Below are 137,662 nucleotides of genomic sequence, written 5' to 3' on the forward strand. Positions count from 1 at the left end.
AAAAAGGTGAATGAGCCTCTTCCCAGTCCTGAAGCTAATCAGTCTAATGAACTGGTAATGACAACATACTCTTATCCTTCTGGGCCACTTCTATTAGCCTCATATACTGCTGAGAGAGTCGAAAGTGCTGAGCAAAGCCAGGGAAGGTAAGAGCAGGCAGGTGACTGCTAAGACACTTCTGTTCTACCTGTCTGACACCTGATATCCTGCAGGGACGAAAGGCCATATTTATGGATGGTGAAGGCAGTGGAAACTGTACTGAGAGTCAGAAACCCTAAGTCCAAGTCCTAGTTCTGCCACTAATATGCTGTGATCTTAAGAAAGTTATTCTTCTCTCTGGGCCTCAGTTTCCTCATCTATGTAAGTAAGGGCTGAGCTGATCAATCTATTAAGATCCCTTACAGGCCAGGCATGGTGGCTCACGCCTGTAAACCCAGCACTTCAGGAGGTTGAGGCGGGTGCATCGCCTGAGGTCAGGAGTTCGAGACCAGCCTGGCCAACATGGTGATACTCCATCTCTACTAAAAATATGAAAAATTAGCCAGGCGTGGTGATGGGTGCAACCTCTGCCTCCCAGCTACTCAGGAGGCTGAGACAGGAGAATCACTTGAACCCAGGAGACAGACGCTGCAGTGAGTCGAGATTGCGCCATTGCACTCCAGCCTGGGTGACAGAGCGAGACTCTGTCTCAAAAAAAAAAAGATCCCGTACAGTGCAGTCTATGGTTTTTTTATCTACTCATGCCATGTAGCTAATAGTCACCTGAGTAAGGTAGCCTGTGACCTGCTTTCTTACCCCCAGGCCTGGCAACTTTCACAACCAAAATGTCTTGAGACAACCTTTGGCCCAGGGTAGCTGAAATGGACCTTTAATCTGGAGTCAGAGTCCCCACCATCTCCACAGTACCCACAAGTGCTAACGTTTCACTTCTCTAGCATAGAACATGGACTCCTAGCCTTCAACCACGAGACTGGGTTCAGGGCGGTCACCCTGAAACTTTCCATAACTTCCCCTCTATGGCCTTGGGCAGGGACTTACTCTTGGCTTTTTTGAAACCACAATATAAATTAAGTAGGGAACATCGAAGCCTTTCAGATACCAGAGATTTTAGGTTGAATGACAGGCTCCAGAAAGTGAGGGAAGGAGAGAGGACTGGAGCTGGGATCCCACCTCAGCCCCAGCCCTACAGACAGCAGCGATGTAGAGGGTGTCTGCAGAGCCACATCCCGGGTTTGTGGTTGTGGGGTAAGAAAGACATGTCTGGCTGCCTGGTTGGGGACTACAGCCAAAGGGAGGTGCTTCCACTGGGGCCTCACTCTGCCCACAAATACCAGAGATATGCCCTCATTTTTCTCTTCATTTCTCAGACCCTTAGAAGGAAAGAAAGAAAACTAACATTTTCTGGGCCACTACTTGTGCCAAGCGCTGTGCTAGGTACCTTCACATATCTGATCTCACTTAACCCCCAGAGTAATGTTGGGAAGTGGGTGTTACTGTTGCCCTTTACAGTGAGTAAACAGGCTCAGGGATTCAGGATCTTGCTCAAGGTCACAAAGCTAGCAAGTGTAATTCCTAAGTTTGGCCTTATCCTAATATATCGCATTACTCTGCACCCCAAGATCTGGTGGACTGCCTGATAAGCATGTAGTAGGAATTCTCGTGCCCTAGCATTCTCCCACAAATCTGAGCTCTTCCTTCCAAGGTCCCATAAATGCAACTGGGAACTCCTTTCCCAGATCTCAAGACCACACCCCTCCCTGGGCCCTAATCCCAGGTGACTGCTCCTCAATTCAAAACACTCCAGGTCCCCACTAAGTTCTCACAAGTGAATCCCTGGGGAACTGTGACAAAGCATCAGTCAGGGTGAGGGTTCAGAATGAGGGGTGCTCTGAGTCCTGGACTAAGCCTAGCCTGCTGTGAGCCAGTAGGGAGGTACTGGAGGAGACAGATCCAGTGGGTGAGAGGGAACTCCCCTTAGGGGAGGGGCCTGGATTTCTCCAAGGAAGAAGGAGGCCTGGTAGATAAGAGGCTTTAGGGCTGGGGAAAATCCCGGAAGTGACAGGGGTTCTTAGACAGTTAAAGCGCTTCCATAAGTCATGAGAGAGTCTGGGGTGACCTTGGACAATCTCAATTGGTCGGAGAAGGGGAGAAAGGATATTCTCTGGAGTAGGGTCATGGCAGGGCCCCATGAGCTCCTACTGGTGATTGGGATGGAAAGCACACATCAGGAGGGAGTCTTGTCAGTTCTGTGCACAACACTGGTCTCACGTGACAGGACAGCTGGGATGGGAGTGGGGTATGGTGGCCATCTTTCCTAAGGGGACCGCCAGCCTGTACACATGATCTCTGAGGCCTGGGCTCGGGGGATTCTGTGGGGCAACGTGGGGCCCAGCTTGGAGGCAAGGTGCTGTTCCACTGCCCCACATTTCCCTGTCTGCTAGCTGGGTGTCTGGGTGCTCTCGGGATAGGACATCGGGGGGTGCTAATATGAGCAGGGACCCTGCTGTCTCCCTGCCTGCCCCCGTCCCACGCCCAAGATCCGTCTTTGGGAGGAGGCGCACGCATACACAGGACATACACAGAGCCCATCTACTGGCTCCTGTGGCTGCTGGAGCTGACGGTCTGTCCTAGTGGTGGGGCTCCCTGTCGTCCTGTAGGTGCTGGGAAGGGGGAGTACCTGCCCACCTGTTGCCAATGCCAGTGGAGGAGGCTGTGTGTGAGGGGGTAGGGGGCCCTTCTCTGACCCTTCCATGAGGAGAAGGGACTGTCTGTCCCAGGATGGGGCTAAGGGGAGGGAGGTGACCAATGTCTGTCCATCCAGAAGTCTGTATGCCTAGAGGAAAGGGTCAGTCTGTCCTGGGAAGGGGTGGGGGCAGGGCAGTCAGTCCTGAAGTCGGTCTGAGGTCTCCTGGTGTGGGGGCAGTGAGGCGGGGAGACAAGGGCATCTGTAGGTTTGTGGGAGGGGGAAGATAGAGAATACGTGTCTATGGAGGGGGGCGCCAGCCATCCGGGAGCCTGTCGGGGTGGCAGAAACAATCATCCCTAAGGTCTTGGCGGCAGGGGTGGGTTTGGGGCAGTCTGTCATTCTGTTCCACGGCTGGAAGGAGGGCACAGTCGGTCCTTCCTTGGGAGCGGGTCGGTCTGTCCGGAGGGTGGAGGTGGCGGGTGGAGGTGTGGGCCCGTCCGCCCCCTGGGTCGGAAGTAGGACTGCGAAGGGGGCGGGTCTAGGAAGGCAGGGGTGGTGGGGGTGGGGCAGGGGAGGGAAGGGGGATTAGTGGTCCCTGCTTGGGAGGGGGACGTGTCGGCAAGTCCCGAGGGCGCCTCCGTCCGTGTCGAGGCCCCCCGCGTGGGTACCGCGCTCAGTCCCGACCCCTGGCGCTACTCACGCGCCCTCGGCGCCCTGCGAGCCCACGATGAAGCCGAACTTGTCGATGCGGCGCTCGGCGAAGCCGTTGGCCTCCGAGTCGGACCCGAGAGAGCTGAGTTCGTCGGTGGTTGCGGCGTCGGGGCCCTGGGCCAGGCTCTCCCGGGTTCCAGACAGGCTTTCCCCGGCCGCGGGCGCGCGCGGCCCATTCTCTCCGCTGCTCTTCGCCATCCCGGCCGCGCCCGCCGCCTGAGCTCCAGCGGCCACCTCAGCCGCCCGGCTGCCGCCGACGCCCCGCCCACGCGCGGCGCCTATTGGCCGCCGCAAGGGCGGGGGCGGGGCTCCAGGCCCACCCGGGAGCTCTCCCCCCACGCCCAATGGGCGCCGCGGACCCCGGGCCCCGCCCACCTTTCCCCGGAGGGCGCCAACAAGCCCGACGTGAGGGGCGGGGCAGCCGTCACCGCAGCCCTCCCCGCCCTCCTCCGGGCTGCCAATCACAAGAACTCACCTGGACGAGCTCGGGCCTTTCTGGGTTGGCCGCAAGCGGGGCCTGTCACCTACTGCAGAGCGCGAGCCGGAGGCCCAGGGCTTCCTCCATGGATTCCTCATCTGCCTCCTGAGTCTCGCTCCTTGCGAGACCCCAAGGACGTGGTAGGGATTGTTTCCCCCATTCATTTATGAGGAACTCTGAGGAGGCCCAAGTGAGTTCAGTGACGCAGAGCGGCTTAAAGGCCCAGCCTGAGCCAGAAGTCTGGCAGTCCCATTGCACTCACTGCTTCTGGGGCTTTAAATTATCTCGTGAGACCTAATTATTAATAATCACCAGCGTTTACTGAGCCACGCACGCCCGAAGCTCTACCTACTTTCTCCTGCAGTCTTTTCCCCAGCAGTTTTATGGAACATAAACATACCATAAATTCACGTTTAAAGTGTACAATGATTTTTAGTATATTTACAGAGTTGTGCAGCCATCACAACATTCTAATTTTAGAACATTTTCATCACCCCAAAAAGAAACTCCTACCAATTAGCAGTGACTCCGCATACTGGCTCCCCCAGTCCCTGGCAACCACTAATCTGCTTTCTGTTTCTATACATTTCCCTCTTCTGGATATTTCATATAAATGGAATTATACAATATATGGCCTTTTATGTCTGGATTCTTTTTCTTGAACATTTTCAAGGTTCATCCACATAGTAGCATGTATCAGTGCTTCTGGATTGACATCTGCCCCAGGTATGTCTGGCTCCGCCCCTCCCTTTCCTTGGATAGGCCCACACCGCCATGAAAGACCCATACTGCCCCTCCTGGGAGCTGGGATATACCAGATTTTGTTTTTCCATTTATCAGTGATGGTCATTCGCGTGTTTCTAGTTTTTAGCCATTATGAATAATGCTGCTCTGACCATTCAGGTAAAAGCTTTCGTGTGGGGGCCTATGTTTTCATTTCTCTTGGATAGATAAGGAAGAGTGGAATTGCTGGGTCACATGGCAACTGTTTAACCTTTTGAGGAACTGGCAAACTGTTTTCCAAATTGGTTGCAACATGTCTTGTAATCTCTTAGCAATGAGGTATACACCATTATTAGTCCCATTTTACAGTTAAGGAGACTGAGGTAAAGTCAGGTAAAGTCAGTTGCCTAAGGTCCCAGAATTAGCTGTGAATAGAGCCGGGATTCGAACTTAATTCTTACCAACTGCTTATATTTGGAGGGATGTGCCGATTTTATCTATATGGGCTTAGCCCCAAGCAGCTGATTTCTGACCCTAGAGATTGTCCACTCTTGGATCTATAATATAATGATAGCTCCTCACTTATGTCTAGTACTTTATGGTTTACAAGTCACAGTATATTGTCATCTGACACTCCCTGCCGACCTGTGGGAGAGACAGGCCTAGAGAGGGGAAAGGACTGGAAGAGTCAGACCTGGCTGCAGGGCCTGGGACAGACTATTCAGGGCCCCAAGGCAAGCCCCAAGAGGGGGTCTTGAGCCTTGAATGATTTCACCTTGATGCCATGTGGCCCGGACATTCTTGATGGCGTCATTGTACAATCCTCACATTCCATGAGCTTCTGGCTTTCCATAAACAAGGGAAGAACAGACATGGGAGTGGGCACAGGCTATTTTGATCTTAAACCCTCAGTCTAGGAGGATGTTCCTTCTCTTCAGTGACTCCAGACACAGTGGTGGGCTCCTGGTCCCAGCTCCCAGGAGGGGCAGTATGAGTCTTTCATGGTGGTGTGGGCCTATCCCAGGAAAGGGAGGGGGAGGAGCCAGACATACCTGGGGCAGATGTGAAGCCTCAAGTACAGCAAAGAAAAGTATCCACGACCCTTTGACTTCATAATTCTATCCCTAGGGTCATATCCCAAACATGTTCTTACTCAGCTCTGTGAGGGCACAAATATAGAGACGTTCACCCCAGGGATATTTGGAGAGGGGGCAGATTAGAGACCCTGAGTGTTCATCTTTAGGAGACTGTATAGATGTTACTCCACTGATGCTTCAGCTTCTAATTTTCTTTAATCAAACCACCAGGATTTGAATTTATGCTCTGTGACCTTGAGCAAATTACTTCTCTCTGAGCCCACTTCCTCATCTATAAATTGGAAATTCTGAAAAAATTCTTCCTTGGAAGAGTTGTGCTGAGACTTTAGTGTGACAGTATGCGCTAAACACCTGGCACATGGAGAAGCCCAGTAAATAATGGCCAGGAGCTGGGCGCAGTGGCTCATGCCTGTAATCCCAGCACTTTGAGAGGCTGAGGCGGGTGGATCACTTGAGATCAGGAGTTCGAGACCAGCCTGGCCAACATGGTGAAACCTTGTCTCTAGTAAAATTTCAAAAATTAGCTGGGCATGGTCGCAGGCACCTGTAATCATAGCTACTCAGGAGGCTGAGGCAGGAGAATCGCTGGAACCTGGGAGGCAGAGGTTGCAGTGAGCAGAGATCGTGCCACTCCAGCCTGGGTGACAGAGAGAGACTCCATCTCTAAATAAATAAATAAATAAATAAATAAATAAATAAATAAATAAAGGCCAGGAGTGGTGGCATTTGAAGCTTGCAAAAGGAATTGCAAATTCATTATTGTCTTGAGTGTTCCCCATCACAGCCTGTGGCTGCAGCGGGGGAGTTCACCCAATTTAATCTATGGCACATGGCTTGGGAGACTTCACTTCGTGGCTGTGCCCCTCAACTGGGCGTCCTTGTGTGAAATTGCTAACTTTTGTATTTTTTTGTAGAGATTAGGTCTCACTATGTGGCTTAGGATGGTCTTGAACTCCTGGGCTCAAGTGATCTTCCCGCCTTGGCCTCCCAAATTGTTGGGATTACAGGCGTGAGCCTCCATGCCTGGCCAAACTCCAGAGTTCTTTATTTAATACACCTATAATGAGCCAGACATTAGTGCAGGGCTGTCCAAACTTTCGGCTTCCCTGGGCCACACTGGAAGAAGAATTGTCTTAGGCCATACGTAAAATACACTAACGATATAGCTGATGAGTTAAAAAACATTGCAAAAAAAAAAATCTCATAATGTTTTAAGAAAGTTTACAAATTTGGGGCCGGTCGTGGTGGCTCACGCCTATAATCCCAGCACTTTGGGAGGCCGAGGCAGGCAGATCACGAGGTCAGGAGATCGAGACCACCCTGGCTAACACGGTGAAACCCCATCTCTACTAAAAATACAAAAAATTAGCTGGGCGTGGTGGCGGGAGCCTGTAGTCCCAGCTACTCGGTAGGCTGAAGCTGGAGAATGGTGTGAACCCGGGAGGTGGAGCTTGCAGTGAGCCGAGATCGCGCCACTGCACTCCAGCCTGGGCAAAAGAGCAAGACTCCGTCTCAAAAAAAAAAAAAAAAAAAAAAGTTAGTTTACAAATTTGTGTTGGGCCACATTCAAAGCTGTCCTGGGCCATAGGTTGGACAAGCTTGCTCTAGTGAATGAGAGATGAAGTCCTGGCCCAATAGAGTTTATAGTCCAGTGGAGGAGGGATAACATGAACAAGCATAGAACATCTATCAGGTAGTGAGAATAAGAAAATAAAGCCAGGTAAGGTATGGAGAATGCTGGAGTAGGTGTTGGGGAGGTGGTGGGGCCCGAAAATGAGAGAACCCTTCTGCAGGATTGAGAATAGTGTACAAGAAGCATGGCAGCAGATGCTGTTTCCCCTTGAAGGAGAAGCAGGCTATGTTGTTAGATTGGAGTGAGAAAGCAGGGGGAACAGTGAACCAATGAATAAATTATCAGAAAGGATCCCTACAGAATCACGTGGCTCACTGGAATACAGAATTTAAGAGGCCTTAGGCAATGCTGTGGAACATCCTGGTGAACTGGCTGTTGGAGACATTCTTTTGAAGATAGAATGTGTTGATATCCCAGAGTCTCATCCTGCTGGGGTCATTCCCAACAGCTGGGCTTGAGGAGCTCACATAGGCCCCTCTCCTGGATCCTGGAATGTGCAGTTGGCATGTGCTCAGGAAACCTGTGAGCACTGGCCATGAGCAAAAGTCCAGATGCCTTTTTTTTTTTTTTTTTGAGACAGAGTCTTGCTCTGTTGCCCAGGCTGGAGTGCAGTGGTGTGATCCTGGCTCACTGCAACCTCCACCTCCTGGGTTCAAGAGATTCTCCTGCCTCAGCTTCCCAAGTAGCTGGGATTACAGGCACCTGCCACCTGTAATAACAGTATTCTCTGTAATGATCTATTTTAATTTAAAAAAACTTTTTTAGGAGTTAGTTCTATGTTGTCTAGGCTGACTTTTAACTCCCTGGCTCAAGCAATCCTCTTACCTCAACCTCCCAAGCAGCTGGAACTACAGGTGTGCTACTGTGCCTGGCAGGAGTTTATCTTGTCCTGCGTCATGGACTGTAGTGTCCAGGGGTACCTAGAATTGTTCACTTATATGCTGGGAACAGTGGCAGGCCATGGTGTCAGGGCACTCACCAGGCAGAGTGTTCTTTTATATAACAATGCAGAATTTTTTTTTTTTTTTTTAGACAGAGTTTCACTCTCATTGCCCAGGCTGGAGTGCAATGGCGCTATCTCAGCTCACCACAACCCTCCTGGGTTCAAGCGATTCTCCTGCCTCAGTCTCCCGAGTAGCTGGGATTACAGGCATGTGCCACCATGCCTGGCTAATTTTGTGTTTTTAGTAGAGACGGGGTTTCTCCATGTTGGTCAGGCTGGTCTTGAACTCCCGACCTCAGGTGATCCGCCCGCCTCGGCCTCCCAAAGTGCCGGGATTACAGGTGTGAGCCACTACGCCCAGCAACAATGCAGAATTTAAAAAATGTAACAATGCAGAATAGTTAACAGCAAATCTCCGTATCTGGTAGAGTTAATGACCGTAACTCCAAGATCTTACATTTTGCTTTTATTTCTAAAAAGTAAACTTCTAAAAATCTTATACACTGGTATGTGTACCCATGAGTAGAGCTATATTATACTTTCTTGTCTAATTACAGGGATAAATGAAATATGATGATTGCTAATAGTACATGTATTTCCATTCAAGTATATATCCTAACATAACCCAATATAACCATTTAATATATTCTCTAATACAATATTATTAATATTAAAGTGAAATGGTTCTGATCATTACTGGCCTCCTCTAAGAGTACATGACAAGTACTTTAGTGGGTAGAACTGAAAGTGAAATTGCTTAATGTCTACAATTCCCGGAGCCCTCTGTGTGCAAGTCTTCAAAATTACGGTGACTTAAGTCCCATCCTACCCGTTTTCCCCAGCAGTCCTGCAGCAGGAGCATTTATTCCTATTTCATAGTGTGGTCTGGCGGAGCAGAGCAGACAGTGTGGTCCCCAGGAAGGGATGAGCTGCTTTGGCTTTCCAGAGCACTCACTGGCTACATGACCTTGGGTATTCCACCTCGTTTTAAAAATGGGGCAGATAATCCTCAGGAGATTGCAAGAAGAATCAGAAAAGCTGTGCAGAGCAGCTTTGTATTATAAACACTAGGACGCTACCTACATGCTGCAGGTCCTAAACTAGTGCAGTGCCACGCAGCACACTGGGCCTGTGGCCACTGATGTTCACAAGGCATCATGGTCAACGGAGCTTCTGCATCTGAGCGAGCCAGTACAGATATTCATTCAGGAGCTCCGGGAAACTGGATTTGCTCTCTAGAGGGCAGCTCAAAGGGCCCATTCACTCACATTCCACCCAACGGCATTCCTGGCCTCCGGTCACAGCCTCAGACACGGAAGTTCTGCAGGGTTTGCCAGTCTGTGGGGGTGAGTGCCCTGACACCATAAACTGCCCACTGCTCCCAGAAAGAAAGAAGAGCTTGGAATATGAGACTCCCCAGGTCTCCTGACCCTCTTCCTTCTTGGAATGAGACCCACGTAGTGCTCAGGGGATTTCTGGCGTTGGCCATGGACAAGCAACCAGCAGTGGGCTCACTTTAGGCACCCAAACCACAAAGCCCACCTCAGGAAGCCAAATTTCAACTCTGGCCCCTGGGGCAAACTTCTAGCAACCAGGCCAGAGGCAAATGTCAGACAGGATAAGGGATGACATCCCTTCAATCAAGTTGAAAATGGGAGGGACTTAGCAGTTTATAATAAAGCCATAAAACTGGTACTGACTCTCGGTGAGAGGGAGAGGCGGGGTAGGGTGGTGACTAGAGAGCTGGTTCTGTGACCTTGGGAAATGGTCTCACCCCTCTGAGCCCTGGAGATGACCTGATGGGGCAGCTAGGAGGGCCAAATGGAAGGACTGCAAATAAAAGGCACTGGGAACTCGCAGGGGCTACACACATGTGAGATCTTCCCAACGAAATCAGCCTTAGCTTTAAAACCAGCAAATTGTTAGCAACAGGCTCTCACCTTCCTCAACACCCACAGCATTGCCTATCTCCCTGTGATAGCTTGATTCTAAACATAACAGCCTGCCTTTACTCAGAAACCAGGACTGTGACGGGTTTTGCACACATTCTCTTTTCACTTTCACAGTGTGTGACTATGGGCATGCAACTTATGTTCTCTGTGCCTCAGTTTACTCAAGTGTTAAATAGGAATACTCACATGAGGATTACATGAGTTAAAATGGATAAAATGCTTAAAATAGTAAATTATTTAAACTTCATCAAGTCCTTGGTACATGACCGTAGTACAATTATTTGTTAAATACATACATTTTAAAGAAACGTCATCATATCCACACACCTATGAGGCACCTGCCCAGGACCACAGAGCCAATCAATCAGGTGATGGGTGATTCCAGGTCGGCAGGAAACCACCGCCCACTGATACAGGGACTGCACCATCCATCCTTGGTTTGCATGGTGCCTGCCATGCTTCCTGTATTACTGTTAAATACACGGGGCAGGCCTTTGGAGGATCCCAATGTTTTAAAAGGGCAATACGAATAAGATTCTAATACATAAAAAGTATGAGGGCAGCAAGAATTTAGTTACAAAACCAAAAATCCTCAAAGAGAAGCCACATAGCACTGTGCAGTGTTACTACTGCCTCGAGTCTGGACAGGGCACAGGTGACCAAGAGCCAAGTCTTATTTAACTGATTTCACAAGAAGGGTCCAAGAGTTTTATTAGACAACCCATGTCAAGGTACAAAATGATTAATGACAATATCAGCCATATTCTATCAGCCAAGTGCCACTTGTCACTATGAAACTATCCTGTAGGACATCCCTGGGCTCTCAGTTGCTAATGGGCTGCTGAAGAAATGAATGTCCTCAAATTGAGACCCTAACACAAAGAGATTCTAGAGAGTGGCATAGAAAACCCAGCTACTCTTACCAATGTGGGGAAAGGGTCAGGGGAATGAACCTCTGCAGGACAATTTGAATTCCCAAACTGAGTAAGAGCAAAACAAATATGCAGGCAGGGCAAGGCCTCAGGGGGGCTCCTGGGTCCGGGGCAGGGGGTGGGAGACAGGAGAGGCAAAATGGCAAGGACTTGACAGCAGGTTCCTCTTGTCTACTTCTTCCTCCCGCCTCTCTCCTTGAGGGCCAGGTGGATGACTGCGCCATTGGCCATGTTGTAGTAAGCCAGTGAGTTGGAATCTTTGATGAAGATACCCTGGAAAACAGAGAGCGTGCCTTAGCGTGGGGCAACCCAGCCTTGGGCATACCGCTGCAACCTTACAACTGTGCACTTGGTCTGTTTGCGCTCTGGACTTAGCAAATACAGGAGCTAGTGAGAAGGTAGGGTGTTGGGGACTGGAGGCCTCTCATTCCTCTCACTGTTTCCTTTCTTCCCACCAATTATGCTCCTCCCCTTTGTTAACATTTGACTCAAAAGCTCAGCTCCCCAAAAAGTTGACCCCTCACCAACTCCATGGAGTTCTGACTCTGAAATCACAAGACCTTTAGGGATCACTTAGCCCAACAGCCTCAATGTATAGAGATAACTGAGGTCCAGAGCGGGGATTTGTTCAAGTTCAGAGAAGAACAACATTAACACCTCCGTGTGACCTGGCATCGGGGGGGGGGGGGCGCTAGACTATCACCTCCAAGTCAGGCTGCCTGAGGTCATACTGGCAGGGATGGCCCAACCACTGGATCAGGAACCCACCAGAGCATGCCTAAGTCTTGTCCCCAAATCTCTATGCCCAGTCATTGAGGCAAAGAATCTTACAGATCCCACACAAGACTACTGTGACCCCACCAGAGCCTTGCATTGTTGGGCACACCTGCCCCAACACTCCCAGGGAGCATCACGACTTCTAGGATGGATTCAGATGGCCACACCCAGGTATCACTCCACTCCCCTTTTAGCTTCCATGAGAGATTTAGCTTCTGTGAAAGCAGAGGTGTCAGGACCCAAGGGGCAAGTCTGTGGACAAACTGACTCACCTCATACTGTAGCTTCTGTTTCCCCGCAGGCATGCCTGTGGCTTCATGAATCTTCACCTTAATGACAGAGACCTGTGGGATCAAGCAGCAGTCATTCAACTCCTTGGTAAGGCCAGCTAGAGGAAGCTTTCCCCTGACCGCTTGGTTCCCATGCACCTGATGCCAGTTTGTGGCAGCACCCATACCTGGTCCGTGAGTGGGAGGGTGAAGACCAGCACCTGCCCATTCAGTTTCCATTCCGTCTTATCCTGCATGTTGGGCACCTGGACTTTGATGGACACTGGACCCTACAAAACAGGAGGTGGTCTTTATGCCCAGGGAGCTCTGAGCCAATCAAGAACTATGCTCTGCTATCCCTAGGCCTGTTCAGACAATGTTACCTGTGCATCTGGGCTCCTGGATTCTGGCCTGATTCACCACTAATACCACTTGTGAGGTTGTACAAGTCACCCCCCGCTTTGCAAGATTAGGTTTCTTTTCTTTAAAACAATCTCTATCTTGTCTCTTGGTGAGTCTGGAGCTAAAGTGAAGAACTTTAGTGAAAATACTCTGCACACCCCAAGGGAAAAGAATATGACCTGCAGGGTCAGAAGACCTGGATTCCCAACTCAGCTTCCCAGCTAACAAGGTCTGTCTGAGTCTCAATGTCATTATCCACCAGACAGGGTCCATGACTGTTTTGAGTATTGAGGGGAAGTATCTGTAAAGTGCTTAGCTCTATCCTGGTACTTGAGTTAAGCGTTTAAGAAATGGGAACTATTATTAAAAAACAAACAAACAGGGCGGGTGCGGTGGCTTACGCCTGTAATCCCAGCACTTTGGGAGGCCAACGTGGTGGATCGCTTATGGCCGGGAGTTCGAGACAAGCCTGGCCAACGTGGCGAAACCCCATCTCTACTAAAATACTAAAAATACAAAAATTAGCTGGGTGTGTGGTGCACACCTGTAATCCCAGCTACTCAGGAGCCTGAGGCATAACAATCACTTGAACCTGGGAGGCAGAGGTTGCAAAAACAAAACGAAACAAACAATTTGGTCAAATAAGTTGGAGGAGCAGAGGCCGGGGCTGTTTCTGTCTCCTTACTGCAGCCTGACAGCTTCCCTAGGGATTGGCAGTGACAAGGTCCCCACCTACCATTATTCCAGGACCCCAACAGGATCCCACCCAACAGGCAGACCTCCTAAGGGCTACAGCTGGGGAGGAAGGCCACAGTAAATTTTACAACACCACACGCAATTTCCTCCAGGTGTCTAGGGTCCCTCTCACACGTGAGTTGTGCTGCCCGTGCAGCTGGATCTCCCTGTTGGCCTCTGTAAGTCTACACCACAGGGACCACCACAGTCACCACCTCTGCCACCACTACCATCACCATCACCACCAATACTCTCTGCTCCTCCAATTGTTGCCCCACATTCACTGTGTGCTCAGAAGCCCTTAGATGCCTCCAGCAGCTGACCTAGGCCCCAGAAGCCAAGACTGGGAGTGAAATAGGGTCAGTTTCAGAAGTTAACGATGAGGCGGGACTAAACCCTCCAGCTAGAAACTTCAGCAGCATTCTGGGATTACATACCTTGTTTCTGCGCAGGAACTCCTCCTCTGGCATGAGGCTGTCCTCTGTCTTCAGTTTTTTGGAGGTGGGCTCATCTTCCATGGGAGGTGGGGGATGAACAGGGGGCATTGGGGCTGGAGCTGGGACAGGTGCCACAGGTGGAGCAGGCACAAAGGCTGCAAAGACAAGAATAAGCAGCCCCATGAGAGGGCAGAAGGGGCCCAGGATTCAGGGCTGATGAGAAGTTGAGAGGGAAGGTTGCAAAGGTTTCCTCTAGTCAGAGGTGTTAAGTGCTGTTCCCTGCTGAGTCTGGCAGCCAGCAGGTTCCCTGGCAGGGGGACCTGGGAGGCTGCCCAGATTGGACAGCAGAGGACTGCAGGAGGGCCAGGACTGATGGATGGAGCTAGTGCCAAGCAACAAGCATCTCTCAGTCCTCTGAGCCTGTCGGGGACCTGATCCCTGAATGCACAGACACTGGCTACACCATTTCAGCCTCTCATTTCTACCAGAACAGTGGCTCCCAGCTCTAGGGTTGCGAATCTTTCAACAGGAAGCCAGGGCTCTCCTCTGGGCTGGATACCCTGTTGGAACAGCTGGCACTAGCATCACCCACTGCTCTGCTGACAGTACTTGGCCCGTGGTCCCTGACCTAATGGCCTGGAAAATGATGCAAGAGATACTGACCTGTTGGCACAATCATGGGGGGTGGGCGGGGGGCCATGATAGGAGGGGCCGAGGGAGGCATGGGCACCACGTTGATTCTGGGCGCATGGATGATGGGCGGCATGGGGGCGATCACTGAGCCTGGGGGCAGTCGGACCACAGATGCCATTGGCGGCCGGGGCATGACGGGTACTGCGGAGACAACTGTAGTACGAACTGGAGGTGGCATCTGTGCAGGAAAGAGACCCACAAGTTACAGGAAGCCAAATTTGGACTCCAAGGGCACACACAGTTGGCAACTGGCTGCCTGCAGCTCTGAGGATGGAGGTTAGACAACTCCGTCCTGGCCCCCTGGGACTGAGAAACTGTGGCCTCACACTGGGCGTCCAATAGGAATTGAGCTGCTGAGAGCCCGAGGATGACACTCTCTCCACTTGGGACTTGGCGGGTCAAACTCGACCGGCTACTTTGGCAAACACTGAGAGAGTCACTAAAGAGGCTGAGACCTTGGCCAGGCACAGTGGCTCATGCCTGTAATCTCAGCAGTTTGGGAGGCTGAGGTGGGCAGATCACCGGAGGTTGGTAGTTCGAGACCAGCCTGACCAACACGGAGAAACCTCATCTCTACTAAAAATACAAAATTAGCCGGGCATGGTGGCGCATCCCTGTAATCCCAGCTACTTGGGAGGCTGAGGCAGGAGAATCACTTGAACTCGGGAGGGGGAGGTTGCAGTGAGCCAAGATCATGCCATTGCACTCCAGCCTGGGCGACAAGAGCAAAACTTCATCTCAAAAAAAAAAAAGAGGCCAAGACCTCGACTAAGTCTCCTGGAGACAGGCCAGCAGTCCTCAAAGTCCCAATAAGCCCTGCAGCCCTTCTCTGACACTAACTGGTTTCTCATATTTGCCACTCACCTCCCTCCCTGTTCCAACCCTCCTCCACAAACAGATCAAGCTAGAGGTTCCCATTTGCATTTAAACGGCTCTTTCTCTTTCAAACTGACCCACCCAACACTCAGGCCCCACTATAAGGCAGCTGCCCTCTTCTCAGCCAACAGTGTCCGACCTCAAGAATGAAGCTCTAAAAAGTCAGTTCCAGGGTAGATGCTGGCTTACTGTGGGTGGTCGGGGCACTGAAGTGATGGGTGGGGCTGAGCTGGGGATGTTGGTGGCTGAAGATGGTGGCGGTGGCTGTTGAGGGATTTCATTGGGCTTGCTGGGGCCAATCTTCTCTTTAGTGTCATCCTCTGGCACCAGGCCTTTGGCCTTGTGAATGGCCTCAATCTGCTCCTGGAGGGTGATGTTGGCCTGGGCAGCCTGCTGGGTCCGGGCCATGCTGCCTGAGTGGCCATCCCAGGTCACCTGCAAGTGAAAGCAAAGCCACAATGCTCCTGGAACTAAGCCCAAGTGTGGAAGACAGGGGGCAGAGAAGGCACTAGGTTCCACTTTAGCCGTACCTTTTCCTCTGGCTTCTGGATCTCCTCCTCACCGATCTTCTTACCAATAGCTGTTTCCTCTACACCGAAGATGTCAGTACGCCGCTCAGCCAACTGCTTCAAGCTGCTCTCAATATCCAGACCTGTACAGTCACAAAACAGACGCAGAGGATAGAAAGAGAAAATAAACCAGGTGTCCTAACAAGAGAGCAGCTTTTCTGGTGTGCAGGGAGGAGGCTGGTTCCATGGGATGAGGGTGACTCAGGGCCCCAACTCTTGTTCTCTGGGCTCAGGGAAAGCCGCCCAATCTAAGCCTATAAACCCAGTGCTTGTGCAACCCCTCTGACTTATAAAAGAACGGTAGGCCAGGCACAGTAGCTCATGCTTGTAATCCCAGCACTTTGGGGGGCCAAGGCAGGAGGATCACACCCGAGGTCAGGAGTTCCAGACCAGCATGGCCAACATGGCGAAACCCCGTCTCTACTGAAAATACAAAAATTAGCCAGGTGTGGTCGTGTGTGCCTGTAATCCCAGCTACTTGGGAGGCTGAGGCAGGAGAACTGCTTGAATGTGAGAGGCGGAAGTTGCAGTAGCCAATATGAAGCCACTGCACTCCAGCCTGGGAAACAGAGTGAAACTCCGTCATTCATAAATAAAATAAATAAATAAATAAGATGGTGAGTCAGAGACGGCAACTGTGTGGAAAGGGCCACATGGTGTAAGTGGCCACATGGTGTAAGTGGCAGAGTCAAAACTAGAAGCCCAGTCTCCCACCTGTGGCACAGTTCCTGCCCCATTCCAAGCAGCTCAGGGTACTCCAGCCATCAGTGCTCCCCTTCTAAACAGCCACAGGAAGCCCTCCCAGCTAAAGCCAGGGCTTGCTCTGGGATGTCAACAGGCACATGGCATCTCCTTCAGTGTCTGCCTTTGGAGAATTTCCTTCTGGAAAGTGGAGAGTTCTCTTGCAATATCATAGGGTGCAACTCTCCTCAAAAGCTTTTGTTGACAATTGTTGCTTTCTATGTTTGCTTAAAAGAAGTTGACTGTAATTCGGAGATTACCATGGGCTCTCCTGGAACCCCTACCTCACCTGGTGCGTACACCTCATCATCGCTCTGCTTCTCACGGATGGAGCGATCCCGCTGCTCCAGCCAGCGAGGGTCAAGAAGTCCAATGCGCATGTGTTCCTGCATTTTGCTGGCAGGGATCTTCTCCCCAGTAATGGGGGACACAAGATACTCATCTGGAGCAGGGGCTGGAGGCAAGGGCTTGGAGGCTAAAAGGAAACAGATGTTTCAGTAAGAACACTGGTGGGCAGCCACCTGAGTTAAGAGGGTGGCATTTCATACATGCATCATTCATCAAGGCATCTATTCAGTGCCACTCTTGTACCTGGCATTGTGAAAGACACTAGGACACCAGAGATGACTGGGCCCTGTTCCCACCATGAAACCTGTAACAGATGGGCTTGCAATGCTTTTACAATAAGCTGCACCTCAAGCCCTCCTAGAAAGATGGGTGTGAGGAACACATGAGGACACACACTACCTTCCTGGGCAGCCCGAGGGTTGGGAAGCAGGCCCTACCTTTGGGATCATAGTCCTTGCGCACAATGACTTGGTCTGGAGTTGGGGGCAGAGGTGGAGGCATGGGCGTCTCTGGGGGTGGGGGCGCTTTCTGCCCTTCTTCTTCATCATCTGAACCCTGAAAAGCAAAGCAATGGCAGGACTCAGAGAGGGGCTGAAGCCACCTCCCTGTAGCTGAGCCTAGCAGCTCTCTGGGTGGCAAGGAGCCTTGGCCTCTGCCAGCCAGCATCCATGTGCTAAGCCTCCCAGGGCAGCTGAGGCCAGCCGGCAGCAGGCCAAGCTGCTTCCTCACAGCATGAATGGGAGTGCTGGGGCCATGGTCCTAGCACTCCTCCCAGGCATTTCCAGCAGCTGGCACCAGGCAGTCCCAAGAGGCCAGGGGCACTTAACATGCTGGGGGGGGCAGTGCCCAGGGGGCGGGGGCGGCAAGTCGGCAATCAATGGTAGCCGCTCACACAGCAATGCTGGGAGGGAGAGAAAAAGTCATTTCCCACAGACAGGGGTCCTTTCTTCTTAGGCTGTGTACAAATTATTTCCGAGTGGGGGAGAACAGTCTGGTTCTGGAGACTCCATGCCTGCTTGGAGGGTCTGGCTTGAAGGAGGTAGGGATGCCTGAAAGGACGCGTGGGCTACATTTAGAAAAGCTCTGGGAGCTTGGAGCCCAGCTGAGAGCTCAAAACAGAACAGGGTAACACAGTGAGTTCCCTGAAGGCTGGCATGAGGCAGTGAGAGCAGGCTGTCCGGGCCAGGGAGAAGGCCACAGAACAGGTCAGCACAGCTTTTAGATCCTTGCCTATGAATGAATCTTTGTTGCCGGAGCTGGAAAGAGGCTCTGTGCTGCCTGGGCTTGGGCAGCTGTATGGCCTTGTTCAGGACCCACACCTCCTTTCAAGGCTCACAAAGGAGCTGGATCTGACTGGTGGAGAGCACTTTGATCTCCTAGGGCTTCAGGGGAAAAGGTCATCCTGCAGGCCTGCCCAGCAGCTTACCTCATCCATGTCTTGTACTTGGGTGTCCTGGTCCAGCTGGGAAGGAGGCTCCTCCGCCTTCTCCTGTTTGTCATCCTCCTCATCAGACTCGACCTCCATCTCAACTTCCTCACTCTCCCCAAACTTCTCATAGCGCTCCTGAATGAGGATTCGGGCCCCCAGCTCCTCTGGCGTGGTCGGGGGAGGGAAGTTCCCTAGAGGGTGAGCCAGAGGCAAAGGTATTCCTTATCAAAGACCCATCTATTTGCCCTGTCTGAGCTCCCCAAGGGCTGAGGCTATGTCTGTTTTCTCTCCAGCTATCTCCAGAGGCCCATCTAGGGTCTGGCAAGTTATGTATTGAATCTAAGTTGGGCAAAGTGGTAGAACTGAAGTCTTTAGGGAGCAGGGAGAAACAGCACTGATAAAGCCCTCTGAGGGCTTCTGCTGCTCTCTGGGAACACTTGCACAAGGTCTCCCGGGAAGTCTCAGAGTTCCTGGCTCCCCATCTGGAGTCACTCCTCACAGACCTACCTTGCTCATTAGGTTGGAAGTCCACTGTTTCCACCACCACAAAATCATGCCAGTCGATCTGAGCATAGGCCACCCGCTCCTTCTCCTTCTCCTCTTCTTCCTTCTTCCTCTCACGTTCCTGGAATTTGGCCCATTCCACTCGGTAACACACCTGCAGAGATGGGCAACAGCTCGGTGCTAAGCTGAAGCAGGGTCTGCTCCTGATGAGGCTACCACCTCCAGGGCTTTCATCAAAGTCAGTGCCTCCTTCGGAACAGAATGGAAGTATGGTTCCAAACTATGGCATTTGCACCTGGTTCCACCCAGGTGCAGAGTTTGGACAGAATGAAAATTCCACCCTCTGATCTGCTTGGGAGCTGGCCTTCTGCCTTCTAGCTAGAGTGGAAAAGAGGGAGATATATTGAGGCTGAGAGCAAAGCAGAAAGCTGTGGTATGTTGGGAAGCATCCGGACTCCAGGTTTCTTTGGCCTTTGTAGCCAACAAAGCCTTTTCTCCCACCATTCCCATGACTGGCACATAACAAGGTCCTGCCTCAGAGACTGTTTTCAAACATAAAACAGAACCCACCACCAGTAACTGGTTGCAAGAAATGCTATTCAGTTTACCTGATCCAAAACTTCTCGGGGGTTTTCAGCCTCTTTCTTGAGCTTTGAAAACAAACCTTTGGGTGGAATCAAGATCTGAAATACGGAAGAGTTAAAGCAACTGTCAGTGCTTTACAACGCAGTACAAAGAGACAGCCTTCCTGGGCCTGTGATAAAGCACAGGAGATGAGGAAGCATGGGATTCTGTGTCCCAATCCCAGCTCCACCTGGCTGTGGGACTTTGGGCAAGTTACTTAACCTCAGTAACTTGATTTCCTTCTCCAAAATAATGGCACCACCACTCAAAGCTGGCACCATGAACTTAAAAAGGCGGCTTCGAGGATTAGCAGGAAAGCATGCAAAGCACTAGCAGATTACCCAGAACACGGTCAGTAAGAGATGGCTGCTTTCATGACATTGACCTGCTCTTATCCTTTCGAAAACACTACGCAGGTCTCCCCTGAATATCCTATTCAGAACCGCAGCCTACCTGCCCCACCTCCCTTTATTTCTGCTCCCTGCTTTCTCTCTATAGTATTTAGCACCATGTGACAGACACTAACAATGCACTTGACTCCTCCTCACTAGACTAGAAACTCCACGAAGACAGGGATTTCTCTTTTGTTCACGATTACATCTCCAGCCCCCTGAATAATGTCTGACAATGTATATTTACTGAGAACAAATGCTGCCTTTGTTCTAAACAGCCCCAACAGCTTCTACTGCCACTGGCAAAGTGGCTCAGCCCTATCCCAATCCTCCTTCTACCTCTACCCCAAGAATCTATCTGCTCAGTCTTCCATGGCTAGAAACAGAGAGCAGGAACCTCAAGTTACAGTGGTAAATGCCAATACCCAAGTTCTGAAGAAGAAAAAACAGGAAAGTAACAGAATAAAAAGTGATCTGGGACCTTTAACCCTGGAAGCAGTCCACTGGGAGAAATTAATCCAGGGCTCACTTAAAATTGATATTGCATATTTATAGTAATCCTTGGGCCTTGGGCCTTAAATGACTTATTTTAGCTACCATACTAGCTTCTGGATTTGGTCATTTTCTAAACACACACATTTTTACAATTCTAACTATGTACTTAAAAGTGAGTAAAGTTAGGAAATTCTCAAGTCCTTTCAAGTCAGATCTTTGAGGCGTTGTTTCTGGATATGAAGAAGAGATGTACAGACCATCCCACTGAAAAGGGAAGGAAAACAACCTCCACGATATGTGTAGCAAGAAAAATGTGCCACAGGCAAAGCTATACCAGTGCACTTTGCAATAAATTAATAATCTGATTATTTTGAATGCCAGAACTGACTTGTCCAGATTCTTGATTGCAGCTCTGTCAAATGATAATTGGGTTCTTAGGGTCTGAAGTAACAATGCCAGAGCTCAAGCCCCAGCCCTGCCACCTCCTAGCTATGTGACCCTGGCCATGCTAACTTCACTGCACCTCAGTTTTCTCTTCTGTAAAGTGAACACAGCAATAGTGGGTACCTTATAGGCTACTGGAGATTAAATGAGAAGATGCTGCATACATAATTTCTTAGTGATGTTAGTTATACTGACTTATATGACATCAAAGTGTCTCTCAACGCCTATTTAAATGCTATTTCCAATTTAAGGCACTTTATAAACTGAAGAACCAAAGTTTTAGGGTCAAATGTGGTTTAAATCTCAGCATAGCTACTTACTAGCTGATAGACCTTGAGTACGTGACTTCACCTTTCTGAGCCCGTTTCTGCTTCTGAAAGATGGGGGGAAAACACCTCATGGCTTCTTGTGAGGACTAAGGTAAAAGGACGCAACTGTTAAAGGTTGGCTTCTTCTCAGGGCCTTACTAGGCAACTGAAAATGGAAATGTACTTAAAAGCAGCAAGCGCCACGTGGCCTTGTCACATAGCAGGCAATCGCCTAATGGTAGTTAGCAAGCATGTGCTTCCCCTCTCTTTAGAAACAAGCAGTCTGTGTTGCACTTAAAAGAAATAACTGAATAGAAATCAAGGTTTTACATTAAACTGGGATTCAAAACATTTGCTCAGAGGCCCCATGGAGAAGCGATGCCCTTGGAGACAGTGAGTGGACACAGTGCTTCCAAGGGTAAGATGTTTTCCTTTCCTGGGCCCAGGACCCCAGCCCCATCCTGCCCAGGCACCTTGGTGTACTGTTCCACTAGCTTCGTGAAGTAGTTGAAGAGGCTGTGCTGTGGGCGGAGAAAGTCAAACTGGTAGTTGCGCTGCTCTTTCTGCATCAGCTGGGTCAGAAACTGGCGCCCATTCCTGGCCACAAACTGAGCCGTCAGCTTCACCACATCCAGGTCGAAGGCTGAGATGGAGGGAGGATCAGCAATGAACTCAAACTCAGGAGGAGGCTCTTTGGGCACGATGGTCTCTTGGATTACTTGGGCTTGGACCTAAGATGCAAAGGGAGTGAGGCGAGAGGCACAGGGGTGAACAGGCTCCAGGGGAGGGGAGGGGACATGGGCATGCACCCCTCAGCAGGATGCTGTGAACCTCTAGACTTCTGTTAATTATGCACACACCACTAGCACTTGGTGTGAGAGAATTCTAAATCGCAAGAGCACTGATTTCCCAGCCAACTATGGCCTCAACTTCCTGAATGGCTGAGTGAGAACCATTCCCCTCTGTATCTCTGCTCCTGCCTTGAAATTGAGGGCCAAAACTGGGTGAAAGAAGATCCAACAGGAATATGACTTATTAAATCCCATCCAAGAGGGATGGATGTGCAGAAGGCCTACATGTGTGCAGAAAACCCCACTGTACAAAGTGTTTCCATGACCTCCGCATGAACCATGAGGTAGCACAGGTACTGTGAATCCTCTTTACAGATGAAGAAACTGAGGTACCCTGAGGCCCTAGGCCTCATTGCAATGCAAGGTCTTAGAACCTGACTTCAACCTTTATATCCTACTGCAAAAGGAGGGGCTGCCTTTTCCACCATGGTTCAGGAGTGCAGAAGGCAGGTCTGCACAGGAGGAAAAATATGTCAGCCTCTCTCTTCATTCATAACCCTAATAGTCCCTAATGCTGGGCCTCAGCACAGGGAAGGTGGTATTACGGGAGGCCAGATGGAGGGGTCCTGGGAAGAAGAGACAGAAGGGAAGGGATGGCACAAGGAGGAGCCCACAGGCCACACTGCATCCTTCAGCACAGCCAAGTAGGAAGTGCTGCCCTCACATCATTGCACTGCCCTCACACCCTGAGGAAGGCGTTGAATAAATCACACTTCCTCCGACTCTCAGATTCCTCATATAGCCTCTGCGAGGAGTCAATGAGACAAGACTCCTGAAGTACCAAGCGCAGAGCTTGACAAGCAGTGCTTGGAAAATGCCAACATCAGTACTTTGCTGTCTGGGCCTCAGTCTGCCTCTGAGAGATGGGGATAACAACCTCACTTCTCTCCCTGGGTGGTTGTGAGGTTTGGAGTTAATTGTGTACCCCCTCCCTATCCCTGCTTCCCTCTCAAGCCCTGCATAAGTGAAGGGGGCACTGGGCTCCAAACCTTCTGGGGCAGCTGCTGCTGGGTGGCCTGCTGCTGCTGCTGCATGACCTTGGGGATGGCGGCGGACGGCTCCTGAGCCTTCCCCTCCTTGAATTCGCTGACCTTGTGGCGGTAGTAGGCATGGTAAGGGTCATTGGGGTTAAGAAAGTTGAACTTGGGGTTGTTGATCTCGTTCTGTCGGATCCTAGCTTCAAATTCAGGCCCGTTTCTGGAGGGAGAAAAAACAGCAAGAATAAACACCACTCCCTTGTGCCTGCTGAGATCTAGAACACTGCCCATTGGAATGTCCTTCTTGCCACCACCCACTGCTCATACCAGCCCAGCCCTCAGCAGACGTCCTCCTCTAGCCTCCTGGCATCGGTGATCAGTGCCATCTGCCTCATTCAGCTTGAACCACGCCGCCTCTACCACAGGGTCTCCCTGAACCCAGTCATTCCTTAGTTCCTTTTCCAGTTCTGCCATTTCCAAAACCATCTAGGCTATCGCTCATTTCTTTTAATAAAATTTACTTTAAAAAATCTATTTAAAATGGAGAATACATATTACTACTTCAAATAAAACAAAAATCAGTATGCCTTTACCAACAAAAGGTAGTCAAAAGTGAACATAATGAAAACAAAGTAATACTGTCAAAGTTCAGCTGGAAGTTTGCTGAGACTAATTCTCTTAGTTCAAAGGGGCAGCAAGTGCTGGAGAGGTGTAAAAGGTACATGAGCACCAAACCTAGACTTTGTCCTCTGAGTAACAAGAAAGACTGAAAGACATGAAAATGTAGTTGATTTGAGCCTGGGCAACAAGAAAAGACCCTAACTCTACAAAAAAATTTAAAAATAAATTAGCTGGGCATGGTGGTGTGTACCTCTAGTCCCAGCTACTCAGGAGGCTGAGGTGGCAGGATCACTTGTGCCCAGGATTATGAGGCTGCAGTGAGCCAGAATCGTGTCACTGTATTCCAGCCTGGAAAACAGAGCGAGACCCTGTCTTTAAGAAATAAAAACAAAAAAAACAAATAGTTGGTTTAATGCCTTGTCCAAGTACTCCCTAAACCCACCCCAATTATACTGGTGAGGCCCACACAGGAAACACGCTCAGCAAGGACCCAGACTCGTACAGCTGTATAAGGCACCTTCAGATGACAGGAGTGTGGTAAGATCAGCAGGGAGGTCTCCAACCACTGTCTGTACCTGGGATGGTTCCCCAGATATGCCCCATGTCCCCAGCAAGCCTTCAAAACCTCAGGATAATGAAAAAATGTCCCTGTAATGATGTTTAGGGAACCCTGATTTTTAAAATGTCCCAACAGTAATATTCAAAGTGCCACACTTATATACACCTGTGTCTGTCAGAAAGTACACGGACCTTAAAGACACAAGATATGAACACATTCAAGTCTCAGGTTCACTACTGACTCACTCTGACCCAGAGCAAGTTACCAAACTACTCTTTGCTTCCATTTCCCCATGTGTAAAATGCAGCTAATACCAGTTACCCTTTCTACCTTGAAACATTATTGAGGAGATGCCAAAGTCTTTTTGTTTTATAGACAGGGTCTCACTCTGTCACCCAGGTTGGAGTGCAGTGGTACAATCTCAGCTCACTGCAACCTCCACCTCCTGGGCTCAAGGGATCCTCCCACCTCAGCCTCCTGAGTAGCTGGGACTACAGGAATACACCTGGCTAATTTCTTTTTACATTTTGTAGAGACGGGGTTTCACCATGTTGCTCAGGCTGGTCTCAAACTCCTGCGCTCAAGTGCCTTGGCCTCCCAAAGTGATAGGATTACAGGCATGAGCCACTGAACCCAGCCCTCAAAGTCTTTTCAAATCGTACAGTGGTCTGCAAATGCAAGGGGCTAGGAGGGGTTGTTCCATAAACATTGTCTGTGGGGCCTTCCATTGCTCCTCTGGCGAGAACCTTGTACTTAGAACTGCCCCAAACACACCAAGGCATGGCCCCTGCGTCTGGTGCCAGCCAGCTGGCTCCACTCTCTTCAGACTTTCGTATCTCTGGCCTGTGAGTTTAAGAGGGGGTGGGAGCCCGGCACAGTGGCGCACACTTGTAGTCCCAGCTACTCAGGAGGCTGAGGTGAGAGGATCACTTGAGCCTAGAAGATCATACCCAAGCCTGGCCAACAAAATGAAATCTCATCTCCAAAAAAAAAAAAAAATTTTTTTTTTTTTTTAAATTTTTTTAAGAGAGACGGCAGGAGACAGGATGCAGGCAGTGCTGTGCCCCAGATCAACCACTACAGCAATATGTGCCACACTAGTGATCGACACCCAGGCTGGCTCCTCAGCAAGTCGTGGTCATACCCTGCCGCGTGACTAACGCCATGAGGTCTCAATTTGACAGTATATTCGTCTAACTGGAACCTCATGCTTTGGAAAAAAAACTCTCCCTACTCCTTAAATAATGCAAACTACACATAAGAATGAAGGTGAATGCACACTTAAATCCTGCTAAACTAGGCCACTATACCCAGCAAATGCCTCAGGCAGACAAAGGGCTCCTGGAAAAGGGGGCCCTGGTTGTCTCTTGTACTAATGCCTAAGCCATAACTTTACCCCATCTGGGAACAATCTGAAAAATAAAACAATGAGAAGGCTTGGCATGTTCATTCCAAGCTATTCTGTTGCTTTAAATTAGCTTAACGTTTATTTTAGAATCACACTCTCCACCAGAAGGAATAGATTTCAACAGAAAAAGACATGATTCTGACTCAACCCAGCTGGTGGGACTTTTTAAGGGTAATTTCCACTTCAGTTTCTTGACAGGAACATGCAGGAAACGAAAAGACCTAACCTAGTGAAAAAACTTTCGGAAAACCGCTCAGTTGTGCATTTCTACTGCATGCTCCATAAATACACGTGAACCCAGGAGAAGTGAAGCACAGAGTTCTGCATGCCTGCTTTAACTCGGATATTGGTCTCTTTGTTGCAATGTAAACGATAAATTCACAGATTTTATTTATTTATTTACTTTTGAGGTGGAGTCTCGCTCCGTCACCCAGGTGGGAGTGCAGTGGCACAATCTTGGCTCACTGCAACCTCTGCCTCCCGGGTTCAAGCGATTCTCCTGTCTCAGCCTCCCAAGTAGCCCGCCACCACACCCGGCTAATTTTTTGTATTTTTAGTAGAGACGAGGTTTCACTATGTTGGCCAGGCTGGTCTCAAACTCCTGACCTCAGGTGATCTGCCCACCTCAGTTTCCCAAAGTGCTGGGATTACAGGTGTGAGCCACCACACTGGCTCACAGAGTTTAGAAATGCCTACAAAAGCAATCACCATAGCTAAAAATCAACCTAGGGATGTGCATGGTTTTGGATTTTTTTCTTTTTTTTGAGATAGGGTCTTGCTCTATCGCCCCAGGCTGGAGTACGCTAGCATGATCATACCCTTGACCTCTCAGGCTCAAGTGATCCTCCCAAGTGGCTTGAACTACAGATATACGCCACCATGCCCAGCCAATTTTTTTATTTTTTTTAGAGACAGGGGTCTCACTATATTGCCTAGGCTGGTCTCCAAGTCCTGGGTTCAAGCGATCCTCCCACCCTGGTCTCCCAAAGTGCTGGGATTACAGGCGTGAGCCACCTAACCTGGTCATATATATTTAAAGGGACCTTGGACATACTCTTATTTCTTTAACAGCAGAGGATGGCACAAAGTTATTGGAAAGCTATTTGGCAAAATGTTTAAGAAATCTTTTAAGGATGCTCTTTTAGCCAATAATGAGCCACACAGAATTTTCTTCTAAGGAAACAATCTAAAAGGGAAAGAAAATGCTCAGAGATTTCCCCACAGCTTAATTTGCCATAATGAAATGTTGGGAACAGGCCAGGTGTGGTGGTCACTGCCTATAATCCCAGCACTTTGGATGGCTGAGACATGAGGATCACTTGAGGCCAGGAGTTCAAGACCAACCTGAGCAACATAGAAAGACCCCATCTTTACAAAGAAACTAAAAAAAAAAAAAAAAAAAAATTAGCTGGGTGTGGTGGCAGGCACCTGTAGTCCTAGCTACTCAGGAAGCTGAGGTGGGAGGATAACTTGAGCCCAGGAGTTCAAGGCTGCAGTGAGCTGTTATCGTGCCACTGCACTCCTGCCTGGGTGTCAGAATGAGACTCTGTCTCTAAAAAAGAAACGTTGGAAACCTCCTACTCTAAGGCAAATACGGAAATGGTGGCCAAGTCAAGGAAAGCCTTTCACCTCTACATGGTGCAACCCCTTAAGGACCACAGGGCATTATGAAGACCATGGAGCAAAATGGAAAAATGCTTACAACACAGAGTGGAATATCTTTACTAGAATTACAAGGATCTAAAAAAGGATGCCAAGGACAGAAGGAAACAGAAAAATGCGAAAACAGCTGGTAGACACTACTCTGGTAATGAGAATATGGTGATTCTTCACCCAACTCCCCTTTTCTGTATATTCTGTTTTTAAAATATCAGGGGAAAAGGGGAGGCATGAACATTGCTAAGAGCCATTAAACATTTATCTTTTTTTTTTTTTTTTTTTTTGAGACGGAGTCTCGCTCTGTCGCCCAGGCTGGAGTGCAGTGGCCCAATCTCGGCTCACTGCAAGCTCCGCCTCCCAGGTTCACGCCATTCTCCTGCCTCAGCCCCTCCGAGTAGCTGGGACTACAGGCGCCCGCCACCACGCCCGGCTACTTTTTTGTATTTTTAGTAGAGACGGGGTTTCACCGTGGTCTCGATCGCCTGACCTCGTGATCCGCCCGCCTCGGCCTCCCAAAGTGCTAGGATTACAAGCGTGAGCCACCGCGCCCGGCCAAACATTTATCTTAAACACAACACTGTCTAAATCTGACATGACCCAATCATCATGATCACAATGTTCAATCAAGCACAGAGCAGCTTTCAACCTAATATTCAAGGTAATCAAAGCCCTTGAAATGTAATGAGATGAATCTGCAGAGGTGACACAGTGAAAGTCTAACCGAAGTAGGCTGGTGCCGTGGCTCACGCCTGTAATCCCAGCACTCTGGAAGGCCCAGGTGGGGGGATCATTAAGTCAACAGACTGATACCAGCCTGGCCAACCTGGTGAAACCACATCTCTACTAAAAACACAAAAATTACCTGGGCGTGGTGGTGCACGCCTGTTGTCCCAGCTACTCGGGAGGTTGAGGCAGGAGAATCACTTGAATCTAGGAGGCAGAGGTTGCAGTAAGTTGAGATTGCACCACTGCACTCCAGCCTGGCAACAGAGTGAAACTCTATGTCATTTAAAAATAAAAGAGAAAGTCTAACCAAAGTAATCTTTATGTTTAATTTTATTAGGTTGGGAAAGGAAGGAACACCCGTTAAATGATGCATACTGACTGAGACACTGCCTCAGGGGAGTGATGTGGTCCCTGGAGAACACATGCTGATTGAGCCTGCATCCACACACGAAGCAACTGTCCAGAAATCCAGACTGATTGTGAAGTCTCATTTTTACTTGTTTTGGTTTTTTTTGAGACAGGGTCTCACTGTCACCCAGGCTGGAATGCATGGCTCACTATAGCTTCAACCTTCTGGGCCCAACTGATCCTCTTGCCTCAGTCTCCTGAGTAACTGGGACCACAGACCCATACCACCACAGCCAGATAACTTTTTATTTTTTGTAGACAGGGTCTCGCTATGTTGCCCAGGCTGGTCTCAAACTCCTGAGCTCAAGTGATCTTCCCACCTTAGGCTCCCAAAGTGCTAGGATTACAGACAAGAGCCACAGCACCTGACCTCCTCATTTTTAAATAGTAGCAACAAATTTGAGTTTCGAAAAAATTATTGTGAGGACAAACAAAACATCTGTAGGCTGGACATGGCCTGAGGGCTGCCAAAGGAATACCTTAAATACCCTAGAGGATGTAGTGACCTTTGGAGTCAAGGGGCCAGTAAAAAAATTCCATCTAAGGATGTGAGGGTAAGTACAGTGAGGAGAGACAGGGGGAACTCGGAGCAATTCCCATTCCATCTGAGGCGGCGGCTAGCACCTGCATGGAACTGTGGGGACAGAGAGGATCTCTGACCAATGCCCATTCCATCTGAGAAGCCAGCTAGCACCTGCACAGAACTGTTGGGAGAGACAGGAGGAACTTGGAGCAATTCCCATTCCATCTGAGGCGGTGGCTAGCACCTGCATGGAACTGTGGGGACAGACAGGAGGAACTCGGAGCAATTCCCATTCCATCTGAGACAGCTAGCACCTGCATGGAACTGTGAGGAGAGACAAGAGGAACTCAGAGCAATGCCCATGCCATCTGAGGAGGTGGCCAGCACCTGCGTGGACTGAACTGCATGCAGCCCCATGACCTCGCTCCTGCCTCACAACAACTCTGAGATGGCATTTTGTTCCATTTTGCAGATGGGTCATTTGAGGCTCTTGGAATGTGGTCTCTGTACAATGAGAATAATAAACTCCCCTTTTTATCTTCCTCAGGCCAGCAGCTCAGGCACAGACACACCATCTGTGATGAAGCAGCTTTCCAGGCATTTTCTCAGGCCAGTTTTGGAAGCAGAGGCTCCTGGTGACTGTGGGGCTAAGTGTGATTCTCACTTTGGCCACTGCTATGCTGTGTCAGGGACACCAGTCCTACCTATTGCCTACCCCAGTGCCATGTTGTGGTTTTTTATGAACTAAAAGGCCCAAGCCAACAACGTCTCTTTAAAAACCCTTGTGCTGATTCAGTGCTGAAATCTCTTCATGCTGAAACCCACCTCTAACCCACCCAAGTAGTTCTGTTACCTGGCCACAAAGCTGGCAGTCTTGTCAACAATATTTCTGACCTCTGGAGGAGGGTAAATAATCCCCACAACTGGCTTAGAAGGTGCAGAATCCTCCTTTGAAGATGCTTCTTCTTCTGTGGGCTGTGAAAACAGGAAAAGAAATAAGGTTTTAAAGTCCCTGGTTCGGAGCAGGTTCTCCACTGTTAAACTCCTCTAGGATATCATTCAGAGTAGACTTTCACTCACAGACTTCCCTACGGTTAGAACCCTCTGCTTCAGAAAAGCAGTTCTCTTAAGTTCACTGCACCTGCAGGGGCTGCTCCTGGGGACCCAGGGAAAAGAGCAGCTTCCCTGGCTCCTCTCTAGCTGGACTATCTCAGTGAGACCAGGATTTTGGTAAAAATCTGCATTTTTACCAAATGCCCAGATGATTCAGATGCAGGGACTCCGACTACGTTCTGAGAAACCATGTTCCAGAATCCAGGCCATGTCTGTAACCCTGCACCCAGCGATGGGCTTGGCATGGAATTTTTAATGACTGTTTGCTGAATAAAGAAATGGGAAACTATCTGCTGACAAATTCTTCTGCCCTGAATGCCCTCTCTGCCTCTACTCCACTGTCTTAACCAACATTCAATGCTCAAGTGTTTTGTGAAATTCCACTGGAAGGCTCAGCATTAACTATCCCATAAGTACCAATAGTTTTTCTCCAGCAGCTTCTTCCCCTTAGTAAACAAAGGGTCAAGTCTCTTATCTTAGAAAAACGAAGTTTCTCCTCTGCCTTCATGTTACTTTCTGCCGCTGCCTTCTCCCACCCCTTCCTCTGGCAGCTAAACATCCTGAGTTCTCTTCAGTCTTGCTGGTCCCACTTCCCTGCCTCCCATCTGGTCCCCGTTCATTTTAAGTGCTCTTGACAAAGTCAAAAACGACTGCCCGCAGCCATTATCTGGGCGTGAATGGTGACCACTCCTTCACAAAACTCTCAACTCCTAGGCCCCATTCTTGCCTGTCTTCCCATCTTGCTCACCATTCCATTCATGTTTCCTTCCTGACCCGTTTCACCTCCTGCACTGTGAAGCTGGAGATCCCCGCTCCTGCCGCCCAATTCTGTTCTTGGTTCTCCTCTCAGTTTTTGGTGTCCTCCTCTTTCCGTCCCGCCTCTAGACTAAACAATCTGGACCAAACTGATGTCCTAGAACACTCTTGTGTACTGAACAGCTTCGGGTCCAGCTAACTACTGGGCACTTTCATCTCTAACCTCTTTCCTCAGGAATAACTACCCAGTCATCCACGCCAGAAAGTTGGGGGCTCCTCTCTCTTCCTCAGCTTCCACACTCAATGATGATAACATTTATCAAGTTGGGCACAATGGCTTGCACTTGTAATCCCAGTGACTCAGGAAGCTGAGATAGGAGGATTGCTTGAGCCCAGGAATTCAAGGCTGCAGTAAGCTATGACTGCATCACCGCATTCTAGGCTGGGTGACAGAACGACACCTGGTCTCTTAAAAAAAAAACTTTTATCAAGCAGTGGGTAGATCCCAGGTATTTTTCCCAAGCACTTTAAATATATTAACTCTTATAACTTTTATAAGAAGCCTATAAGATTAAGTACTCTTTTTTTTTGAGACAGTCTCTTGCTGTCTCCCAGGCTGGAGAGCAGTGGCATGATCTTGGCTCACTGCAACCTCTGCTTCCCAGGTTCAAGCAATTCTCTCCTGAATAGTGGGGATTACAAACATGCACCACCACACCTGGCTAATTTTTTATTTTTAGTAGAGACAGAGTTTTGCTATGTTGGCCAGGCTGGTCTCAAACTCCTGACCTCAAGTGATCTGTCTGCCTCGGCCTCCCAAAGTGCTGGAATTACAGGAGTGAGCCACTGGACCCAGCCAAGAACTCTTAATATCTCCACATTACAGATGACAAAACAGAGATGGAAAGCTTAACGTCCAACTGGCAGAACCAGGATTCTAACACACCACTCTGGCTGGAGAGCCTGCCTACCCCCTCTGCCCTAATCTAGGCCAGGCCTTCAGCCTCTTTGGAATAGCGTGACTGGCCTCCCCTCCTCGTAGTGATTCTCCACATGTCTGCCTACCTGAATTTCTGAAACACAAATGTCACTATTTGGCTTAAAACCCTCCCTTTTCTTCCCATTGTCTACAAGGGAAAGTTCAAATCCTAAGTAAGAATCGCATCTCCTGCCACCACGCTCCTAAGTCTATGCTTCAACATTTGTTCATTTACTCTTGATTAGAGACACCGTTTGATTCTTACCTCGGTGTCTTTGCGCATATTATCTGGCCATTACCTTATTTTCCCCCAATGCCTGGGAAAATGCCAGGGACACACGGGCACTTAAATATTTGTGGAAAAGGCATGGCTTCTTCAGTCATGTCCCCCCGCCTTATTCTGAACCCAAAGCAATGATCAGCGTATGTGCTCAATAAATATTTGCTGGATGAATAAAGGATGTTATTTCCCTTCCCTAGTCACCTACCTGGCAAACTCCTATTCCTTCTTCTAAAAGAAATTTACCTCTCATTCCTATGGGCTTCCCTACCTTAATATCCCTTCTACCCCATCAAGCAATGTTCATTAGATTTGTACCTGAAACTTCTATCACAGGGCATATCATACCATACTACAATGGTCTGTGCACATTCGAGATTGGAGAGCTTTATTAAGGGCGGGCTGGCACTGTATCACTGATGGCCATTGGGACAATAAACATTTGGTGAGCATTCTCGTATGTCTGTCTTCTCGTTAGCCTGCGAGCTCCCTAGGCAGGGACTATGTCCCATTCATTCCGGTAATGTGGGAGCCTGGCACGGTGTCTGGCTTGGGGCAGACACCGAAATAGATGCCGAGAATTAACATCCAAAGATGTACCGTACAGGCTGGGAAATTAGGAATTACTGGGGAAAGGCTGTGGCCGGCGGCCCCAACTGCCACATAAGATCAGAGGATGGGCTGGATCAGCGACTCTCACACTTATAAATCAATCACCTTAGGATTTTGTTGAAATGTAGATTCCTATTTAAAAGATCTAGGGCGGAGACTCCACATTTCTAAAAAGCTTCCGGCTCGTGCCGACGGGGCTGCTCCGCGGACCACTTTGAGAACCCCGTTCTGGGTGGCTCATTTCGCTACCAGAACACCACCACAGCGCGGGAAGCGCGAAGCCTCTTGGGACTTGCAGTCCCTCCAAGCCCTTCATAGCGGCCGCTTATTCCTGTGCGAGTAAGGAACGCCCAGGCCAACGCTCGGGCTGCAGGCTGAGGGGCGGGGGAGAAGTACCTGTTTGGGCTCGGTGGCCACGGGCGGCGGCGGGGGCACCGCCTGCACGGGTCCGGCCGGCATGACTGCGACGCTCAGGGCTGCCAGTCCGCCTCGGTGTTGGTGAGCGGTGCCGCCTCAAGACAGCCCCTCCGCTCGGACACTACGACGAGCTCGCAAGATGGCGGCAGCCGAGCGAGTTGTGGCCGCGAAGGTAAGACTGACGCACTTCCGGGACCGCCCCCTCGCAGTGACGCGCTTCCCGTCCCTCCCCGCGGGCACCGCGGCGTCCGACGCCGTTGCCAAGGCAGCGGCCCGAGCGCCCGGCTGGGGCTTTCCGGGGATCCCGGTAGCCGCAGGCGCGCCGGGGGCAGTTCCGGGAGTCGACCAGACACGGAGGTTAAAACTGCGACGCCGAAAACAGGTGAGATGTTCTACGGCACCCGCCGGACCCCCGCCGCACTCACCTCGCGGCTCCTTTATTCCACAGGCCAGTGCCTCGCTCCCTTCGACCCCGCCTTTCAAGAGCCCAGCTCCCTCCTATTGGCCTCTCATTTAGGAGAGCCCCTGTCCCCTCAGGCTCGCCGCCTCAGAGCCCCACTTCCTTACTCCCTTAGTTCCTCCTTTCATTTCAGGCCCACATCCTCCAAGCCCCTCTTCCAAATCCTACTCCTTTTTCCCATGGGCCTGCCTTTTCTTGCTTCCACCCCCTGCCTTCTCTAGTCCCGCCCTCGAGCCCCACTGGGGCCTCCCTTTGACATCAAGGCTGCTGCTTTCTTTTTCTTTCTTTTTTCTTTTTTTCTGAGACAAGGTCTTGCTCTGTCACCCAGGCTGGAGTGCAGTGGCGCGATCTTGGCTCACTGCAACCTCCGCCTCCCGAGTTTAAGCGATTCTCCTGCCTCAGCTTCCCGAGTGGCTGGGACTACAGGCGCCCACCACACCCGGCTAATTTTTTTTTTGTATTTTTAGTAGAGACGGGGTTTCACCATGTTGGCCAGGCTGGTCTCGAACTCCTGACCTCAAATGATCCGCCCGCCTCGGCTTCCCAAAGTGTTAGGATTACAGGCGTGAGCCACCGCGCTCGGACAGTTTTTAAATTTTTTTTTTGTAGGGACGTGGGAGGACGTCTCCCTATGTTGCCCAGGCTGGTCTCAAACTCCTGGGGTCAAGCGATCCTCCCGCCTTGGCCTCCCAAAGTGCTGGGATTACACGGATGAGCCATCACGCAGGGCTGCTGCTTTAGGCTTCACCCCTCACTCTCACAGGTGCGGCCCCGCAAGCTATGCGGCTCGCTCCCCAGAGGCCTACCTCGAATCCTGCCAGCTTCTGTCCCTCTCCTGCGATTCCCCCCTCTCTCCTTCCTCCCCTCCTTAACTCGGGAAAGCGGGGAGCTGGCTCCGAATCTGTTCCTGGACTTAAGTTTCCTCACCTGTGAAACGGAGTGATAGGAAAGGTTGCTCTCTCAAGTCTCCCCACTCCCCCACACACATGGTAGCTGTGTATCATGGTTGTTATTAATGTAGAATAATGGTAGCTGGGATGTATTGGTCATTTACTATGAGCCAGATACTGTGCCCAACACTTCATGTGTTACGTCATTTATTCCTTATAGCAATCTATTTACAAATGAGGACAGTGAAGTTTGGAGTTGGTAGAGTGGGAATGCAAGCTTAAGCCAGTCTTATTCCTCTACTAGTGCAGTTAGTTATTTTGTCCTCAGTCCCTTCATTGTCCCCAGGGATCCAGGCAGTTAACAGTCTCATGTTTGAGACTGACATCTGCCACATAGCTGGTTTTAGAGTTTCCCGTGTTTTCATGGTGGTGACTTTGAATCTCAGCAGGCACCCTGGCTGGGAAGTAGGCATCATCTTTACCGAGTAGGGTTAGGGTACCAGTTCTCAGAGAGAGAAGGTGCCTGAACGTTGAACAGAAATGTAGGAAAGGCTCCTGCTCTTCTCTGGGAGTCAAAAGTCCACTTTGAGCCCCAGGAAATTGAGGAGAGGCAGAGATAGCTGCCGCTCCTCCCTAAGGGCTCAATTAGTGCTGTCACCTATGTGGTCATGGGTACAGTGCAGGGCTGGCAGCTTCAGACTGAGGGTTCCACTCAAGACCCAGGAATTACAGAAAGAGCTCACGTCAAGTGCTTCTTCACTTGACGTGCACGTAAAGTACTTCTTAAACCATGCTTGTATCTGCATGACCTCAGTTTTCAGAAGAAACAACATAAGGTCATCTTGGATTTTCCTGACACTTGGGCATTTGCTGCTGCTTATCTGAACCAGGATCTAGTGGGAGTTGATATCCAAGATGGCCCCATATGGCAGCTATAGTTATTTGAAGGTGAACAGATCAGTGTTTCCTGGTACCTTCACAAGCAAGCTTATGAATTCTAGATGCTTTGTCACCTGAATACACTTCCTCCCAGGTTGGGGCTTCTTGATTTCTTTATTTCTTTCATGCCCATTCCAGGAAGGAAACCCAGAATACTTCTGTGTGTTATTTTGCCTTTGTTTCTGCCTCCCTCCTTGGAGACATAAAATCTCTTGGGTAGCAATAGTTCATGAGAGGCAGTTGCCAAGACAACAGGAGTGTAGGATGTGGGCATGTATGTTGTGAGTGTCATGAGGCAGACACATATCCCTTGGGTGATATCCCATGGGTGAAACTGGCATGCACAAGCTTACCCCTTGCAGAGACCCTCAGATATCGTTGGTAGTTCCTGGAGGACAGGGCTCCTTGTGCCCTGCTGTGTTCCTGGTCTTGACATAGTGCCTGGTATGGAACAGATACTCAGTCCCCATTTGCTGAATGCACACGCAACATCCAACCCTCTGCACCGTCCAATACAGTAGCTACCAGCCAACACAGATTTTGAACATTTGAAATGGTTTCTGGTCCAAATGGCCATGTATTGTCAAACAGGCATTAGATTTTGAGACTTAATACCATAAAAATGTTAAAAATCTCCTTAATAATTTTATATTGATATGTTGAAATGATAATGTTTTGGGTATATTGGGTTAAATAAAATATGGTGTTTAATTGACCTTTTTTTTTTTTTACTCTTTTTAATGTATAGGGGAGAAAAAGTAATATATTTTCCTTACTCATTGCAAGTTTAATAAAAGATTAAGGTGTCTCACGCCTATAATCCCAGCACTTTGATAGGCCAAGACCAAAAGATTGCTTGAGGCCAAGAGGCCAGGACCAGCCTGGGCAACATAGCAAGTCTCTGTCTTTACAAAAAACAAAAAAATTAGCCAGGTGTGGTGGCACCCACCTGTAGTCCTACCTACTCAGAAGGCTGAAGGGGAGGATCACTTGAGCCCAGGAGTTCAAGGTTACAGTGAGCTATGATAGCACCACTGCACTCCAGCCTGAGCAACAGAGTGAGACCCTGTCTCTAAAAAATAAATAAATGAAATAAAATTTTAAAAACAGATTAACAAGAGGAAAGTATACAAATTTAATAAAAGTTTTCCGGCCAGGCGCGGTGGCTCACGCCTGTAATCCCAGCACTTTGGGAGGCTGAGGAGGGCAGATCACAAGGTCAGGAGATCGAGACCATCCTGGCTAACATGGTGAAACCCCGTCTGTTCTAAAAAATACAAAAAAATTAGCTGAGTGTTGCGGCGGGCGCCTGTAGTCCCAGCTACTCTGGAGGCTGAGGCAGGAGAATGGCGTGAACCCAGGAGGTGGAGCTTGCAGTGAGCCAAGATCACGCCACTGCACTCCAGACTGGGCAACAGAGCAAGACCCCGTCTCAAAAAAAAAAAAAAAGTTTTCCCTGACATGGAAACCTTCAGAAATGAAAACCCAAAGAAACAAGGAGATCTGTGTTTTTATGGTCAGTGTGCAAAATTATGATTGGTGGACCCAAAGGTATGATCTGGTGGGGCACGGTAGCTCACACCTGTAATCCCAGCACTTTGGAAGACCAAAGCGGGTGGATCATCTGAGGTCAGGAGTTGGAGACCAGCCTGACCAATATGGTGAAACCCTGCCTCTACTACTAAATACAAAAATTGGCCGGGCGCGGTGGCTCACACCTATAATCCCAGCACTTTGGGAAGCCGAGGTGGGCGGATCATGAGGTCAGGAGTTTGAGACTAGCCTGACCAACATAGTGAAACCCCATCTCTAATAAAAAATACAAAAATTCGCCGGGCATGGTGGCACGTGCCTGTAGTCCCACCTACTCAGGAGACTGAGGCAGGAGAATCACTTGAACCCGGGTGGTGGAGGTTGTAGTGAGCCAAGATCGCACCACTGCACTCCAGGCTGCGCAACAGAGCGAGACTCTGTTTCAAAAAAATAATAAATACAATTACAAATTTAAAAAATAATAAAAATACAAAAATTAGCTGGCCATGGTGGTATGCACCTGTAGTCCCAGCTACTCAGGAGGCTGAGACAGGAGAATTGCTTGAACCCAGGAGGCGAGGTTGTGGTGAGCTGAGATTGTGCCACTGTACTCCAGCCTGGGTGACAGAACAAGACTCCGTCTCAAAAAAAAAAAAAAAAAAAGGTATGATCTAATAGTAATACATGAGGGAAGGCGTGGATTTAGCAAGGCCTGTTTGCTCAGATTCTTCTTGGTGTCCCTGTGTGACATTGCTTCCCATCTGGGTATAGGGCAGGACCCCTGTCACATGAGGGTCTTCAGGGGAGAAGAAGGGGAGAGGTCACAGACTGACCTTCCTGGCAGCCTGCTTCAGAGAAGAAGGATGAGGGGAAGATGAGAGTGGCCTTCCTGCTTCTGCAGCTTTTTGCATTTCTAAGGTGCCATATTTTGGGGTAGCATTTCCTGTACCCTATCTGTGGCTAGTAGAAAAACCTAAAATCCCATGTGTGGCTTGTATATTTCTTTTGGACACTGCTGCTCTAGAAGTAGCATGGCCTGAGGACAGAGCAGAGATGGTGGACTCAGAATCTCAGCTTCCTGAATGACCTTGGGCAAGCTCCCTAACTTTTCAGAGCCTCAGTTTCCTCCTCTGTAGAAATGAGGCAGATTCAGGGATGTAGCACACAGTAGGTTCTTCAGTCAAAGCCAGCACTATTGAAGAGTGCCCTCTGCTCAGGCTGGAGGCAGGCAGCCCACCTGCCCCTTCTCCTTCCTCCTGCCACCAGGCTCCTTCCTCCAGCCTGGAACCCCTTCTCCTTCCTGGACAGCCTTCTACCCTGCTCCCAGGAAGCCCTGCCTGACTGTGCTTTCACTCACTGTCACTGTCATCCCTTCCCAGGGTCTGAAGAGCTACTCAGGGCCAACCCTGCACTGGAGACAGGAAGCCGGGCACCTGCATGAGCCTCTGACCCAGAGCCCTGGAGCCCACAGGCTCATCTGAGAGCTAGACACACTCAGTCACTCCAGCTCTACCGGCAGGCACCTGCACAGAGGTAAGGGGAGAACCCCGTCTTCTGGGAGGGTGAAGAGTCCACCCCTCCCCTGGGTGCCTCTGAGCTACCCAGCACCTGTGGGCACAGGCTGGCCTTTAGTCCTCTCAGCCCAGGTGACCAGGTCATACCACACACTCACAGGGAGACAGGCTGCCAACCACAAATAAATTCTCAAATAATGATTCCATTCTGGCGGTGGTGTGTGCTGGGAAGAAAAAGAACAGGATGCTCTGAAAATGTGTGACAGGGAACCTCGCCCGGCCTGAGGCCCTGGGGAGCTTTCCTGAAGAGGGGACGTTTGGTGGGGGTGCTGAGGGGGGTGTCTTACTAGAAGAAGTGTGGAGAGGGGCACATTCGGGGTGGGGAGACTCTGAAGCTGGGGCAGGCCACACAGGGCAGGAGCCCCAGGAAGCGGTCCAGTCTTGGTGCTGTAGAAAGAGAGGAAAAGGCTCCAAGCAGGGATGGGTTGCCTTATTAATCACTCTGGTTGCCATGTACAACCAGGATGGACCAGAAGGGCAGAAGGGAAGTGGCTCACCCCTCAGGGAGGCTCTGGCAGTGTCTGGGGAGATGATGGGGTAGGAGCAGTGTTGATGGAGAGAAATACTGGGTTCCCAGTGTGGTCTGGATGTAGGATCGGCAGCACTGGGTCCTGGGACATGGGGGTAGAGGAAAGAGGGAACTCAGGAAATGCCTAGGTGAGGGCCAAGCCGAGTGCACTCAGTGGGGTGCCATTTTCTGAGATGAGGGAGGTTGGTGGGGAGGATAGGTTTGGGAGAACAATTTTTCAGCCAGCCCTGACTTGCTGGAGGCAGAAAGGGCCATGGCCTAAATGCTGCCCAAACAGCCCCTGCTTCAGGGAGGGGCTGGTGCAAGGAGGTACTTCCTGCCACTGAGAAATCCACCAAGGACAAGGGTCCCCTGCTGGCAGGTGGGGAGGAGCTAGAGCTCAGCATCTGCATAGCTGCCTGACTCCCAGCAGAATGCTGGCTCTGAAACCAGTTGTCGACTCACACCCCAGCCCTGCTGGAGGGTGATGAGCCACAGGAGGGACCAGGGCAATGTCTTGCTTCTCCACCTTCTGAGTCAAGGATCATAGACTATTCATCCATATCACCGCCTTCAGATGTCCACAGGCGGCAGAAGATGGACCAGAGGCATTCTGCGTGGGCCGCAGGGGAACTGGGGAAGAACGGGAGCCAGGCCCCAGCACAAGACAAGGATGGGCTTCGCTGTGGTTACTGCTAATAATATTATTCATAATAATAATAGTTAATATTGCTTAAGAACTTTTACTGGTGCCTTGCATTGGACCAAGCACCTTACTCATGACTCCTTTAATACCTTCACAACAACCTGGCCTGCTTGGAGACAATGTCCCCATCTTACAGCTGGGCCTCAGTGACTTGCCTGAGGCCAGGAAGGGGCAGGGCTGGGATTCTCTGTATAAAAACGTAATAGCAGTCCTAGTGTTCAATAGATCAGTAGGGTGACTAGTTTATAGTGATTTATTGTACATTTCAAAATAGCTGGAAGAAAATAAATGGAATGATTCTCTTTTTTTTTTTTTTTTTTAAGACAGAGTCTCACTCTGTCACCCAGGCTAGAGTGCAATGGATCGATCTCAGCTCACTGCAACCTCCACCTCCGAGATCAAGCAGTTCTCCTGTCTCAGCCACCCAAGTATCTGGGATTACAGGCACCTGCCATCATGCCCGGCTAATTTTTGTGTTTTTGTAGAGATGGGGTTTCACCATGTTGGCCAGGCTTGAACTCCTGACCTCAGGTGATCCACCCGCCTCGGCCTCCCAAAGTGTTGGGATTACAGGAGTGAGCCATTGCGCCTGGCCTCAAAAGTTTCTTAGCATAAAAAAAAGGCCGGATGTGGTGGTTCTCACCTGTAATCCCAGCACTTTGAGAGGCCAAGCCTTTCAGAGAGGACTGCTTGAACCCAGAAGTTTGAGATCAGCCTGGGCAACACAGTGAGATCCCATCTTTACAAAAAATTTTTTAAATTGCCAGCTCAAGATGTTACCTACCCCAAAATAATAAATAATTAGCTAGGTGTAGTGGCACATGCCTGTAGTCCTAGCTACTTGGGAGGCTGAGGCAGGAGGATCACTTTAAGTCCAGGAGGTTGAAGCTACAGTGAGCTGTGAGGGTGCCACTGCATTCCAGCCTGGGTGACAGAGACCATGTCTCAAAAAACAAAACAAGACAAAAAAAAGTAAAAAAGCCATATCTCAAAAAACAAAACAAGACAAAAAAGAAAAGACAAATTTAAGGTGATGGATATTCTAAGTACACTGATTTGATCTTTACAAATTATATGAATGTATTAAATAATCCTGAAACTATGTACCCTGAAACTATGGACATCTATTATGCATCAGTAAAAACAAAAACTGTTTTAAAAATATATATAATGGGGCTGGGTGCGGTGGCTCATGCCTGTAATCCCAGCACTTTTGGAGGCCAAGGCAGATGGATCACTTGAGGTCAGAAGACCATCCTGGCCAACATGGAGAAACTCTATCTCTACTAAAACTACAAAAATTAGCCAGGGGTGGTGGCAGGCACCTGTAATCCCAGCTACTCGGGAGGCTGAGGCAGGAAAATCACTTGAACCCAGGAGGCGGAGGCTGAGGTGGAGGCTGCAGTGAGCTGAGATCATGCCACTGTACTCCAGCCTGAGCAACAGAGCTAGACATCATCTAAAAAAAAAAAAAAAAAACCAGAAAACCTATATATATAATGGCTTCTCTGTCACCAGCGTGGCGACAATAGGTCTCAATGCAAGTTTTCATGTTTTCCTCTCTTGCACTTTAGAAGTCAAGTGCATTTTAAATTTTCTTTGCGATCCTTTTTCTTTTCTCCATTCAATCATTCAGTCATTATTTGCCAGTGAGCATCTACAATGGGCCAGGTCCCTGGCTGGCCACACTGGGGATACCACAGGGACTAAGGTGGCTCAGAGAGAAGGCTGTTCCAGCAGAGAGCAATCACAGCTGAGATGGGGGAAGCCCAGAGGGATTATCTAAGCCAGCACAGAGGGTGCTCAGGGAAGCCTTCTTGGAGGAGGTAATATCCAGGAACCCTGAAGGATGAGAGGAGTTAGCCAGGTGATGGGAATTGGACAGGGGAGCATGATTCAGACAGAGGGGACAGATGGGCGAGGATTTAGAAACAAGTGCCTGGTGTGCATGAGCTGCAACTCGTAGCTGATGATGGTAGGAGGGGAGACTATCGGGTAGAGGGGAGGGGACTGGAGAGAGGTGGGTGATGGATGTGTCTGGAGGTGGCTTTTCTTCCACAGGCCACAGGAAGTACTGAGGCATTGTGGCCGGCGTGACATGGTCCAATAGAGTTGCGTCCAAATCTCTGGAGCCGAAGTTGTTCAGATTGGAGAGGGCAGGCCTGTGACCCAGCTAGAACCTGATGCAGTGGTCTAGGCAGGATATGACAGTGGCCTGGTGTGGCCCAACACTCCCCATCACGCTGTAGCTAGAACTCTCAGTTGTGTGTGCCCTGTTCAAGGGTTCACTTTGGGAGGAAAGGGTGGTAGGCATGTTCTTGTTCATAGCTGTATCCACCCAGCCTTGAGCAGGGGACCCGACATACACAAGGCCTCAGGAAGGACTTGTGGAGTGATGGACTCTGCAGAATGTGCAGTATGTGCTTGGGGTAGGGGAACTGAGAGGCTGGTGAGACCACCCAGAATCGGGTCCGAAAGGCCTTGTCACCTGGGGCTGGGAAACAGACTTCTCCCCAGGGTCTGGGGTGAACTTCTGGCCTAGCAGCTCCTGGGCAGATGAGGGTTTCAGGGAGTTTCCTCCTGCAGCAGCCACGTGGCTCTGGCTGGCAGGGCTCTTCTCTGCTCACTCCAGGAGCTGTGAGGATGGCGCACCTGCTGGGCAGCCAGGCCTGCATGGACAGCCTGCGCACAGACCTCACCGACCTGCAGGGTGCCATCGTAGACATCTTCTCCCGTGCCGGGCCTGTGCACTTCCCCTCCTGGAAGTTCCCTGACCGCATGGCCTGTGACCTCGACATGGTGGCCCTGCTGGAGCACTATGACCATGTTCCGGGTGACCCCGAGTTCACGCAGCTGTCCCATGCTGTGCTGCTGGAGCTGGTCATCGACAGGTGAGGGCCTTGACCAAGCCTGGTCATCTCAGGATGCCGGCACCTGCCCCTGAAACCAGTGGCAGCTACGGAAGCCCCTCCAGAGGCAGGGGTGATGTTGGAACAACAGTCACCATTGAGTACCTGTCGGGGCCACATCAGCTCAGGACTTTCAAAGTGGTCTTACCTTTTATAGTGTGTCTTGTGTTGTGTGCTGTGCTATCCTGTGTTAGGCTCTCCTAGCCTGTCCACCTCAGGCAGTTGATTTCCATTCCACTGGTCTCTGTGGCACCACAGCTGTGACCACGGTCTCTCAGCCGCTCCCAGCTGCCTCCTCAGGGTTTCTGTGTCGGGGACCCCATAGTTACTTCTCAGAGTTTCCATTCCGGGCTCTCTTTCCTGTTGTCCTGAGGGTTGTGCTGTTCCCTCTGCATATCACAAGGCCAGACACGGGATGTGTTTTTCCAAATCCTGACCCGCTGGGAAGAGCCTCGTGGATTCTCCTGCAGCCCCATCACTTCTTTTTTTTTTTTTTTTTTTTTTTTTGAGACGGAGTCTCGCTCTGTCGCCCAGGCTGGAGTGCAGTGGCGCAATCTCGGCTCACTGCAAGCTCCGCCTCCCGGGGTTCACGCCATTCTCCTGCCTCAGCCTCTCCGAGTAGCTGGGACTACAGGCGCCCGCCACCACGCCCGGCTAATTTTTTTTGTATTTTTAGTAGAGACGGGGTTTCACCGTGGTCTCGATCTCCTGACCTCATGATCCGCCCGCCTCGGCCTCCCAAAGTGCTGGGATTACAAGCGTGAGCCACCGCGCCCGGCCGCAGCCCCATTACTTCTAAGCTATCATTAAAGTTAACATGGTTGGCCGGGCGTGGTGGCTCACGCCTGTAATCTCAGCACTTTTGGGAGGCCAAGGCGGGTGCATTACTTGAGGTCAGGAGTTCAAGACCAGCCTGGCCAACATAGTGAAACCCTGTCTCTACTAAAAATACAAAAATTAGCTTGGTGTGGTGGTGCGTGCCTATAATTCCAGCTACTCAGGAGACTGAGGCATGAGAATCACTTGAATCTGGGAGGCAAAGGTTGCAGTGAACCAAGATCACGCCAATGCACTCCAGCCTCAGTAATGAAGTAAGACTTTCTCAAAAAAAAAAAAAAAAAGTGAAAATAAAAATAAAGTTAACATGGTGTGCTTGGCACGGTGGCTGACACTTGTAATCCCAGCATTTTGGGAGGTTAATGGGAGGATCATTTGAGAGTTCAAGACCAGCCTGGGCAACACAAGGAGACCCCATCTGTACAAAATATTTTAAAAATTAGCTGGGTGTGTTGGTGCATGCCTTTTTTTTTTTCCTATGGAGTTTTGTTCTTCTGGGAGTGCAGTGGTGTGATGTTGGCTCACTGCAACCTCCACCTCCTGGGTTCAAGAGATTCTCCTGCTTCAGCCTCCCAAGTAGCTGGGATTACAGGTGCCTGCTGTCATGCCTGGCTAATTTTTTGTATTTTTAGTAGAGACGGGGTTTCACCATGTTGACCAGGCTGGTCTCAAACTCCTGACCTCAGGTGATCCATCTGCCTCGGCCTCCCAAAGTGCTGGGATTACAGGCGTGAGCCACCACTGCACGTGGCTGGTGCGTGCCTGTTGTCCCAGCTACTTAGGAGGCCGAGGTGGGAGGACTGTTTGAGCCCTGGAGGTCGAGGCTGCAGTGAGCCATGATCATGCCACTGCACTCCAGCCTGGGCAACAGAGCAAGCCCGTCTCAAAGAACGAAAAAGCAAAGCTAACATGGTCACCAGCCTTTCACATCCTGGGGACTGTATCCCAGGGTCCTAGCGCTCAAATACCTTAAAAATGGTCAGGTGCATTGGCTCACGTCTGTAATCCCAGCACTTTGGGAGGCCAAGGTGGGTGGATCACCTGAGGTCAGTAGTTCGAGACTAGCCTGGCCAACGAACATGGTGAAACCCCGTCTCTACTAAAAATACAAAAATTAGCCGGGCATGGTGGTGCCTGCCTGTAGTCCCAGCTACTCTGGAGGCTGAGGCAGGAGAATTGCTTGAACCTAAGAGGCGAAGATTGCAATGAGCTGAGATCGTGCCATTGCACTCCAGCCTGGCGACAGAGTGAGACTCTGTCTCAAAACAAACAAACAAACAAAAAACCTTAAAGCCATGAGGGCCAGACAGGTGGCAAAGGATGTGAGGGACTCCAGTGGTTTCAGGATGACCTGCCTAGGGACAGAGAAGCCAGGGTTACCACTCTGAGGGCTGGAGGAGCCCTTGGTACAAAAGCACCATCTGTAACCTTTGAGCGGCTGAACGTGTATGAGCACAGAACACACCTTCCTTTCTCCGTGACTTTATGCATTATTACAGTGTCCCTCTGCTAGGAGTGTCCTGCCCATCCATCATGGCCTGGTTTACCCAGCCCCTTCTCTGTGAAGCTGTCTCTGATATGCGCTCTGCCTTGCCTGACCCCTCTGCCTACCTCTGGCTGAGTTAGAGTGGTGTAGCATTGAGCTGCTCAGTTTATGGCAGGGGTGGGATCACGGCTAAGGCTGCAGACAGCACCACAGTCTCCTGCTGCGAGGGTCGGTTGGTCTGAGCAGATGGATTGCTCTGCCAAGGCCATGCTCTCTCCTCTTTTCAGATGCTTTCCCATTCCCCGGTGTTGCTTGGCACCATGGCAAGTGCTGTTGTCCCTGTTTGCAGAGGAGGACACCTTGGCCAGAGAGGGGCAGGGCCTGGAGGTAGTTGGCACCTCCTCCCCCAGGCCCTCTCTGCCCAAGGCCCCACAGGTTTTGGGATGACCCTCCTGCATCTGCAACAAGCTAAGTTCATTCATCTTCCTGGTACGTGTTGTGAACACAATACTTCTTTAAAACAGCTTGGTTCCCATGCAAATGCAAACTTGGCTTTTTATTATAATACTCCTTTTTCTTACAATTCATGCCTGACTATAGTTTTAAACTTGGAGGTTAGGACAGAGACCTAGCTGTCTTGACACAGGTCTCCACTGTCACAGAAGCAGCTCACCCTGCAGAAGCCCCTGACTAGCCTCAGGAGACTGTGCACACTCCCTGCTCTGCCCTATCAACCTGTGGCTGTGGGCAAGCTCTTCCCCTCTCAGGGTCTTAGCTCTGTCATCTATCAGGTGGAGGTTCTGGGCCACATAAGGCAGCCGTTCACCCAGAACTTCAAGGACTCAGGATACAACTGAGGCAAGGCCAGGTCTGGCTTCACAGAGCTCCCTGGTCCAGTGGAGAAGAGCCAGGCAGAAATGCCACCCAGGAGACACAGAAGAGGCTCCCAAGCTGAGGTTGTGGCCAGGGAGGGCTTCCCGGAGGAAGTAGCCTCTGGGTTAGGTTTGAAGCTGGCCCAGCAGAGCATATTCTGAGACTCTGCAAGCTCTTGATGCCTGGGCCATTTCCCCAGAGCCAGAGCTGCGGTTGTATGGTCTGAGGGTATGTTAGCACCAGCCTGGGCCCCAGCAACCTAGCGTCTCTGCCCGCAGGCTCCTGCTGCTGCTTCAAAGCTGCATGAGCTACTTGGAGAACCTTGGCTCAGAGCAGATGATGCCCCCTGCACAGGCTGGGGGGCCCTGCATGTCCGTGGGGCTCACGGTGCGGCGCTTCTGGGACAGCCTGCTGAGGCTGGGCATGCTCCACCAGCAGCCACTCCCCCAGGTGGGTCCCAGCCTCTGTCTCAGGTGGGTCAGCCTCAGCCTCTGTCTCCCCACTGTGGTGGCCTTCACGCCTCGCCCCAGCTCTGGCTTCCTAGCCTACCACTATGTGCACCACAGCCTTCACTGGCTCCCACCGCCCTCCCAATCAAGCCCCACACAGTGTGGCGGTTAAGAACGCAGGCCTTGGGGGTCATGCCTTGCTCCCTGGCTCTGACATCCCTGTGGGACTTTGGAAAAATCTTGCCTACTTTGAACCTCAGTTTCTTCATCTGTACAACGGAGGTCATGTGACCCCTGTTTGTTATGGGCTATCCCATAATCCACACAACCACCCACTAGGGAAGGACCACTGTCCCCATGATGGGAAGGAAACTAAAACTGAGAGTGGTTATGGTGACACAAGAGCAGGCAGGTCCAGTAAGCAAGAGCCCAGTAACCAGCAGCTGTGACCGTCACCATCACCCTCCCAACACCATGCATACAATCAGATCAAGCCCGGAGCTCAGGGTGCGGGCCGCAGAGAGGAGACCTGGGTGTGGTAAGCTGAGTCAGAGTGAAAGAGGGAGAAAGTTCTCTCTTATTCACGTCGGTGTCAGAGAACATCTGAGGGTCTGAGTGTCAGGCAAGGCTGTCACACTGTCACAGAACATCCCCCAGGGGACCAGTCACCTCCCTCTCTACTTTCTCCCTCACCTGCTTTCCCTTGTCTTTTTCTGAACACAGAAAGGGGCAAACCAAAGGGAGACTCCCACCTCCAAGCCCATCACCAAGGGCGAGCCAGCCAGGAGCCCTGAATGTCTGACTGCCAAGTTCATCAAGCCCTCCTCCCCAGTGCTAGGCTTGCCCCAGACCTGCCAAGAGCCAGAGAGCATCCCTGTCAGAGCCTCCCTGCAGTTCCCAGCCACGACCTCCAAGAACACCAAGAGTGTCCACTCCCAGACCATTGAGACGGCCCTGGTGCCCTGTGACGCATGCGCCAGCGTCCAGGGAAGCCTGCGGATGGTGGGCAAGGCAGTCATCAGCCTGTGTCGGAGCCAGAACCTGCCCTCGTCCTTAGGCCAGTTCCAGCAACTGGTGCAGGACAGCATGGGGCTCAGGCCACTGCCGGCTGCCACTGTGGGCCGCTGGGCAGCAGAACAGAGGAAAGACCTGACACGCCTCAGTGAGCATGTGGAGGCCCTCAGGGCCCAGCTGGAGGAGGCCGAGGGGCAGAAGGATGGCCTGAGGAAGCAGGCGGGCAAGCTGGAGCAGGCACTGAAACAGGAGCAGGGGGCACGGCGGCGACAGGTGGAGGAGAATGAGCAGTGCCTGTCTGAGTGGGAGTGCGACAAACAGCAGCTGCTCACAGGTCTGTGCCCCAGAGGCCAGACACCTGGTGCCCAGGGGCTCTGCCACAGCCTTTGCATGGATGTTTGTGAGACAGGGCTTCCAGGGCAAGTGATTTGTGTAGAAGAACCCAGGCTGGGACACGGGCAAGAGGCAGGGAAGGGAGGGCAGCAAGGAAGGGTGTGTTCATCTGGTGGTGACACTATGATCTCAGTCCCACTGGGGCCACCAGGAGCTGGGCTAGGATGCTTGCCCAGACTCATCCCTTGGTCAGGGAGGGAACCGAGGTATGTATCCACTTGCACTGTCAGTCATTGAGGGCTACTTATTCCCCTGGCACTTCCAGCCAAGCAGAGCAGCCTCTCTGGTTTTGGCAAAAGCCATTAGAGACAAAGTTCCTGGTACCAGAAGTTGGCCAGTGCCCGCTGACGGGAGGCCTGAGGGATTTGCCCTTTCTGAGCCTCACAGTTGCCTCCATGGACGACACCAAGGCCCAGAGAGGTGTAGACACATGGCAGCCAGCCCATGAGAAGCAGGGTGGATAAGGGCCCAGCCGCCTCCACCAGCCTCCCTAGAGCTCCTCCCATGGCCGCAGGCAGCCCCTCTGCAGGTGATGGGCTGCCTCCACTCCACGGGGCACACTGGGCATGAAGGCCGCCAGCCAGGTCCATGGGACCCTCTGAAGGGCCTCTCTCTTGGCTGCCATAGAAACAAGTGACCTAAAGACAAAGATGGCCACCCTGGAGAGGGAACTGAAACAGCAGCAGGAGTCCACGCAGGCTGTGGGTAAGGAGCCCCGTCATAGGCCCCCATGCCACATCTCAAGCTAGGGGTGTGGCTGGATGAGCATCGTCCATCTCTGTCCCCTAGCATCCAGGGCAAAGATGAAGGGAACCAGCCACAGGAGGGTGGGCCTGACCAACCACACTATTGGCGATGACCAAACTGGGGTGCCGCCTCCTACCAAGAAAGCACCTTCTATTTTCCAAACCCACCTCAGGTAGGGTCTAGAGCCCCATTTTGTGGCTGAGGACTCTGAGGCCCAGAAATGGGATGTGAGCTCCTGTCCTAGGTCTGAGGTAGTACTCCCCTACCCTACCCTATCCCATGTCCACTCAATGCTGCAGAGGCAAAGGCCCAGCAGCTGCAGGAGGAAGGCGAGCGCAGGGCGGCAGCGGAGAGACAGGTGCAGCAGCTGGAGGAGCAGGTGCAGCAGTTGGAGGTGCAGGTGCAGCTGTTGGTGGGTCGGCTGGAGGGCGCTGGCCAGCAGATCTGCTGGGCCAGCACGGAGCTGGATAAGGAGAAGGCCCGTGTCGACAGCATGGTCCGCCACCAGGAGGTGAGGCCAGGGCCCCCGCCAGCCTGGGCACCTGCAATGTAGGCTGCAAGGAGAGAGGGCTCCACTGTCAGGGAATGGGGGATCATCTGTATTGGGCACGTGCTCCCTGAGATACCTCCAGGTGTGGGGGTTGACTCACCTTTACAGAGAGTCTACCCTGAACCAGGCACTGGGGGAACAGTGACCCAGGGACTGATACTGCCCAGTGAGGCCTCACTCTGGAAGAGCACCCCACAGGCAAAGATGAGCAGGTGTGCCACACTCTCCTGCCAGATGGCTAAGGGGTGCAGGGAGGGATGGCCACATCTGCCATGGGAATCCAGAATGGCTTCTAGGAGGAGGTGGCCTTTGAGCTGGACGCCCATGACAGGCAATTAGTCCATCAGCCAGGGGAAGGATAGGGCGGGCAGAGGGTGAGCCAGGGCCCAGGGCATAGCTGTGCTCTGGGCAATGGGGCCTCACAGGAGTCCTCAGAAGTGTGGTTGAGGGAGTAGGTGACCTGTTGCCCAGTGAAAGGGGCAGGTCTGGGGGCTGTCCTGGCTGGGTCCACCCTCAAAAGCTCAGCAAGGAGCCAGGAGTTCATTTGAACCAGTCCCCAGCGTCAGACATGGGCCCAGGGTAGGGGAAGCCTTTCTACCCCGAGTGGGTGCTGTTCTCTGTGCCTTGCAAACTGTCACAGCCGCCATGTATCAGGTGTCTGCTGTGACCCAGGCTTCAGGCGCCGCAGCCTCTGATGCTTACTCCTCACTACAGCAACAGGAGGTAGATACTCTTGTCAATCCCGTTTTACGAATGAGGCAACAGCCTTATTGAGTGAGGTTAAGGAAGTTGCCCAAGGCCACACAGCTAGTGAGAGGTGAAGCCAGGACTCCGAGCAGTCCAGCGTTAGTTCTTCCTGCTTTCCATTCAGTGGGTGTTAGGAAATGTGGGCTTCAGCGATGTGGGATGATGTGACACTGGAGACCCGAGGAGAAGAAAAACTTAGTTCCCAGAATTCCTCTCCAAGTGGGGTCTATGTGTGACTGGAAGGAAGTGGGGGTGAGACCCCCAGAGCCAGCCAACTGCGTTCCAAGGGCCGGGATCTTCAAGCTGGGGTCTTGGCCTTGGCCAGGTCTGGTGTGCATCTGCCTGCTGCCAGCTTCCCCCGACCCCTACCCTTCCATTCGTGTGACCAGCGTTCCCTAGACACAGACACACACCCCAGGGGGGTAGCAGCGGGGGGCAGTAGATGCTGTAGCCTCCTTAGTTCCACATGGCTGGGCCTAGCCCTGTGGGTTTCACAGCCTCCCTGCTTGTCCGTTCCTGCTTAGTCTCTGCAGGCCAAGCAGCGAGCCCTGCTAAAGCAGCTGGACAGCCTGGACCAGGAACGTGAGGAGCTGCGGGGCAGCCTGGATGAGGCTGAGGCCCAGCGGGCCCGCGTGGAGGAGCAGCTGCAGAGCGAGCGGGAGCAGGGCCAATGCCAGCTCAGGGCCCAGCAGGTGAGGGTGGGGGTCTTTCTTTTTGCCAGAGAAGTCTCCGGCCAACTGAGTGCCTGCAGGCCTGTCCCGTGTCTTGTCTCAGGGGTAGGGACAGTGCCCCAGGGGCGCTGAGTGCCATGTGGCTCACTCAGGAGCCAGGCCTGAGCCTCCCCCTGCCCCAGGAGCTGCTGCAGAGCCTGCAGAGGGAGAAGCAAGGCCTGGAGCAGGCGACGACGGACCTGCGGCTAACCATCCTGGAGCTAGAACGGGAGCTGGTGGAGCTGAAGGAGCGGGAGCGGCTGCTGGTGGCCTTCCCAGACCTGCACAGGCCCACCGAGACCCAGATCCATGGTAGGGGACTGGGGATGGTGCCAAGGGCACGCTGGGGCTTAGGGCCAGCAGCTGAGGGCTCGTGTGGGCAGGACACTGGGGACTGCAGCTCCCTAGCCTGCAGCAAGGGTGTTAAAGCCAGGCGGCCAGCAGTGCAGCCCCTGTGGACCCACCACAGCACGCAAGTGCTTCATGTGTCATCCACTCTGCATAGACAGGGACGTGAAAGCCCAACAGTGATGTGACTGCCTCTAGTCACAACAGCCAAACCCAGACACAGGTCTGGTTGTCCCCACAGCCTATGCTTTTCACTACGTCACATGCTAATTCTTGCTCGACTTCTCTGTGTCCCCCTTCTTGGTTCTTGGAATGGGTCCCCAAACCACATCATGGGACTAGTCCCAAGGACACAGCCTCCAGCTGCCCACTGTCCTGGACCCCATGGCACAGGAGTGCTAGGTACCCATCTTGGCACAGGATTGGATATCAGGTGACCTGGGTTCTCCCAGCCCCTCCAGACCCCTAAAGCGCTGGGGCAAATCCATTTGCAGAGCTGGGAGGAAGATCTGCAGTTAGCTGCTCATGAGACATCATCCAGGCCCTTCTGTCCCCTTCTCAACCACCTTGTGAGGCAGGTCATAGCCCCATAGCTATTTCCCATAGCAGGAAACTGAACCAGAAGGGGCAGCAATTCCCTTGGGCTCATGGAGCCAGAAGGAAGCATCCATCACAAAAGCAGGGGAAGAGCAGCCTCGTGAAATTCCTGCCGTTCCCACGCTTGAGCTGGCCATGTGACCTTGGACAGCTCACTTTGGCTGTAGCCTGTCCAAAACAGGGGGCCTTGTCAGAGATTCACTCTCCTCTGATGCTTATTTGCTAAGTTTTGTTTTGTTTTTTTTTTTTTTTTTGAGAGACAGAGTCTCACTCTGTTGCCAGGCTGGAGTGCAGTGGCGCAATCTCGGCTCACTGCAACCTCCACCTCCCCGGTTCAAGTGATTCTCCTGCCTCAGCATCCCGAGTAGCTGGGACTACAGGGCCCGCCACCACACCCAGCTCATTTTTGTAGTTTTAGTAGAGACGGGGTTTCACCATGTTGGCCAGGATGGTCTCGATCTCTTGACCTCGTGATCCACCCACCTCGGCCTCCCAAAGTGCTGAGATTACAGGCATGAGCCACTGTGCCCGGCCTTGCTAAGTCTTTTAAGAGCTCTAAGTCCCACCCAGCTCTCAGATTTTATAATACTATGGTCACCTTCCCCGCAGGTGGGGGGACAGGGAAGGGGGAATAAGGCCTCGGGGGAAGGAAGATGAGCTGGGAGGCCTGGTGCACTACACAGCTCCCTTGTGCCTGCCGGGCCACCCACCCAAGCTGGTGTGCCTCCCTTCTAAGGTCCTGTCCCATTGGGCACAGGAGGCACATCCAGCAGTGTGGAATCCCAGATAACATGTCCCACAGACTCTGGCAACGTCACAGATCACATGGAGAGGCAAGTGCAGGCCAACGACATCCGCATCTGGGTCCTACAGGAGGAGAACGGGCGGCTCCAATCAATGCTGTCCAAAATCCGGGAAGTGGCCCAGCAGGGTGGCCTCAAGGTGGGCCTGAGAGGGCGGGCCCTTGGGTACCAGGAGGAAGCCCCTACCCAGCAGAGGTCTTCAGACTCTGCCCCGGGAACTTGTGGAGAGCCCACCTCATCACATGAGGCCTTAGGCTGTGCTTTTGTGAAACATTTTTCACGTTTCCAGAAGGCGTGAGGATGTTATAAATCCAGTGCCTTCCAGTCCCATATGCCCTCTATAGCCGTTCATTCCTTTAAGTGCAACAAGAAGCCTTGTCGGGCCAGGCGCAGCGGCTGATGCCTGTAATCCCAACAATTTGAGAGGCTGAGGCGGGCAGATCACTCGAGCCCAGGAGTTTGAGACCAGCCTGGACAATATAATGAGACCCCGTTTCTACAAAAAAAAAAAGCCATGTCAGAAAGCAACCTCCCCACACTTGCTGCCTGCCCGAGGCTCTGCAGCTGAGAATAGGCCCTGGAAGGCTTCATAGGCCCTGCCCCTAGGTGGAAGGGCCCATGGGTATGCGCCCGGCCCTTCCCTCCCCATCCCTGGCTACGACATCCTCTCTGTACAGTGGGGAGGGGACTCTGGGCCCTTATAAGACTGGCTTTTTTTTTTTTTTTTTTGTAGCTGATCCCGCAGGACCGGCTCTGGTCCCCTTCCAGCAACGGAACCCAGGGAGCAACACTGCCAGTCCAGGCCCAGAGCACATCCCCAGGGTGAGTGAGGCTTTACTGGAGGTGGGGCAGGTGAGTGGAGTGTCCCCTGCACTCACAGGGGATCTTGGATCTGGTTTTCCTTCAGGCCTCTGGGCAGACAGCACCTTCCTAGCAGCAGGACAGACAGGACCCTGCTGGGCCAGCCCTCCACATCCCCACCTCGGCAGCCCTGCGCATCCCCACCTCGGCAGCCCTGCAGCCAGCCCAGCAAGTCCTTGCTGGAGGGTGTGACCCACTTGGACACCTGCACCCAGAACCCCATCAAGGCCTTGGTCAGGCTGAGGAAGAGACTGTCACCTGGCCGGAGACAGGCCAGCTCTGCACACCAGCCCCAGGAGCGGCCCATGTAGCCTGTGGCCCAGGGCTGAGGCTGGATGGGAGGTGGCTGGCAGCCCACCCACTGTAATAAAGCCCCAGCCATTGACCCGCAGCAATCTTTGCCTCACAGTATGACTGAGCCAAGGAAAGAACCCTTCCTTCCCTGTCCTGGGCAGGGGCCACTGAGTCCCCAGCCATGTAGTTCAGTCAGTCGGCAGAGTCCTGGCACTATGGGCCCTCAGTAAAAGGGGCCTTCCTGCTTCCCTCCCGACAGAGGCTGTGGGATAGGAGAGTACACCCAGGGCAGAGGAAGCTCCTAGGACCTGGGCCAGGTGAAGGGCCGTCTTTCTATCCCCAGAGCAAGGGTCGAGGGGTGAACCTGGGCTCAGTGGTCCGCACTGACTCAGAAAGGGGTCAGGTGGGAGTGGACAGAGGAAGGGCCGGTGAGGACGTCTGAAGCAGGCAGAGGGCAGCAACGCCTTCAGCCTCCCATCCTGGCTCTGGACCTGCGCTGGGCACATTAAGGACCCAAGAGGTTAGGCCTCTTTTCACTGAGGAACTCCTTGCCTTTAGGAAATGGTGACCGTCATGAAGGTTTCTCTAAATCCTGGAGGTCACAGCCCCAGGAGGCCACTGAAGGCGGGGCAAGGCCTCCACCAAGCAGAGGACACCCTGCCAGCCCTGGCTTTCCCATCCCTGTCCCTTGGGGATCTCTTCAGCCCACGGTGCCATGCGGCCAAGCATCTGGGGCTCTGGTTTTCCTCATGAAGCCACCAGCCTACCCTGAGCCACCTCACCTGTGAAGGACAGTCTCCAAAAACTTGCGGAGGCCTTCTCAGGGTGCATGCTCCCAAATGCCTGAAGCATTTTCCCTTGGTGAAGAGGCCGTCAGGTAGAGCACCTCAGTTCACAGAGAAGGGTCAAGAGGGGCCATGTATATAGCTGAGCTGCCACAGCCTTGGTCAGCCCAACTTCCTGCTTCTGAGGGGCCTGGGAGTTCCTAAGGGAGGCTGGGGTGCCCCGGGTACCCCCCTCACAGGGGAGCAGCATCCCTCAGCACCCCGAGCCAGAAGGCCTGTGCTCAAGTCCAGGGGAAGGACCTCACAGCTGAGCAGCTCTCTCAGGCGCCCACCAACTTCGTGGCCATGTATTCATTAGCTCCCAGTTCTGGCGGTCAGAAGTCCAGGTTCTGTGTGGCTGGGTTTTTTTGCTCTGGGTCCCAGAGGGCTGAAATTGAGGTATCTACCAGGTTGCGTTCCTTTCTGCCGGTTCTGGGGAAGAATTGGCTTCCAAGCTCCACTTGTTGGCAGAATTCCGATCCTTGTGGCCGTGGGACTGAGGTCCCTGTGTCCTCGCTGGCTGGCTGTAAGCCAGGTCCTCTCTCGGCTCCTAGAGGCTGTCCACCTTCCTTGCCATGGGGCTCCCTCCATCTTCAAGTCAACAACAGAGGATTTCTCATGTACTGAATCCCCCACATGCTTCAAATCCCTGACTTCCTCCTCTTCTACCAGCAGAAAACTACTTTAAATAGGCTCATGTGGTTAGGGCAAGGCTCACTCAAATACTTTCCCTATCTTCAGGTCAGCTTGCCATAAGACAGAACCCAACCATGGGCTTAACATCCCTTTGAGAAGCCGGGCGCAGTGGCTCATGTCTGTAATCCCAGCACTTTGGGCAGGTGGATCACCTGAGATCGGGAGTTCGAGACCAGCCTGACCAACATGGAGAAACCCCGTCTCTACTAAAAATACAAAATTAGCCGGGCGTGGTGGCACATGTCTGTAATCCCAGCTACTTGGGAGGCTGAGGCAGGAGAATTGCTTGAACCCGGGAGGCAGAGGTTGCAGTGAGGCGAGATCATGCCATTGCACTCCAGCCTGGGCAACAAGAGTGAAACTCCATCTCAAGAAATAAAAATAAAATAAATAAATAAAATCCCTTCCGAGTCCCAGTTCCAGAGATTATATTAATGCAAGGCATGTTCACGGCGGGTGGTAGTGGGAGACCTTGGGGGCCATCTTAGAATTCCATCTACCACAGGCAGTAGAACCTAAGGTAACTTTTAAAAATCTTAAAACACCCATACACATTTTACATCTTATGTTAAAATATAGCCACGTTTATTTTACTATTAAACCTTCCCTACTCCACCTCTTTAAAAAAAAAAAAAAAATGGATGCCCCTGGATGAGGCACCACATTGATCCTGTGGCTTCGAGTATCCCGGTCGGCAACACAAAGCTGCAGCCAAGGAGTCCAGAACAGGATGGTTTCCAAGGCCTCTGGTCCTAGCCAGGCCCAGGAAGGCTGGACAGGCAGTGGGACCCATGGCTCCCAGTGCTCGAGGACCAAAGGCAACAGGCAGACAGCCTTGACAAGAGGTATCCTGAAAGACGGTCAGGCCAGGGTACCCCAAGGCCAGATAGCTCTTCCCTCAACCCACCCCCCAATAAATAAGCACAAAACCTGGCCACTGTAGTCCCAGCCCCCAGGGATTCCCAGACAGGCCACAGGGAGCTCCCAGAACCCTGGCGACAGCTACACTGGCCCCATATTCTCTTTCCCTATTGACCTGGGAACTGCCTGTGAGGAGGGCAGACTCACATCACGGGATTGCAGAGGTCCCAAAGTGACCTCTCTTCCTTGACTGACAGGTCCCAGCCCTAGATCCGCAGCCTGCAGCTGTGGGGCCCTCCTTCCCAGTGTGGACATGGTGGGGCCCTCATCCTTCCTCCCACCCACTGGGCTTGCTGTCCTGCCTATCCTGCTGTCCCATCCTGTCCTGTCCTGGGAGCCCAGGCTGAGGACAGGGGTGCAGGCAGGAAGGGTCCATCCCCATGTGCAGAGTCCAGCTGGGCAGCTAATCATCGGAGTAGCGGTTCCCTGCAGAGGAGGGGAAGAAGAACAGGGAGAGGCATCAAGTGAAGAGCAGGCGGAGTAAGCCGAGGGTTCCCGCCCCTGGTGCTCACCCAGGACGTTGAATTTGCACAGTGGGCAGGTCTGCTGGAGCATCAGCCAGGGGTCCACACAGTCTCGGTGAAACTCGTGCTTACAGGGCAGCACCCGGAGCCACTACAGGGGTGGGGGAGGAAGGGCTCAGGCCACCGAAGCAGGACTCCACGTGGGGGTGCCTAGTCCCATGCCCCTCGTCTCAGCTGGGGAACTGAAACCTCACGGCTTCCCCCACCCCCCTGAAATTCTGCTCTGTAGCCCTGGGGGCTGAAGGAGAAGGGCCTGGTGGGGGTGGTTCCAAGGTCCCGGGAGTAAGGCGAGAGGCATCACAGGTGAGCTGATGGCTGGTCTCTACCCGGGGCACTAGCCTGCTTGTTGCAGAAGTAGTCCAGGCACACGGCACAGGTCTCAGCACCCGGATCTGGGAGGCCCTGCGCTGCCCTGCTCAGCCGGCAGCGCCGTGTCTTGAGGGATGCCAGTCTCCGCAGCACGCGGCGTTTAAACAGGTCCACCTGTGGGGAGAGGACGGGCACAGTCTTGCAGGTCCAAGGGCTGAGGGCACTGGGGCTCCCTGGGGCTGGCTCCCACCTGGCCTCCGAGCTCCCGCTGGCTCTGCCGTGACGCCTGCCGCTGGGCCTGGACCACGAGGCCTGTGCACAGGAGCATGGCCACCAGCAGGATGGCGTTCCACAGCTGCTGCAGGGGTTTCTGGGGAGGGAAGCAGTCATCAGGGACACGGGGCCACCCCCACACGCCGCCCTTAGGAACATCTACCCCCAGGAACGCCAGGGAGCAGGCAGGTGAGGTGTGCTGACGGCCTGTGTCCTTGCGGTCCCCAGCTTCCTCTTCTGATGGCTCCGTCCCTTCCATTGTGTGCTTCTCAGGATCACTCACTCTGCCCTACACGTCTTCCTATCCAGCTCCAAGGAGAGCCACATCCATTCCCAGCCCAGGGCTCTCTGGGCAACAAACCTGATGTTTTGCACACACAGAAGCTTCTATCTGGTAGCCTCAGAGACTCCCCAACCTAGCACCCAGCAACCCAGCACCCAGCCTGGGACCCGCTCACTCTCCCACCCCCATCCTCCTGCACTTCCTCCTGGTCGGCTTTCTCAGGCCCTGCCATCACCCACTCACCCATCCAGCCTGAACGTTCACACCCCCCAGTACGGGAGGGAGCCAGCCCCCAAGGGCAGGGGTGGGTCTCCTGGGCGGGGGTGGGTCTCATGCCCTCGTTGCCACCCATTTCCCACCCACGGCCAGAGGGTTCTCCTCTGCACACCAGGCCCTGCAACTCCCCTGCCTGAGCTCCTTCCCTGTAGTGCCACTTGCCTCCTCTCAGTGTCCTGTGCTGCTGGCTCCCACCCGTGTCTGTGCCTTTCCACACTGTTCCCTGTCTTGGGAACCCTCTTCCACCTTATCCCTTTCCTCGGCTGCTGCCTCCACCACATCTTGCTCTAGAAGCTCCCTGACCTCTTATGGCTGGGTGAATGTGCCCCCCTAACCTCCCACTGCACCGCCCTCCTCACACCCGCGCCACCCAGCGTTCTCTTGCAGCTGCCCTTGGGGGTCTGTGCGCTCCCATTGGTGGGAGGTAACCATAGTTGATGTGGTCACCACCCTAACCCAGTACCTCCCACCATCTTTGTGGAATGACTGAATTTGTAAAGGAAACATGACTAAGAGAACACTTTAAAGCCTGGGGGCCCCGGGCCCCTGGGCAGCCTCAGAGTGACTGAGGGAACCACAGTGATCTTGACTCAACTCGCCCCAGATGCGGTGTGGCTGCTGGGCTCTGACTACTCAACAGCTGGCTCAGGAGATGGCGCAGCGGAGTGAGCAAAACAGCACGCTCCCTCCAGGTGCGCCTCTGCACAGGGTCTGTGGATGTGTTAGGACTAATACATGCATTCACTTCAAAGCTCTCTGCAGCTGAGTGCTGCTCTGCCATCGTGTTCTTCCCCAACCGATGCTGAAGCTCATCTACCGTCATGTGGGGAAGAGGGGCTGAGAAATGATCTGATGTGAAGAGGCCACCGCTCTAGACAAGCCTGGGTGCTGCTAGTGCCACAAGCCGTTGCTCTGCTCACAGTGGAGGTGCTCTGGGGGCCCTCACTGGGAAGTGTCTGTGACCCCCAGCTCCCCTCTCCGTCCTGCCCTCTTCTCTCCTCCAGCTGCAGCTGGGCAGTGCTACCTGTTCTAGGAAGCTGTCCCCAAGCCCCAGGCTGAGTGCCTTTATCATGCCCTAGAGGGTCCCGGGGCCACCACCAGCTCTGTGCTCACCCCAGCAGAGTGACAGCATGTCTCTGGCCTATCTGCTGTCCAGACTGGGCTCCCGTGAGCCCAGGGCTGGAGCAGCCCACGTTGGCCAATACCTGCTGGGGGCTGTACACCAGGAGACCGGGGCATCACTGCCTGGCAGAGAAGTAACTCAAGAAATGCTTGTGGGTAGGCCGCGGTGGTTCACGCCTGTAATCCCAGCACTTTAGGAGGCCGAGGTGGGCGGATCACCTGAGGTTGGGAGTTCGAGACTAGCCTGACCAACATGGAGAAACCCCGTCTCTACTAAAAATACAAAAAATTAGCCTGTGTGTGGTGGTGCATGCCTGTAGTCCCGGTTACTAGGGAGGCTGAGGTAGGAGAATCGCTTGAACCCGGGAGGCGGAGGCTGTGGTGAGCCGAGATTGTGCCATTGCACTCCAGCCTGGGCAACAAGAGCGAAACTCTGTCTCAAAAAAAAAAAAAAAAAAAAAAAAGCTTGTGGACAGAATACCCTTGAATGCCCTTGATGCCGAGTGTTGGAATCCCGAGATGATAAAACACAGCCCTGGCTGTCAGGAGACAAAGTGACACTCCCCTGAGCCCCATGCCAGGATTAAGTGGCCATTATGGCATAAGCTCTCCAGGGCAGAGCCTGCTGTAGAGCTCCACGCCTTGGAGCAGCCAGCTGAGTGGGCTGAAGGTGTGGCCAGCCTGAAGCTCCACTGAGGCCAAAGACCCAGCCTCCCCAGGTTCATTGCATCCTGGGGAGCCCTATGTGCCCCAGGTTCAGTGCATCTTGGGGAACACACCTTGTAGAGCCCCAGATGAGGATGGAGGGCAGGATGGGAGCTTGCCATCAGAGCAGTAAGGACTGTTCATTAGCTGGGCATGGTGGCTCATGCCTGTAATTCCAGCACTTTGGGAGGCCGAGGTGGGCCGAAAGCCTAAGCTCAGGAGTTCAGACCAGCCTGGGCAACATAGTGAAACCCCATCTCTACAAAAAATACAAAAATTAGCTAGACATGGTGGCACATGCCTGTAGTCCCAGCTACTTGGGGGGCTGAGGTGGGAGGGTCACTTGAGCCCAGGAGGTTGAGGCTGCAGTGAGCCAAGATCGTGCCACTGCTGTTCATCAGACCTTCCTGATACATGGGTGTTGCTGCTCTGGACTTCCAGAGGCTGGAGGGACAGTGACTGGGCCCTGGGGTCAGGACTGAGAGCCCAATGCCCATCAGGCCAGCCACTGAGATGCCTACTCCAGCCACCCTTCAGACACTTTAGCGGCCATGGCCACCCAATAATTGGGTTGGGACCACCTTGACCTCAGCCTGCAGCCCGGCCAAGGCGGCTCAGCTCTGCCCTCTGGAGCAGCCAGACCGACCTGCAGACTGTGCACAGCCCCACCCCAGGCCTCTCACCAATACCTGACCTGTCCAGAGGCCTGTGTGGGCCACCCATGACAGGGATACACAGAGTACCGTCCCTGTTCGCAAATGAGAAACACGAGGCCAGAGAGGTGAAACTCCCAGCCTGAGATCAGTCAGCTAAGGTTTCCAAGCCAGGATTTGACCCCAAGATTGCCCCACTTGAAGCTGCCCTGCACCGCCCACGGTGGCCAACACCTGCTGGAGGCTGTACACCAGGAGACTGGGATGTGACTGCCCGGCAGAGTAGAGACTCAAGAAATGCTTCTGGACAGAATACCCTTGAATGCCCTGATGCCAAGCGCTGGAAATCCAGAGACGATAAAACACAGTCCTGGCTGTCAGGAGACAAAGTGACGCGCCTCATCACATGCAGGATGGGCTGTCCCAAGAAGCCCAGGGATGGCCTGACCACGCCTTGCTGTGATACAAAAGAGGGAGAGAGAGAGAGAGGGGACTTCAAGCTGGGGTGTGAGGGAAGCTTTCCAAAGAATGGTGGCAGGATGAGTTGTGAAGGTTCTAGCTAGACTAGGACGTGTGGACCTAGAAAGAAAAGGTGTCCACGTCTACAGCCAGGCATAGACAAGGCCCAGTAGCAGAAGGCCAGAGCATGTGTAGTCATTGGTACAGGGTGGCCAGAGCGTAGAAAAAAGGACTAGAAAAATAGAGTGAGTGAGTGATGCAGAGAGCTGGGGAAGCCACGCGAAGGGGTCTGAACTTTACAGGCAGTGGAATAAGGCTTCCCAATGCCTGCAGAACGTGAGGACAACAGCTAACACTGACTGCATGTGACCTGGCCCAGGCGCCCCACTGAGCGCCCACCTGCACCATGTCTCTGAACACTCACAGCACTCCTGTGGGGTGGGAGAGGCCGTCCTTGTCACTAAGGTGGGGAGAAGCCACAGGATTTGCATTACAAGGCCACATATGTGGCCCCACGAGCCTCCTTTCCCTAGGCCCCATGTAATCTGCTAGCACCCACCTGCTCCTGGGCACGACTGCCTCCCAGGCAGACCAAGTCCTGCCATCCTCCATAGCCATCCTTGGAGAGGCCACAGGTGGTCCACAAGGTCAGCTTCCACTCGATATTGGCAGACAGGGACTCTCCGTTGGTGATCTCAGCCGTGGCCTGGGTCCTCCTGGGAGGGAAAGTCACCAGGGCCAGATGGAAGGACTCTTGGGAAGGGAGGCCCAGACCCACCCACCCCAGCTCTGCAGGAAAAGGATACCTACGACTGTCGCCCCTGTTGGCCTTCCACTTTGCCCCAGGCCTTTTCCCTCTATTGGTTTTTCCAGTTTTCACACCAGGCCATGGAAGCCTGCAAGCCCAGGGAGTCCATCTTCCTCCTCGCTGCGGCCAGTCCTCTCTGCCCACAGAGCCACCTCCTTGCTCCAAGCTCCAGGCTCTGGCACCTCCTTCCCATCCCCTCACCCATTTTTCAGCCTGGGAGAGGACAGTCTTTTTTTTTATTTTTGAGACAGGGTCTCCCTTTGTCACCCAGACCAGAGTGCAGTGGCACAGTCACAGCTCTATCCCCGGGGCTCAAGTGATCTTCCCACTTCAGCCTCCTGATTAGCTGGGACTACAGGCATGTCCCACCATGCCCAGCTAATTTTTGTATTTTTTGTAGAGACTGAGTCTTGCCATGTTGCCCAGGCTGGTCTCAAACTCCTGGACTCAAGTGATACTACTTCCTCGGCTTACCAAACTGCTGGGATTACAGGCATGAGCCACCATTCCCAGCCGAGAGGGCAGTCTTAAAGCTAACAGTTGGCCGGGCGCGGTGGCTCATGCCTGTAATCCCAGCACTTTGGGAGGCCGAGACGGGTGGATCACAAGGTCAGCAGATCAACCATCCTGGCTAACACGGTGAAAGCCCGTTTCTACTAAAAATACAAAAAAATTAGCCGGGCGTGGTGGTGGGTGCCCGTAGTCCCAGCTACTCAGGAGGCTGAGGCAGGAAAATGGCATGAACCCGGGAGGTGGAGCTTGCAGTGAGCCGAGATCACGCCACTGCACTCCATCCTAGGTGACAGAGCGAAACTCTGTCTCAAAAAAAAAAAAAGTTAACAGGCCGGGCCCTGCCAGGCCCAGCCACAGTGGCAGCAGGGGCAGCAGCAGGAGCAGTGGCAACGGGGCTCATGCCTTTAATCCCAGCACTTTGGGAGGCCAAGGCAGGTGGACCTGAGGTCAGGTGTTCAAGACCAGCCTGGCCAACATGGTGAAACCCTGCCTCTACTAAAAATACAAAAAATTAGCTGGGTGTAGTGGCACATGACTGTGATCCTAGCTACTTGGGAAGCTGAGGCAGGAGAATCACTTGAACCTGGAAGGCAGAGGTTCCAGTGAGCCGAGACTGCACCATTGCATTCCAGCCTGGGCAACAAGAGTGATACTCCATCTCAAAAACAAACAAACAAACAAACAAAAAAAGGCTAACAGGTAAGGCCCTGGTCCCAAGCCCCCTCAGTCCATGGGAGAACCAGGGGCTCTCTGTACCCAGGGTCAGTCCTTTGAAGTCTAAATGCCAACTCACTGCAGCAGTGCATCCAACAGCTTGGTGACATTGGAGGAATAATGGAGGACGATCACTGGCCTGAGCAGAAGCTGGGATATGTCCAGCTGCAGGGAGACAAGGAGGTCAGCAGGCCTGGGTCCTCCTTTCCCCAGCTTGCTTACCCTCATGGCCTGGTCTGATTTACCTCTCGGACCACGTTGTGGTTCAGGATGAGGAGAAGCAGGGCAGAGGCTCCCAGGAAGAGGGCCCGCCGCATCTGCAGAGGGATAGAAGGTGAGAGGCTAGCATATACCCTGCCTGTACACCTGTCTCACCACCTGCAGCCCCAGCTGCTCTTAGCTCCTGGCCCTGCAGTGAGCAAAACTCTGGACAGACTAGCCATAAGCTGCTTGAGGTCAAGGGTGGAAACCGCTTCCTTCCTCCTGCCTCCCTTCCAGATGCGCTGTGCCTTCCCCGGTCCTAGCAGGGCAGTCCCCGCAGTGGTCGCCAGCAGCAGCTCCCCCATCCCATACTCTCAGAGCCTGGTCAAGCTTCCCAACCTCTCTCTGGCCTCCTCTCACCTCCCTGCTTCGAAGCCATGCTGACTCCATTCTTCAAACTAGGGTGCCCTGACCCACCAGGCCTAGGGCTTCTCTGCAAGCTCTTAAGGGCCCATCTAAGGAGGGCCTGGCTCTAGCAGATGCCTTGGAATCCATTCCTCCAGCCGCCTCCCCCATAGACATCCCCTGCACCTGCTGGACCAGGGCCTTGGGATAGGCCTGCGGGCCCCTGCCCTTATTCTCCTGGTGAAATTGGGCCGCCTGCTCCTTGCCCACGTATGCCACTGCAATCCAGCCTTCCACCGGCGCCTCCTGTTCGGCATCCACGATGTCCATCTGTATGGCAAGGGGCCATGAGCAGAGGGAGGCAGGGTGTGGGGGAGGAGGGAGCCGGGGTCATCACAGTGGATGCAAGGACACAGTTCGGAGATCATCTGGCTCTCAGGTTTGGGAAGCCTGAATGCTGGGGGCCTGGGGAGCCTGGGGAGGGGCGCTGGACTGTCAGGGCTTGGTGGAGGATGAACGTCGGTTCAGGGTGCGGGGTCTCTAGGGAGGGTTAGGAGAGGGGTTTAGTGATGCGGCCAGATGGCTCAGCAGCGCTCACCAGCAGCAGACGACCGCCCAGCAGGGGCGCCGGGTCGGCTTCGGAGCCGATCCTGACGCCCTCCAGGACCAGAGCGTCCTGGCGCGGCAGTCTCACGTCCACCCGCACGGCGCGGGCTCCGCCCCGCCCCGCCCCGGCTGCCGGCTCGCTGCCGTCCGCCGCGGCCCCGGGCCCCGCCAGGCCCAGCCACAGCGGCAGCAGGGGCAGCAGCAGCAGCAGCGGCGACGGGGGCGGCGGCGGAGGCGGCGGCGGCGATCTCAGCGCGGGGCGAGCGGCGGGGCCCATGGCCAGACCCGGCGAGCTGGCGCAACAGTGGGGCCGGGGGTCCCGGGCGCGTGGGGGATCGGAGGGAGCGAAGCCGCTGCCGGACGGGGCGGGGCGCCGGGAGGGGCGGGACCGCGGCCGGACGGGGCGGGGCACCAGGAGGAACGGAGTGGGCGCTTGGCGGCTCGCGCGCCCAGATTGGGCCGCGGGCGCCCCCTGGTGGCCGCGGAGAGCTCAGGCGCCGGCGGCAGAGGGAGCTGGAGAGGAGAGAAACCCGGGTCGCAGCGGGAAGGCGGGAAGTCAGAGAGAGGAGGTGCTCGCAGGCAGCGGGATGCTCCGGCAGCGGACGCGGCAGCGGGGCAGACAGGAAGATAGTTGGAAAGGGCGACCTGGGGGAGCAGAGACACGATCAGAGCCCGAGAAGGGCAGGAGCAAGGGATGTCTAAGGGGCCTGGTGGCAGGCCCTTGTTCTGCGGCAGCCCCGTGGACCCACGGGGTGGCCAGGGCCAAGTCACATCCCTCTCTTCCCTGGTCCTCCCTGTCTCGACCCCACTAAACAGCAGGAGGTAGAGAACCAGAGACTGGCGTGGGAAGCCGACGGGGGAGATGGAGGGGCAGGGGAAAGGGGCTGGGTGGGGGGCAAGGCAAGACGAAGCAGGCAGGGACACAGTGCCTCAGTGGGACCGAGAGGCTGGGTCACTTCCCTCATCTGTGGACTGGGCACCATAGGCCGGGCGCGGTGGCTCACGCCTGTAATCCCAGCACTTTGGGAGGCCGAGGCGGGCGGATCACCTGAGGTCGGGAGTTCGAGGCTGGCCTGACCAATATGGAGAAACCCCGTCTCTACTAAAAATACAAAATTAGTCGGGCGTGATGGCGCATGCCTCTCATCCCAGCTATTCGGAAGGCTGAAGCAGGAGAATCGCTTGAACCCGGGAGGTGGAGGTTGCGGCGAGCTGAGATCGCACCATTGGACTCCAGCCTGGGCGACAAGAGTGAAACTCCATCTCTAAATATATAAATAAGCACCATGTAAAATCAACACTGCCTCACCCCCAGCAAATAACTCAAACGTCTACTGGAATGTGGAATTACCACTACTGTTCTAAAACTTGTCCGTTTCTCCAAGGTTTGGGGCTGCTGGGAGCTGGCTCAGTCTGAAACCTGAGCCTTTAAAAATTGTATGGTGGGCCGGGCGCGGTGGGTCACGCCTGTAATCCCAGCACTTTGGGAGGCTGAGGCGGGAGGATCATGAGGTCAGGAGATGGAGACCATCGTGGCTAACAAGGTGAAACCACGTCTCTACTAAAAATGCAAAAAAATAGCTGGGCATGTTGGGAGGCGCCTGTAGTCCCAGCTACTCGGTAGGCTGAGGCAGGAGAATGGCATGAACCCGGGAGGCGGAGCTTGCAGTGACCTGAGATGGTGCCACTGCACTCCAGCCTGGGCCAGATGAGCCACAACACTCTTTTTTCTCCAGAAAAATTGAAAGAATTTTACAGTGAACACCTGTATGAACACCGATATGGGATAACCAAGTTGCTCCTGAAGAAGTGTGAGATGGGAATATAAGACAGCCCCCAATATCAGCCTAAAGACAGATAAATGGAACATGAAATAGGCCAGAAACTGACCCACACATCTAAAGATGGTGTACGTCAGAGGAAACATTGTGTTTGTGGAGATAGAAGGAGGCAGTATCATGGACTGTTTGGTAAATTGTGCTGAGAAATTGAATTAACCATTAGGAAAAGAAATTAGACCCCTATTACATACACATCATATACAAAATATGAATTCCATATAGATTAAAGACCTAAATAAGTAAAGTAAAAGTTTAAGCATTAAAAATTATTTTTGCATTTGTTTATTTTTGAGACAGGGTCTCTCTCTGTTGCCCAGGCTGGAGTGCAATGGTGATTTCTCAGCTCATTGCAACCTCCACCTCCCAGGGTCAACCGATTCTCCCACCTCAGCCTCCAAAGTAGCTGAGACCACAGGGGTGTGCCACCATGCCCAGCTAATTTTTTTTTTCTTTTTTGTAGAGACAGGGTTTCACCATGTTGCCCACGCTGGTCTTGAACTCCTGGGCTCAAGGGAACTGCCTGCCTCAGCCTCCCAAAGTGCTGGGCTTACAGGCATTAGCCACTGCACGTAGCTAGATTCTCTGTTCTATTCCATTGGTCTATAGTAGTCTCCCCTTACCTGAGGTTTTAGTTACCTTCAGCCAACCGAGGTCCAAAAAAATATTAAATGGAAAATTCCAGAAATAAACAATTCATAAGTTTTAAATTGCATGCTGTTCTGAGTAGCGTGATGAAATCTCTTGCCCTTCCTCTCCATTCTACCCTGGATGTGAATCCTCCCCATGCTGTAAATGTTACTACCTGTTAGTCACTTAGTAGGCCTCAGAGTTATCAGACTGAAGAAACACAGTATGTGTTCAGCACTACCTGAGGTTTCTGGCATCCACTGAGGATCTTGGAATGTGTCGCCCAAGGATAAGGGATCAGTACTTGGATATGTTACTAACGTTTTTTCATATGTACGAAATAACTCTTCATAAGCTACAAAATGCACTGTGGAAGCCCCGTGGTGCCTGTGGAGAGGCTTGCTTCTCCAATTCTGTGACTGTCCCAGCCCATCTGTCAGTCCCAACAACAGGGTTGCAAGGACGCACCCTGTAATCAGCCAGGTCTTTGGCTCCATGTTCTGCCTGTCCTGTCCCCACTTTCTCCCTACCCCTCACCCCACCGACCTAGTCACCCCTCAACATACACACTCCAACGAGATGCAGGTCCTTGTTCACGCTTGTCCCCCACCTAGAACACAGTTCTGCTTCCCCACAAATATCCACATCCTAGCCTTCCATCAGTGAGAGCTGGAGCCCCCTTGCAAACTTGGTGGGTAACCAGTTCCCTGTGGTGTGTTCTTCCATGGGAACCCCTGGTTATCGCAGAAGGAACAAGAGCTGGAGGATGTTACCTCAATGTGGGTGGGTGTAGCTCAGCCCAGCCGGGGGCCTTCTGCTGCTTTGGGGTGAGGAGGGTTAGGGGGTGGGTAAAGAAACAGTAAAGACTGGAGCCAATGCTGGCGGGGAGCAGAGTGCAGTGTAAGCCCAGGAAGTGAGGCAGCCAAGGATGGGAGATTGACTGCAAGGAGATGAGTGGCCTTGAGGCCCTGCCTAGGAGTGGAGTATCTGAGGAGGAGGGGACTGGAGGACCCCAGAAGGGGGGGAAGGGATGCCAGCTAAGAGACATGCAGGCACCCTGCTCCCAGGGATGGACAACAGGACCCTCAGCCCTGTGGACTCTCTCTGGAGTAGCCCAACCCACAGATCCAAACTCCCAAGAGAGGGTGGAGAGCTAGAGGGGACAGGGCTGTCACTCTCTCACCATGGGCCTCTGGGCAAGCCACTTCCGTTTTCTTGGCCTGCGTCCTCAGTTGTAAAATGGGAGCTTGGACTAAATGACTTGGGAGGGCCTTTCATCAGACATGCTGTGATTCCAAGTAGCTTGTTTCTTGGGATACAAGGTTTCCTGGCCCTGGGCTGGGCAGAGACCTGCATGGAGAAGCCCCCAATTCCTCTGTCTCTCCTTATTCTGTAAAGTTGCAGGGGGACCTAGGAAGAAACAAAGCTATTAATGAAAGTGTGAGGCACGGAATATGTTACCTCAGCGGTGGAAGGGGGTGGTGATGAGGATGAAATGTTTTAGAACTGGTACCAGGAATGGGGTGTATGATAAGGCCCTCGAATTCCGTGAACCTGAGCCTTCTGCTTCTCTTCCTTTGCTGTGAAATGAGTTGTTTGGTCACACACCAGGCTGTGCAAATGCCATAAAAATGGATGAGGCATTCCGTGAGTACGCAGATGGTGGTGCTGGCAGAAGGATGGAGGGCAGGGAAGGCAAATCCACATCTAGAATATGTGTCTGTTCCAGTGAGAATGAACCTGGGCCCCACTGATGAGGAAGAGGCCAATGTAATCAAGCTGCCACCAGGTGGCAGGCTGGTCGCTGGGGAATGTGGCCACATGGGGCCCAGTGACTGTTTTGTACAAAAAGGGCCTTGAAGAAGACAATGCCTAACTCACGGAAATGTGTCACCATCAGTGGGGGCTTCAGGCCCAGTGGCAACAGGGACAGCTAGGCCTGAGGTGGTGGTATTTTTAGAACATGGAGGTCCCTAAGATCCCTTTACCTTATGGACATGAGTCCCAGCACATAAAACAAGTTGTCTTAGAAGATCTTAAAGTGTCCCTTGATTGCCTAGTTCCATCTGCCACCTCCCTCCACTCACCCAGATGCTCAGAGGGTCGATGACTCACTCAAGATCACACAGGGCAGACGCAAAGTAGCCGCAGCGTAATTGTGGCATGGGCTGTAAAGTAGAGGGGGTCCTGCTCCTTCCTTGGGCCCAGCTCTCAGGGACAGGGTGAGTGTCATGCCCACAAATGGATATCAGAGGCCTTCTCGGTGCTAGGCACTGGGCATGGAGCAGTGACCAGCAATGGCTTCTGCCCTTGAGAACAGATAGGAAACCATAACCACATACACAAGCAAGATCATTTCAGGCCACGGTAGATGCCACAGGAACGACATAAAATAGCATCAGAGAGGGGCTGGGGGCCAGAGGCCACTTCAGCCTCATTACCAGGGAAGGGAGACCTCTCTAAGAGGTAGTGTGTGGGCTGGCACCAGAATGGCAAGAATATTCGAGAGAAGAAACAGAGAGTGCAAGTGAAAACAGCTGATACCAGCTGGGTACAGTGGGTCACGCCTGTAATGCCAGCACTTTGGGAGGCCAAGGTGGGAGGATCACTTGAGGCCAAGAGTTCAAGACCAGCTTGGGCAACATAGTGAGACCCCCATCTCTACAAAAAAAACCCACAAAAAATTTAAAAAACAGCGAATAGCTTTACAGTGTTCCAGGTACTCTTCAATGTTTTTTTCACAAATTAGCTCATTTAATCTCATTCCAATCATAGGAGGTAGTAAGATGATCACTGTCATTTTACAGATGGGAAATTGAGGCAGAGGTCAAGTAACTTTGCTAGGTTATAGAACCGGGACCCAAACCCAGGTAGTCTGGTTCCAGAGTTGGTGGGCCCACTCCTATGCCATTCTGCTCTGAGAGGTCACTGGCATGGGAACAAGCTTGCCTATGGACTCTGGACTCTATTTTAGCTTAATATTTGGGGCGGAAATGGCAACCCATCCTTCCCAAGGGAAGTCCCTAGGCTCCTTCCAGCTAGTGCCAGAGCCATAGCAGGGGCCCCAGCACCCCTCCGGCCCTCCCCCCATCTCTGGGGGACTCCTGAGGTCCCAGCTCCCTGCCCCCAGCCTCTGTGCTCACAGCTAACTGGGCCACTTCATTCTAAAGGGATTTGGCTCTTGGAGACAACTGGAGACTGGTGAGAAAGGGCTTAGGGATTAGACAGTGATACCCAGGAAGGTAATGGACTTAATCAGGGGTTTGAGTGTGGGAAGTGGGGTGGGGAGAGGATTTTGTTTCTTTGCAAAGCCAGGCTGGACTGCGGAAGTGAGGAGGAAGTGGGGCTCGGGGGAGGAGCCAGACAGGCTTAGTTTCTCACTCTCTGTTGTGCCTTCAGAAGCAACACCATAGTAATAATAATCCCTCACCTGTGTGCGCCCACCACTTCCCCAGCCATGATTTCACTTGGAATTCTCACAGTGGCAGGATTAGTTCTCTCCCCAGATCACAGACACCCAGAGGAGGCAGGTGACTTGAGGCGGCTGCAAACCCCACAGGGCTGGGCTGGGAGGAGGGGAGGAGGCTGGGGCCAGGGCTTTTCTGCATGGCTGCCCGCAGGCACAAGGGCTTTCCAGAGAGTTCGCACTGCCCTGGCCCCGTGGAAGTAGAGTGTTCCACAAATATTTGTTGAAGAGTTTAAAAGACTGTTCTTTCCAACTCTCAAATCACAGTGCCAATCTCTGTGCCACCCCCTTCTCCCTGGCACCACAGATTCTGAGGCCAGAGCACACAGGAGGCCTCTGATCTCAAGGCCAGTGCCCTCATTTTAGTGAGGAAATAACCAAGGTCTAGAGGGCACGGGCCAGCAGCCCTGAGGAGACCCCCAAATGTGCGCCTTGCAGAATAGTCAGGGCAGCACATTAAGCAAGAACATGGTCTCCAGCCCACACACCGGACTCCCAGTCCAGTGCTCCTTCCTGTGCCCAGAGCTGCCCCCAGAAGAGTCTGAAGCACAGGGCTCTGTCAACACCAGGATTGCCACCCCAACGCTCCTCCTAGATCTCTGCGTGCCACCAGCCTTCTTTAAGTTGTTCACACTCTGTGTTCCCCTAACCAAAGTCCCCAGCAAGATATACCCAGAGCAACACACCCATCATAGAAGGCTCTCCCCTCCAGCCTGCCTGACCCGGGAGGCCTGGTTCTTCCTGTTGGGCCACGCTGTTCCCTGATAGTTGCCACTACAATGCAAAATAGTCCACATCAAGGCCAGGAAAGGGGACTTCTGGTTGGCAGAGGTCTAGTTGCATTGGGTAGCTCAGGGAGAAGCTCCTGGAAACAGTATTTGATCAGAGTCTTGAGGGCTGGGGAAGACCTGGCAGGAGGATACAGGACACAGCAGCAACTCTCACAGAGGCAGGAGGGCAGAGGTGTATCTAAGGGACAATGGGAAGCTTCTCAGATTGAAATGAAGTGTGTGGAGAGGGCAAGTGGCCATTGGTGCCCCAAGAAATGCTGGGATGGGGTGGGGGTAGGCCTCAGATGCAGATCAGTGGGATTGAGTCGACTCAGGAAGGAACCAGGGAGCCACTGAAGATTCTTGAGCAGGGGTGCAACATAACTAGCAGGGAGGAAGAACTGTAGGGCAGGGATTAGGGGACGGAGAAAAAGTGGGGATGGGAAGGAGGGACTCTCTCTCGGTAGCCAGCTCCAGGACTTCACCAGATTATTTATTTAGGTGTTTTTTTTTTTTTTTTTTTAGACCGAGTTTCTCTCCCGTTGCCCAGGCTGGACTGCAGTGGCACGATCTCTCTGGTTCAACGATTCCCGCCTCACCCCCCAAACTGGATTACAGGTCCCCCACCACCTGGCTAATTTTGTATTTTATTTCATTAGTAGATACAGGGTTCACCATGTTGGCCAGGCTGGTCTTGAACTCCTGACCTCAGGTGATCCGCCCACTTCGGCCTCCCAAAGTGCTGGGATTACGGGTGAGAGCAACCGAGCCCGGGCCTATTTAGGATTTATATGATCAAATTAACTAGCTGTTTTATGGTGGGCCGGAGGTAGGTTAAGTCTCAGTGGAGGAAGAAGAAAGAGGCAGCTGTTGAACCTGGGAGGGGCAGGCCTGGGGAAGGGTACTTTACCGAGGCTTTTATTTGGGTAACTTCAGATGCGGGCAGGGCTGTATCCTGCTGGGTGAAGGTGATCTTGTACTTTCTTGGGTAACTTTCTCAGGCAGTTCCCAGGCCCGTCCACACCTTGGCCTGGGAGCATACGGCCTAGAAACCACAAACTTGGGTTTAAGTCTCAACTCTGCACGTGCCCACCTATGACCACCTCTCCCTCAGGCTCCTCAATAAGTCACCTGACCTGCCTACCTTAGAGGATTGTCCCACGCTTAAGTGACAAGCTAGATCTAAAGGTACCTTGTGAACTCTATGTTGCTGAACCAATATAAGTGGCTGTGCTTCTTGTTTTTGTTTTGTTTTGTTTTGTTTTTAGAGGGAGTCTTGCTCTGTCGCCCCAGACTGGAGTGCAATGGCATGATCTCAGCTCGCTGCATCCTCTGCCTCCCAGGTTCAAGCTATTCTCCTGCCTCAACCTCCTGAGTAGCTGGGACTACAGATGCACACCACCACGCCTGGCTAATTTTTGTATTTTTAGTAGAGACGGGGTTTCACCATGTTGGCCAGGCTAGTCTCGAACTCCTGACCTCAGGTGATCTGCCCGCCTTGGCCTCCCAAAGTGCTGGGATTATAGGTGTGAGCCACCACGCCCGGCCAAGATGCCATTCTTCTATAATAGTTTCCTTTGAGTAAGCTCTACCCTGGAAAGAACATCCTGGCCCTGGAGGGTCTTATATAAAGATCTTAGCCATGTATCCAGTAAGGAAGGCAGCCCTGTCCTGCCCCAGGCCAGAAGCCAGCGAGCCTAACTAGGGCAGAACTGCCTGAAAACTCTCTGCAGAGGTGGGCGTTGGGGGCCTCAACCCTCACTCTGCACCCTGCAGCAGGCCTCTATGGTGGGGGCCACACCAAGGGCAGAGCAAAGTCCTTAAATGTCTTTAACAGGCCTGGTGCCTTTGCCTCCGGGTAAGGAGAAAGACTGGGGACATTCTGCTTTCTCTCTCCCAGAGACTTGAGTGTTGAGGGGGCCGAGGCATGGCTCTGGGAGACGAGATGCCCACAGACTCCTGGGCCTAGCTCTGCATTCATTCCAGGCCATAAGGGGAGGGCACAGCTGAGCACTTTCCATGTGCCAGGCAGTGGGCACTCCACATCTGTCATGCCACTAACAACTTTGGGCAAGCCATGCCTTATCTGGGCCTCAGTTTCCCTAGCTGTTAAATGAGGTAAGTTGCATGATCCCTGAATGATCTATGTTTCTCTCTCCCTCTCAGGGTTCTGCCAGCCCCGGGATCTGTGTCTTTATTGGAGCATTTCTTACATTCATTCATTCATTCAGGATACATTTATTAATAATCCCTGTAGGCCAGGCACCGTGGCTCACACTTGTAATCCCAGCACTTTGAGAGGCTGAGGCGGGAGGATCACTTGAGGTCAGGAGTTCGAGACCCGCCTGGCCAACATGGTGAAACCCCATCTCTACTAAAAATACAAAAATTAGCCTGGCATGGTGGCGTGCACCTGTAATCTCAGCTACTTGGGAGGCCAAGGCAGGAGAATAGCTTGAACCCGGGAGGCGGAGGTTGCAGTGAGCGGAGGTCGTGACACTGCACTCCAGCCTGGGTGACAGAGTGTCTTCGTTTCAAAAAAAAAAAAAAAAAAAATGCAAAAACAATCCCTGTGTGCAGGATGCTGTGCTGTCCTGCACTATGGGAAACTGGTTAGAAGAGCTCATTAGATAGCACCTTTCAATCCCTCCTTGTTCAGAGGCCCAGAGAGCTCAGGTGTCTCGCCCAAGGTCACACTATGAGCTAAGGGTAAATTTGGAACTAAAACTGAGACTCCCTGCCCTTCTGATGCCCACTGGCCTCAGTCCCAGTGGGCACACTTGCTGGCCTCCTGCCTGGGTCTCTGACTTCAGGAGAGCGGAGGGGGCCCGTGTCAGAGCCTCCCGCGCCCCAGCGCATCGCTCCCTACTCCGCCTCTCGGGATCCTTTAAGAGGCGGGGCTTGGCTGCCAGCTCCGCGCCCGGGCAAAAGGCTGGGACTTTACTCCGGGTGGCGGCGAGGACGAGTCTGTGCTCCATCAGCTGCCGCACCCGCCGCCTCCCGCCCGCAAACCCCATCCCCGCGGTTGAGCCACGATGAGCGGCAGAGTCGGAGATCTGAGCCCCAAGCAGAAGGAGGCATTGGCCAAGGTGAGCCCTAGCCCTGGCCCGGGCTCCCGCCTCGGGCTGTGGCCCTCGCCCTCCTGCGGCAGCGAGAAGGGATGGGGCTGGGTGGGGGCCGAGGGTCCGTGGCGGGCGGCGGAGGGAGCAGAGACGGCTGCCCCAGCCTGGCCCGCGCCCGCGGATGGCTCCTTCCTCCCTCTGCCACCCTCAAGGTCCCAGGAAGTTTGGCCACCCCCTGCCCAAGCTCCGAGCAGCCGTGGCGGTGCCACCTGGGGAGAAGTGGTTGCTTGTGAGTCCCCGGAGGCCGCTGAGGGCACAAAGGCAACATTCATCCTCGGGACTGGCAGCCGGACCCTGGGGCAGGGGCAGGGGCAGGGGCCCAAGTTTCCTCCCATTTCCGGGAGGCTTTCTTCTTGCAGGGGCAGTGGCACGATGGAAAGGGCTCTGGAGCTCCTTGGGAGACTTGGATAGCTCCTGCCCCGGCACCAAGCCGCTGTGCGACCTTGGGCAAAACCCTGCCCTTCACTTTGCTCCTTGATGCCATGGAATGAGGAGGTTGGACCAGATGATGTTGAAGGGAACACCTCCATGTGTGACTTCCAGGCTCCCCCCATGACGCACTGGGTTGGTGTTAGTTTGAGCTGAGACCAGCCGTCCCCTGTCTTGCATCCCAGACCCCTGCCTGGCTCAGGACTTAAGGTTTATGCTCCTCAGAAGGCAAGAAGGTGAGGCTGGCTTTGCCTTGGCACCTGTGACAAGGAGGGGGCAACAGTTCGAGGGCTGGACCTTCCTCTTCACCAACTAAATCTCTTCTTTGTCACCCCTGGGGAGTGAGGAGGTCAGCTCTTCTCTGGGCAAGAGCCGATTGGATCTGGCCCCAAGATTTGGAGGCTCCACAGCTGGGGAGTTTTCCACGGCTGGGAAAGGTGGGGTGGGGGCAGATGTATCCTGCCACTGGCAGCAGTGGGGAGGCACCAGCTCCATGAAGCCTTTGTCCCAGGCTGGGCCTCCCCCATCCCAGGAAGGCTGGACAGGGAGGCTTCAGATTTTACTGCTGACTTGCAGGAGAGGTCAGGCAGAGAAGGGATTAGGTGGTGATTAAACTGGAGACCAGGGGCTGGTTAGGGTCCTTAGAGAGGGGTAGCTTCATGCCTGCAGTTTGGAGGAGCAGTTTCCCTGGTGCACTGGGAGCTGCTTTGTGGGGTGGGATGGTCTGAGTCCCTGGCTGACCTAGGCAAGGGGCAGAGGTGGCCAGTCCTCATTCGTCTTCTCTGGGACTGCCCTCTAGGTCAGTGGCCAGGGAAAGGTGAATGGCTGGGAGCAGGAGGCTCAGGGAGGGCATATGGGGGCCTGTTCACCTACCAGGGAGTGAGAGGTTGGAGATAGGTGTGGCTGTCCCTTGAGGTCACTGTCCACCTCCTTTGTTTGGCACTACCTGCACTTTCCCGCTTCCTGGCTTCCCCTACTGGAACCATTCCCTCCACGTGAGTTGCCCACCTCCCTCCCCCTGCTGCCTTTGAAGTCCTTCAAGCCCAGCACAAATGCCATGTTTTATAGGAAGCCGTGTGAGACCACCTCTTTCTTCCCTCTGCTCCCCAGCAAACTCCTCACTCTTCCATGGGGCAGAAGACCATGGTGGAAAGAGTGTGTGCTCTGGACTCAGATAGACCTGGGTTTGCATCCCAGCTCTGCTAATGACTAGCTGTTTGACCTTGGGCATGTTACTTAGCCTCTCTGAACTTTAATTCCTTCGTCTGTAGAATGGGGACAACACTTCTACGGGTTGTGAGTGAGGAGTAAATAAGCTACGGTGCCAAGATCAGCGCTGGGTGACAGGGAATGCTTGGTAAACTGACAGCTTTTACTGTAGTCTGTATCAGAGTGCCTACTATTACGATTAGCTGGGAACACATCTGCCTGCCCCCAGATTGGTGTGTGGGAGCCCTTGTTATGGGGCAGGGGCAGTGTCTCACTCCCTTCCCACTTCCTGCCCTACTACCTGGCACCCCCTGAGAAGACAGTGCTCCAGGTAGCATGAGTGCCCAGGTAGTGTCTGCAGAGTTGAACCATGTTAAAGAGAGGTCCAGTTGGCTGGGCGTGGGGGCTCACGCCTGTAATCCCAGCACTTTGGGAGGCCGAGATGGGCGGATCACGAGGTCAGGAGATCAAGACCACCCTGGCTAACACGGTGAAACCCCATCTCTACTAAAAATACAAAAAATTAGCCAGGCATGGTGGCAGGCCCCTGTAGTCCCAGCTACTCAAGAGGCTGAGTCAGGAGAATGGTGTGAACCCGGGAGGGGGAGCTTACAGTGAGCGGAGATCGTGCCACTGCACTCCAGCCTCGGCAACAGTTCGAGACACTATCTCAAAAAAAAAAAAAAAAAAAAAAGAGGGGTCCAGCAAAGATCTCAGTGGAGAGTCCTGGGCAGAGGGCAGCAGTCAGGGTGGGCCCTACCACTCACCCCGATGCCTCTCCCTACAGTTTCGGGAGAATGTCCAGGATGTGCTGCCAGCCCTGCCGAATCCCGATGACTATTTTCTCCTGCGTTGGCTCCGAGGTGAGGGAAGAGGGGCTGCGGGAGGCTGGAGCAGGGGCTTGTTCTGGGCAACAGAATGGCACCCTCTGAAAACCCTGCCCTTGGCAATCGGGGCATCTGGAGTGTCCAACCTTTAGCGCCAAAGGGCCCTTGGCAATGACATAAGCTCAACTCTCCTAGTGGATAAAGACACTGAGGCTCAGAGAGGTGAAGTGACTTGTTCCAAGCCACACAGTGAACAAACTGCAGGCAGAGAAAAGGGGAGAGTCCAGGTCGGCTGACCCTTGGCCCACAGCCTTTTCCATCTACTCGAGAAATCTGCTCTGCTAATGGAGTTGGGGAAATGGGCTGAAGAAAAAGTGAGAAAGGCCCCAGCTATGTGGGTGGTCGGAGGCGGAGCCAAGTGTAGAACCAGAGTCCTGGCCCCTGCTATGCCCTAGTGTGGACCCTGCAGGTCCCTGCAGACCACAGTTTAGGCAACTTGAGGGAGGGACACAGTGCATGGGGAACCTGAGGGGCACAGCCTGACCTAGGGTGACAAGAGTCTCTTCAAACCACCACCAGGCTCTAGAGCCCAGGTCCTGGTTCCAGCTCTTCTCCAGCCTGGCTGACATGGTGAAACTCCACCTCTACTAAAAAATACAAAAATTAGCCGGGCGTGGTGGTGGGCACTTGTAATCCCAGCTACTCAGGAGGCTGAGGTGGGAGGGTCGCTTGAACCTGGGAGGTGGAGGTTGCAGTGAGCTGAGATTTCGCCACTGCACTCCAGCCTGGGTGACAGAGCAAGACTCCGTCCCCCCAAAAAACAAAAGTAGGCTGGGCACAGTGGCTCATGCCTGTAATCCCAGCACTTTGGGAGGCCGAGGTGGGCAGATCACAAGGTCCGGAGTTTGAGACCAGCCTGGCCAATATGGTGAAACCCCGTCTCTACTAAAAATACAAAAAAATTAGTGGAGGTGGGCCAGGCACAGTGGCTCACGCCTGTAATCCCAGCACTTTGGGAGGCTGAGGCGGGTGGATAACGAGGTCAGGAGATCGAGACCATCCTGGCTAAGACAGTGAAACCCTGTCTCTACTAAAAATACAAAAATTAGCCAGGCGTGGTGGCCGGCACCTGTAGTCCCAGCTACTTGGGAGGCTGAGGCAGGAGAATGGCATGAACCTGGGAGGTGGAGCTTGCAGTGAGCCAAGATCATGCCACTGCAGTCCAGCCTAGGTGACAGAGTGAGACTCTGTCTCAAAAAAAAGTAACCCTTTTTTTTTTTTTTTTAAGTAGAGACCTAGGTTTCACATTGGCCAGGCTGGTCTCGAACTCCCGGCCTCAAGTTATCCGCCTGCCTTGGCCTCCCAAAGTGTGGTGTAGAATAATATCCTAAAATATTAAAGCACAAATTATGCCCTATTATTTTAAATTTTTTTTTTTGAGACAGGGTCTCACTCTGCTGCCCAGGCAATGGGCATGATCATAGGTCACTGCTGCCTTGAACTCCTGGTCTCAAGTGATTTATTTATTTATTTATTTATTTAGAGATGGAGTCTTGCTCTGTCACCCAGGCTGGAGTGCAATGGTGCAATCTCGGCTCACTGCCACCTCCGCCTCCCAGGTTCAAGCAATTCTCCTGCCTCAGCCTCCTGAGTAGCTGGGATTATAGGCTCCCACCACCACGCCGGCTAAGGGTTTCACCATGTTGGCCAGGCTGATCTCAAACTCCTGACCTCAGGTGATCTGCCCACCTCAGCCTCCCAAAGTGCTAGGATTACAGGCGTGAGCCACCACACCCGGCCGTTATTTTTATTTTATATATATTTTTTATTATTTTTATTTTTTTTTGAGACGGAGTCTCACTCTGTCACCCAGGCTGGACTGCAATGGTGAGATCTCAGCTCACTGCAACCTCCACCTCCCAGTTTCGAGCGATTCTCCTACCTCAGCCTCCCAAGGAGCTGGGATTACAGGCATGTGCCACCATGCCTGGCTAATTTTTTTTTTTTTTTTGTATCTTTAGTAGAGACGGGGTTTCACCATGTTGGCCAGCCTGGTCTCGAATTCCTGACCTCATGATCCGCCCGCCTTGGCCTATTTTTATTTTTGAAACAGGGTCTTGCTGGCCTCAAACTCCTGGGCTCAAGTGATCCTCCCACCTCAGCCTCCCGAGTATCTTGGACTACAGGTACACACCATTGTGACTGGCCCTATTATTTCTTTATGGACACATAAAGACATGCACATGCATACCCTAGGAGTCTTGGGGCAGGTGAAGAGATGTATTTTCCTTTTCTTTCCAGAAATTTCATAGAGCTGGCACGCTCCTGAGAGGCTGCTTATAAGCATCTGAGGGCAGATGCATCCAGGAGCCTCTGGAAGTGTCACTTGCCCCTTTCCCCAAAAAGCTTCCATCCCATCCCCCTACCCCAGTCCACCGCCCAGAGAGGGTGGAGGGGCAGCGTGGGGGTGGCAGTGGAATCAGTTCAGGCTGGAGGAAATTTTGGCCCAGCATTTGCTGAAGGGCTGCAGCTAGAAGCAGGTGGGTGGAGAGAGTGGGAAGAGAGTAGCCTTCTTAAAGGGCCAGTTGCAAAACGATCCAGCAGACTAGGGAGCTGCTGTTTGGGGGAGAAGCATGGTTTCTGAGAGCCACTGAAGAGCAACACAGCTCTCTTACTGAGGCAGGGGCCAGCCAGGGGTCTTGGCAGCTGGTCTCCCAATTCCTGGGGAGCCTCAGACTTCAGGCACAACTTACCCCCTCACAGTGGCGGTCATTCAAAGAAATGTGGTCATTCTCATTTGCCAGATGAGAAAACAGGCTCAGAGAGGGGAGGGGACTTACCTGAAGTTACTCAGTTAATGCGAAGCAGAATCAGGGCAGAAATCTAGGACTCCAGACTCCAGGCCAGTATCCTTTCCAGGAAGCCACCCCTGCTCCTTAAAGCCAAGCTCAGCCTCTTACAACAGAGGAAGTGTCTCCTCTGCATTTCATCTGTGCCTCACATTTCCTGGGCAGGAACTCAGGCCTGGTCAGAACCTAATATGAATCTCAATTGGGTTTTTTTTTTTTTGTCCTTAGAAAAAACCAGAACCCAAAAAACAACAACAAAAAACCAAGGCCTGGCATGGTGGCTCATGCCTGTAATCCCAGCACTTTGGGAGACCAAGGTGGGAGGGTCACCTAAGCTCAGGAATTCAAGACCAGCCTGGGCAATATAGCAAGACCCTGCCTCTACTTAAAAAAAAAAAAAATTAGCTGGGTGTGGTGGCGTGCACCTATATTCCCAGCTACTCAGTAGGCCGAGGTGGGAAGTCACTTAATCCAGTAGTTTGAGACCATAGTGAGCTATAATCGCACCACTGCATTCCAACCTGGGCGACAGAGCAAGATTCTGTCTTAAAGAAAATAAAACAAAATAAACAAAAAAAAGCCTTTTCTCTTTCTCTCCTTCAATCTGACAAAGACCTTTCATAAAAGCCACACACCGGCAGAATGTCTGTCCCTAACCTAGGTGTGTGCTTGGGGCTCCTCTCCCTCCCTTTCTCCACTGAGGGCTTCAGTTTTCTGCTGGCTTCCAGGCATGGAGAGCAGGTCTGCAAGTCTCCTCTGCTTCCCCCTGACTGAGGCTGAGCTCTGGGTGCCCCAGCAAGAAGGATCAGACAGCAGGATAAAACAAGGAAGTGGTGGAGGCCCTGGGAGGGAGGCAGAGCGGGTCTGAGTCTCTGCATTTTACAGGTCTAGGGAATGAATGAACCACCACCACCCAGACAGCTGCTCCTGAGCTGGGTTCTTGCAGTGCCCCAAGCCATGCTTTGAGTTGCCCCTGACCAGGGCAGCAGGAGCTTGGAGAGGCCTCAAGCAGGCACGGGGAAGCCTCAGGTGTGGTACTGCCAGGAGCAGGTGGCAACTCTGGGAGAGCCCTCACAGAAGATGCTGGATGTTGGGCCTTGGCAGATAAGGGTTAACTAGACAGCCTCCCCAAGATAAGGGGCTCACAGTTCGCCACCACTCCTGTTCCCTAAGAAGATAAGGGTTCTTCTCACAATAGTGGTGTCCTTCCTATGGAGGATTCTCATTTTCATGGCCCAGCTCCCCCATCACGAGAGGACAGTGCCTTGCATCTTCCAAGTGTTTCTAGCTTATCAGATGATTTGGTCAGAGATGTACAGTATCTTATCCAAGGTCAAGTAGAGAAATGAAGAGCTGGGATGCAAACCCAGAAGATATTCCTCTAAAAGCTGTCCCATGCTGCCACGGCAGCACACAAAAAAGGGTGAGATTCAGTTCTGCCAGGATGTGTCCAGCACCTGTGATGGGTGTGGCATTGGTCAAATCTCTTGAGGGAGCCTATGGGCCCGGGAGAAGGGACTGATTTTCATAACGGCAGAGTCAGGGAATGTGCTTGGCACTCCCAGAGAGCAATGGTTAAGGGACCGGTGACAGTCCAGAGGGCAGCCTGTCTGGCCCAGGTTCCACGGCTGTCAGCAAATCTAGATGCCAAATCCACAGAGGCATACAACTGGGAGGGACAGTTCATAGGTCAGATGGCAAAATTGATCAGAACCTGGATCTCAAAACTCTTTAAAGGATGGACTGAAGTTGACTGTAACAAGAAGAAATTTGATAGGGAAGGATCTAAGGTCTCTCCTCTCCACGTATGCAATGGAGGCTTAGCAGTGGCACAGGTGAAAAGGATTTGGGGGTTTCAGTGCCTATAAGCTCCACCTGAGTTAAGGGTGTGCCTGTTGCCAAGAAAGTTCTTAGGCTGGGCGCAATGGCTCATGCCTGTAATCCCAGCACTTTGGGAGGCCCAGGCGGGTGGGTCACCTGAGGTCAGGAGTTTGAGACCAGCCTGGGCAACGTGGTGAAACCCCGTCTCTACTAAAAATACAAAAATTAGCCGGATGTGGTGGCATGTGCCTGTAATCCCAGCTAATCAGGAGGCTGAGGCAGAAGAATCGCTTGAACCCGGGAGGCAGAGGTTGCAGTGAGCCGAGATCGCGCCATTGCACTCCAGCCTGGATGACAAGAGCGAAACTCTGTCTCAAAAAAAAAAAAAAAAAAGAAGAAAGAAAAGAAAAAGAAAGTTCTTAGACAACACTTGGGACTCTGCGTGGCTCTTAGAGCACACTCTGAGGGGGCTCTGGAAAATTGGAAAACACTCAAAGGGAAGTTATTTGCACGGACTTCAGACCAAGCTGTGGGGCTTCGTAAAGGCTCTAAGGATGGGCAGCACGATGGTAGGGGAGATGCAGGGTGACAGCACAGAATTTTCCAGTCTTGGAAGTGTTGCATGAGGCTAAGGAGGCAATCCTACTCTCTGAGTGTCTCTGAAATGAATCTCAACTCAGTATCAATCAGCTGAGTGCAAATTGCAGCTATGATTACCTGGAGCAAGTGGTCTTGGGGGTCAGTGAGGTCTTTGTGTTCAAGCTTGAGCAGGACAACTTTGGGGGCATCATGCGTAAAGAGGTGACCCAGGTGAAACTGAATTCTGAAACTTGTCAGGAGCCCTGGGAGGCAGGCCCTTTGTGTGGCTTTAGGGAAAGTGTGGGCCCTTTGAGGACATGACAAGGTTGGGTGGAGGCTCATCAACCCCTCTATCCCACTGGGATGTTCTGCCAGCTCTGCCACAGATTACAGGGGCAGCTATATTCATCTTTGTTTTTTGTTTTTCTTGGGACGGGATCTCGCTGTGTCACCCAGGCTGGAGAATAGTAGCGAGATCTCAGCTCACTGCAACATCCACCTCCCAGGCTCCAGCAATCCTCCCACCTCAGCCTCCCAAGTAGCTGGGACTAGAGGCACATGCCACCACCTGTAGCTAATTAGTTTTTTTTTTTTTTTTGGAGAGACGGGGTCTCACTGTATTGCCCAGGCTGGTATGTCCATCTTTGAACTGTGGTGTCAAGGTCTCAGGATTGGATGTGAGACTGTGGAGGAGATAAACTTTGTGCAAGGGGGAAGGCCAAATGATAAGAGGATCCAGGGTTCATTTTCACTGAGATGAGGGGAGACCTTTAACTTGATTATAACCACTGGAGTAAAACTCTTTTGACCCTGAAGTTACAATGGCTGCCCCCAGCTGCCCTGAACTTTGACCTGCTCTCCTCACAAACCTGGGGCCTGTGGTGCCCCAGAAGTTCTCAGTAAAGGCTCTCATGTTAGCTTCTGCTTGTGGGATGGTCTGAGGGTTAGCTGGAGAGATGACTGAGAGGAACTGGCCCTATCGTGGGAATATGGGAATCTCCCCATCCTTGGACACCCAGTCCTGCTAACCTAACCGTGACCACAACTATTTCCCTGTTACAGCGAGAAGCTTCGACCTGCAGAAGTCGGAGGCCATGCTCCGGAAGGTGAGACACATTTGGCTGTTGCCTCAGTTCCTCCCCATCAGAATCACTCCTCGCGTGGACTTCTTTTGCCGCACCTCCCATCCCAATCACAGCTTTTGGCTTTGAGTATTAGCCGACCACTGTTGCCTTATCCCTCTGGGACAAACTGCATTCCCTTCCCTGACAACACAGGCTTTCATAGCTCTGGGCCAGCCAAGAATGATAATCTGTTCTGCTAAGACCTCTAAAACAGGCAGGGCTTTCTTTTCCATTCCTGCCTAATGCCTTCGGGTGACCACTTATGATCTGGTGGTCCATTCACGCTGTCGCTTATTGCTACATGCCTATTAAACCTCCCCCACTATCCCTGCTTTTTGTTTTATTTTTTTTTCTTTTTGGAGACAGAGTCTCGCTCTGTCACCCAGGCTGGAGTGCAGCAGTGGCGCGATCTCGGCTTACTGCAACCTCCGCCTCCCGGGTTCAAGTGATTTCATGCCTCAGCCACCTGAGTAGCTGGGATTACAGGCACGCACCACCACAGCTGGCTAATTTTTCCATTTTTAGTAGGGACAGGATTTTGCCATGTTGGCCAGGCTGGTTTTGAACTCCTGGCCTCAAGTGATCCACCTGCCTTGGCCTCCCGAAGTGCTGGGATTACAGGTGTGAACCACCATGCCCGGCTGTCCATCCCTCCTTTTAAAAATTTCCCCATTGTATCTTTGTAGCATGTGGAGTTCCGAAAGCAAAAGGACATTGACAACATCATTAGCTGGCAGCCTCCAGAGGTGAGCACAAATTATCCCACCTCATCCCTATGCTAAGCCTTTCAGACCCACAACCTGGGTCCTGGATCCACTGGATTTGGATCCTTAGAGGAAAGGTCTGACAATGCCCACTGAGCCCTGATGGTCTCCAGAATGGGCATCTGTTGCTACCCAGGGGAGGGATGTAGAGAAAGATACTGATGAACCTGGAGTAAGGCCCTGTGGTCCAGGCAAGGTATGGATGCCTGCTGACCAGGCGGCTCCTCTGTGTCTTTGCCCAGGTGATCCAACAGTATCTGTCAGGGGGTATGTGTGGCTATGACCTGGATGGCTGCCCAGTCTGGTACGACATAATTGGACCTCTGGATGCCAAGGGTCTGCTGTTCTCAGCCTCCAAACAGGACCTGCTCAGGACCAAGATGCGGGAGTGTGAGCTGCTTCTGCAGGAGTGTGCCCGCCAGACCACAAAGGTGAGTGGACCACCGTGGCTAGAAACAAGTTGACGACAGCAGAGGCATTCCAGCAGAAGCAGGGATGTCACACAGGAATATAAGCACAGCTTCAGGGTGAAGGCCCAGACTTTTTTTTTTTTTTTTTAATTTTTAAAACTTTTTTAGTAGAGACGGGGTTTCATCATGTTGGCCAGGCTGGTCTTGAACTCCTGACCTCAAGTGATCCACCCACCTCGGACTCCCAAAGTGCTGGGATTACAGGTGTGAGCCACTGGACCTGGCCGAGGCCCAGGCTTTGGGATTTCCTAGACCAGTGACATTTCCAAGTTTTAGAATATTCCCAAATGTCTATTTTGCCATGTAAGGACTTTAAAACAATGACCATCTATTGTTGCCATCATTAACACCCAAAACTATAAGAATGGCAATAATCTCAGATTATAAAGCAGTCCTTTAGGAAGCTGCAGTGAGCCAAGATCGTGCCACTGCACTCCAGCCTGGGCAACAGAGACTCCATCTCAAAAAAAAAAAAAAAAAAAAAAGGAGTCCTTTAAATTGAATAAATTTAGCTTCATAAAAAACTCACTACATTATTGTTATTTTTCTGATTTATCTGGGGACCCAGTGAAATCTTATTGTGGACCAACCCATCCTTGAGCAAGTATTTGGGTACCACTGGTACAGAGGATCTCAGATTCTTGCTTCTCTAATTCTGTATTTAAAAAAGATAAGGATGGCTGGGTGTGGTGGCTCATGCCTGTAATCCCAGCACTTTGGGAGGCTGAGGTGGGCAGATTGAGCCCAGGAGTTCAAGACCAGCCTGCGCAACATGGCAAGAGCCTCTCTCTACAAAAAAAAGTAAAAAATTAGCTGTGCATAGTGGCACATACCAGCTACTAGGGAGGCTGAGGTGGGAGGATCACTTGAACTTGGGAAGTCGAGGCTGCAGTGAGCTGTGATCGCACCACTGCACTCCAGCCTGGGCAACAGGGCTAGACCCTGCATCAAAAAAGATAAAGAGAGCTGATTCCCTTACTGAGAAAAAGACTGAAGAATAAGCAGGAGCTGCCACTTCCCTCCTGCCCTCCTCTCAGCAGTTGTAAAGATCCAGTGAAATGGTGTCATAAAGTCTAGGAACATTTCCACACTCATCTGCAAATGTTCACAGAGAGCCTACTGTGCGCAGAGACCCTGCGGAGCTGGGGATGCAGGAAGGATTAGATGTGGATGCACCCCTGAGGGTTCAGGGTGCACAGAACATCTGTCCTCAGGCGTAAGTGGCTCTACGGGTACCGTGCACAGACCACACAGTGACTCAGGAAGGGGGAGGCCATCGGGCCAAACTGCAGAACCAAAGCCATCTCAGATGTCATCTAGATCCACCCAGTCATGTACTGGATTCATAGAGACCTGGGCAGGAAGAGTGACTCGCCTAGACCACAATTCTGGCCTGGGGTGATTATCTCAATTTGGAAAACTCTAAGTCAGGCCCTAACTAGCTCTGGTTGCTCTGTGGGTGCACAGTGCAATCATTTGCCCTGGACTGGAGTGGGCTTCTGAAGTAGGACAGCCTGACAAGACTTCCTGCTCTCTGTTCCCTGAAGTTAGGGAAGAAGGTGGAGACCATCACCATAATTTATGACTGCGAGGGGCTTGGCCTCAAGCATCTCTGGAAGCCTGCTGTGGAGGCCTATGGAGAGGTGAGGGGCAGGGGTGGGGAGGAAGGGGACAGAGGGAAGGGGAGGAGGAGTGGGCCCCTCTGCTAGGCTGTCCTATGGGATGGGTGAGGCGATGGGGGCAGATTCTGAGCCTGCTGGAATCAAGAGTGATTTTGTTTCCACAGTTCCTCTGCATGTTTGAGGAAAATTATCCCGAAACACTGAAGCGTCTTTTTGTTGTTAAAGGTAAGTTGGGAATTTCTTGTGATAAAGCCAGATGGAAAACAGGGGTCAAAAACATGACTGGGGCAGACGGAGGGTCAAACAGTGAGCCAAAAGAGGGGGTCTGAGGACATGTTCAGAAGACTGCTGCCCCTGCTAGTGTGCTGGCTCACGCCTGTAACCCCAGCACTTTGGGAGGCCAAGGCAGGAGGCTCTCTTGAGCCCAGGAGTTTGAGACCAGCCTGGGTAACACAGCAAGACCTCATCTCTATAAAAAAGTTAAGGAAATGAGCTGGGTATGGTGGTGCATGCCTGTAGTTCCAGTTTCTCAAAAGGCTGAGGCAAGAGCATTGCTTGAGCCCAGGAGTTTAAGGCTGAAGTGAGCTATGATTGTGCCACTGCACTCCAGCCTGGGCGACAGAGCAAGTCTCCGTCTCAAAAACATAAAAATAGGGCTGGGTGCAGTGGCTCACTCCTGTAATCCCTTTGGGAGGCTGAGGTGGGCAGATCACTTGAGGCCAGGAGTTCAAGACCAGCCTGGCCAATATAGCAAAACCCCATCTCTGCTAAAAATATGGAAATTAGCTGGGCGTGGTGGCCCACACCTGTAGTCCCAGCTACTCAGGTGGCTGAAGCACAAAAATCACTTGAACCCGGGAGGTGGAGGATGCAGTGAGCTGAGAGCTCACCGAGGCTGAGGCAAGAGCATTGCTTGAGCCCAGGAATTAAAGGCTGCAGTGAGCTATGATTGTGCCACTGCACTCCAGCCTGGGTGACAGAGCAAGACTGTCTCAAAAAAATAAAATAAAAAGAAGACTGCCCTTCCCATACGCAGACTACTTTACAACTCACAGAGCTTTCAGTATTTATGACCTCCTTTGAGCCACCCAGCCTGATGAGATAGGAAGAGACCATTTGATTATATCCACTATAAAGATGGGAAGGCTGGACCTCAAAGATGCCCATGCTGAGCTACACACCCTGGGCTGCCTATGTGGGCTCCACAGCCCTAGGGAACATGTGGCCCAGCATGGGCTGGTGGGAGGGTAGGAGGTGCTGCAGAGGATGCTGTTAGGGACAGACTGGGCACTGCTCCCAGCCTCACATTATCTGGTCTCTGTTCCAGCCCCTAAACTGTTTCCTGTGGCCTATAACCTCATCAAACCCTTCCTGAGTGAGGACACTCGTAAGAAGATCATGGTCCTGGGAGGTAAGTGGTCCAGACTGTTCTCAACCCCAAAGGATGGTCTGTAGCCTAAATCGGGTCCAGCTTTAGGGGTGTGGCCGCAGCCACCAGGGTGAAAGCTCCCTCTGCTAGTTTGGGAGCAGTGGGACCCAGGAGCAAGCTGGGGCGGAGCTAGTGCCTTCGTCTGTTTTCCTAAGAACTCTTTCTCTCAGACACTCTAGAAGCAAGCACTGGGTCCATTATTGTAGATTCAAAGATGAATGAAACTCCAGTCTTTGCCCTCAAGGAACTTACAGTATAACAGGAGACAGAAGACCTAGAAAGAGAGGCTGGGTGCAGTGGCTCATGCCTGTAATCCCAACACTGGGAGGCTGAGGTGAAAGGATCACTTGAGGCCAGGAGCTCAAGACCAACCTGGGCAACAAAGCGAGACCCTGTCTTTACTAAAAAATACAAAATAGCTGGGCATAGTGGCGTACACGTGTAGTCTTAGCTATTTGGAGGCTTAGGCGGGAAGATCCCTTGAGCCCAGGAGTTCAAGGCTGCAGTTAGCTATGATCGTGCCACTGCACTCCAGCCTGGGCAATAGAGGAAGACCTTGTTTTTTAAAAAAAGACCTAGAGAGAGAAAGCTATGATATAAACCAGAAAAGACATTAGAATAGTCATAGAGAGGGTGCCACAGAAGTTGCAGGAGCAAGGTTGCTTTCAGTTGGGGAAAACTAGGAGCAGCTTCATTTGATAAGCACATAGTATGTGCTAGGCCTGAGCTAGTGCCAAGACTACAAAGATGAATAAGACAGAGCCCTGGCCGGGTGCGGTGGCTCATGCCTGTAATCCCAGCACTTTGGGAGGCCAAGGCAGGCGGATCGCTTGAGCTCAGGAGTTCGAGACCAGCCTGGCCAGAGTGGTGAAACCCCATCTCTGCTAAAAATAGAAAACTTAGCCAGGCGTCGTGGTGGGCACCTGTAATCCCAGCTACTTGGGAGGCTGAGGCAGGAGAATTGCTTGAACCCAGGAGGTGGAGGGTTGCAGTGAGCCGAGATTGTGCCACTGTACTCCAGCCTAGGCAACAGAGACACCGTCTAAAAAAAAAAAAAAAAAAAAAAAAGGGTCCTTTGAAGGTCTTTTGGCCTCTCTGGGAAGGCAGACACAAACAAATCTATCAGCATGCTATGGCAAATGTACGGAAGGGGAAACCACAAAGTGCATGGGAGCACTCCACCTGAGCTAGGAAAGGGGTGATGCCTACCTAAGCTGCGTGCTATGGAATGAGTAAGAGTCTGCCAGATGGAGCAAGGCAGGACGTTGCTTGGCAGAAAGAAGAGCATTGAACAAAGACCTTACATAGCATGGCAGAGGCAGCTGTTATAGAATGTGAGGCAGGGTGTGACAAGGTATGAGGCTGGAGAGGGAACCAGGAGTCAGGCCCCAGAGAATCCAGGGCACTAGGTTGAGAAGCTGGGATATGACTACAGGCCACTGGGAATCAGAGGAGTTTTCAGCAGGAGAGTACCACAGATTTTAAACCGAGACACAGTATTAGCAAGATTGCGAAGGCTACCAGTTTGCACGAGCCTCTGTCTCTACAAAAAAAAGTAAAAAATTAGCTGTGCATAGTGGCACATACCAGCTACTAGGGAGGCTATAGATTTGTTTGTGTCTGCCTTCCCAGAGAGGCCAAAAGACCTTCAAGGGACCCCCCCCCCCCTTTTTTTTTTTGAGACAGAGTCTCTGTTGCCTAGGCTGGAGTGCAGTGGTGCAATCTCGGCACACTGTTGTCACAGTCCATGCAAGAGATGTTGCAAGCCTGAATCGGGGAAGTGGCAATAGGGATAGAGAGGAGAGGATGGATTTAAGAATTATTTAGGGCCAGGCGCAGTGGCTCAGGCCCATAATCCCAAACACTTTGTGAGTGTTTGGGAGGCCCAGGTGGGTGGATCGCTTGAGCCCAGGAATTCCAGATCAGCCTGGGCAACATGGTGAAACTCCATCTCTACAAAAAATACAAAAATTAGCCAGGTGTGGTGGTGTGTGCCTGTAGTCCCAGCTACTTCGGAGGGTGAGGTGGGAGGATCACTTAGCCCAGGAGTTTGAGGCTGCGGTGAGTCGTGATTGGTGCCACTGCATTCCAGCCTGGGCAACAGAGCGAAACCCTGTCTCAAAAAAAAAAAAAAAAAAAAAAAAAAACTTATATAGGAAGTAAAACAGCAGAACTCAATCAACTAGATGTAGGAAGTAAGGGAGAAAGAAATCTAGAATGAGCTCCTGGTGTCTGGCAGAGGTGACTGAGAGATGGTGATGCATTAGTTCAACTGGGGAAAACAAAAAAGCTTGAAGTTGAGCTTGAGGAGTCTGTGAGATATAAAAATGTTGGGAATACCGGAGTTTGAAGCTTAGGAGAAAACTCTGGTCTGGAGATTTGGGAGTTATCAAATAACAGCAGCAGCTAAAACCTTGTCAGTACGTAAGACTGCCGGTTGGAGAAACAGAGGCGGAACCCTGGAGAACATCCGAGGTCAACAGCAGGCAGAGAAAGCGAACCCACCAGGGAGACTGAGAAGAAGTGATTAACGAGGTTGGCAGAGAAGAAAGTCAACAGGGAATGTATATGCAGGGAAGTAGGGGCAACATCAAGGCACAAGGGAAAGCGTGACCCAAAACCCAGCAAAGAGGACACACAGGCATCAAACCAGCCAGGGACAGGCAGAGTTCAGTTTTGCTGAAGTGGAGTGGAGGGAGAAAAGGCTAGAAAGGTAGATTGGGCATCCAGGTGTGGTGGCTCACACCTGTAATCCCAGCTACTCAGGAGGCTGAGGCAGGAGGACCACTTGAGCACAAGAGTTTGAGACCAGCCTGGGAAACATGGTGAGACACTGTTTCAAAAACAAAACAAAAAGGTATATTGGGACAGGCTCATGAAAGGGTGAATGCCACCTATGGCACTGAACTTGGGGGGTAGGTAAGAGGGATTCTGAAGGCTTCACAATGTTCATCTTTTGGTGACACATCAGAAGTGGAGATTTTCCAAATGTGTGCTAATGAGACCTGGGGAGTGAAGTGAACTCGTCAGGGAAGTGTAGGACTTCTGGGTTCCAGACTTAGCTCTGGCAGCAACAAGCTCAAGCTGTTGTTTTTTTTTTCTTTTTTAAATTTAGGTCCCCACAAAAGCATTCTTTTTTCTTCTTTGAGGGAGTCTTGCTCTGTTGCTCAGGCTGGAGTACAGTGGCGTGATCACAGCTTACTGCAGCCTCAACCTTCTGGGCTCAAATGATCATCCCACCTCAGTCTCCTGAGCAGTTGGGACTACAGCCAGCTTAAATTTTTATTTTTGGTAGAGACAGGAGCTCACTATGTTGCCTAGGTTGATCTTGAACTCCTGGGATCAAGCAATTCTCCTGCCTCAGCCTCCCAAATCACTGGGATTACAGGCATGAGCCACTGCACCCAGCCAGCTCTCTGCTTTTTGTTGCCTCGGTTATTCTCTCTGTAAGACGAGAAGAATCCTCCTGGCCTTATCCCAACTCTCCAGCTGGACTGGGGGAAGAACTATAAAAGCTGAGCAAGAGGATTTTATGATTTTTGTTTTTTCTGCTGCTACCACCCACCATGGGCATGAGACGGTTTGGTTTCCTGGCAGCAGAGCTCTGTAGGAGGTTCAGTCTGTTCCCCTACCCACACCTAAAACTCTTTCAACCTACCTCAGGCTGGGAAGATACAGAATCTTCAACAGAGGGGGGAAATTCACTCGGGCTGGTCACTGGAGCTTAGCAGTGCAGATTAAATCACCCCAAGACCACAGACACTGTGTTCCCAGCAGTTGCATGGTCTTTGGTCCCTAAAAATCTGAGGGCTGGCAGACTCTGGACAGTTTCTATGGGTCTCCAGCCAGCATGACACTGGCTTGTACCCCAGGGCCTGGAGGTGCTGCCTATATATGCTCTATATAGTAGGCATGGGCAGGTTTTAGTATCAAAATATTGTACCTGGCTGATATTTATGAATTTGGATTGGTGCAGAAGTGGTTCTTAGCATTGGCTGTGCTAGAGCCAAACTCTCCTAGACAGGAAGGAGCTTGGGTATAAAAAGAAAAAAAAAAAAAAAAGAGCCAAATTACTGGTGGCTCAACAGCTGAAAACAATAGGAGCAGAAGTGAAATGGTGGCTGGGGTAAAGCCAAGAATCCATTTAAGGGGTGACTCTACAGAGATGCATTTACTTATTAAGTCACGACTTAGCTGTAGGGGAAGGTGGGGGAAAGACACATAATTCTACCCTCACAGTGTTCAGTGTAATCAGGACAGAGTATGTGCATTCAGGCCTTCCTGCTCACCACACGTGCTGTTTCCTCTGCATGGAATGTCCTTCTTCCCTTTCTTTGTCCCCCCTCCTGCTGTACTTCAGTGTATCACCTCCCTAGGGTAATAACATACTCTCACATGTGTAAGGCACTTTATGGTTTAAAAAGCCCTCTCGGCCGGGCGCAGTGGCTCATGCCTGTAAACCCAGCATTTTGGGAGGCCGAGGTGGGTGGATCATCTGAGGTCAGGAGTTTGAGACCAGCCTGGCCAACATGGTGAAACTCTGTCTCTAAAAATACAAAAAATTAGCCGGGTGTGGTGGCGGGTGCCTGTAGTCCCAGCTACTCAGGAGGCTGAGGTGGAAGAATCACTTAAACCCGGGAGGCGGAGGTTGCAGAGGTTGCAGTGATCCAAGATTGCGCCACTGTACTCCAGCCTAGGCAACAGGGTGAGACTCTGTCTCAAACAAAAAAGCCTTCTCAGATACTTAGTTCATTTCACTCCCACCGTAACCAGGCAGGGCAAAAATAGGGTCACTTGGCTGTTCAGACACGAGGACAGGAACCAGGGTCTCGATTTCTGGCCTGGGGCAGAGCCATCCTCTGGCTCCTACTGAACCCCCTGCAGTACTATGCATACACTTTGTGCTCCTAATGCAGGAATTTGAGGCGGGGTGTTGTGGGGTGTGATGGATGGGTTTTTTCTGCCTCTTTAGTGTAGACCACTAGGGTTATGGCGAAATCTTACCTAGCGTTGAGATACATCTTTATCCTTCCTTCCCTGTCCTGCCAGCAAATTGGAAGGAGGTTTTACTGAAACATATCAGCCCTGACCAGGTGCCTGTGGAGTATGGGGGCACCATGACTGACCCTGATGGAAACCCCAAGTGCAAATCCAAGGTATGAGCCGCCAGAGGCTGGAAGTGAACAGGGATGCCTGGCTCAAATGCACATTCCAGTTCACTCCATGCCATGCTTCTAGATCAACTATGGGGGTGATATCCCCAAGAAGTATTATGTGCGAGACCAGGTGAAACAGCAGTATGAACACAGCGTGCAGATTTCCCGTGGCTCCTCCCACCAAGTGGAGTATGAGATCCTCTTCCCTGGCTGTGTCCTCAGGTAGGGGCCTGGGCCCTTCCAGGAGACCCGAGCTTTCATCTATAGGTCCTGATAGGTGGGCTGGAATAGGAGAAGCCCTGGTGCCAGGATCCCGGAGAGGGCACACACAGACAAAATTATGTCTAAACTGGTGATGTCCCCTGCAGGTGGCAGTTTATGTCAGATGGAGCGGATGTTGGTTTTGGGATTTTCCTGAAGACCAAGATGGGGGAGAGGCAGCGGGCAGGGGAGATGACAGAGGTGCTGCCCAACCAGAGGTACAACTCCCACCTGGTCCCTGAAGATGGGACCCTCACCTGCAGTGATCCTGGCATCTGTAAGTATCTCTGCCTTGGCAATGCCTTGAAGCCCCATGTCCAGCTTTCTGCCTGTGAGGTTCCTCTTCCTCCATGGATTTTTGGCTCTGAGTGTTAGAACTAGAAGTGGAATGCCATCAGTTCAATCCTCTCCTCGTATAGATGAAGAAATCTAGACTTGGAGACTTGTTTATAGTGACCCAGCTGGTTAACAGCAGGCTGGGACTTTGATCTCATACTCCTAGGTATGGGTGAGTCACAGTCCTAGGCAATCACAGGGGTTCAACACGTCTGCTTTCTGGTCCAGGTCTAACTGGGTCTGTGACTGGACAGATATTTCTTGGGGATGCTCCTTCCCAGAGGTCACAGAGACAGAACTGTCTGGGTGGGCATGGGATCACAAGGTAAGCGGAGTGCTCAAAAGTCCAGCCTTCACCCCTGAGTTTCACTCATCTCCCGGCTGACCAAAGAACGGACACAGACTATGAGCAGGCAGCTTACACAAGAATATAAGAATGGGAAACAGACACTGGAAAAGGTGCTTAATCTCTCTTAACTTTGTAATACCATTAAAATTCCCCTTGACTCAGCAATTCTACTTGTGAAAATTTATCCTGCAGAAATACACAAATACACAAAGATACAGGAACAAGGATATTCCCGGTAGCCTGGGAAACTGGCAGTAAACCATATGACCATGATAAGGGCTGTTAAGTAAATTGCAGTCCATCCATACAATGTTAAAGAGAATAAACTGACATGTAAAGTGTCTGGGACATGTTAAACAAATAAGCATGAAACACAGCATGTATGGTATGTACTCACTTTGGTTAAGGAAGTGTGTACACAGAAAAGAATTCTGGGGAAATTTATGCTAACTCTAACAGTGGTTATCTCTGGGGTGATAGGATGTTTATGGAGGGCTTTCATTTTTCCAGTATTTCTGCAAATATATTTTATGATGACTACGTATTAATATTACATTTATAAGCAGAAAAACCATACCTACACCCCCAACACCCACAATCAAATCTCCAGTTTCTTTTTGTCAGAGCCAATGGAAAATCAATGAGAGCAAAGGCTTTATCATCAGAGCTGAGCTGGACTTGACTAAAGGCTAGCTCCATGGCCTTCGGCAAGTGACAAAACCTAAGCTTCGGTTTCCGGACTGCTACACTGGGGGTGTCTCACAGGGATACCTGATGATTTGATGTGATAAGTTCTGTGAGGCACTTAGCATAATGCCTGGCATAGAGCAAGCACTCAATGCACTACAATCACCACTATTATTGTTAGGATGAGGCCTGTGGGAGAAGGGCCATCCTGGAGACAATGCCGGGAGATGGGAGAAGCCCTGTGCCCCATTTCTACAACAGTACCAGCACTACTAGGAGATGTGAACTAGCCTCACAGATGTCTTGGCCTCTCTGCTTGTCCACACCGTCACCCAACCTGAGATTTTGCCTCCTTCCTCACATCCCAGGCACCCTTCGTCTCCACCGCCCCCTCCTCACAGATGCTCTGTGGTACCATATAGCTCCTGGGGGAGGCGGAATATTCTTCTTAGTGAGCAGCTGGGTCCTGGGGGAGAAGGCGTATACTGTGTGCTTCAGCAAGAACAAGGCTTAGCACCAGCCCAGACAGTGTCACCCACAGAGGAGAAAGCACTTAATACATATAGCTTGAATTTTTTTGTCTGTTTCTTTGTTTTTAGTAGAGACGAGGTATTGCTGTGTTGCCCAGGCAGGTCTCAAACTCCTGGGCTCAAGCGACCCTCCTGCCTTGGCCTCCCAAAGTGCTGAGATTACCAGCATGAGCCACCATGCCCAGCCTTGAGTTATTTTTTTAATGGATGGGGAAGCTGAGGCATAGAGAAGGGATGTTCTCCCACAAAGTAGCTTGTGTAGACATCAAGACAGAAGACACCAGAGAATCCTAGAGTCCTGATCCAGAACCTCTTGGCCATTGACTGTCCTGGATGTGACAGAGAGTGTGGAATCCCAGACCAGGGAAGTAATTGACCCACGGTCACAGAGCCAGTAGGAGAGCCCCAAACCATTTTCCAGCATCTGCCCATTACCCCTCTATCTTCTCTTTAGTATCTGAAGGACACTGCCCAAGAAGGGAACATGAACCTTTTAACATAATCAGGCTTGGGCTTGCAAACCCCCAAATTCATTTTAGCTCCTTCTGGATACATTCCCAACCAGAACCTTTACCTGCCTGCAGGGTCTTGTCTGGGATCTGCTCCTTGCCCATTCCCATGAGGAGCAGAGGCAGGCCACAGGATCCGTTCCCCCTTCCCAGGTACAAAGACAATGAAGTTGGAATCAGCTGTTACCCGGCGCCACAGCTAAGGTTAGATGTGAGCCCACAGAGAACCCAGTATTAGCTTGCAAGCTCATCTGTGGGAGGGCAATGCCCTTGGAGAACCACGAGACCCCTGGAAAGCAGAACAGTCATCCAGTGGAGAAATTAAAACTGCGCCAGCCTCCAATGGCAAGAGTACATTAACCTTCCCCAGGCTTCTCTGGTCCTTATCCCAGTGCACTAAATTACCGAGGAGGAGAACCAAAGTTTGAATTGATTTTGCTTTTGTTTTCTCACCTAATATTTACCAAGGGCCTACTGAGTATAGAATACTCAACTAGGAATGAAAAGATTCCCAAAGAAAGATCTGGACTTTGTCCACTAGAAGTGCACAATGTGGTCAGAAGACTGGAAACACTGTAGAAAAGGTCAGCAGTGCTGTGGTGAAAAGAGCCCAGCCAGGCACCAGGAGGCCTGGTTTCTGAGTCCAGCTTTGCCAATGACTCTCCCAGTGTTTTCAGCAAGTGTCTCTATTAGGTTTGGTTTTCCTTCTCCTTAAAATGACAGAAGTGATGGCCGGGCGTGGTGGCTCATGCCTCTAATGCCAGCATTTTGGGAGGTCAAGGCGGGTGGATCACTTGAGGCCAGGAGTTCGAGACCAGCCTGGCCAACATGGCAAAACCCTGTCTCTACTAAAAAATACAAAAATAAGCTGAGTGTGGTGGCACATGCTGGTAATCCCAGCTATTTGGCATGAGAATTGCTTGAACCTGGGAGGTGGAGGTCGCAGTGAGCCAAGATTGCACCACTGCACTCCGGCCTGGGTGACAGAGAGAGACTCTGTCTCAAAACAACAACAACAATGAAAGGAGAGGAGTAGACCAGAGCAGATCTTAATCTAGGGTCCCCCAGAGCAGTGGTTCTAAATCATAAAGACCAAACACTTCCTCTTTACAGCAAATAGTGTCTAAAATGTCCCCTTTACTATTCTGAAGTGAAATTCAAAATACATAAATTCTGAATATTATATCCCGATAATATAACCCATCCTACCTACACACATAATTTAAAAATCAATATACTCTCCTATGGTAACAGAAAAGAGATATAAAAGGGAACTAATTTAGAATATGTATTTTTTCAATACATGAATGAGAGGGTAAGGTTGTACCTTTCCCATTGGGAACCATGGCCCCAGAGGTTCTACAGTGGGCTCCAGGAAATCTAAAATTGTGTGCTTTCTTTTTCTTTCTTTTCTTTCTTTTTTTTTTGAGACAGAGTTTCACACTTGTTGCCCAGGCTGGAATGTAATGGCTCGATCTTGGCTCACTGCAACCTTCACCTCCCAGGTTCAAGTGATTCTCCTGCCTCAGCCTCCCAAGTAGCTGGGATTACAGGCATGGGCTACCACGCCTGGCTAATTTTGTATTTTTAGTAGAGATGGGGTTTCTCCATGTTTGTTAGGCTGGTCTTGAACTCCTGGCCTCAGGTGATCCACCCGCCTCAGCCTCCCAAAGTGCTGGGATTACAGGCGTGAGCCACCGCACCCGGCCAAACTGTGCGCTTTCATCAGATTCTCAAGGGGGTCAGTTACCCAACTAAAGTTAAGGAGCCTTATCCTGGAGGGTGTCTGGGGGCTCTGTGAGTCTATGATTAGTGTCAGAATGAACCATGGAGACTCTGGAGCTGCAGTGACTCCACTTCCCTCTGGCCTGTGGCTCTCTGATCAACCCCTTTCTTGTTTCTGAGGCCAAGTATCTTGCTAGGCAGGGTCATTATCGACCTAGTACTTGGTCCAGCGAATGCAAAGGACCTCTCCTCCAGCATGGTTGATTCTGGTTGCTAAGGCTCTATCATCCAGGGCAGAGATGAAGCTTCACTCTTGCCAGAGGGACTATTGGCTCTGAAAGACCTCTAGTACAGGGGAAAAATAGATGACTAACACCTTACACCATGAGGAAAGAGTGGGTGGTGTGTCTACCCTTTGTCTAAACTATGCATTTTGTCCAGGGTCAGGAAAAGGTTAAGTCTTAGGATTAAATACAGGATATTTTTTTTCTTGCTTGGAACAGTGAGAGAAGACCAGGGTAGGGATGGGGCAGAGCTAGTGTTTTTGTTTTCACATTCAGTTCTCCTGAAGGGGTGTTTGGCTGAAATAGAACAACTTCTCAAAGAAACAGGGTTAGATTAAAAGCAGCCTGTTCCTCTGCCAAAGTGTGGAAGCTTTCTCTGCCAAGTGCATGCCCATTTTCTCTTTCCAGAGGAAACCACTGCTAATGTCTATTATCCTATCAAATATCTTCCATCTAGAAGCATTACATGTTTCCATAATAAACAGGGCATACAGTGCTCGCTTTGTCAGCACATACACTAAAATTGAAACAATACAGAAATTAGCATGGCCCCTGCATGAGGATGACAATCAGGTTGTCTTAAATAAATAAACAGAAAACAGGACATACACACACACACATATATTCACAGGAATTGTCTGTCATTCACTGTATGTTTGAAGGAATTTTGAAACTGTCAAACTCATCACAGGATTTGAGGAAACTTTCCCATTAGGACAAGCACCAGAGTGGTATCATCAGAGAATCTGGGAGTCTAAACAGACAAAGCAGTAAAACCAAAAGTATTTTTACCTATGTGTTTACAAAAATGTTACAAACTGTTTACATACTGTTCTGCAACTTGTTTTGGCCTCAGGACACATTGTGGACAGTTTCCTGTCACTTCTGTGGAGCTAACCTCTTTTTTAAAAAACATATCAGTATTCTATCATATGGATTACAATACAAAATTGTTGAAGCAATTCTCCTTTGATGAACATTTGAGTTTTCTCAATCTCTTATTATTACAAATAGGGATGCAACGAGCATCTTTGTCCATTTACCCTTTTGCAGGATAAATTCCTGGTTCAGAAAGTTTGCACATTTTACCTTTTGTCAGAAATTGAACAGGGCCAGGTTTTCCAGGGTCCAAGTCAGGCAGAACAAACGCAGCAATGTGGACCAGAGGGAAACTCCAGCTCTGTCATTTCCTCACTGTGTGGCACCAGAGTCACACCACCTCCTTTTTATCAGATATAAAACAGGACTACTGCTGAACTCATAGAGTTGGGGTAAAGAGTGAGATAACATATAGATTACCAACCCAGTGCTGCGACACACAGCTAGTATTGTTATTATTACAACTGCTACTGCTGCTGCTAATTCTCCTCCCTCCTTTCAAAGTCCAGTTCAAGCTCTAACTCCTCTAAAAAGAGTTTCACATTTCAGTCTACCAGGCCCTCTTCTTCCAAGCTGGTACAGATGAGATGGTCTCTGTCACTCATCTGGCACTTGGCATGTTCTGCCTATTTTTTTCTCTCCATGAATGTCTTGTCAACCCCGCTAGATTAAGTTTCAGAAGGTCAAGGATCATTACCTAGGCTACCTTCATCCCCATGACCTGCCACACTACCTTGCTCAGTCACTAAACATCAAAAAAAAATCACTGTCCCCAAGCCCTTTGCCAGAACTGCCTGAATGTCTGTCTGGTTTCTGCCTCCCCTCAGATGTCCTGCGGTTTGACAACACCTACAGCTTCATTCATGCCAAGAAGGTCAATTTCACTGTGGAGGTCCTGCTTCCAGACAAAGCCTCAGAAGAGAAGATGAAACAGCTGGGGGCAGGCACCCCGAAATAACACCTTCTCCTACAGCAGGCCTGGCCTCCTCAGTGTCTCCCTGTCAATTTCTACCCCCTGTAGCAGTCATTTTCGCACAACCCTGAAGCCCAAAGAAACTGGGCTGGAGGACAGACCTCAGGAGCTTTCATTTCAGTTAGGCAGAGGAAGAGTGACTGGAGTGGGTCTCCTTGTCTCTCAAATACCTAAGGAGTCCCCAGGAGCTGGCTGGCCATTGTGATAGGATCTGTCTGTCCTGTAAAGTGTGCCAACTTCACCTGTCCAGGGACAGCGAAGCTGGGGGTGGAGGGGCGGGTAGCAGGGAAAAAAATTAGAAAAGAGTGAAAGACTGGGGGGAAGTCAGCTGCCGGGGAGAAACTTGCTCCTAAATGAACATGTAAGTTTAGATCGCAATGAGGAGTAGCAGGGTAGCTGGTTGCTAGAGTTACGCTGGGGATCAGAAACTCTTCCAAACTTTTTAGCACTGAGGCTGGGGTAGCTTTTGGCTTTTCCAAGGTCTCAGGAGGTGGCCTGAGTCAGCACACGTCTTCCCACTCGGGTAGACAGGCTGGCCTCTCCCTCACTTTGAGACTTTGGCAACTCCTGGGCCATACGGCCTGCCTCTTTGATTACTAATGATTGTCACTGACTCAGAGCCTCCTGGGACTTCGGGTACCCACCTGCTGTTCTCCATGCAAACAAAGCGCAAGGGAAATGACCCCCAGGGATCACAGCTGCAGGGAGGGCCAGGGAGGTTGGGGGTGGGAGTGAATGCTAAAAGCAGATCGTCCAGTGTCCTTTCAGTGCTACCAGCCTCTCACCAAGCAGTCCTCCATGTGAGCAACCCCGAGACAAAAATGCTAAGTGGGATCAAGAGAGCAGCACTGGGAGAGGGTGTTTGCCAGTCTGAGTGTTCCGCGGTGCCCGCCAACCCGCTTCCTGACTGGCCTGAGCAAGCTCTTACCAAGCAGTTCCATTTCTGTGGGAGGCATGCAACGCGTACAGGGAGTTCAGGTGCCGGTCGGCGTGGCCAGGCCTGGAGGCCCCCCAGGCAGGAGGCCGCCCAAAGGCGGGGCCGGCGTCTCGCAGACCAGGGGCTGGGGACGGCCACAGACGGCCTCGAAACCACAGCCCTTACCCCAATCCCACGAGCCCCGCCAAAGAATCACAGGTGCTGGGCTGCACAGAACATGGGAAGGCGGCCCCAGACCTGGCGGGCACGCCTTTCCCTTAGAGCCACGCCCCGGCCCCGCCTGGGACGCTCATCTTGCGAAGCTGAGGGAGCTCGGGGCAAAGGCCGCGCTAGAGCGGACCGGAAGGGGCCGAGGCTGCACGGGCCTCTGCCAGAACGCTCAGGACATCCCGGCCTGCGTTTACAACGCTGTTAGGAAAATTAACCAATAAATAAAGCAGCGTTCAGTGCGCAGGGAGTGAAATTCAATGCCCACCGCTTGGCTCCTCGCTGCCTCTCACTCAAGAGGCCCAAACTTAGACGGCCTCAGAGACCCAACAGCCTTTTCACGCCAATAGGTAGGGCGCATGCGCAGAAATCCTCTTCGGCTCTCTAGCGTGAGCTTTCCCAAGGGGCCACGTCCAGCTTGCCTTCTGATTGGCCCAGTTGGTGGGTTGTCTTCCGCCATCTTTGATCAGGGCACTAAGGATGCTCCTGATCGCCTTCACAGTGAGGGCGGAGGCCCTGCCCCGCGAGCTGATCAGTACGTGCAGCGCAGCCCGTGCGAACCAAGTGTGAGTCCGGGCGAGCGCCTGCGGAGCTAGCATTGGGCCCAGAGTGAGAGGGAGGTGGAAGAGCAGCGATCACGTGGTTTTAGGGACTGTCTAATAATTCCACGCCAGCATTGCCGGTGTTTCAGGGGCAGGAGACCGCTGCGTTCCCCACCAACTTTTCTCCCACGAACCACCCTCCCCAACCTACAAGCCCAGCTCCGCTTGAGGTAACTGCTGACGGGACTGTCCTATACAGCCCTACAAGACAGAGGCGCCTAGGGCTGAAAGCGGGGGCCTCAATAGGGAGCCAGTGTTACTCATTTTCCCTACCTTTGATGAAAATAAGAGCTAATTCTTAATGAGGCCTACCGGGTATCACGCAAAAACCCTGTGCTTACTATTATACTTTGGGTTGTTGCAAAGATTAAAGGAAATAAGCCGTGCAAAGCGCTTAAGAGCTTGGTATAAGTAAGTGCTCGTCAATTTTGGCTACTCTCATTTTTTTGCAGACGTGGGAACTGGGGCTCAGGGAGGCTAAAAGCCAGTAGGCGGCATAGCTAGGATTTGAACCCAGGATTGTCTCCAACGCCGCTCAATTATACCCGCCAAGGAGTCACAGAGACTTAGTGAAGTGCACACATTGCTCACCTGGGTAAACTGAGGTCCAGCGGGGGAAGGCTTCCTCCTGCTGTAATCACTAACCCCAACTCTGTCTCCTTTGCCCGATTCATTCATTCGTTAATTCATCCAACATCCTGTCCCCAAGAGGCTCATTCTGGGGACATACTGATCCAGTTAGATGCGAGTGCTTCCTAGTTATACGTGGCGACTGCTGAGAAGGGACTCCAGAGTCCAGGCACCCACCTTCCAGGGGCTCACCGTTCACTCCTCTAGCCTCATTTAGAGCTCGCATTAAGAGCACGGGATCTGGATCCACACTGTTTGGATTCAAATCACAACTTCACCATTTAGCAGCTGTGTGTTCTGGGAAAATGACTCACCTTCTCTGTGCCTCCATTTTCTCACCTGTAAAACGGGGTCCCAGGCTGGTGGGAGGGTTTCAGGTGTAAGCCATGGAGAGTCCTTTAGCGAACATCTAGACTGGCAATAAACTCAATAAATGGTGACTGTTATAATTAATCCTCGGAACCATCCTAGGGAGTGGACACTATTGTGTTCCCCATTTTATTTATTACATTAATTTTTTTTTTTTTTTTTTTTTAGTAGAGACGAGGTCTCGCTATGTTGTCCAGGCTGTTCTCGAACCCTTGGGCTCAAAAGATCTTCCCGCCTCCGGCCTCCCAAAGTGCTGGGATCACAGGCGTGAGCCAACGGGCCCAGCCTGTGTCCCTCCCTCGTTTTTATAAATGAATAAAGAGATGCTGGATAAGCAGACTCTTGCCCGAGGTCACCAGCTTTGCAGTGTAGCATCCCCCGATTTGATCCCCTGTCTCTTTGGCTCCAAAACCTACCCTCAGTCCTGGGAGCGGTTAGCGCCAACAGCTCAGAGAAAACGTGACGAAAACCAGTCTGTAAAACCCGAGCCTGGGAGAGGGGCTTCGGTGCGCGGGGAATTTGCAGACGCTCCCTGCTGGCGGAGATTTCCTGACCTGTCCTTCAGCGCGGGACTTTCGGCGGGTCCCGGCCGGGCAGACCCGAGTGCCGGCGGCGGAGACTGCAGTGGAGCCAGTACCGGCTGCAGTGGCCGGGGCCGTGGCGGGAGAGTCATGTCAGAGCCGCAGCCGCGGGGCGCAGAGCGCGATCTCTACCGGGACACGTGGGTGCGATACCTGGGTGAGAGCGGGGCGACGGGCGCGGCGACCCCACCACCACTGGGCTGGAGAAGCAGGGGCCGCCACACGCCGGCCCGGGGCTTGGAGGAGGCGGGAGGATCTTAGTTCTCATTCTGCTTTTGGGCCAGAGACTGGGCTCAGACAGGGCTAGGGACTTGCCCAAGGTCACACTACCCTGGTGGGTCGCCCAGGGCGGAAGCTCCCATGGGGTGAGCGGGCTGCCCGCTCTGGCATGCGCTCTGGCTGGCTGTGGAGTCGGGATCTCCACTCCCATTTCGGTCCTGACACGCACTGGCTCTGTCTGAACCTGTTTCCTCCTCGGCAAAAAAACAAAAACAAAACAAAAAACAAACCAGATACACACGAGGGCCTCTCTCATTGGATGGTGGTTGCGAGGGTGGAATGGGATAAAGCGCAGAAAGGCCTGGCACTTGGCGAGCGTCTGGTCAGTGGAGCTGCCCTCGATCACTCTGCCACTCTGGGTGCCTGTCACCTCATTAGTGCAGTTACTCCTGAGGCCAAGACCAGGAAATCTAACCAATAAGCAATGGTAACGGTGACTCTATGCTCAGCCCGCCCTCAGTGGCCTGAGTCCGAGGTGGGCATCATGGCACCAGTTTACATCTCGGAAAGGGAGGCTCAGAGAGGTCAAGTCACTTGCCTAAGGTCACCCAGGGACTGCTTAGCTGGCTAGAATGAGAACCAGCTTGCTCCAGCGCCCCCTCGTGGAACAGTTCATGGGCCTAGGAATTAAATATTCCCTCCCCCAGGCTATGCCAATGAGGTGGGCGAGGCTTTCCGCTCTCTTGTGCCAGCGGCGGTGGTGTGGCTGAGCTATGGCGTGGCCAGCTCCTACGTGCTGGCGGATGCCATTGACAAAGGCAAGAAGGCTGGAGAGGTGAGTACTAGTCTATATTCCAACCCCCGACCCCAGCTCTCTTCTTGTGTGGTTCAGTCCACAGCCTTGCATGTAATAAAGTCCCTGTGGGACACTCCAGTCCCTACAAGCTTGCCTAGTGCAGTCCATAGACAGTCCTGTTTGTAGGACAGTGTACCCCTGCCCCCACACTCCCACTCCCCGACCTGGATGTGGCAGACTGTACCCCACTCCTAGGTGTGGACAAGTCCACTGGCCACTTGCCCCTCCCAGTCTAGCCTCATGCCCCTTGTTGCAGGATTTTCTGCCTCTGCCTCAACTGGATTAAATGTCTCTGCGCCCACCAGGTGCCCAGCCCTGAAGCAGGCCGCAGCGCCAGGGTGACCGTGGCTGTGGTGGACACCTTTGTATGGCAGGCTCTGGCCTCTGTGGCCATTCCGGGCTTCACCATCAACCGCGTGTGTGCCGCCTCTCTCTATGTCCTGGGCACTGCCACCCGCTGGCCCCTGGCTGTCCGCAAGTGGACCACCACTGCGCTTGGGCTGTTGACCATCCCCATCATTATCCACCCCATTGACAGGTGGGTACCTTCCTGGCCTCAGGGATCATCCACTCTCCAGTGATGAGAGTGGATCATCCAGTCTCCAGGTAGAGCTAGACTCTGTGAAGTGTGGGGCATGCCTACTTTGCTGGAACAATAGCAGGGACAAGGCTGGCACTTGGCTCCTGGGGTAGAAAGGATAGCCTGTACCCTTGTCATATGGTCTGGAGGGCACTTTAGCAATAAAAGAAGAGGGGTGCCTTGAGGGTATGGGACACAGGAGAAGTAAATTCCCAGAAAGAAAGTCTAGTGTTACAAAACAACCAGAGGGAAGCAGGAGCAGGTGCATCCTGGAGGGGATGCATTTTGGGAGGTATTGGTGACAGAAGCCTAACTCAAACTGAATGTTTGAATAAAATGGAGTAAAAGTCCAGGGTTGTGTTGCATTCAGGCATGGCTAGATCTAGGTACCCAAATGATGTCATTAGGGCTCTGGGTCTCCCCATCTTGGTGCCTTTCTCCCCACCCAACCCTACTTCTTGCTGGTTTCACCTGCTTTCTCCTTGTGGGAGTAGAAATGGCCCTAGCAGCTCCCAACTTCTATCCCACCAGCTTAGCCTCCCCCAGCAGAAGCTTTTAAATCATAACAACAAAAATCCCAAGGAAGGGTGTCACTGGTCCATTCTGGACTGCATGCCCACCCTATGAGCCAGTTTCCCTTTGTTGATTGGCCAGGCTTGGGTCACGTGCTTGGTCTTAGACCCAGAGATGGGCTCAACCCAACCAGACCAATGTAAGAGTGAGAGGAGAAGTCTTTCTCCAGGAAAAGATAGCTGACCCTGAGGCCCTGAGCAAGTCTTTTACCCAGTGCCTCAGTTTCCTCCTGAATAAAGAAGAGGATGGCTTCTATTCCGGGAGTTTGATTCTAGCTTCCCCAGGTAGCCCAAGGTGGGAGGATCAGGATAAGGGTGGGTCTCTGCCTGGATGGCATTTGTATCCTGCATCTAAGTGCCTCTTTCCCTAACCCTGGCCCTCTGCCTTCTATTCCCTCATGAACACCCTTGGTCACCTGCTCACTACCCCCCCACTCCTTACAGGTCAGTGGATTTCCTCCTGGACTCCAGCCTGCGCAAGCTCTACCCATCGGTGGGGAAGCCCAGCTCCTCCTAATCACACTCTCGTACCTGGCCTGTGCATCGGCCTCCTGCTTCATGTCAACCTCCCACTCCTGCCAGGGGATGTGGACTCCTGGCTCCCTGGGGTCCAAAGACCCTGGCACCTGAGTGGGTTTGAGCCGGACAGAAGCTTAGAGACAAAGGCTTCAAGAAGCAGTGGCTGCAGGGAGTCACAGATGGGCAGGACCTGAACCCTGTCTGCTTCTCTGGAATCCATGATACTGAGTGGAAGTGGACCCGCCCAGCCCTGTCTTTTTCAGGAAAATTACATCCTCCCATGGAGGATGAAAGACTGAGGCTCAGGGAGGGCAAGGAATAGGCCCGAGATCACTTGGCAAGCTGGGCACCCAGGACCCCCAGGTGCTTGACAAAGTCACCCCATGGTGGTATGGCTGAACAAGGAGTGGCAGACAACTCAGGGAGAAACTCAGGAGTGCAGTATCAGGGACACCTCAGGACAGATTCTCTGGCCAGGCCCTTCCCTGACCCAATAAATCCTGAAGAAGTTGTTATGTCTTCATTTCTGTTTGGGATGAACAGGGATGTGGTGGTGGGGAGGAGGGATGGGTAGCAGTCTCCCCGCCCATTAGTGCCTCCCTGCAGGTGCCTGGCGTCCCACATTGGTGCTGCCAGCCTCCTTTGGGGTAGGCATTACCCTTTACTTACTTACTTTTAATAGAGATGGGGGTCTCCCTATATTGCCCAGGCTGGCCTTGAATGCCTGGGCTCAAGCAATCCTCTCACCTCAGCATCCCAAACTGCTGGGATTATAGGAATGAGCCACCGCACTCAGCCTGGCATTGTCCTCTTTTTGCAAGCCTCCTAAAGCACCGACCCCTCTGGGAGGGGAGCCTGTTGGGCAGATACCACCTGAGCCTGAAGGTGGCCAAGATGGTGGTGTCAGCCCCATATGAGGGTCACATGAGACCTCCTCATGAGGGAACTCGGCAGCTTGGAGAGAAGGAAGTGACCGGGGGCTTCTTACACTCAGAATCAGGGAATGGCCTGTTTTCCTTGTGGCTTCCCCTGAGCTGCTGGGCTCGAGAGTGCTAAAGGGGGCCATTCCTCTGATCCTGGGCCATCCCCCTCAATAGCTCAGAGAGGTAGAGAGGTGGGAGCACAGGGCTGAAGCAGACCTGGGCCCCTCTCAGCCCTGCCGCAAGCCCCAAATCAGCTCCCACCAAGACCCTGCCCCATCCCTCGCAGCCCAGGTGCAGTCAGGTAGGCTGACCCTGCCCTGGTGGGACTCTCCTGCACCTGGGCTGGGACTTAAAGGGGCTGCAGGGCTGGGTGGGGGTGCTGCCAGCAAGACAGTATGGGGGCTCCAGGGTGGTGGCCTCTGCTGCTCTGGGGGTATCCATGGCTACAGGATGAGTCTGATGTGGGGTGAGCCTTTCTCTGCTACTCTTATTGTCCCACACTGGCAAGGTCCCCTTCCCAAGCCCCTATGGCTTCTGCCCAGTCACCTGTCATTCCCTCCCAGCTCCCTTAAAGGCTTTAAGCCCCACCTTGTTCTCTAGCCCCCGACCCCCACCCCCCATTCCCTGTCTGAGCTGGCACTCACATCCTTCTCCAGCTCAGCATTTTCCCAGCTCATCTTCTCCCCCGGCAGTCACAGCCCCATGCGGGGTACATTCACACCTGCATCCCTGTGACATCTCCTGGCATCTGCCACCAATTCCTTGCTCACTCACTCTCCACTTTCCACTCTGCAGGCTCTCCCTCAAGCTGGGAGCTGCGCAGGCCACACGCAGGCTTTGTGCTCATGGGCCTAAGCGCCCAGCCTTGTCCTTCTCCCCATCACCTGCCCTCCTGTGCCTCTATGCCTTTCCTCACAACACACTTCCTCAGCTGCAAATCCTTTTCCTCTTGGCCAGCTATGAGCACCCTTCAGAACCAGCTCCAGTGCCCCTTCCGTTGTTGCCCCTTGCTATGCATTACTGTGGGCCACCTCTGCCCTTGACTGCCCCATTGGTGGTACCTTGTGAGGAAATACTGGGGTGCAAGTTTGCAGATGCCTGGCACATAGTAGGTGCTCACAGAAGGGGCTTTCAGGCACTCCCAGGCCAGGCTGATAGGGATGAGGTCGGTGGACATCCTGTCTGTAGGGGAAACACCACCATCTCCACAACCTCCCAATAGTTTACCCTGCTCCACTATTATTATTATTATTTTTTGAGACTGAGTCTCGCTCTGTCACCCAGGCTGGAGTGCAGTGGCACAAACTTGTCTTACTGCAACCTCCGCCTCCCGGGTTCAAACAATCCTCCTGCCTCAGCGTCCCAAGTAGCTGGGACTAGAGATGCATGCCACCATGTCCAGCTAATTTTTGTATTTTTAGTAGAGACGGGGTTTCACCGTGTTGGCCAGGCTGGTCTTAAACTCCTGACCTCAAGTGATCTGCCCACCTTAGCCTCCCAAAGTGCGGGGATTGCAAGCGTGAGCCACTGTGCCTCGCTCCCTGCTCCATTCTGGAGATGCAGGGAATTAATTGAAGGTGGGGGATGCTGGCGGAGGTTTTTGGGCACCCTCTGCTGGCCATGTTCTCGCTGAGTCTGGTTCTCCGCCTGAGCTAGCCTGGGCTGGACTCCCAGGAGACAGCCTCCTGCAGGAATGTAATCAGACAGACATCCTCCTAGCGGTGAGGAAGGAGCCCCAGGTGGATGCTTGCCACCTGTGCCTTGGCACCTGCCTGCCCTCCCCGGTCCCTGTCATGCCTTGCTACGAGGTCTTCACTGCCCCATTCAAAGCTTATGGCTTCATCCAACTGGTGAGGGGGCTGTTGGAGGCTCATGAGGACAAGGCTGCCAAGAGCCAGGGAGTACCCGGGAGATTTGGGGGAGAAGAGCTGGGATGTCTGGGCTGGAAAGAAGGGTAGAATCAGATCATACTGATTTGCAAGTCACAGCGTCTCTGAGTGTGAGTTTTTCTCTCAAAGATGCAGAGCCCTCTTTCGCTGCAGAATTCAGTAGCTAAGGATTTGATGCAGATTTGCCATTTAGCATCTGTGTGTTTGCAAGTGCCCTTTACGTGCATTTGTTTCTTGCATCCTCAACAGCCCTGTGAGGAGATAAAACCATCATTCCCATATTCCACATGAAGACACTGAGGCTCACAGAAGGGAAGACCCTACCATCTGGTCTACCACCAGATGCAACTCAGCACATCATTCTTCAAAGCAGAATTGGCTTTTTTTTTTTTTTCCTTAAGACAGGGTCTCGCTCTGTTGCCCAGGCTGGAGTGCAGCGGTGCAGTTATGGCTTACTGTAGTCTTCACCTCTCAGGCTCAAGGGATTCTCTCATCTCAGCCTCCCAAGTAGATGGGACCACAGCTGTGCGCCTGGATAATTTTTTTATTTTTTATTTTTTGGCAGAGACTAGATCTCGCTATGTTGCCTAGGCGGGTCTCCAGCTCCTGGGCTGAAGGGATCCTCCCACCTTGGCCTTCCAAAGTGCTGGGATTACAGGTGTGAGCCACTGAGCCCTGCCAGAATAGACATTTAAGCAAGACAGGGACCTCAAGTGAGGCCTAGCAGGAAATTGAGGCCCAGACAAGGCAAAGGACTTCAAGACCACCCAGTGAGGTGGGGGGCCCAAGCTGGGAGTATACCTTTCCTGCCTTTTCCCACCATCCTAAGGAGCAAGTATCCTTCCAGATCTCAGGAAAGAGAGTGGAATTATTTGCTGACCTGGTCTATGCACCACCACCCAGTTCAGAGCAGCCCTGCAGTGCTGCCTCCCGCCACTGGGTCAGCTGTGTGGTCAAGGCATGAGCACTGCCTGGCACCCCTAAGCCTGTCTAGGGCCCTGCCACCTGGAGGTCTGCAGGAAGAGGGAATGGTAGGTTGGGTGGGGGCTGCCCCTCCAGAAAAGGGGCACCAGGTGCTGACCTCCTGGCCCCCCCCTTGGTGTGAGCCTAGGGCGGGGCTGGAAATGCTCATCTGGGGGTTGGAATTTGGAATTCCTGGCCCTTTCCCTCCTGTTCTTCCTCCTGCATGGGCTGCCCTGGGGGACTTGGCATGGGCCTTTAGTGTTTGTTTTCTGGGCCCCCTCACATGCCAGAGTTGCAATATTCCCCTCATTATTTCCCTGCCAGCCCAAGAGCTCCCATCTTGCCTCCCACCTCCTTGGTCACTGACTCTCTGGCTGGGTTTGGAGATCTGGACTTCAGCATGAGACTTTGGCCTGGTTCTTTGCTTCCTACAGGTGGGGGACATTGGCTGGGCTGAAGTATGTCCCAAGAGGAAGGGCTTATAGCTCAGGGACTTCTGTGCCTCCAGTTCTGGGCCAGGTTACCCCTGGAGAAATCAGGAAGTGAGGGAAGACCAGTAACAGAGTGTGAGGGCACTGGGCTTCAGGCCACCTGGCCCTAGATTTTCCTGCTTCCCCTCTTGCTGTGTGGCCTCAGGCAAACCCTTCAGCATCTCTGGGTCTCATGTCTTCCTCTTCTTGGTTTCATTCCAGCCAAGGGTGGGGCCATACTGGAAGATCCAGACCCCACCAACACCAGCACCATTTTCCTGGGCTCTGAGCTCCACATGGAGTTTGATGTGGTTGGCAGCTCCCATTAGCCTTTACAGGTATATGTGGATGAGTGTGTGATCAGCCCCAGCCAGGATATGGAAGTGGCCCCTGCACACTACAGCCTTGTCAGAAATCATGGGTCCTGAACCTGGAGGAGGAGGATAGGGTAGGATGGGTACAATTCAGTAGGTGATATCTCTGGGGAGGCTGGGACAGGGGCTGAGAGCCTTCCAGGGCTGGAAGGCACAGATGCCCAGATGGTGCTCCCTGGGCGTTCTTGAGTAGTCCATTCTAGGCCAGGTGAGCAAGAACGCTTTACTGGCCCTTTCACCTCTGGAGCCTCTGTTTGCCCTTCTGTGAAATGGGGATAGTGCCAGAATCTTCAAAGCCTACGTGTAGATTGAATGGGGTGATGCTTAGCTCAGTGCTTGGCATGCAGAATTCTCAACAAATAGTGGTGTATGGTGGTGTTGGGGCTAGGACCAGACCCCAGTTCAGGGTTCTGGCCCTGCTGACCTTCCAACCTGGGCCTTCCAGGTGCCTGGTGAACAGCAAGAACATCCGCTCCCACTTGTGCCCCAAGAGGTCCCCAAGAGACTGGAGCTCTCCTTCGAGGCCTTCAGCTTTACTGGTACTCCTGCTGATGTGAGTGGAAACAGATGACCCCATCCCCACTCTGCCACCCCGTAGGAACAGAGACCCAAGCTGAGGAATCTTTGGCAGTTACGGGGTGCACCACAAGCTGCTGCTCTGGAATCTAAAGGTCCCATCTGATGCTACCAAGAAGGCGTGTTCCTTCCCCAGGGGCACAAACAGGTGAGTCATGTTCACCAAAGGTGTACTGCATGCCCTACCCTGTAACTGGCATTTGATGTACATGACCTCACTTAATTGTGTGGGAGGTGAGGAAACTGAGGCTCGAAATAGCTCAGATTGAATTTCTGCAATAGTTCCCCATGCTTGGCTGGACCACCAGCCCAACTGCTTTGGCCTAGAGTGAGCAGTGTGAGGTATACTGGGAATGGAGACTTTGGACTGTGACCTAGACCCAGGTTCAAATCCCAGCTCCAGCTCTTGCTGGCTGTGACATCAAGGGCAAGTCACTGACCTTTTGTTAGCCTCTGTTTCTTTGCTTGTTAAATGCAGGTCTGGTCCATGCCACCCCTAGCTCCCATCTCTGGTGCACTGACCACCTCCATCCCTCACCTCTAGGTAAGAACTTCTGGATGCCTCCCTGGGAGTATGTGTGACAGTTGTGAGGTTACCTGCCTGACCCCCTAGTTACCCTATCAAAGGTCCTTGGCAGGCAGGAGGCCCCTGATTTGGGTGTGGAGGGTGGAGGTAAGCTCTGAGGCAAGGGAGGCAGCTGGCCCAGGGAATCAGTCACAGCCTTGCATGAACAGGCTTATAGAAGACATCATCTTGCTACTAAAGACCTCTGAGGAAACTGACACTGGCCTGGACCACAAAGACCCACTCGAGGTGCCCATTGATCAGAACCAAGGAGGGTCCTGGCTTCTGGACCCTGTGGAGAGGCTCCTACTGTGTGGGACCTTGGGCAAATCCTTTCCCTTTCTGGGCCTTGGTTTCCCCAAGTGCAAAATGAGAGCATTAGGTTGGTCTGCCACTTTTGAGCCTCTCATGTAATCTTTATTAAACAGATATCTGGAGACCCCTTCATCTCCACCCACATAACCCTTGATATACGCCCTTCTGAGAGTTTCGTAGAGGAGAGAGAAGACTTGTAGTCACTCACACCACAGTATAAACAACATGTTATCTTTTCTCTCCTTGGAAAAAAATAGCTTCATATTCTCTCAGCTTTCAGCATCAGTAAGCAAATAGTAGAAGGTCAGAAGTTTATAGCTGTGTATGTTGGGGGTGTGAGGGGATGTTGTGTTGTGGCTTAAAACTGTCTTTGATGTCTTTGGCTACCAGATTCCAATCAGGCCCCTGAGAAGGCTTCCAATCAGGTGACAGAGAAGGCTTCCAATCAGGTGACAGAGAAGGCTTCCAATCAGGCCTCTGAGAAGGCTTCCCATCAGGTGACAGAGAAGGCTTCCAATCAGGCCTCTGAGAAGGCTTCCAATCAGGTGACAGAGAAGGCTGACTTGTCCTCTGAATTGAGTCAGGCTTCTGACTCTAGGGGGCCTGGAGACGAGCGAGGGAGCCCTCTCCTGTAGCCTGGGCTCTTCTCCAGGTCCCCTTCACAGTGAGAGACACCGGAGCTCCATATCCAGTGGTCTTTGGCAGTCCCTGTAGAACCAGGCTCTGGCTTCCTCCTTCTCCCCTCCCCCTCCTCCCTGGGCCCCCATTTGTGGCCTGCCAGGGCAGAGCCTGAAACCTCAGGCAATCTGGCTGTAAGCTTGCTTACCTCATGACCTTGGAAGCCACTTACCCCTTTGAGCCTCCTTATCCAGAAGAACAGTAACTGCTGCCCACTGGGTATTGTTAATAAATGCTGCCTTTGTTGCCTGCCTGCCAAAGGAGGGGCCAGGGCTTCCAATTTTCTGTTTAATCCTCCCAATAATCCTCCCAATAATCCCATGCAGTAGACACAATCAGGTCCCATTCTATAGATGGGGAAACTGAGGCTTGAGGTCACATAGGCACCAGTTGAGGCCGGTATCCCTGCACCCTCTCCCATGTGAACAACATGGTTCTGGGTAATGGAGGCTGTCATCCAGTCTCCTCCCTGCCCCTGCTGGTGCACTTCCTGCCTCTACTGGTGCACTTTCTGCCCCTACTGGTATATTTGCTGCCTCTGCTGGGGCACTTCCTGCCTCTGCTGGTGTATCTCCTGCCCCCTGCTGGTGCACTTTCTGCCCCCACTGATGCACTTCCTGCCTCTGCTGGTGCACTTCCTGGCTCTGCTGGCACACTTCCTGCCTCTGCTGGTGTATTTCCTGCCCCTGCTGGTGCACTTCCTGGCTCTGCTGGCGTACTTCCTGCCTCTGCTGGCGCACTTCCTGCCTCTGCTGGTGTATTTCCTGCCCCTGCTGGTGCACTTCCTTCCCCTGCTAGTGCACTTCCTGCCGCTGCTGGCACACTTCTTGCCTCTCCAGGCCCTACCTAGCCTCTCCCTCTTATATATGGAAGTCTTCCCAACTCACTGACACTGGTAACAGGGACTCTGCTCTTGGTGTTGCTATCTGCCCTGGGGATGGGCATCTGTGTCTTCCTTTACTACTGCTGGCTCAGGACCCAGAGCTTTGAAGCATGTCCAGATGCAGGTCCAGGCACCAGAGTCTAAGGAGCCCCCACACCCACCAGGATTTTCCAATAAAGAGATGTTCACCAATGAGTTTAGCTCTCTGGTTTTCCTGAGGAAGGGCTGGGAACGTGAGGTCCCCAGAACAGGGGCCACTGTTGGGGATACTGTCTTATGCATGGCAGGACTCAGGCAGGGGTGGGGAGGGGTGGAAAGTAGTGCATTTGTCCTCCAAACCTGTGGCTGCCTTGGGTAGGCTGGGCTCAGAGCACTCCTGCCTTTGCCGCTTAGTGTTTGAGAAGCCCAGCAGCCCCCTAGGATGGAGGTTGAGCCTCTTGAGGATGACAGAGAGGAGGGCCCACTGGAGGTTTACTTTGCACATCCTCTTGCCTGTAGACCAGTGAGTGGCATGTCACAGCTGGCTGGTAGGGATTACAGCCAATTGTTAGCTTTTCAGGAATTTTATGAGCTCATTGTTAGACACAGCCATTATTAAAAATTAAATAATGTAGGCTGGTGTGGTGGCTCATGCCTGTGATTCTAACACTTTGGGAGGCCGAGGCAGGTGATCTGCTTGAGCCCGGGAGTTCGAGACCAGCCCGGGCAACATGGTGAAACCTCGTCTCTACAAAAAATATAAAAATTAGCTGGATGTGGTGGTGCACGCCTGTAGTCCCAGCTACTCAGGAGGCTGAGATGGGAGGATCGCTTATGCCCAGGAGTTTGAGGCTGCAATGAGCTGTAATCACGCCACTGTATTCCAGCATGGGCGGCAGAGTCAGACCCTGTCTCAAAAAAAATAAATAAACCATATAAAAAGATCAAATTATATAAACTTAGATTTAAATACATTGTACTAAAAACAAAGTAAATGCCCAAAACTTGTTGCCTCGTAATCATTTTACTACACCTTACTATCATCTATGCTCTTGGGAGCTTATTTACATCTATTCTGTTTGGTGGAAAGACCACATTATCGTGTGCTACTGTGTATCGCTTTATGTGGGAAGCTTGAATTAGGCCATGGTGGACACATTTATACCATGGAAATTGACAAGTCAGGGTCTCCATACCCGGAAAGGCCTGTAGTTTACCACCATTCTTCTGACCCTCTTGCTAACCTAGAGGGTAGGTAGTGTGAACCAAAAGTATGAGACAGGTCTCAATCAATTTAGAAAGTTTATTTTTCCAAGGTTAAGGACGCACCTGTGACAGCCTCACCCTGATGCCATGTGCCCAAGATGGTTGGGGCACAGCTTAGTTTTATACATTTTAGGGAGACATGAGCCATCGATCAATGTGGGTAAAATGTACATGGGTTTGGTCTGGAAAGGCAGGACAACTTGAAGTGGGGCGGGGGCTTCCAGGTCATGGGTCGATAAGAGATAAAAGTTTGTGTTGTTTTGGGTCCTTATCAGCCTTTCACTGAATACACAATTTACATGTGAGCGGGGGTGGGGTGGGGGGGTTGGGTAGAGGAATAGTCACTTATGCTGTAGTCTGGCTCAGTGAAGCTGCATTTTTACATAAACAATAGGGCAGAGGAAGCAATCAGACATGCATTTGTCTCAGGTGAGCAGAGGGATGACTTCGAGTTCTGTCCTTTGTCCTGCACCTGTGAAGATCGGCTATTCATTTACATTGCCAGGGTGAAATCCAGCGGAACTGTTTTAGGGTAAAAATCTTGAGGCCCACAAGGAATTTCCTTGTGGGCAAAATGTGCATGAGGTGTGTAGCTTTTTAATCCTTGTAGCTATCTTATTTAGGAATAAAATGGGAGGCAGGTTTGCCTGATGCAGTTCCCAGCTTGTCTTTTCCCTTTGGCTTAATGATTTTGGGGTCCCCAGATTTATTTTCCTTTCAAAGTAGGTAAACTGCTCCCCATTCCAGACTTACATTCTAAGAATCAGAGAAGGCAAGTGACCTGGCAAAGGCCTCCCAGCATATATGGTCACAGGTAAGACTCAAGCCTGGTCTGTTATTCCCTCCCCAAAACTGCCTGGTAGGGAGAAGGGAAAGCCAGCCTCAGCTGTGACTGACTCCTGGCTATCTGGAGCTTTCCCTCCAGATTTCTTTCTACCCCTCTGGCTGTCACCCCAGTGCTAAGAGCCTGGGCTCAGGCCCTCCTCTCTCTGCCCTGGCTGCTCCCGCTCATTCTTGTGGCTTCTGTCCCCAGTACTCTAGCACCACGTCTCCTATCTGTCCCTTCTAGACATATATCATGGTAGCAGCCTCTAGCTTGTTCCTCTCCAAATGTTCCCTCTGGCCAACCAGTTCTTAAAATGTTCAGAACAGAGTCCAGACCCTCACAGTGGTTCTCAGGGCCCTTGATGATCTGGATAACGCCCCTATCATACACACCCTTCTCACTGCCCCACCCCAAATCTTCATTTCAGCCATTCTGTCCTTTTTGGGTCCTTAGATCTGGTGTTTCTCCTGCCCGGGCTTTCTCATAGATTGTTCCCTCCTATTGGGACACTCCCTTCCATGCCTTTCCCCCAGGCCGTCCTGCAGGTTCACCAGCCCTACCCTGATTACAGCCCCCTCCTCCCTCAGTTCCCGCTCCCCAACCCAAGATGACCTCTGACCCCCTCTAACTGGCTTGGGAAGCTCCTCTTGTAACCGCCCAGTGGGTTATCAAGGCAGGGGAATTGCAGTGGAGAAAGAGTTTAATTTACGCAGAACTGGCTGAACAGGAGACCAGAGTTGTTTTTTGTTTGTTTGTTTTGGTTTTTCTTTTGAGATGAAGTTTCACTCTGTCGCCCAGGCTGGAGTGCAGTGGCGTGATCTTGGCTCACTGCAACCTCCTCCTCCCAGGTTCAACCCATTCTCCTGTCTCAACCTCTTAAGTAGCTGGGACTACAGGCATGCGCCACCACGCCTGGCTAATTTTTGTATTTTTAGTAGAAATGGGGTTTCACCATGTTGGCCAGGCTGGTCTTGAACTCCTGACCTCAGGTGATCCTCCTGCCTTGACCTCCCAAAGTGCTGGGATTACAAGCAGGAGCCACTGAGACTGGAGTTTTTTTATTATTCAAATTAGTCTCTTGGAGCATTTAGGGGCTAGGGTTTTTCAAAGGTAGTTTAGGGGAAGGGTGGCGGGGGTGGCTAGGCAATGGGGCCTGCTGCTGACTGGTTGGGGGTGCAATGATGGGGTGTGGGAGATGATCCTGCATGCTGAGGCACTTCTGGGTAAGGCCACAGGAATAGTTGGCAGGTCCAGGTGGAACCATAAGTGTCAGACATACAAAAAGCCTGAAAAGATACCTCAAAAAAGGCCGGGCGCGATGGTTCACACATACATAGTGCTGTAATCCCAGCACTTTGGGAAGCTGAGGTGGGTGGATCACCTGAGGTCAGGAGTTTCAGACCAGCCTGGCCAACATGGTGAAACCCCTGTCTCTACTAAAAATACAAAAACTAGCTGGGCGTGGTGATGGGCACCTGTAATCCCAGCTACTCAGGAGGCTGAGGCAGGAGAATTGCTTGAACCCAGGAGCCGGAGGTTGCAGTGAGCCGAGATTGTGCCATTGAACTCCAGCCTGAGCGACAAGAGAGAAACTCTGTCTCAAAAAAAAAAAAAAAAAAAAAAAAAAAAAAGAATACCTCAAAAGGCCAATCTTCATGAAGGGCCAGGGGTCCCACAGGCGAGTGGAGCCCCAGCAGCCCCCTCAGCCCTGCGTGCCTATGTACTGGCCTTCTCCCTGGCTCTATACTCAGTGTTCAAGGGGTTGCAGCGAGACGGGGCTTGGCCCGCGGAGCTGCGCCTGGCTTTACTGCTCCACAAGGGCACCGTGGCTGTCAGCCTGTCCCTGCAGCTGCTGCAGAGCCACTTGGGGTTACAGGTGGTGGCTGGCTGTGGGATCCACTTCTCGTGCATGACACTTCTAGGCATCCGGCTGGGTGCGGCTCTGGCAGTCAGCAGGGCCTCTGCACCAGCTGGCCCAGTCTGGGCTAGAGGGCATGGCGGCTGGCACCTTCCTCTACACCACCTTTCTGGAAATCTTGCCCAGGAGCTGGCGACTTCTGAGCAAAGGATCCTCAAGGTCATTCTGCTCCTAGAAGACTGTGCCCTGCTCACTGGCCTGCTCTTCCTCCAAATCTAGGGGGCTTCGAAAGAGAGGCCCCTGTTCTCCCTCCCTGCCCCAGTGTCTGGGGAAAAGGAAGGAATGGGAAGGGAGGCTCTGAGGACCAAAGCTTTCTCTAGGAGCTAAGGATGGGGGCTTCGGCATTATCTGACCCATGAGAGGGAAGTGGGCAGGGAAGAGAGACTGGTCTCAGCCCCAAGGAACAAGAGATGGTTGAGTCACTAGAGACATGATCGGGGACATTAGTGTTACTAGAAAGGGATCCTGATCCAGACCCCAAGACAGGGTTCTTGGCTCTTACACAAGAAAGAATTCGAGGTGAGTCCATAAAGTGAAAGCAAGTTCATTAAGAAAGTAAAGGGAGGCCCGACGCGGTGGCTCATACCTGTAATCCCAGCACTTTGGGAGGCCGAGGCGGGCAGATCAAAAGGTCAGGAGATCAAGACCATCCTGGCTGACATGGTGAAACCCTGTCTCTACTAAAAATACAAAAATTAGCCAGGCGTGGTGGCGCATACCTGTAATCCCAGCTACTCAGGAGGCTGAGGCAGGAGGATCGCTTGAACCCAGGAGGCGGAGGTTGCAGTGAGCCAAGATTGTGCCACTGCACTCCAGCCTGGGTGACAAGAGTGAGATTCCGTCTCAAAAAGAAAAGAAAAAAAAAGGAAGTAAAAGAATTAAAGAATACTCCATAGACAGAGCAGCAGCATGGGCTGCTTGACTGAGTATACTTATAGTTATTTCTTGATCATGTAACTACCCAGCGGGTTCTCCTTGCCCACTGCCTAGACAGAGCCGATTGATCAAGACGGGAATTGCAATAGACAAACAGTAATTCACACAGAGCCTGCTGTGCGGGAGACTGGAGTTTTATCACTACTCAAATCAGTCTCCCCAAGCATTCGGGGATCAGAGTTTTTAAGGATAATTTGGTGAGTGGGGGGCCGCCAGTGAGTCAGGAGTACTGATTGGTTGGGTCGGAGATGAAATCATAGGGAGTGGAAGCTGTCCTCTTGTGCTGAGTCAGTTCCCGGGTGGGGACCACAAGATCAGATGAGCCAATTTATTGATCTGTGTGGTGCCAGCTGATCCATCAAGTGCAGGGTCTGCAAAATATGTCAAGCACTGATCTTAGGCTTTATAATAGTGATGTTACCCCCAGGAGCAATTTGGGGAGGGTCAGAATCTTGTAGCCTCTAGCTGCACGACTCCTAAACCACAATTTATAATCTTTTGGCTAATTTGTTAGCCCTACAAAGGCAGTCTAGTCTCCAGGCAAGAAAGAGGTTTGTTCTGGGAAAGGGCTGTTATCATCTTTGTTTTAAACTATAAACTATAAACTAAGTTCCTTCCAAAGTTAGTTCAGCCTGTGCCCAGGAATGAACAAGGACAACCTGGTTAGAAACAAGATGAGACCGGGCATGGTGGAGCTCCTGTAATCCCAGCATTAAGGGAGGCCGAGGTGGGCAGATCACTTGAGGTTGAGGTCAGCAGCTTGAGACTAGCCTGGCCAACATGATGAAACCCCGTCTCTACTAAAAATACAAAAATTAGCTGGGCATGGTGAGCATCTGTAATCCCAGCTACTTGGGAGGCTGAGGCAGAAGAATCACTTGAACCCAGGAGGCAGAGGCTGCAGTGAGCCGAGATTGTGCCACTGTACTCCTGCCATGGCGACAGAGCAAGAGTTGATCTCCAAAAAAAAAAAAAGGCAAGATGTAGTTGGTTAGTTAGTTCAGATCTCTTTCACTGTCTCAGTTATAATTTTGCAATGGTAGTTTCAAGCATAAGCTGCACGCGGTGGCTCACGCCTGTAATCCCAACACTTTGGGAGGCCAAGGCAGGTGGATCACCTGAGGTCAGGAGTTTGAGACCAGCCTAGCCAACATGGAGAAACCCTGTCTGTATTAAAAACACACAAAAAATTAGCCAGGCACGGTGGTGTGTGCCTGTAATCCCAGCTACTCGGGAGGCTGAGGCAGAAGAATCGCTTGAACCTGGGAGGCGGAGGTTGCAGTGAGCTGAGATCATGACACTGCACCCCAGCCTGGGCAACAGAGAGGGACTCCATCTCCAAAAATCAAACAAACAAACAAAAAACATATATTAAACAATTACTCATCAGTTTTCTTGGAAAGAAGTGGGCAATTCCTGTAACGGACGGTTCCTCCTCTTTTTAGACCATATAGGGTAACGTCCTGATGTTGCCATGGCATTTGCAAACTGTTGTGATGCGGGTGGGAGTGTCTTTTAGTATGCTAATGTATTAAAATTAGCATATGATGAGCAACGAGGATGATCGGAGGTCACTTTCTTTGCCATCTTGGTTTTGGTGGTTTTCGGCTGGCTTCTTTACCACATCCTGTTTTGTGTTATTTTGGTTTTTGTTTTGTTTTGTTTTGTTTTTTTTGAGACAGAGTCTTGCTCTGTCACCCAGGCTGGAGTGCAGTGGTGTGATCTTGGCTCACTACAACCTCTGCTTCCCAGGTTCAAACGATTCTCCTGCCTCGGCCTCCCAAGTAGCTGGGATTACAGGCATATGCCACCATGTCCTGCTAATTTTGTATTTTTAGTAGAAATGGGGTTTCACTATGTTGGTCAGGCTGGTCTCGAACTCCTGACCTCAAGTGATCCACCTGCCTCGGCCTCCCAAAGTGCTGGGATTACGGGTGTGAGCCACCGCACCCAGCCACCACATCCTGTTTTATCAGCAAACTCTTTGTGACCTGTATCTTGTGCCAACCTTCTATCTCATCCTGTGACTAAGAATGCCTGACCTCCTGGGAATGCAGCCCAGTAGGTCTCAGCTTTATTTTACCCAGTCCCTACTCAAGATGGAGTCACTCTTGTTTGAAAGCCTCTGATGTTAGGATTGGGGAAGACACTTGACTGCCAGAATCAGAGGTTGGACACTAAACATAGGGACAGGCTGACATGGGAGGCTGGAGGTAGGCACACGCTGCTGTGGGATAGAGGGATAGAGAGGACATAAACCCAGAGTCAGTGTCCTGTTGGTTAGACCCCATTTCAGCACCTGTCACTTGGAGTGGACCCCTTGTACTTTTCTTAGCTCCTACTCTCGTATCTATCTCCCTCTTCCCTTCTCCCAGGGGGCGAGTGCCAAATGGTCTCTCCCTGCCATTTTGATATCTTCTCTCCAGTCCTGCTCAGTCTTTCTCTATGTTTTTTTTTTTTCGTGAGAAGGAGTCTCGCTCTGTCACCCAGGCTGGAGTACAGTGGTACGATCTCAGCTCACTGCAACTTCTGCCTTCTGGGTGCAAGCGATTCTTCTGCCTCAGCCTCCCCAGTAGCTGGGATTACAGGTGCCCGCCACCACGCCTGGCTAATTTTTGTATTTTTAGTGGAGTTGGGGTTTCACCATGTTGGCCAGGCTGGTCTCGAACTCCTGACCTCGTGATCCGCCTGCTCCAGCCTCCCAAAGTGCTGGGATTACAGGCGTGAGTCACCGCACCCGGCCTTGCTCACTCTATTTTTAAAGTGCCAAACAAATCCCCTCCCTCTTTCTCAAAGCACAGTGATGTGCCACTGAGCCCTGCCCAGCACCTCAGTGGAGGGGGCCTGCTTGCTCTTTCTTTCGGTCCCAGATCCTGGGGTGGGAGAGAAATGTTTGCTGGGCCAGGGTTGGGAGAGGGTTGGAGAGCTGCAGCCACCTACCACTGCTGTACCCCAGGAATACGGGACATGGACATGGCACCCCTCTGCCCAGATGATAAACATGAGCTCCCAAAACATTCTTACAAATAAATTAGAGGAGCCCAAGGGGGAAAGGGAATTCCTATTCCCAAAGGTTATTTTCGGCGAGGGAAGGCTATGCATAGGGCCATATTCTTTAGAATCTATTTTATTAACTGACCTGTTTGGGGACATGTTACTCAAATAAAAGTTGTTTCTAAACAAAATATGACAAAAATAACAACAAAAGGCCAATCTTAGGTTCTAAAATAGTGATGTTATCTGCAGGAGTACTTGGGGAAGTTGCATATCTTCTGACCTCCAGAATAATGACTGGCTATCATTTATGTCTACACCTTAGGAGAATTCAGCCTTCTCTGTTCTCCTACCCTGGTGGTCTCTTACGAGCTTTGCAAAGGTGGTTGAGTTTTGGGGAAGGGCTATTATCATGTAAACTATAAACTGTCTCCCAAAGTTAGCTTGGCCTAAGCCCAGGAATAATTAGGGGCAGCTTGAAGGCCTAGGGCGAGATCAGGACTTGGCTAGATCATATCTTTCACTGCCCTAATTTTCTCAGTTATAATTTTTGCAAAAGTGGTTTCACTCTGGGCTCCTTCTAGGCCAACACTCCCTCCATTGCTGTAGTAGCTGCCTGTGGAGGTCTCTGCTTCTCCTCTGTGAGCCCGCATCTATGCTGGAGGCTACACACATCATCTGTGTGGCTTTCAGATGCCATTGGCCTCATGGTGAAGTGAGGCTAGCAACAGAGACTCCTCCCACCAGCTTGGGAGGGCTGAAGTGAGACATCCCAGGTTCCTGGCACAGAATGGGTAGTTGCCCCCTCCCAGGCAGCCCAGCCCCTGCCTCTGCCCCAAACTCCCAGGGGTAGTTGCTGAGTTTAGCAAATAATAGGGTGCTCAAATGTGAGTTTCCAATAAACAGCAAAGGATGTTTTAGAAGTGTGCCCCTAACATTGCATGGTACATACTTACACTAAACTGGGAATCCTGTATTTTACCTGGCAACCTTATTTGAAAGGGCATCCACAGAGCGGGAATACCTCCTCCAAACACTCTAGCCATGTACAAGTGGAAAGTTTTCTCTTCAAGAAAAGCTTGTCTCTTTCTTGGGCAGGAAACCAGAGGCAATTTTTTGGGGCTGTGAGTTCTGTGCTAAGTCATTCATATGGGTGGGGAAACAGGTACAGAGATGTCAACTAGGCAGGAGGTGGCAGATGGTGGTTGTGATGGGAAATCGCCATCCCCTGTGTGAGAGGATGGAGGAGACCTCAGCTGGGATGGGGCGGGGTCTTTTCCTACCCCCGGGTTTTGTGGCCTTTGTCCTAGAGCATGCTGGGAATTGGGTCCCAAGTGGCCATCTTCACGCAATACTAGCAATAACCACAAGGGGGGAGCACCTCCCAACGTGCCCATGTTGGCCAATTCAAACTGATTATTGATAAACTCTTAGTGAATTGCTCATAGTGGGCACCGGGTCCTGTTCTAAGCAATTCATGCGATGTGGCTCATTTAATCTTAACAATCTTCAACAGAAATGGGGTACAAAAAATAATAATAATCTTCATAACCTCATCTTGAGATGGATGTTGTTAAGTCTGTTTCCTAGAGTTAAAATCACTGACCCAAGCTCACACAGTCCCCAAACTCCCGATACCTCCCCCAGCCTAGGACTGTTTTTGCCCACTGCCCTTCCAGCCCATGACCCTCTACACAGTCAGGGGCTGATTCATAGGCTGTGTGACCTTGGGCAAGTTACCTAATGTTCTGAGCATTGGTTTTCTCTCTGCACAGTTCTCTGTAATGACCTGAAGCTGTTGTGAGGATTACAGACAAAATGATTCACAAAGCATCCAGGCAGAGTGGGGCTCAGAGCAAGAGCTCCACAAATACTGGCCATTATTTTTGTGACAAGAGACATCCACTTCGAGGGCAAATGATTGAATCGTTCCATCTGTGTCTAACCCAGATATAAAAAATGCCTATTATATGGTTCAAGGATTCCACTTTTAAGAATTTATTCAGAGGAACTAATTGGACAATTGTCCAGAGATGTGCATCTGAGGATTGTTGGGGTCTTATTTGTGTGAAATAAAAGCTTGGAAATTCCTTAATTGCCCAATGCATAAAGAAACATTCTGATCTGATCACACTGGTGGCTGAATCTCTCCAAGTCCCTCCTCTGTCCCGATACTTTTCATGGCTTATGACGGTCCCCAGGATCCAGTCTGAACACATCAGTCTGGCATTCAAAATTCCCTGGCCTCATCTCTCACCACACACATCCCTGCACCCATGCTATTGCCTCCCCTGAGTCCACGTCATTCTCTGGATGTGCCCTGCACGTCCTGCCTCCCTGCCTTTGCTCAGGCCATGTCATCTGCCAGGAATGCCCGCCCCCATCCCATTTCCCTTTTTTCCCAGCCTTCAAGGTCCAGCTCTAACAGTACCCGCTCCGTGAACCCTGCTTGGCTCCCTCCCCAAGACAGAATCATCTTGTCCTACAGTCCTACAGTCCCCTCCATCACGCGCTCAGCCCTCCCCTTGGACACCCACAGAGAACGTGGATGGAGCTCTTTCTGTGTGCCATGCACTGAGCTAAGCGTCGCATTATGTAACCTCCATCGCATTATGTAGCCTCATGAGACAGGTGCCATTATTATCACCTTCCTGCGGTGAGAAAATGAAGTCCACTGTGCAATCACCCTTCATCAGTATTAACTCTGTGAACCCAAAAGTATATATATAAATAAAACATAATAATATATATAATAATATATATTATTATATTATATATTTAATATATTATTTATATTATACATATAATATATATATTTGAGATGGAGTCTGTGTCGCCCAGGCTGGAGTGCAGTGGTGTGATCTTGGCTCACAGCAACCTCCACTTCCCAGGTTCAAGCGATTCTCCTGCCTCAGTCTCCTAGGTAGCTGGGATTACAGGCATGCACCACCACGCCCAGCTAATTTTTATATTTTTGTAGAGATAGGGTTTCACCATGTTGCCCAGGCTGGTCTTGAACTGACCTCAAGTGGTCCGCCTGCCCCAGCCTCCCAAAGTGCTGGAATTACAGGCACGAGCCACTGCACCTGGCCTGTGTTGCCTTAACCTTCTGTGGCACCTGTGCTTTTTGGTAGTAGTTGTTGGGAGAAAAACCTGATGTCTTAACTGTGTGACATGCATTTGGGCTCTCTGAAGGGGCCAATGTGGTGGTGGGTTCTTGGGGAAGGAGTAAGAGGCAGGGCTGGGGCCTCATTAGCACCAGAATAGTGTTGCCCACGGGTGTCCCTGGCCTGAGGTCTACACGGTTGGGAGCCTCGCCTTTTGGCCTCAGCAGAAATTCGACCCTTCTATGGGAAATGGCCTGTGGCCACCATCTTTAGCTTCCCAAGAACAGTGAGACTTTTCCTTCCCTGGCTCTGCCTCAGCATTTCTGGGCTGTTGGAACAGGAACTCCTAAGTTAACTTTCCTTCTCACACAGTGGGGGGCCTGCAGGCCTTGGTCTTCCTGCCTCTATGCTACTAGCTTATCACTTCTGGAATAAGGGGGCTGTGTTAGTCCATTTTGTGTTGCTGTAAAGGAATATTGGGCCAGGTAAGGTGGCTCACGCTTGTAATCCTAGCACTTCGGGAGGCCAAGGTGTTTGGATCACCTGAAGCCAGGAGTTCAAGACCACCTTGACCAACATGGTGAAACTCCATCTCTACTAAAAATACAAAAATTAGCCAGGCATGGTGGCAGGCACATGTGTTCCCTGCTACTTGGGAGGTTGAAGTGGGAGAGTTGCTTTAACCCGGGAGGTGGAGGTTGCAGTGAGCTGAGATCGCGCCACTGCATTCCCGCCTGGGCGACAGAGTGAGACCCTGTCTCAAAAAAAAAAAAAAAAAAAAAAAAAAACACCAAACACAAACACAAAAAAAGGAATATTGGAGGCTGGGTAATTTACAAAGAAAAGAGGTTTACTTGGCCCATTGTTCTGCAGGATATACAGAAAGCATGGCGCCAGCATCTGCTCAGCTTCTGGTGAGGGCTTCAGGAAGCGTTCACTCATAGCAGAAGAGGAAGGGGAGCTAGCATGTCACATGATGAGAGGAAGGGAGCAAGAAGAGGGGAGGGGTGCCAGGCTCTCTTAAGCAACTGTAGAGTAAGAACTCACTCATTATGGCAGGGCAGGCACCAAGCCATTCATGAAGGATCTACCCCCATGACCCAAACACCTCCCACTAGGCCCCACCTCCAACATTGGGGGCCACATTTCCTCCTGAGATTTGGAGGGGACACATATCCAAACTCTATTAGTGGCCATTGGCCAAAGCTGCAAAGTGGGTCTCTTTCCTTCCCCAGTGCTGCCTCCTGGAGATTCAGGACTGGAGCTCAGCGTCTAGACCCTGAGTAAGACTGGAGGCTGGAGGCTGGAGCTTGGGAAGCCTGCCTCTTACTGGCTTTGTGCACACAGTGGGAGCTGGTTTGCCGGGGGTGGGCTTCGGTGGATGCTGAGGGGGACTTTGCAGATCTCAGCTCTGGCCCTGGCCTTAGGTTCTTTGCACTGCTCCACCTCCTGGTGCAAGTCCCCTCCGCTCAGCTGCCGCAGAGGAGCTCTGGCAACAGCACTGCTCATCTTAGTCCCAGGGGCACAAAGGGTCCACGCTCTCCACCGCAGACCCTGCTTCAGCATCGGGGCCTTTCCTTTGGTGGTCGAGGGTGAGACCACCCTGTCCCCCGACCCTGCATCACTCACACTAAGCCATCCTCTCCCAAGGATTCCATGACATCATTGGCCCAAATTGTGGGTGCTCCCACCGTCTTCCAAGAGGGTGAACCCATCCCCCTCTTTCCATCCTCCTCCCTTTCCTCTCCTCCCTCCATCTTCCCTCATTGGTAGGATTGTCAGATAAAATATAAGATGCATAGGTCAATTTTAATTTTAGATAAACAATGGATACGTTTTAAGTATGTCCCTTTTTTTTTTTTTTTTTTTTTAGATGGAGTCTCGGTCTGTTGCTCAGGCTGGAGTGCAGTGGTGTGATCTCAGCTCACTGCAATCTCCGCCTCCTGGATTCAAGAGATTCTCCTGCCTCAGCCTTCTGAGGAGCTGAGAGTACAGGTGTGCACTACCTCCCCAGGCTAAATTTTGTATTTTTAGTAGAGACGGGGTTTCACCATGTTGGCCAAGCTGGTCTCGAACTCCTGATGTCAAGTGATCTGCCTGCTTTGGCCTCCTAAAGTGTTGGGATTATAGGCATGAGCTACTGCACCTGGCCATGCTTTTTTTTTTTCCTTTCTAAATCTGACAACCCTCATGTTCTCTTGTCTTCCTTCCTTTTTCCTTTCTCCTTCCTTCTCCCTCCTCCTTCCCTGCCAGCTTAGGAAGAAGGCAGTCTTGTCCCATTCTGACGAATTGTTATGGAAGAGTGGTGGGGGTGAAGAGGTGACCGGGTAAGGGGCAGCCTTAGCTCCAGGCTTATTTCTGCCACCTGCAGGCTGAAGGTACAAGGCCAGTGCCTTTGGGAGCTCAGTTTCCCATCCATAAAGCAGATAGCAGATTTTGCACCCATAAGTGCATGTGGGAAAGTGCTTGCTGCTGCTGAATATTTGCTTGACTAGCCTGAGTCAGACCTCATAGCCTGCCCATGGATGAGCTCAGCCCTCTCTTCGTTTGTTTCCAAGGAACCTCTCACGGCACCAGCCTTTGGTTCCCATTCATCCCCATTCCCTGGTGTGATCTGGCTCCCCCTGGCAAGAGTTGTGTCAGGGGCTGGGGCTCAAGCCAGCCTCTTCATGTCCCTGAATCACAGCAGAAAGTTGGGAAGGAAACTCTGGAGTCCTGGCCTTTCCCCTAGTCACCCAGGACATGGCGAGTGTCAGGGGGTTGTGCTTCACAGATGCCATGTGAGCAGCGGACAGGATGCTGGGCTGAGGAACACAAGCCCTTCCCCACTCTGCTGTGAGTTTCCTTGGGCAAGCTGCTTAAGTATTGTGGGTCTCTATGGCCTATCACCTCCTCTACCTACAAACAGGGACTGGAGAGGGTGACATGCAGGACACTTCTACTGGAAGGTCTAGAACAAATAAGTCATGCCTTCTCACTGCCTTTGTAAAAGTGGAATCTTAGGAGGTCGTATTCTTACTATGTTAAATTTTTTTTTTGATAGAGATGTGGTCTTGCTATGTTGCCCAGACTGGTTTAAAACTCCTAGGCTCAAGCGATCCTCCCATCTCAGCCTCCCCAAGGGCTGGGATTATAGGCAGGAGGCGGTATTAGAAGGCAATTGAGAGCAATGTCATTGGAGTGAACAAAACAAAAACAGGCCAGGCATGGTGGCTGAGGCCTGTTAAACCAGCACTTTGGGAGGCTGATTGGGGGCAAATCGCTTGAGGCCAGGAGCTTGAGACAACATGGGGAAACCCCATCTCTACAAAAAAATACAAAAAATTAGCCAAGTGTGGTGATGCCCACCTGTAGTCCCAGCTACTCAGGAGGCTGAGGTGGGAGAATGGCTTGAGCCCAAGAGGTCAAGACTGCAGTGAGCCATGATCGTACCACGGCACTCCAGCCTGGGTGGGCGACAGAGCGAGACCCTGTCTCAAAAAACAAACAAACAAACAAACAAATGAACACCCCCTGCCCCAGGTCCTGGAGCTGCCACCCAAGCTGTAAGATGTTGAGTGAGTAGCTTCATCCCTCTGAGCCTCTGTTTCCTTATGCATAAAGTACCTTGGGGTTGGCATGAGAATAAAACATGCTAAACTCACAAAGCTCTTGGCACAGTTTCTGGTACACAGAGAGCACTCGCCAAATAATAGTTGTTGTTTTCTTTATTATGATTATGCCAGATGTGCCTGCCTTTGCTTCCAGGAAAGTCCCTAAAACATAAGCTGTGTGCAACAAGGGAAGTGGTTAGGGTGGGAAGCTGAGCGTGCAAGTCAGATAAAGCCTGATGTAGGCAGCTCCTATCAGAGGCATGTGGCCTTTGTGGCTGGGGCCTTCAAAAGACAGCCACTGCCAGAAATCTGGAGACTGAATTGTCTGGGTCTCCAGAAGAGAATCCAACCCCACCACACCTCTGCTCCTGTCCAAGGTGCTGAAATCCACCCCACATAGGCTCCTCCTAATCATGTATAGCCATTGAGTCACCCGCACCCTACCTTCTGGTCCTCCAGTCAATGCCACAAATATACACTGAGCATCTACTATATATAGGGAGTGGAAGTAAAAAGGATTTAGATATGTCTCCAACCCAAGTTGCTCACAGCCATACGGAAGGAATTCAAGCACACACACCTGCCTCAGGGTAGGTGAGGACAAAGGCTAGGGGATTCATTTTGCTGTTTATTGAGTTTCGTACACCCACTTCTTGCCATTACCCTTGATTTTTCCTCTTCTGCAACCTTGGTACCCTCCAAGGTTCTGCCTCTCATACCTTTCTTGATCTGACCACAGCAGATGAGTTTTCCCCAGGGCATCTCTTTCTGTACTCACTAATGTCACAGAGTCAGGAGGACTAACAGTCAATTTCAGGGAGGGAGGGAGTATAGGATATAAAGAGAGAAATCAAAGGGTTAGGAGGTCTCTGAGAAGTGAGGGAGTCACCTAGACAGGGGTGAGCTCCTTATCATATTTCTGCATGCCCTCGTCGGGGAGCAGGACCTCCACTGTGAAGCTGACCTTCTTGGCGTGGACAAAGCTATAGGTGTTGTCGAAGCGTAGGACATCTGGGGGACAGATGGAAAGATGGGCATTGGGCTTGGCTTTACACACTCTTTGTTCCACCCCTGGCCATGGAGGAGGACAGGCTTGTGTTCCCACTGGCTTTGTTTGCCAAGCTGGGCCAAGCTCCCACCACGCCTCTTCCCTTCCCCATGGGAACTGCCAACCCAAGCAGGTCCTGTAAACAGACACCAACCTCCTCTTGGCATGTGCCCAGGCCTGGCTTTACTGGCATCAAGAACAATGGTCATTACATCCCATTGTCTCACACCTGGAGACGCACATGACGGGGGTGTGAAGGCATGTGGTTGGGTTCATCAGAGACCTCCCAGCCCCCTTGGATGAAGTGGGGTTCTGGAGCAGGCCTGCTGGACACTGTTTGCCTCATCACAACCACCCCAAAAAGCAGGTGTTGGCCGGGCACAGTGGCTCACACCTATAATCCCAGCACTTTGGGAGGCCAAGGTGGGTGGATCACTTGAGGTCAGGAGTTCAAGAGCAGCCTGGCCAACATGGAGAAACCCCATCTCTACTAAAATTACAAAATTAAGTGTGGTAGCACATGCCTGTAATCCCAGCTGCTCGGAAGGCTGAGGCAGGAGAATTGCTTGAACCCGGGAGGCGGAGGTTGCGGTGAGCAGAGATTGTACCATCGCACTCCAGCCTGGGCAACAAGAGTGAAACTCTGTCTCAAAAAAAAAAAAAAAAGAGAAAAGAAAAAGCAGGCATTGTAACTCCTGGCTCACAGGTGAGCAAACCAAGGGTCCTTCCCAGATTGGTCAGACTTTTGCCCAGGACTATGTAGCTACCCTGAGGCTGGGGTGAGACCCTGGAACCACACTCAGCTTTGTGGCTCTGCACAAGTTGATTTATTTTTCAGAGGCTTGGTTTCCTCATGTGGAAAACTACACCTGCCCTATCACTTGTTGTCTGTGTTCTGTGGTCCAGGTGCCCCCAGTCCCTTCAGGGCCTGTGTGTCTCTGGCTCCTGGTGCACAGTAGGTGCTCATGAATATGGACTGAGTGAGCAACTGTATGAATGAATGGTGCTAACCTAAGCTGTGTGTCCCTGAATGGGGGAGGTGTGTCACTGCCCCTCTGTTTCCTTCTCTAAAGCATGGGACAGGTGGCTCTAGCCTTTCAGAGCCAGGTCCTAGCTGGGGCAGACTTACAGACGCCGGCCTCCAAGCAGGTGAGGCTCCCATCCTCGGGCACCATGTGGGCGTTATAGCGCTGGCTGGGTAGAACTTCTGTCATCTCCCCTGCCCGCTGTCGCTCCCCCATCTTGGTCTTCAGGAAAACTCCGAAGCCGATGTCCGCACCGTCAGATGAGAACTGCCACCTGTCAGGGGGAGGGGGAGGAGATAGGTTGCTGCTCAGCCTGATGGGTCTCTGAGGGGTTAGGGCCTGCCCCTACCTGAGGACGCAGCCTGGAAATAGGATCTCGTATTCCACTTGGTGTGACGAGCCGCGGTTGATCTGCACCGAGTGCTCGTACTGAGTCTTCACCTGGTCCCGCACGTACATGGACTTGGGGATCTCCCCGCCATAGTTAATCTGCGGACATGGGATGAGATGGGCTTGCTCCCTTCTCCTGGCCATTGTTCATGTTTCTCCTGCCTGAGACACTTTCATCACCTCCTGGAAGTATCCTCTTCATCCTAGCCCCACTCTCCCACCTCCTCAAGCCTTCGTTGACCCTCCAAACTGGGCCAGTGCGTCTGCTGGGAGCTTCCCCTTCCAGCTCATCCCTCTGGGTTAAAATTCGCCTATTTCTTGTTTGCCTTTACAGCTGCTGAGAGCTCTGTAAGGGTGAGGGTTGTATTGATTAGCTTAACACCCAGTTCTTGGGGTCTCTCTGTAGGTAATTGTGGATGAATGACTGAGTGGAAAGGGAATCCAGCTTAATCCTTGAACCTCTCTTGTCCCGGGGAAGGGCTCTTTGTACCTTGGTTAAACATTTGGGGTTCCCATCTGGGTCAGTCAGGGTGCCCCCAAACTGGGCAGGCAGTTCCTCAGGACTGATGAGTTTCAGCAAACCTTCCTTCCAGTTATCTGGGAGCAGTGGGATTCAAGGGTGGTTAGCAAGCATGGGAGGGGACCAACTGGCCTCCCACGCCCACCAGGATGACCTGAATTGGGGAAGAAGACCTACAGGAGGTAGGCTGCCAGGGCCAATTCCCCAGTGTCCTAGGCCTGGGGCTATAGGAAGTGTCTTTCTCAGCATTGTATTGCTGTGGAAATGTGTTTCCCGCCTTGATAGATGAATCAGTACTTTTTTTTTTTTTCTTTGAGACAGTGTCTCACTCCGTTGTCCAGGCTGGAGTGCAGAGGAATGATCATGGCTCACTGCAGCCTCGACCTCCTGGGCTCAAGTGATCCTCCCACCTCAGCCTCCTGAGTAGCTGGGACTACAGGCATGTACCACCATGCCTGGCTAATTTTTATTTTGTTTTGTTGTTTTTGTAGAGATAGGGTTTCACTGTGTTACCCAAGCTAGTCTCAAACTCCTGGGCTCAAATGATTGTCTTACCTGGGCCTCCCAAAGTGTTGGGATTACAGGTGTAAGCCACCATGCCCAGCCTACAGAACATTCTTTTTTTTTTTTCTTTCTTTTTTGAGACGGAGTCTTGCTCTGTCGCCCAGGCTGGAGTGCAGTGGTGCGATCTCAGCTCACTGCAACCTCAGCCTCATGGGTTCAAGCAGTTCTCTACCTCAGCTTCGTGAGTAGCTGGGATTACAGGTGTCCACCACCATGACTGGCTAATTTTTATATTTTTAGTAGAGACAGGGTTTCACAATCCTGGCCAGGCTGGTCTTCAACTCCTGACCTCATGATCCACCTGCCTCAGCCTCCCAAAGTGCTGGGATTACGGGCATGAGCCACCAAGCCCAGCCAACAGCACATTCTTGAAGATCTTCCAGTCATGAGCAGTGAAGCTAAGAGTTATCTAATTGCCTCAAGGAGACTTTAGAGCTCAATGATGTCAACGGCCTTGTTGGGATCACTCTGTAAGTAAGTGGCATGCCCAAGTCAGACCTCCTAGTGGTGGATGGACAGCACTGGGCCTTTGGAGGGACCCTCCCCACCTCCCTCTGCCTAATCACCATGACCATAATGTTCTTCATGCCCTATGTAAAGCTCTAAGAGTTCTGGGTCCTGGCTGTTACCATGCCTCAGCCTTATGGCTAATCCAGGCTACCCAGTCCCCAAACCCCCTCACTTTGGCCATGGGAGATTCATTCTCTACAGTGGGATTAAGGGGAAGACCACAATGTCCCACATACCAGGACCAAATGAGCAGAGTCACATGGGGCAGAGGCTGTGGACTTAAGGCCTGGACTGTGCTAGTAACCCACGCTGCTCTAGGCTTTGGAAGGCTTAGAAGGCATAAGCCTGGACCCTTCAAACCAGGCCCTCATAATCTATCAAGTTCCCCATCCCAGTGGAATTGGGTAGAGGCAGAGGCTCAGGTACCAGGAAGAAAGAGAAGGTAAGGATTTATAAGCTCCTCCTCACTCCTGGATCCTCAGTTCTCCTGATTCTGTGATCTGACTATCCTGCTTGGGAGAAGTTTTCCTCCAAGCCAGGGTCATTGGTTTGGGTTTAAGAACTATTTCCCTTCTCTCTCTTTCTCTCAGCCTGTCACTTGTAAACACAACTATTTTCCTATTTATACAATTAATACATATTATTATACAGTTTAGAAATCATAGACAATACAGGTAATAAAATTAAAAACCACACGATCTCTCACTATCAACAAATAAATATTTTGTTGTTTTTCCTTCTAGAAATATGTATTTATTGTACATATGTTTTCATAAAAATAAGATCATACTTTTAGTTTAATCTTATTTTAGTTCATGCTTATGAAGATAAGTTTACAATCTACTTTTAAAAACTTAAAGACATTTGCATGGCATTAAATATTCACACATAGCATTGTTTCTCATGGGTGCTCCAGAATTCATCAAATGAATGCACCATTATTTATTTATCCAGTCCTTTCTTGTTGGGCCTCCTTTCTCTGAATTGTGACTACTCTTTCTGCTCGTCTGCCTCATCCTCTTCAGCCGAGGTTGACTTTGGAAGCACTAAGCTTATGAGTGTTGAAAAGAAACCGAGGCCTATATACCAGAAATTGACTAGCAACCAAACTGAAACCAGTGAGGTGGTAGGTGTGGAGGCCTTGTCCACCAAAGGGGTATGGCAGGGAAAAGAGCAAAGGTAACAGACTCTTTAGGGTAAAACCGACTTCACTGTTGGGAAGAAGGAGCCTCTGACTAGGTGATGTGTAGAGTTCTGTTGTTTTTGAGATAGGGTCTCACTCTATTGCCCAGGCTGGAGTACAGTGGTGTGAACACGACTCACTGCAGCTTCAAACTCCTGGGCTCAAGTGATCCTCCCACCTCAGCCTCCTAAGTAGCTGGAATTACAGGTGCGCACCATCACAACCAGCTAATTTTTAAATTTTTTGTAGAGATGGGGTCTTGCTATGTTGCTGTGGCTGGTCTCAACCTCCTGATCTCAAGCAATCCTCCTGCCTCAGCCTCCCAAAGTACTGGGATTACATTCGTGAGCCACTGCACCCAACCTAATGTGTGGAGTTCTAGATGGGGTAATGGGACAACCTCACTCCAAAGGTCACATATAGAGGTCAGGAAATTGAGCTGGCACTACTTACTTCCCAACACAATAATTTTCCTGCGGGTGTCCTCACTCAGGAATGGCTTCATAAGGTTGTAGCCCACAGGGAACAGTTTTGTAGCTGGAGAGATAGAAGTAAGGATAATGGGAAGAAAAGAATTACATTGGGCAACCCCCTCCATAATGGTTATAGCCAATGATACAGAGGAGTCATGACTAACCCTGGCCAATTCCAGTGTCTGTCCTGCACCCAACAAACCATCCAACCAACCAGTCAACTAGCCAACAAACAGCCAACTAACCATTCATGCATCAATCATGCAATGCAACCATCAACCAGCCATTCAGCCAACAAACCAGCCAATCATTCAAACTTCTAATCAGCCACCTATTTAGTCAACCAATAAACCAGCCAACCTACCAAACAGCCAACCAACTATGCAACAAACCAGCCAACTGACAACAAATAGTCAAACAATTTATCTTCTAACCAGCCAACCTACCAAATAGTCAACCATCTAACAAATCAGCCAAACAGCAAAGCAATCAGCCAATGGAACAGCCAGATAACCACTCAACTAACTGTGTTCTCTAGCCAGCCAACCATCCAAATAACCAGTCATCCAACCATCCAAAGAACCAGCCAGCCAGTCAGTCAAATAACCAGCCAGCCAACCATCCAAATAACTAGCCAGCCAAATATCCAAATAATCAGCCAGCCACCATCCAAATAACCATCTAAGATTCAGACAAACAACAAACCAGGCAACCAACTAACCAACCTGCTAACCAGGCAACCAACTAACCAGCCATCAAAACAACCTACCAACCAAAATGCCAACCAGCCACTCAATCAGTCAACCAAGCTAAGAACTAGCCAACCAAGCAGCCAGCCAATTCTCCAACAAACCACCAGTCAGTCAAATAGCCAAGCATCCAACTGGCCGGTCAACTGAACAACCAATCAAGCAACCAACTGATCAACCAACCAGCCAATCACCAAACATCCATCCATCCTTTCATCTACCCACAACAATCACCCAAATACCTATGGAGCACCCACCAAGGACCCAGGCCTGTGAGGGCTACAACAAAAGTGGAGAATCACAGCCCCTGCCTTCAAGGAGCAGAAAACTCAGCCAGTAAAGCAGGATGAGCACAAATAAAACAGCTGGAGATCCCTAAAAGGCAGCAAACAGGAAAGGCTGCACTAGTTGCCAGTGCCAGAGGCAGTCTGGGGAGGGAGAGATCATCATGGACAGGAGAAATAAAGGAGGATCCCTGGGAGATCTGGGACTGGAGCTGCCTTCTCTTGCAGTAAGGCCAACCCTAGAAGTTACCATTTATTGAGAACTTACTCTATGCCAGGCATTCTAAGTGATTTGCATACAGCCAAGAAACCAACCTGCCTCACAACAATCCTGGGACAAAGACAGTGTTATCACCCTCTGCGTATAGATGAGGAAACAGAGGCACAAGTAAGTGAAGTCATTTGTCACACACCTTTCACGATGAGCATGAACTTCAGGGTCTCTGGGTAATTCTCTTCAAGGAGGCCAAAGAACTGTGGAACCAAGAGAGATCCCTTCAGAGAGCACGTCGCATCTTCTCCTACCTTCATCTCCTGTGCAATCTCCTGTTGGGAGGTTTCAGATGGCTCTGGAGGGTTTCCCTTCATGCCATCACCTCCACTGGCCTCTGGAGGGAACCTTCTCACCTCAAACTATTATAACCATACTCTAATAATAATTACATAATAATCATTTTTAGTAAATATTATAATAATGGTAGTATAATAATGACTACTGTTTATTAAATGTTCACTATTTGCCAAGCAGTGTATATACACTTTATATAACAACTTGCTGAAGTATCCCTGCATTGCTATCCCCATTTCGTAGGTCAGGAAACAAGCATGGAGAGGGTTTGGTGGAAGCTGGAACGTGTGGTCTCAGCACAGTGTTGTCCCTGAAACCCATTCTGTGGGATCTTCTAGGAAACATATTAAGGCCTTCTGAGGTTTGAGTCACAGTGAGGGAGCCCAGGACATTTCTAAACTAAATCTTGGCTCTCAGTAAGCAGCTGGGTCATGGCAGGCCAAGCTGGTCATCAAAGCAAGTAGGGGGTGGCCCTGGGCCTTCTCCTCACCTCCTGGTACACTTCTACCAGAGGTTTCCAGAAGTGTTTCAGTCCCAGGCCCTCACAGTCAAATATCATCACGATGGTCTCAATCTTCTTCCCTAGCTGCAAGGATGAGAGCAAGAAGTAGTTCTGGAGTTCAGGGTGTAGGCTTGGGAGATGGTAATCCAAGTACATGACCCCTTGGGGCTTCTTCTAGCCCCCAACTCTGTCCTCAAAGGAACAAGTAGACAAACCAGTGAATGCATTTCCCCACTCATCCATCCATCCATCCATCATCCATCCATCCATCCATCCATCCATCCATCCATCCACCCACCCACCCCCGTATATATCAATTTACCCATCAATTAATTGAACCATCCATCCGTTCATGTTGCCATTAATTTATTCATCCTCCATTTTTCCATAATATAAATATAAACTGATAAATATAAACTGATATTTATCAAGCACTTTTTTTGGGTGTGCCGGACACTAAAATGTAATGAATAGTGCCTAATAACCCACAGTTCTTGTCCTTAAAAAGTTCACTGTCTGGCTGGGGAGATGACAAGCAACCAGGTCATTCGGATCCTATGATAAGTGCTGTGATAGGTCAGCACAAGAGCTTCAGGGATACAGAAGAGGTTATTTAACCCAGGCGGGGGACTCAGAGAAGGTAACATCTAAGTTTCAGACCTAAAGGATAGATAGGAGAAAGTCAGGGAAAGTTGTGGGCAGTATGTGTGTGTGGTGGGAACTAAGGTTGTTCAGACAGAAGGAATAGCAAGGGCAAAGAAAGGCTCAGAGGGAATAGCAATAGCTATCATTGTTGAGAAATATGTATTAGGCCCTGTGTGCTAAACTGCATACTTGCATTATTTCATTTCGCTTTTGCAACTATTATTTATTAATATCCCTCTTTTGTAGGTGAAGGAGCTGAGGCTCAGACAGGTGAAATGACATATTCAAAACACTGAAAACAAAACAAAACAAAACAAAAAAATCCATCAACCAAGAATTCTATTCCCGGCCCGGTACAGTGGCTCACGCCTGTAATCCCAGAACTTTGGGAGGCCGAGGCGGGTGGATCACAAGGTCAGGAGATCGAGACCATCCCGGCCAACATGGTGAAACCCCGTCTCTATTAAAAACACAAAAATTAGCCAGGTGTGGTGGTGGGTGCCTGTAATCCCAGCTACTCAGGAGGCCGAGGCAGGAAAATCGCTTGAACCCGTAGCAGAGGTTTCAGTGAGCCAAGATCACACCACTGCACTCCAGCCTGGGTGACAGAGCGAGACTCTGTCTCAAGAAAAAAAAAAAAAAAAAAAAAAAAAAAGAGTTATATTCCCAGCAAATGTATCCTTCAAGAAACTGTCTTTCTGTGACTGTGACTTTTCAAGGCCACACACCTGGTAAGCAACAGAGCTGGTGTTTGACCCCAGAGCCCTCTGACTGTAGTTGTAGAGAACACAGGTGTGTTTCTGAGACCAATCCCCCCAGCAGCCTCACCTGCCCCAGCCATCCACCCCACCTGGCCTGGGCCTCACCCTCTGTGTCTGCAGGTCACACTCATGCAGGATGCGCTCACAGTCCCTCATCTTGGTCTTGAGCAGGTCCTGCTTGGTGACTGAGAAGAGCAACCCCTTGGGATCAAGTGGCCCAATGATGTCATACCACACGGGGCAGCCATCACGGTCATAGCCACACAGGCCCCCAGGCATGTACTTCTGGATCACCTGGGCATGAAAAGATGCACAGAACTTGGCATTACACACCTCCTTTGAGATCCCAGACCAGGCTGACCTGGGTGGCCCAAGCCCACACACACCATGGTATAAAGCACTGTCCCTCCCCGGAAGGCAGTGCTATTGTCTCAGGTGAGAAAGCTGAGGTCCTGCAAGGGAGGGCCTTGCTCATCGAGGATAAATGGCAAAGCCAGGTCTCAGCAGGCCCCTGGGCTTCTTAGGTCTGCCCCCGACGTCTCCCATGTCCCTTTCTGTGGAGAAGAGTTGGGTTTAGTGATGGAGAACACAGATTCTGAAGGTTAACAGAGCTGGTTCAAAAACAGACACTGGCTGGGCATGGAGGCTCATGCCTGTAATCCCAGCTACTCAGGAGGTTGAGGCAGATGGGATCTCCTGAGGCCAGGAGTTTGAGACCAGCTTGGGCAACAGAGAGACCCTGTCCCTACAAAAATAAAATAAAATAGCCAGCCATGGTAATACACATCTGTAGACTTGGGAGGCTGAGGTGGGAGAATCACTTGAGCCTAGGAGTTCAAGGTTGCAGTGAGCCATGATCGTGCCACTGCACACTAGCCTTGGCAACAGAGTGAGACCCCATCCAAAAAAAAAAAGCAGATACTGCTGCTTCTCTACTGTGTGTCCTTGAGCAAGTGACACCACCTCTCTGAGCTCCATTCTACCTCCTTTTTTGTAAAATGGTTTGGATAATCCCTCACTCTTGGGACTCTTGGGGAAAGTCCCTGAGATAAAGTTGGCAAAGCAGAGTGCCCAGCTCAGGGTACATGCCCTACAAGTGAAGATGTGACCATTACTCTACTAAGATGCCAGTGGTGGCACTGTCCTCATCAGTGCCTTGATGGGCTAAACTTCTTTCTCACTGAGACAGGATGCTTTAGGCAATGCCCTAGGGGGCAGGGTTACAGAAGCACAGGCTAACCATGGTGGTTAAGAGCCTGGGTTTGGGGGGCCAAACAGGCCTAAGCGTAAATCCCAGCCCTACCTTGGGCTATGGGACTGTGGGCAAGTTACCTAATTTTTGCTGGGCTTCAGTGTCCTCACCCACAAAATGGGGACAGTAGTATCCATCATTGTGATGATTAAAGAAGCACATGCTGCTAACATCTTAACCTAGGCCTGGACCTTGCAAGCCCCCAGGAAACATTCATTATTTCTATAGGAAAGGAGACTGTGGGCCCGCGGGTTCCACAGGCCTCTCAGGCTGGCTGCCCCTCATTCATGGTCCCCAGTGACCTTGAGTGGTATGTTCATGAAAGACTGAGGTGTTTGGCGGTGTTGGCTCACCTCTGGGGGCTGCCAATCAAGGATATGGTCAATATCCATGGTCTTCCGGAACTCCATGTACTGAAAGGGAAATGAGTGGTAAGACCCCACTGGGCTCCCAGTGCCCTGAGAACGGGGATGGAAGGAGGGGCTTGAGGCATGGATTGCCCCTGACAAAGCCCCTCTATAAATTTCCAGAATGGATAGGTCTCACCTTGCAGAGCATAGCCTCCGACTTCTGCAAGTCGAAATTCCGAGCTGTGGGAAAACAGAAGGAAGGTGTG

General features: G+C 51.6%; 7 protein-coding genes, 1 non-coding gene and 1 pseudogene across 19 annotated transcripts in view; 5 read left to right on the forward strand and 4 right to left on the reverse strand.

The window, feature by feature from the left end:
* The window catches only part of TBC1D10A (TBC1 domain family member 10A), a 35,469-nt gene extending 31,796 nt beyond the window's left edge, over positions 1-3,673 (reverse strand). Inside the window, exon 1 of the mRNA XM_032138793.2 lies at positions 3,387-3,673. Within this exon, the coding sequence (XP_031994684.1) occupies positions 3,387-3,595 (209 nt within the window). The 5' untranslated portion in view covers positions 3,596-3,673. The remainder of the gene's footprint in view (positions 1-3,386) is intronic.
* A 7,244-nt stretch (positions 3,674-10,917) lies between these two features.
* SF3A1 (splicing factor 3a subunit 1) lies at positions 10,918-33,210 on the reverse strand. Of its 2 annotated transcripts, XM_032138795.2 has the most exons (16): positions 33,067-33,210; positions 29,784-29,905; positions 23,039-23,246; positions 21,672-21,929; positions 19,544-19,618; positions 18,939-19,089; positions 18,429-18,622; positions 17,440-17,557; positions 16,944-17,129; positions 15,875-15,996; positions 15,534-15,779; positions 14,439-14,646; positions 13,776-13,930; positions 12,390-12,491; positions 12,205-12,276; positions 10,918-11,428 (listed from the first exon to the last, which is right to left on the reverse strand). In XM_032138795.2, the coding sequence occupies exons 1-16, from the start codon at positions 33,127-33,129 to the stop codon at positions 11,327-11,329; spliced, it is 2,382 nt and encodes a 793-aa protein (XP_031994686.1). In that variant the 5' UTR covers positions 33,130-33,210; the 3' UTR covers positions 10,918-11,326. The 2 variants fall into 2 exon arrangements, with proteins under 2 accessions (XP_031994686.1, XP_058287232.1); XM_058431249.1 differs by lacking the exons at positions 29,784-29,905; positions 33,067-33,210 and adding an exon at positions 23,898-23,973.
* Positions 33,113-53,412, forward strand: CCDC157 (coiled-coil domain containing 157). 6 transcript variants are annotated; one of them, XM_058431251.1, is made up of 12 exons: positions 33,113-33,259; positions 38,289-38,442; positions 42,330-42,588; positions 46,081-46,252; positions 46,975-47,599; positions 48,286-48,363; positions 48,705-48,916; positions 50,227-50,394; positions 50,556-50,724; positions 52,094-52,299; positions 52,894-52,982; positions 53,068-53,412. In XM_058431251.1, exons 3-12 carry the CDS (start codon positions 42,341-42,343, stop codon positions 53,330-53,332), a joined length of 2,232 nt encoding a protein of 743 aa, XP_058287234.1. In that variant the 5' UTR covers positions 33,113-33,259; positions 38,289-38,442; positions 42,330-42,340; the 3' UTR covers positions 53,333-53,412. The 6 variants fall into 6 exon arrangements, with proteins under 6 accessions (XP_058287234.1, XP_058287233.1, XP_031994687.1 ...); XM_058431250.1 differs by lacking the exon at positions 33,113-33,259 and adding an exon at positions 33,327-33,469; XM_032138796.2 differs by lacking the exon at positions 33,113-33,259 and adding an exon at positions 33,327-33,469 and having other exon boundaries at positions 52,115-52,299.
* Positions 53,413-55,056: 1,644 nt separating this feature from the next.
* RNF215 (ring finger protein 215) lies at positions 55,057-64,003 on the reverse strand. Of its 3 annotated transcripts, none has more exons than XM_032138797.2 (9): positions 63,600-64,002; positions 63,188-63,331; positions 62,641-62,712; positions 62,475-62,560; positions 60,920-61,076; positions 56,840-56,959; positions 56,620-56,763; positions 56,269-56,371; positions 55,057-56,182 (listed from the first exon to the last, which is right to left on the reverse strand). In XM_032138797.2, exons 1-9 carry the CDS (start codon positions 63,882-63,884, stop codon positions 56,160-56,162), a joined length of 1,134 nt encoding a protein of 377 aa, XP_031994688.1. In that variant the 5' UTR covers positions 63,885-64,002; the 3' UTR covers positions 55,057-56,159. The 3 variants fall into 3 exon arrangements, 2 of the variants coding, with proteins under 2 accessions (XP_031994688.1, XP_058287238.1); XR_004245403.2 differs by having other exon boundaries at positions 56,168-56,182; positions 56,607-56,763; positions 63,600-64,003; XM_058431255.1 differs by lacking the exon at positions 56,840-56,959.
* A 9,244-nt stretch (positions 64,004-73,247) lies between these two features.
* On the forward strand, positions 73,248-101,074 carry SEC14L2 (SEC14 like lipid binding 2). 4 transcript variants are annotated; one of them, XM_058431467.1, is made up of 13 exons: positions 73,311-73,400; positions 75,859-75,934; positions 78,012-78,084; positions 82,210-82,253; positions 82,958-83,017; positions 83,278-83,466; positions 85,053-85,148; positions 85,292-85,352; positions 86,455-86,538; positions 91,606-91,712; positions 91,795-91,934; positions 92,081-92,250; positions 98,100-98,239. In XM_058431467.1, the coding sequence occupies exons 2-13, from the start codon at positions 75,869-75,871 to the stop codon at positions 98,228-98,230; spliced, it is 1,221 nt and encodes a 406-aa protein (XP_058287450.1). In that variant the 5' UTR covers positions 73,311-73,400; positions 75,859-75,868; the 3' UTR covers positions 98,231-98,239. The 4 variants fall into 4 exon arrangements, with proteins under 4 accessions (XP_031994689.1, XP_031994691.1, XP_058287450.1 ...); XM_058431466.1 differs by lacking the exon at positions 73,311-73,400 and adding an exon at positions 74,047-74,098; XM_032138798.2 differs by lacking the exon at positions 78,012-78,084 and having other exon boundaries at positions 73,248-73,400; positions 98,100-101,074.
* LOC116459580 (U6 spliceosomal RNA) lies at positions 96,887-96,991 on the forward strand. Its single transcript, XR_004245619.1, has one exon. It is a non-coding gene; the product is annotated as a U6 spliceosomal RNA (small nuclear RNA).
* A 265-nt stretch (positions 101,075-101,339) lies between the features above and the next one.
* On the forward strand, positions 101,340-104,828 carry MTFP1 (mitochondrial fission process 1). The gene is made up of 4 exons (XM_032138802.2): positions 101,340-101,728; positions 102,498-102,625; positions 102,952-103,184; positions 104,243-104,828. Exons 1-4 carry the CDS (start codon positions 101,662-101,664, stop codon positions 104,313-104,315), a joined length of 501 nt encoding a protein of 166 aa, XP_031994693.2. The 5' UTR covers positions 101,340-101,661; the 3' UTR covers positions 104,316-104,828.
* Positions 104,829-115,678: 10,850 nt separating this feature from the next.
* Positions 115,679-116,161, forward strand: LOC116459216 (zinc transporter ZIP1-like; annotated as a pseudogene).
* A 10,515-nt stretch (positions 116,162-126,676) lies between these two features.
* The window catches only part of SEC14L3 (SEC14 like lipid binding 3), a 12,763-nt gene continuing 1,777 nt past the window's right edge, over positions 126,677-137,662 (reverse strand). Inside the window, exons 3-12 of the mRNA XM_032138803.2 lie at positions 137,593-137,636; positions 137,400-137,459; positions 135,900-136,088; positions 134,377-134,472; positions 133,732-133,792; positions 132,266-132,349; positions 129,526-129,632; positions 128,995-129,134; positions 128,750-128,919; positions 126,677-127,583 (exon numbers count right to left, since the gene is read on the reverse strand). Of these exons, the coding sequence (XP_031994694.1) occupies positions 127,462-127,583; positions 128,750-128,919; positions 128,995-129,134; positions 129,526-129,632; positions 132,266-132,349; positions 133,732-133,792; positions 134,377-134,472; positions 135,900-136,088; positions 137,400-137,459; positions 137,593-137,636 (1,073 nt within the window). The 3' untranslated portion in view covers positions 126,677-127,461. The remainder of the gene's footprint in view (positions 127,584-128,749; positions 128,920-128,994; positions 129,135-129,525; positions 129,633-132,265; positions 132,350-133,731; positions 133,793-134,376; positions 134,473-135,899; positions 136,089-137,399; positions 137,460-137,592; positions 137,637-137,662) is intronic.

Source organism: Hylobates moloch, unplaced genomic scaffold (assembly GCF_009828535.3).
Source record: "Hylobates moloch isolate HMO894 unplaced genomic scaffold, HMol_V3 SCAFFOLD_19, whole genome shotgun sequence".
Taxonomy (NCBI): Eukaryota; Metazoa; Chordata; class Mammalia; order Primates; family Hylobatidae; genus Hylobates; species Hylobates moloch.

What these genes read in the sequence shown, in the direction of transcription:
- SF3A1 (XM_032138795.2), bottom strand. Translation starts at nt 33,129, where the DNA reads ATGCCGGCCGGACCCGTGCAGGCGGTGCCCCCGCCGCCGCCCGTGGCC. An exon ending in TCCAGAAGCCAGAGGAAAAG is followed by an intron (nt 15,780 to 15,874) that starts GTACGGCTAAAG and finishes TTTCACTTGCAG; the next exon opens with GTGACCTGGGATGGCCACTC. An exon ending in CCCCATGATTGTGCCAACAG is followed by an intron (nt 13,931 to 14,438) that starts GTCAGTATCTCT and finishes TTGTCTTTGCAG; the next exon opens with CCTTTGTGCCTGCTCCACCT.
- CCDC157 (XM_058431251.1), top strand. Translation starts at nt 42,341, where the DNA reads ATGGCGCACCTGCTGGGCAGCCAGGCCTGCATGGACAGCCTGCGCACA. An exon ending in CTGGAGCTGGTCATCGACAG is followed by an intron (nt 42,589 to 46,080) that starts GTGAGGGCCTTG and finishes CTCTGCCCGCAG; the next exon opens with GCTCCTGCTGCTGCTTCAAA. An exon ending in GCCCAGAGCACATCCCCAGG is followed by an intron (nt 52,983 to 53,067) that starts GTGAGTGAGGCT and finishes GTTTTCCTTCAG; the next exon opens with GCCTCTGGGCAGACAGCACC.
- RNF215 (XM_032138797.2), bottom strand. Translation starts at nt 63,884, where the DNA reads ATGGGCCCCGCCGCTCGCCCCGCGCTGAGATCGCCGCCGCCGCCTCCG. An exon ending in CTGTTGGATGCACTGCTGCA is followed by an intron (nt 61,077 to 62,474) that starts GTGAGTTGGCAT and finishes TTTCCCTCCCAG; the next exon opens with GAGGACCCAGGCCACGGCTG. An exon ending in GTGCAAATTCAACGTCCTGG is followed by an intron (nt 56,183 to 56,268) that starts GTGAGCACCAGG and finishes CCTCCTCTGCAG; the next exon opens with GGAACCGCTACTCCGATGAT.
- SEC14L2 (XM_058431467.1), top strand. Translation starts at nt 75,869, where the DNA reads ATGTCCAGGATGTGCTGCCAGCCCTGCCGAATCCCGATGACTATTTTC. An exon ending in GTGCCCGCCAGACCACAAAG is followed by an intron (nt 83,467 to 85,052) that starts GTGAGTGGACCA and finishes TGTTCCCTGAAG; the next exon opens with TTAGGGAAGAAGGTGGAGAC. An exon ending in GAAGATCATGGTCCTGGGAG is followed by an intron (nt 86,539 to 91,605) that starts GTAAGTGGTCCA and finishes CTGTCCTGCCAG; the next exon opens with CAAATTGGAAGGAGGTTTTA.
- MTFP1 (XM_032138802.2), top strand. Translation starts at nt 101,662, where the DNA reads ATGTCAGAGCCGCAGCCGCGGGGCGCAGAGCGCGATCTCTACCGGGAC. An exon ending in CACGTGGGTGCGATACCTGG is followed by an intron (nt 101,729 to 102,497) that starts GTGAGAGCGGGG and finishes TCCCTCCCCCAG; the next exon opens with GCTATGCCAATGAGGTGGGC. An exon ending in ATTATCCACCCCATTGACAG is followed by an intron (nt 103,185 to 104,242) that starts GTGGGTACCTTC and finishes CACTCCTTACAG; the next exon opens with GTCAGTGGATTTCCTCCTGG.